The 141,873-nt window shown below is 41.3% G+C and overlaps 10 protein-coding genes, 2 long non-coding RNA genes, 1 other non-coding gene and 4 pseudogenes across 16 annotated transcripts; 9 read left to right on the top strand and 8 right to left on the bottom strand.

The window, feature by feature from the left end:
* Positions 1-12,050: 12,050 nt before the first annotated feature.
* LOC121788007 lies at positions 12,051-15,163 on the bottom strand. Its single transcript, XM_042186862.1, has 7 exons — positions 14,985-15,163; positions 14,810-14,908; positions 13,925-14,255; positions 13,158-13,292; positions 12,764-12,846; positions 12,448-12,553; positions 12,051-12,371 (listed from the first exon to the last, which is right to left on the bottom strand). Exons 1-7 carry the CDS (start codon positions 15,131-15,133, stop codon positions 12,276-12,278), a joined length of 999 nt encoding a protein of 332 aa, XP_042042796.1. The 5' UTR covers positions 15,134-15,163; the 3' UTR covers positions 12,051-12,275.
* A 16,665-nt stretch (positions 15,164-31,828) lies between these two features.
* Positions 31,829-31,935, top strand: LOC121788127. Its single transcript, XR_006047579.1, has one exon. It is a non-coding gene; the product is annotated as a small nucleolar RNA R71 (small nucleolar RNA).
* A 2,829-nt stretch (positions 31,936-34,764) lies between these two features.
* On the top strand, positions 34,765-41,329 carry LOC121787218 (protein argonaute 1-like). The gene is made up of 21 exons (XM_042185896.1): positions 34,765-34,928; positions 35,523-36,199; positions 36,292-36,500; positions 36,621-36,770; positions 36,847-36,980; positions 37,106-37,215; positions 37,419-37,525; positions 37,703-37,958; positions 38,137-38,244; positions 38,344-38,415; positions 38,595-38,717; positions 38,800-38,965; positions 39,327-39,586; positions 39,671-39,813; positions 39,960-40,022; positions 40,113-40,176; positions 40,274-40,409; positions 40,504-40,577; positions 40,657-40,751; positions 40,830-40,861; positions 40,948-41,329. Exons 2-21 carry the CDS (start codon positions 35,534-35,536, stop codon positions 41,160-41,162), a joined length of 3,183 nt encoding a protein of 1,060 aa, XP_042041830.1. The 5' UTR covers positions 34,765-34,928; positions 35,523-35,533; the 3' UTR covers positions 41,163-41,329.
* Positions 41,330-42,857: 1,528 nt separating this feature from the next.
* LOC121787767 lies at positions 42,858-44,439 on the bottom strand (annotated as a pseudogene).
* A 9,791-nt stretch (positions 44,440-54,230) lies between these two features.
* LOC121787985 lies at positions 54,231-57,476 on the top strand. The gene is made up of 4 exons (XM_042186842.1): positions 54,231-54,891; positions 55,174-55,398; positions 55,501-55,884; positions 56,694-57,476. Exons 1-4 carry the CDS (start codon positions 54,292-54,294, stop codon positions 57,165-57,167), a joined length of 1,683 nt encoding a protein of 560 aa, XP_042042776.1. The 5' UTR covers positions 54,231-54,291; the 3' UTR covers positions 57,168-57,476.
* A 294-nt stretch (positions 57,477-57,770) lies between these two features.
* LOC121787986 lies at positions 57,771-61,048 on the top strand. Its single transcript, XR_006047550.1, has 3 exons — positions 57,771-58,419; positions 58,921-60,462; positions 60,588-61,048. It is a non-coding gene; the product is annotated as an uncharacterized LOC121787986 (long non-coding RNA).
* Positions 61,049-62,288: 1,240 nt separating this feature from the next.
* On the top strand, positions 62,289-64,695 carry LOC121786047 (organic cation/carnitine transporter 1-like). Of its 2 annotated transcripts, XM_042184563.1 has the most exons (3): positions 62,289-62,633; positions 62,712-62,898; positions 63,072-64,695. In XM_042184563.1, exons 1-3 carry the CDS (start codon positions 62,511-62,513, stop codon positions 64,310-64,312), a joined length of 1,551 nt encoding a protein of 516 aa, XP_042040497.1. In that variant the 5' UTR covers positions 62,289-62,510; the 3' UTR covers positions 64,313-64,695. The 2 variants fall into 2 exon arrangements, with proteins under 2 accessions (XP_042040497.1, XP_042040496.1); XM_042184562.1 differs by having other exon boundaries at positions 62,289-62,898.
* A 590-nt stretch (positions 64,696-65,285) lies between these two features.
* LOC121786465 (plastid division protein CDP1, chloroplastic-like) lies at positions 65,286-67,760 on the top strand. Its single transcript, XM_042185108.1, has 6 exons — positions 65,286-65,313; positions 65,486-66,149; positions 66,291-66,659; positions 66,921-66,979; positions 67,061-67,180; positions 67,593-67,760. Exons 2-4 carry the CDS (start codon positions 65,991-65,993, stop codon positions 66,933-66,935), a joined length of 543 nt encoding a protein of 180 aa, XP_042041042.1. The 5' UTR covers positions 65,286-65,313; positions 65,486-65,990; the 3' UTR covers positions 66,936-66,979; positions 67,061-67,180; positions 67,593-67,760.
* An 11,704-nt stretch (positions 67,761-79,464) lies between these two features.
* LOC121787167 lies at positions 79,465-79,780 on the bottom strand. The gene is made up of 3 exons (XR_006047287.1): positions 79,730-79,780; positions 79,592-79,656; positions 79,465-79,522 (listed from the first exon to the last, which is right to left on the bottom strand). It is a non-coding gene; the product is annotated as an uncharacterized LOC121787167 (long non-coding RNA).
* A 3,425-nt stretch (positions 79,781-83,205) lies between these two features.
* LOC121785747 (kunitz trypsin inhibitor 5-like) lies at positions 83,206-84,591 on the bottom strand. Its single transcript, XM_042184165.1, has one exon. The coding sequence runs from the start codon at positions 83,942-83,944 to the stop codon at positions 83,351-83,353; it is 594 nt and encodes a 197-aa protein (XP_042040099.1). The 5' UTR covers positions 83,945-84,591; the 3' UTR covers positions 83,206-83,350.
* A 220-nt stretch (positions 84,592-84,811) lies between these two features.
* On the bottom strand, positions 84,812-85,678 carry LOC121785987 (kunitz trypsin inhibitor 5-like). The gene has a single exon (XM_042184491.1). The coding sequence runs from the start codon at positions 85,494-85,496 to the stop codon at positions 84,891-84,893; it is 606 nt and encodes a 201-aa protein (XP_042040425.1). The 5' UTR covers positions 85,497-85,678; the 3' UTR covers positions 84,812-84,890.
* LOC121785988 (pentatricopeptide repeat-containing protein At2g22410, mitochondrial-like) lies at positions 85,297-87,673 on the bottom strand. Its single transcript, XM_042184492.1, has 3 exons — positions 87,060-87,673; positions 85,804-86,877; positions 85,297-85,435 (listed from the first exon to the last, which is right to left on the bottom strand). The coding sequence occupies exons 1-2, from the start codon at positions 87,671-87,673 to the stop codon at positions 85,863-85,865; spliced, it is 1,629 nt and encodes a 542-aa protein (XP_042040426.1). The 3' UTR covers positions 85,297-85,435; positions 85,804-85,862.
* A 166-nt stretch (positions 87,674-87,839) lies between these two features.
* On the top strand, positions 87,840-90,313 carry LOC121785986 (uncharacterized lipoprotein syc1174_c-like). 2 transcript variants are annotated; one of them, XM_042184490.1, is made up of 8 exons: positions 87,840-87,991; positions 88,069-88,203; positions 88,825-88,941; positions 89,083-89,154; positions 89,257-89,442; positions 89,512-89,652; positions 89,737-89,913; positions 89,981-90,313. In XM_042184490.1, the coding sequence occupies exons 1-8, from the start codon at positions 87,869-87,871 to the stop codon at positions 90,209-90,211; spliced, it is 1,182 nt and encodes a 393-aa protein (XP_042040424.1). In that variant the 5' UTR covers positions 87,840-87,868; the 3' UTR covers positions 90,212-90,313. The 2 variants fall into 2 exon arrangements, with proteins under 2 accessions (XP_042040424.1, XP_042040422.1); XM_042184488.1 differs by having other exon boundaries at positions 89,026-89,154.
* A 1,682-nt stretch (positions 90,314-91,995) lies between these two features.
* Positions 91,996-94,483, bottom strand: LOC121787765 (annotated as a pseudogene).
* Positions 94,484-94,985: 502 nt separating this feature from the next.
* On the top strand, positions 94,986-99,773 carry LOC121787764 (annotated as a pseudogene).
* Positions 99,774-100,387: 614 nt separating this feature from the next.
* On the top strand, positions 100,388-103,148 carry LOC121787763 (annotated as a pseudogene).
* A 351-nt stretch (positions 103,149-103,499) lies between these two features.
* On the bottom strand, positions 103,500-111,812 carry LOC121788071 (protein NETWORKED 1D-like). 2 transcript variants are annotated; one of them, XM_042186942.1, is made up of 5 exons: positions 111,675-111,812; positions 111,320-111,590; positions 110,511-110,791; positions 105,013-110,430; positions 103,500-104,701 (listed from the first exon to the last, which is right to left on the bottom strand). In XM_042186942.1, exons 2-5 carry the CDS (start codon positions 111,420-111,422, stop codon positions 103,670-103,672), a joined length of 6,834 nt encoding a protein of 2,277 aa, XP_042042876.1. In that variant the 5' UTR covers positions 111,423-111,590; positions 111,675-111,812; the 3' UTR covers positions 103,500-103,669. The 2 variants fall into 2 exon arrangements, with proteins under 2 accessions (XP_042042876.1, XP_042042877.1); XM_042186943.1 differs by lacking the exon at positions 111,675-111,812 and having other exon boundaries at positions 111,320-111,624.
* Between the last annotated feature and the right edge of the window lie 30,061 nt (positions 111,813-141,873).

The following is a 141,873-nucleotide window of genomic DNA, read 5'->3' as shown; positions in this document are numbered from 1 at the left end:
TCTCAGTTGCCCCTATCTCGGTGAAACTAACTGATGGAAATTTTCTCATGTGGCAACAACAAGTAGATGTTGTTGTGTATGGCTATGGCCTAGAGGGTTTTATTACAGGTGAAGCAGAACCTCCTCCACATATGATTGTTGATCAAGATGGAGAGTCTATGGTGGCGAATCCTGCCTTCACAATGGCAGCTGTCTTCTTTATCAGAAAATGCTCTAACCTTAGTGGTTGGACTCAGATCTGCCAGAGACATATGAAGTGCTCTGGAGACTAATTATGCAAGCCGCTCGACGGCAAAGGTCATGCAATATTGCCACTAGATGCAGAATTTAAAGAAAGAAGCTATGTCCATGACTGATTATTTGGGAAAGATGAAAACCTACTTTGACTTGCTGAGATCAGTTGGCTGCAGAATCTCAGAGGGAGAACAAGTTCTTCACATTCTAGGAGGGCTTGGACAAGACTATGATCCTGTTGTTTGTGCAGTTACCTCCAGATCAGATCCATGGAGCATTGGAGATGTCAGTGCCTTTCTACTAAGTTTTGAATCGAGAATGGAGTCTACCAGAACACATCTAGAACAGGGTGAGCTTCCTCAAGAAGAAGCAGAGGGGAAAGGGCAAGCTTCCTCAGTCATACCAAGGGCTTCCTCAACCAGAGCAAGGGAGCTTCCTCAGCCAACAGAGGAGGGAGGGCTTCAACAGTAGAGAAATGCATGTGGGCACTTGCACCACGCTGACTCCCAACTTCAAGGGCATACTCGACCTCTAGGCATACAACATCAACGTAAAGTTCAAACTAAGGAACCAATAACAAGAAAATATGCAAAGATTTTCACCCTGCGTATTGTAATTATAAATATATATCACTTCCCTAATGTCCAATTATTAAATAAAAATAGATTACATAGGAAAATACAAAATAAAGATGTATCAAATTCGTGTTTGAAATTGCTATCCTATCATTTTCATAGCGACATTAAGACCAAAGGGCAGTCTTATAGTTTGCCATATTAGTCCAAATATGTGATTTATCTAATTAAAACTTAGGCAACAAACACCACATTATTTTGTGATTGAGAATGTTCCTTCACAAATCAACATTGAAAATTGACATGATGATCAATTAACATTTGACAATCGTTAGCTCTGAATAGATTCACTTGAGAGAGGGCTTATCTGAAAATCGCGACTTTCTTAATAATCCTGGAGACACATAAAGGTAAATGTTCTGTGAGATTAATCGTCACTAGGTCGTAGTAGTTGGATCCTAAAACTCTACTTTCTTTAGCCTGCTATGTATTATTTTGTTTTTATATTTGTTTATATTTATGTCTAGTTTATAAAATCAAAACCCAAAACTCCGTGTCTCTAGATAGTATATGACGCTTAGTATATGATAGTCAGTTGCAATCTTATTCCATGTGTTCGATATCCCGGTACTGACCTTTAGCTATACTAGTTCTACCATGTAAACTTGCGGATATTTTTAGTGCTAATAAATAGGTGTTGGTCCGGCCGTCAGTTTCGTCGCCAACGGCAACCAGCACGAAATGAGCTACTATTTGGCGGATGGGATATACCCTAGTTGGCCCGTCTTTGTGAAGACGATCAGATGTCCAATAGATGAAAATGTCTACTTTGCGGGTCGACAGGAGACGACGCGCAAGGATGTTGAGCGGGCCTTTGGTGTGCTACAGGCTCGATTGGCGGCAGTGAAGGGTCCAACACGACTGTGGTATCCCGAGTGCATCGCTGATGTCATGTACGCATGTATTATCATGCACAACATGATTGTCGAAAATGAATGTAACATCCCTAAAATAGGCCTAGATGAAATTTGTTATTTTAAAAATAAAAATATAGTAATTTTGGAGTATATTTTTATCAAACTAAAAATAGTATTATTGACAAGGGTATAGTTATTTATGTGCATTAGTATGTACGATTAAGAATGTCCAATTAGTACACCACCAATGAATTAAACTCATTCTTATGTGAAATATTTAAAAGTGTCCGAAAATTAATATTGTGGTAATTGAGATTTTTAAATGAGTAGATGGATCTAGAAACAAATATGGCACATGCTTAAATTTAAATTAAAGGCATTTGTATAGAATACTAATTAAATAAATAACTTTATTCTAGGCACAAAGTGCCAATTTCTCTTGGTCTTTTAATTTATTGGAATATAGTAGAAAAATCTAGAAACTATGAGAATTTGTGTTTTAAACTAAAAAGTGCCATTTGTCCACATGGAGAGTCATATAATAAAATATTAAGTTAGGCATCCTTTATATATATTTAGTTCTATCACGAAATGGAGGGGGAGGATGGATATGGAGGGACACAGACACGTCTCTCTCTTTTGGCCAACCCTCTCACTATATACTGATGGGGTACGTACTAAACAAGCCCAACAGCAGTGACGGCCCATCAGCCCAAAGCCCAAGGAAGAGTATCAGTTCGGCATTACCAAAGAGTTCGGCCCTAGCCTACAGCTCGGTAAAAGCCGACCAATCAGTTCGGCATTACCAAAGAGTTCGGCCCCAGCCTACAGCTCGGTAAAAGCCGACCAATCAAGCTCTACTCTCAGATCGGCAAAAGCTGCTCGGCAATAGTTCAGCAGTTCGGTCTCAGTATTCGACCGAACTGGGAGATAGTGGACTCATGCAGAACCTCCACGACCTCCACTACACGATCTATTTAGTGGTGGACCCATGCAGGATCTCATGACCTCCACGACATCCACGATCTAATTAGTGATGATGTAAGCCACGACCTAATTAGTGATGATGTAAGCCACGACCTAGTTAGTGGTGATGCAAGCCACGATCTTAGTTCAATGTATAAATAGAACTCAGATCAGATATAGGAAGGCTCTCTAGACATAAAATATGATATAGCAAGTCTGTATTTGTAAGCTGGTAAACCAGATCAAGCAATAGAATCTTGCCCTCCTTTCTTCCCGTGGATGTAGATTTACCTCAGTAAATCGAACCACGTAAATCCTTGTGTCGTGATCTATATTCTTTACCCGCATTCACTACCATCAAAAATTCGCCCAACCATCACTGGCGCCGTCTGTGGGAAACAGAGAACCAAATTTGTGATAAAGCGAGTTTTTGATCCTCTTCCACCAAAAAAATGCATACCAGATCACGTAACACCCATAATACCGTTCGTGATAACCATGAGGAAGCTAGTCCCGCCCGCAGGTCTGGAAAACAGCCTCGGGAGAAATCTACTTCCAGTTCTCACGGAGAAGGAACAAACCGCTCAAAGACTCATCGCACCCAGTCTTCCCAGCAGCCCGATTTGAACGAAGCTGTCAAGTTGTTTTTGGCCGAGAAGCAGGAAGAGTTCTTAATTTTCCTGCAAAAGGGCCAAAAGCCGGAGACGAAAACGGTGGATTCTCCCTCCTCATCCAGACATGAAAGTCACTACCGCAGTAGTGCCGTGTCTTCCAGGAAGAAGAATCCTCAACCCCGACATGTTCCTGTTCCTCCTCGGTACCGGAATCACAGGAGAACTCCATCTCCTCCATACCGAAGAGATGTCGGGTTCGCCATGTACGGAGCATTGAAGACTCCGTTCTCGGACAATATCACCCGAACTCCCTTACCACAGAACTACCGAACTCCGTCAATGACTTATGACGGGTTAGTGAATCCTCATGACTTCCTGGGACGCTATCAGTATAACATGGTGAACCAGGGTCTCAATGAGGTCCATATGTGCAAGCTGTTTCCCGAGCTGCTTATCGGGAACGCAAGAAGGTGGTTCGATAGCCTCCCCCAAGGCAGCATTAGATCTTACCGGGATCTAATGGATGCCTTCCACAGGAGGTTCTTTCAGAAAGCGGAAGCCCGAAGCACTTCGGCTCAGCTGCTTTCTATACGTCAAGGTCGTGACGAAAAGATCAGCGACTTTATGACGAGATTCCACAAGGAATGCCTACAAGTAGATGATCTCAATGATCTACTTGTCATTTCGGCATTCCAAAATGGAATCCTGCCCGGAGCTCTCTACAGAAAGCTCGTGGAATGCAGTCCGCAAACAGCTCAAGAGATGTGGGACATTGCGGACCAGTTTTCTCGTGCCGATGAGGCAGACCGTCGAAAACGGTCTTTAGACAGCTCATCTAGAGAAGACAAAAAGAAGCCCGATCATAGCGATCAGAGGCTTCCTCGCCGAACTCCTTCCCCACTAAAGAAGGGATAGCGGTCGTCCGAGGTGATCAAAAAAGAGCGAGTGTTTGCTGATTGCGCTTAAAAGTGCCGAGCAATCAGATCGGCACCATCAAGCATAGCAATCACAGCAGCCGGAGTCAGAGGCAGGCGAAATGACCGAAGTCACAACGGAGCCGAACTCGATGGTGTACGGCACTGAAGCCGTGATTCCGGTTGAGATCGGCATACCCAGTCCCCGAACTCTAAATTTCTCCTCAGAAATAAATGATGACGGACTGAGAGCCAAACTAGATCTGGCCGAAGAAAGAAGAGAATTGGCCTGCATAAAAGCAGCCAAGTACAAGGAGCAAGTAGCCCGGTATCATAACCAAAGGGTGAAAAAGCTGCAATTTCAAGTGGGAGATCTCGTCTTGAGAAACAACGAAGTAAGCCGAGCAGAAAAGCTGGGCAAACTCGAACCCACATAGGAAGGTCCATATCGGGTGTCAGAAGTCCTCGGCAAAGGGTCTTACAAATTGACTCACATGTCAGGAGAACAAGCACCCCGAACATGGTACATTTCCAACCTCAAGAAGTTCCATTTGTAAGAGACAGTCCGGTCAGTCAGTCTTGTGTCTAGTTCGGTCCTAGGGGTATGTGCTTTCTTTGTTTTTTACTTGTTTTTCATGTTTGTCTATGTGCGTTTTGTCTGTCTATGTGCGTGTCGTCTCTTACAAATGTTACTGAGGTATCTTGTTCTTCGAAGGCTGGTCCCCTTTTTAGAACATATATAAGTCAACGATTGTGAGTCCAAGCTTCTAAGGAAGATACAAGACCACAATTCAGCTTAAGAAACAAGCAGTTCGTCTGAAACGAACTGCAACAAAGGGAAAGTCCGATCCACGCGATAAAACTCGCCGAATTAGGACAAGGAAAAGTCCGATCCACGCGATAAAACTCGCCGAATTAGGACAAGGGAAAGTCCGATCCAAGCGATAAAACTCGCCAAATTAGGACACAAGCTTAGTCCGGTCAAAGAAATTTACTTCATAAGACCAAAGACGAGTCCGGCCCAAGAAGTTTACTTCATAAGACCAAAGACGAGTCCGGTCAAAGAAGTTTATTTCATAAGACCGAGGACCAAGTCCGGTCAAAGAAGTTTACTTCATAAGACCAAAGACGAGTCCGGTCAAAGAAGCTTACTTCATAAGACCGAGGACGAGTCCGGTCAAAGAAGTTTACTTCATAAGACCGAGGACGAGCACGATGAAATTTTTTCGCTGAGCTGTAAATACGCAGTGATAGAAGCGAAATGAAGATTTCATTTATTAAATCTTGTTCGGCATACAACTCCGCTGCCCTACGAGAAGGCGTTACGCTATTACAAAGGACTATTCTACTGTCCCTGGTTGCTAAAGTTGAGCCATCTATTCACAAAATCCTCGTGAAGCCGAGTTCGGGCGTTCTCGGCAGCTGAAGAATAAGCAGGTCGACGAGATGCTCTAATCGACCTACCGCCTCTTCCCTGAGCCCGGGAAGCTCTAGCACCTCGGCGGCGAAGAGTCTCTTCACGAAGCATTTGTTGATCTTGCTCACTCATAATCACAGCTCCTCTACGAACTTCAGTCCGTCCTTGTCTTGACGTTTCCGGTTGCTCCTGAGTCCGTTCTCGTCTTGACGTTTCCGGTTGCTCCTGAGTTCGTTGCTGATTTGGAGTAGGATTTTGAGCAAGTGGATCAGAGGTTTGAGCTGGAGTATGAGCATCTGTTGGCGGAAAATGCCTAAGGAATCTCTCGATTGAAGGACGCCGGGAAAGAACGATGTCGTACCGAGAAGCCCAGCGCCGCAATGATTTCACAACTTGTTGGCAAGCCGAGCTCTCCAGCGCATTGTTCCTCCGGAGTACATGATATTCCTCCCACAGTTCGTCAACTCGTTCCTGAACTTCAGAGATGGTCATTCCCCCGCGCCTGCTGATGAAATCCTCATACGCAGTCCTCTCAGCGACAGCAGTATTCAGTTCGGCCTCCAGATCTTTCTTTTCGGACTCTAAGTCCTTATTGTCGGCCTCCAGCTTCACTAAACAAGCCAAGAGTTCGTCATTCTTCATCTGGTCAGATATGGCTTTTTTCTCAGCTTCGTCTAAAGCGGAAGAGTACAGCCGCTTCCAGTGAAGTACCTCCAGCTCCTTAAGAGTTAAGAATACAAAGCTGCTATGTCAGTTCGGCATTTCATTTTACCGAGCAGGTAGTAAACCACAACAGGAGTAAAAGAGAGTACGAAAAGCTATACGAAGACACAAGTGCAGAAAGAAGAATTTTTTCATTCATAAGAAAAAAAATTTTTTTACACAAGGGCTTCAAGGCCATTTTACAAGAAGGAAGAAACTAAACTAAGAGAAGGGAGACGAAATCATACTCCGCCAGCTTCGTCTCCGGCTCCTCGGTGAGGTTCAGCTTCCTTCTCCTTGTCTGCCTCAGCTTCAGCCTCGGCCTCCTTGCTCCCCCCAGCCTGCTCGGTGCCCCCATCACCGATCAGCAGCACCTCTTGCTCGGCCTGCCTGTCTCCGGTCTGCTGATCAAGCTGCTCGGTTTCACCCTCTCCGTGGAAAATTGGAGCGGGTGAAACTGGCCCTAAGGAGGCAAAGATAGCCTCCATATTCTCATCCCGGTCAGCTCGGCAACTACGAACTCGGTCAGCAGAAAGCAGGACCGAGGACGAAGCAAGCTCCTCAAGGAGCGGCAGACTCTGGAGACGAGCTGCTATCTCTCGGCCGTACAGCGGCAGGACGACTTCGGGCCCCTGTTCGGCATTATCGGTCATCAGTTTCAGCAGATCACCGACAAAGGCCGAAAATTGATTGCTCAGAAAGAGTTTCTCCGCGAAAGCACGGAGAACCTCCCCTTGGGCAACCACGGCGGCAGCATCCCTCCGTTTCGTCTGCTCTCGCTGGATGACGAGCTGGTTTTTGGCAAACTGGGCTTCATCCTGGGCCGAGATCCTAGCAGCTCTGGCCTTCTCAAAGTCTGCCTTAGCCTGTTCGGCCTGGTGACGAGCAGCCGCCAACTTCCTCTGCATCTCCGCATAATCGTTGGACGCTTTGGAGAGTTCAACGGCGACGAGCTTGGAGAGCATATCGTTCCTCTGAAAATGGAAAAAGGAAAAAGTCAACCGAGGGGCCACAAAAAATACAGGAAAAAAGCAAGGCCAGAAAAAAAAGAAGAGAATTCACCTCGGCGAAGTCCGTGGGCCATAAAAAGGGCTCACAGATATGTTCCGAAGGAGGCGCCAAGACCACGTCTTTCTCTGGCGCTCTTGGGGGCTTCTGGGTCTTCCCCTTCCTACTTGCCGAAGTCGACTCCGGCTTCTTTGGATCCGAAGAGGTCTTTTGCCTCTTCGGATTCTTCTCGGCATCAGACGCCGAGCTGCTGGTTTTCGGCCTCTCCGGTTCCTTAGATTCGGAGGATTTGCGACCGAACTTGTTTAGCAAGTTCACTGCCAAAAAGCAAGAAAACAAGGTTAGTTTTCGTCGTCAAGGCAGTGATGCATAAAAAAGAAATCCTCACCCTCAGCCTCTTCGTCCGAAGACGAGGAGTCGAACACGAAGTCGCCCTTGACGAGCTCAGACTCCAGGTACTGCTTCCTAATCATAGGAATCTTATTGAGCTCGCCCTCGAGCTCGTCCAACGGTTCTAACCGAGGATGAGGAATCACGGACTTCGGCCCTCTCCAGGGAAAGCCCGGAGCCGCTGTCCTATTATAAAAAAAGAAGCGATTTTGCCATTTCGGCCATTTGGTCTTACAAAAGGCCCTGAAAGGCTGTAAAGGGATCAAGTAAAACCAAGATCCCTTCCTCTTAAACTGGAAGAAATTAAGGATTGCCCTCAGAGACAGATCCTTGTCTAGCCTACGCAGTTCGGCAGCAAAGGCCGATAAGTGCCTCCAAGAGTTCGGAGTCACCTGACCTAAAGGGAGTTGAAAAAAATCTAGCAGCTCTACAAAGGCAGGGGGAAGAGGGAAACGAAGCCCGCATTCCAAGCCGGCTTCATAAACGGTGGCGTAACCCTCCGGCGGCGAGTCAGCCCTATGAAGGTCGTCGGGAATCGCAACCTTCCCCCCAGGAAAAAAATATTTTTCGTGTAGGGATATCACAGTATCCTTACTCAAGATGCTGTGAAAATACTCTACGGTCTTCTCCCCGGATTCTTTCCGGCTAGAAGACCCCTTATCCCCTTTCCTACCGCTACCTGACTCAGAAGAAGAAGAAGACATAGTTCTTACTCTTTGAAAGTCTGAAGAAATTTTGAAGAAATTCTTGAAAGCGGAAGGAAATTTTTACGCAAAAGAGAGAGAATGCAGAAGAAGCAATAGCAAAAGTGTTCAACTGATGAAGAAAGGACGTATTTATCAGATTCGGAGAAGATTTCAAAATCATCGCACCGTTTCGAATCCCACCTTTTCAGGATTCAACGGCCGGATTTTACTGTCGCATTTAATGCAGTCACGCGCAAGGCACGTCCCCTAACGTCAGCCTTCCCCGTACCTTTATCCAGAATGCCGAAGTGACTCGCTTCGCCGAAGTGATTCACTTCGCTTTTCGGGGGGGGTAGTGATGGGGTACGTACTAAACAAGCCCAACAGCAGTGACGGCCCATCAGCCCAAAGCCCAAGGAAGAGTATCAGTTCGGCATTACCAAAGAGTTCGGCCCTAGCCTACAGCTCGGTAAAAGCCGACCAATCAGTTCGGCATTACCAAAGAGTTCGGCCCCAGCCTACAGCTCGGTAAAAGCCGACCAATCAAGCTCTACTCTCAGATCGGCAAAAGCTGCTCGGCAATAGTTCAGCAGTTCGGTCTCAGTATTCGACCGAACTGGGAGATAGTGGACTCATGCAGAACCTCCACGACCTCCACTACACGATCTATTTAGTGGTGGACCCATGCAGGATCTCATGACCTCCACGACATCCACGATCTAATTAGTGATGATGTAAGCCACGACCTAATTAGTGATGATGTAAGCCACGACCTAGTTAGTGGTGATGCAAGCCACGATCTTAGTTCAATGTATAAATAGAACTCAGATCAGATATAGGAAGGCTCTCTAGACATAAAATATGATATAGCAAGTCTGTATTTGTAAGCTGGTAAACCAGATCAAGCAATAGAATCTTGCCCTCCTTTCTTCCCGTGGATGTAGATTTACCTCAGTAAATCGAACCACGTAAATCCTTGTGTCGTGATCTATATTCTTTACCCGCATTCACTACCATCAAAAATTCGCCCAACCATCATATACCATATTGAAAAATATCCCTTTTCAATTGGGGAATCAACGGGAAGTCGAGAAAACGTCGGCTATTCGAGTAATCTCCTCCCCAATTTGAGAGCTATTGTCAAGGCAAAGTCAAGGAATACATGTATATATGTCAATTGGAGAATGGCATGAGAGGTAACACTCTTACCTTATTCTTTTATAGCTTCGATACTAATGAAATTGATATTGGTTTATACATTGGAATTTCGAGAACAAATTATAGGAATTATTTATGAGACTTTTGAATTATTATTTATGGGTTAATATGCAATTATAGAATGTCAAATATTACATATTCATTATTCGATTCAAGGTCGCTTGAAGATAAATGGAATTAATGAATCTCGAGAATTAGATGTTAATTGGTTGAATTAGATATATATTTATGCTTATAGCATGTTAAATATGTGATGGGATAAAATGAATTAGAGTAATTTATATGGTAGATTAGAGACGATTGAGAATCTCATTTGAGTAGGGCTTAATTTTGTAAATATTATTTGCTTGATTTAAATGTATACATGTAATCTAGACTTGATATATTGCATGATGTAATTTTATTAGAATAAATAATGATCAATTGATAGATTTTGATAGTTTGATAAAAACATCTAAGTTTATAGAACTAATTAAATTAATCATGATATTTGATCATATGAATATATTCTAGACACTGATTTGATATATGTTATGATTTTATAAATATTCATCGTTTAAGAATGAATTGATTTTGAAATTAGTTAGAATATTGGAGATGAAGGGGAGGTTAATTTAGCACAGAAATGAAATTATTTAGATGTTTTGATTTTGGATTGGTTTAGCATAAGTATTAAATATGGATATAAACTTGGGAGAATTTTCTAAGAAGGTTTAATATTTTTAAACATCTATTTCTTTCTGTTAGGAAATAAACTGTGAATAATAACTCATCAATAGTAATAGAATAATTGGATTTTATTTAATAGGTTCAACGAGGAAAGATGGATAAGAAGTGAATACACATCTTAAAGGATGATCTAAGGAATGTTTATAATTATTTGGAGAATTAATTATAATCATAAAGTATTTTTTTAATGAATTCATTAAAGTTATTAACATTGGCTGTTAATGTTGCGGGTGAATAGTAACTGAAAGTCTTATCCACTTTAATTATATAGTTTAATGATGAGAAATAAGTATAAAAAAAGGGGTGTTACCATGAAGGTCCAGCGCTGACTGATTGGACCAATGATGATGTTGTTGCTGCCGGTCCAAGCCACGACGTGGCCACCGCCAATGTACTAATGGGGATACCTCATGGGAACGCCGATCAGGTTCGTGCATTTGCCGACATTCGCTAACAAGAAGCCCATATTCGACTTCAGAATGATATAATTGAAGAGTTGTGGGCGCGGAGGGGTGCATGTTGAACAACGTATTTAATTATGTATTTTTTTATTTAATTATGTATGTTTTATTTTAAATAAAATTGTTGCATTTTCTCCGTATTCGTATCGAAATTTTATTTCCGTAAAATTGCATATTTGTGAATTTGTGAATTTTGATTATTGGGATGTCCTTGGGATGTCGCTATTGAGTAGTGGGACGTCCTTATGACGTGGCATGAGGTGTTTTGGGATGTCCGTTGGGATGTTCACCGGGACATCCGTCCCTATTGTGGATGCTCTAAGAGAGAGATAGAATGTTGTTTTTGCCATAAAAGAAAATGCCTCACTTATAGCGAACGACTCAAAAAGAAATACGTCTCAGTCACACTCACGATGGGACAGAGTGAGTATAATTCAGCATCTCACCTATATAGTGTCATATAATATGTTGTTAAGCTAGAATAATATTATGGGGGAAATTATTATTATTATTATTACCATTATTTTATAAGTCACCTACATTTTGCAAGTCAAAAGTGTTACTCTCTTCGTTCCATGTTAATAGAGTCATTTTTCTATTTTATGAAGTTCAAAGTTAATTGGGTTATTTCTATTTTTGGCAAAAAGTAATTCTTTCTTTTACTCACTTCGTCCATAAAATATTGTCCAAGTTTGACTCGACACATGGTTTAATGGTTTAAGATTAGTGAGTTGAAAAAAGTTAGTGGAATGAGAGTCTCATACTTATATATTAGTTTTATAATAGAATATGAATGTAGAGAGTTGGTGGAAAGTGGAGTCCATTTACCCAAAATAGGAAAAAAGCAAAGTGGACAACTTTTCACGGACGGATCAAAATGGCAAAACTAGACAACATTTTACGGACGGAGGGAGTATTTTATTCTCACTTCATCTCTCTTTCTTTATTCTCTATTACTTTTTTCACCAACCATTTAACACACTATTCTTAAACTCCGTGACGAAAAGAAATATCTCTATTAACAGAGGGAGTATAAGTTAATTACTCATAGAGTCTGGATAAAACATACCGTCCATATCCAACTATGTTCCTGTGGCAGCTTTGAGGACATTAGATGTGAAGGGATTGCTTCTGCAATAATTGTAAGTAGGTGGAAGATAAAACATAAATATATCAAGTTGGTGGTGCTGAACAGACATGAATAGGAAGTCAGGAAGCATATTTGAAATGATATTACTAGATAGATTGTTGAGCCTAGTTGACATTTATATATGATGAAAAAAACTAATGTTTCTGTCATAAGTTAAACTTCATGATGGTACAGTCAAACAAAGTCATGACATTATTTAATAAGTTAAGGATTCCTTTTCTTCAGGATTCGCTCGGGCAGAAAGCTTCGCCTGATTGTAATGGTGCCATTTTCAGCCTATCTGAGGGGGACATCCTAGATAGAGTTGTTACCGGAGACCTTCCATCTTTGAAATCCGGCACTATCAAACATGAACGAACTGGCATTCCGATGTCCACCACCTCCATATTTCTGAGTAAAATTAGATAATAGGCCAAAGCTTTAGTTGCATCTCCAAACAACATTAGTTCGGAAAGCAGAAAATTACCTGTGATATGGGTGTAGTGTCCTCTTCACGAACACTCCTTAGGCTAATTTTCAACCGTGAGTCATTCTCAAGTTCAGGAACTCTGTATACAACAGCTCCAATTCCCCTGCAGAAAATGAGCGATAAGGATGAGGGGGAAGAATGATGAAAATTGCAAGCTGCTATCGAGTTCAAAGAAACACCAAGCTCAGCCTCAAGAACAAGAAATAAGCATGGCCTGTGAATCTAACCCAGATACCCACCATTGAACTACTATCTATAACTGGGAACATAAAACCTTAGGTTCATTAGAGAGTTCAAGTCAGTAACAACAAACCTCAGGTTCATTTTGAGGCTTTTAAGAGCTAATTGATTTCCAAGCTCACTCCTTAGTTCCTGGATGGAATCCGCATTGACAGCCTAAAGGATAAAGATCCAAATAAATATGTAATGATAGATCAAGATGAAATACCAAACAAGTATTAGCAATGATTCAAAAGCCAGATATGTACACTTGTCTGGAATATTGAAAGTTAAATTGTTATACAGCACAAATAACTTAACTGAAGTTATTTGTCAACTCACAGATGGACAAATGCAAATTGTATGATGTGTAACTCAACCCAAGTCAACCAATCATGATAAAGCACCAAAAGAAACACTTCAACTGAATTTTGTTAACAGAAGCTGGATTCAGTGTGACAAATGCAGTTGAAGATAATCAACTTTACCAGGCAATTTCCAAAAGCACCACCACCGAGAGTTATTTCATAGGAAAGCTCGAGAACCTCATCTATCCTTTTCTGTTTGTCTGCCAAGCTTGACATACCTTGACTTATTACTGAGTCAAGTTCTAAGGAGAGAAGCTGAAATCAAATCAATATAATTAGATAAGCAGTAATAAAACTTAAAAAACCAGAAAAGGTGAGGGCAACTATATTTGGTCAGCTAGAGGACTAAGAGGAGAAAGAAAATATCTCAAAATAATCATGATACACTGCAGAAGACGACAGTGCTGATGCAAAAAGGTGAGAGAGAAGGAAGGAAAAGCCAAACTCTTGCCCCTAGTGTAATCTAAAGGCTTGTAAATTGTAATAACCCATCGCTTCACTAGTTGTCTTCTCAGCATTCAAAAAGATAAGGGCAAAGAAGATAAAATAAAATATCATGATGAATGGAGCGCAATAAACATCTTCCTGAACCATGATCATTAATCAATATGATGCTCATAGACTTTGAAATTATGAAGCATGTTAATGATACACACTTCATTATTCAGGTATAGGTGTTCATATGTCCAGCTAGCATTTTCACAACTTACCACATGTAGATCATGGCTAGTGTTAAAGTATGTCAACTCTGCTCTCAAAGTTATCGAATAGATTATTCAAAAAGTGATCCTTTGCTCAAAGACACATAATTCATTTTCGTAAACATCACAGGTACCTAATAATCTGCGTACAGTTGCCAATTTAGAAAGTGGTAGAATACAAGTTACCTGTTGGAAGAGGGAGGGATTTAACGTGACATCAAATTCAAGATTCAAATCCTTCAATCCACTACTAAATGCTTTACTATTTGGAAGGCGCCACCTCCACAGATCAGCATCCTCAATATATTCAACTAGTCTCCTCACTCTTTGGAATTCAGCAATGGCACCATTGGTATCACTGTTGATGTCCCCACACAAGAGTTTCTCCTTAAAATAATCATAAGCTATAGTAGCTCCACTCCTGTCCATGTCTATCACTTTAGTCACATTCCCATTAGTTGATGTCCCCGAACCCAACAACTCGAGTGCAGTCTTATGATGATCCAGGACTACAACCCTATATATCACCAATCAAACAAACAGAATTACCAAAAATGAGGAAACACTGAATGGCCCTAGATAGATAATGCATTACTGGAGATAGTTGTGTTTCCTTTTTATTCTTTAAATGATACATGGTGGGAATCTAATCATGCTCCCACTATGCACTAACTTACCACATGCTCCGTGTACCAAACGAATCACCAAATTTTCATAATTGTTTAATTTCATATCCAAACGCAACAAATGAGCAAAACCCACTAAAAAGTTTTAATCTTGATCCACAATCCATATCACAAAAACCAAAATCATCTCCCCACATCAATAATCAACTTGCCTATTGCCTAATGGATGGATGACTACAAAAAAAAGACAAAAGTTACAATGAACTTAGTGTTCTTCATATTTCTCTATGACGTTCAATTCTGATGAATGTAAAACTAATCTTTCTTACTATCCGTGTCAACACCTTACGCTATTGATGAAACAATATGTATTTGGATTGAGGAAAAAAAGATAGCAAACATATGGTGTATTTGGATTGAAAGAAAAGTAAAAAATCAAACTTGCCTTCCAACTTTACGAGAGAGCTGCTCGACGAAACCTGGCGGCCCCACAAAATCCAGCAGGTAAACATTATCAATTTTATTCAAGGGCAAGTCCTCAGCTCTGCAATATTACAAACACCTTTTGCGCATGAATATTTAAACAAGCAATTTGTGAATGGAATTGAAGATGTGGGAACCTGATAGGAGAGTAGACGGTGTTGGGAAAGAAGCGAGGAGGAGGGGAGGCCGGAGCATGAGAGAAGTATAGGTAGGCTGCTAATGCACCGAAGGCGCCGTCGGGGCAGGGGTAGTGATACAGAACAGCCGATTTCTGCAGTGCCGCCATTCTATAGTTTACTTCACGATTAAACGACTTCTTCGATATATATATATATATTGTATTTAATCTGTTATTTTGCTATTTATTTTGTTTATTAATTTAAAATTATGAAAAAAGTTAAAAATATAAAAATAAGTTATTTTGAGGCTATTGGAAGTTTTGTTGCTGAAATTAGGAAAATAGTCGGTTGTACCTTTTCTTTAGCTGCTATTGTGGATGCCTTAAAATATAATTACTGTAGATTGAACTATTTTGCATAGCTATTGAGCAATTTAGATTGTATGATAGCCAATCAAGGAGAACTGCATGACACCAATTGTTTTGAAATTTCTGAATTTGGATTTTTCCTAAACTTCTTTCTATTCTACATTGTTTTGTGTATTTTAAATTTTGTGATTTGACCAAATTTGTGGTTTGCACATATTAGTAACCTAATTCGAAAATTTGATGTGTTTTAAAACTTACATATACTCTCCACTTTTTTGTCAGATGGTCATTGTTGACCAAAACCAAAATTTAATAAGGAAGAAGAATCGAAACAACGAAGGTTATTGCAAAAATAGAAAATGAAAAAAATAACAAGAGAATCCAAAATGAAAGGGACAAACCCTCTAATTCTTTTACTCCAGATTTTGGTGTTTCCAATTATTACCCTCGTCGAAACAATCGACAATTAAAGAAGAAAGAATAATTATTGTTTTCTAGTATCAAACTAAATTGTGTAATTAGTGGATGCATAATTTCAGCCAAAGCTAAGTATTATTGCCAAATTTCACAATTCTTTTTATTTAAAAATTATCATACACAAAGTATTTATTACCGGCTGAAGGGTCCAATTTTATATCTAAGTCATCCACATCTGTGTCTCAATACGGTCTCATCCCTTAACTATCTATGGGCTTCACTGCACTTTTTACCAGATCTTTTAACTAAGAGACACTACTTGCATTCCTCCATCTCTTAACCATCTCATCCCTTAACTATTCATTCAATTTCATTTTTTTTTTATTTTTATTTCCAACAAATTCAATTAATAAAAACACACTTCATTAAATAAAAGAAAATTACAATTTAAAATCCTAAAAAATATATATAATTAAAATCTTAAAAAATGTACTTTTGTGTGTAGAAAAAATGGTGGGGGAATTGGATTATTTATAGATGAATGTGGGAAAAAAAGAAAAAAATCTGCAAAAAAAAAAACGGTCAAACTTTATTTTATTTTTTATTTTTCCGCTTTTTAAATAAAAATAGCTTGAAAACGACGCCCACTCGCAGTGCCGGCGAGTGGGCGTCACGCCCCACTCGCTGCTCGCCACGTGGCCAACGCGCGTGGCGAGACAACTCGCCACATACCCCTCCCCACGGGCTACGAGACGCGATGGAACATCCACATCGATGTCTCGATGCGGTCTCGTCTCACCTGGACTAGACCGAGCCCGCATCGAGACACCGATGTGGATGCTCTAAAGGCTAGTTCATCTCCAACTATTTACACTAAACTCAAACTATTTTAATTTACACTAAACTCAAACTATTTTAGTATATATATCACATTAAATATGATTTTGCTCATACAATTTATTTATATTAAAATAATACTCCATTCTCTATATTAAGTCTTTTGTACTTATAAATTTTGGTTTGTTTTAGTGTAAAAGTAAAAATCAGTATTTATTACTCAAAAACCAAAAATAAATTTGTTTTTGAGTACCATTAAAACTAACTAGTGTTATCACCCGTGCTATGCACGGGACATAAAATTTTCAAATAATGAAGATAAATTCTAAGGTACGTAGATTAAAAAAGAGGATAAAGAGAATATTAATGATGTTCATAATTAAGGATATGTGTTAATTACGATAAGTATTCATAACACTATAAACAATTAAAAATATTATAAATAATAACAAAAGAAAAATGTACTTCTCTCAACCCACTCTAAATGATTTTATACAATTTTAATTTCTGATGTGAGTGGAGTAAAATAAAATAAAATAAATGACAAAGAGGATATGTGCGACTATGGATTGAAGACTATGGATTAGTTAGAATAAGATATAAGATATACAAATAAAGGAAAATGTGCGACTAAGAATTAAAGAGAAAAAAACATAAAATTTGAATAAATAAATAAATAGTTCAAGAATGTTGATCAACAAACATAGATTCATAAATACGAACAAAAATTAGAAAAATAACTACAAACCAGTAGGTCACAAATTTTGAAAAACTTGTTTATAAACAACATTAATGGTTGAATCACCCCGAATATCATCATCATCTCCATAACTAAAATCTTCAAATCTTCACGACTTGTGACTCTTGATACAGCAATATACAATTTATGTGACTGAAGACTGACTTTTACAAAAATAATCCAACATGAGAGACACATTGACCTTGACTTTTGTTAATCGTCATTGCATACGGCATGACCAAAATGAAATTGTCGTCGTTGGAATTTGAAAGACAACCTTAGATCAAATGGTATTAATAATTATAAAATAAAAATAAAATAAAAAAGAAAAATAAAATAACATGAATAAGTCAAAATATATTTAAGATTTTCGAGCCCAACCAGTGATGATCATAGTTATCCATATAAACATGTAGTAACTTTTATACCACAAAAATTTATGACACTTTATGGTACAAAATTAAACTTACATAGTTTTATTTACTATTGCACAAATTTTGGCAGAATTTGTTATATGAAGTGGTGACAGGGGAGTTTCTAGAGGCTTCTACAATTACAAAACGCATGATTACTACAAACATCAAAATCCAAGGTACACTTCTAGCTCAAACAAGTTCAAATGTGTGATGTACTGATATACAAAATTAATATGTTTTAAAAATTGTTGAGTAAATGTTTCAGAAAAAAATATCATATATAAATCTAAATTAGAGTAATATAAATTTGTGAACGTTAATTTAAAAGAACCAATCAAACACCTAAAAACTACTATTGTATTAAAAAATTTTAATAACTTGATTGTAAGGCCCAATTAATTTCTTTTAACTTGAATGCTTAGTTATACGACTATATACTTAAAAGCAAAACCTAAAAGAAGAGAGGCGCATCTCACGGTGAAATAAAACAAATATAGAGTGTAAACCCTAGAAAGAGAGAGCCGCCTCTCTCAGTGAAACCGAGTAAATCTGTAAAAAGGTGAGTGAGAATATGAAATCTGGAAAAGGGTGAAGAAAGCCTGGAAATTTGGGAGGTTGGAGTCTATAAAATCATTACAAAAGGAGCACGGACTACAACAACACATGGTAGTCTCTGTAAGTCTACACTTAGCATGGAGAAGGAATACACTTAGCAAGGAGTAAGAAGTATAGGAAGAAAGAAGCAGAATATAAAAAAGGTATAAATCGTAGTAGTATATTATCGTTTTTAAATTGGTTCACTCAAAATTCAAAGAATGTTTTAGACCCGTTCAAGTTAAGTTTAAATTTTAATTATAGTTATTTTAGACATAATGTAGATTAGGTCTTGAATCATTTTATGCAAGTCAATTTTAAATTAGAGTTACTACTCTTTCCAGTCAGATTTAATTATTTTACAGATCCCAAATCCAATCTAATTTAAATTAGGGCTGCTAATCTTCCTTTTGTAATTTGCAAGGAATGTTGTTTGTAATTAATTGGGTATTCAAGTCAGTTTAAATTAGAGTTACACTAAACTCAAACCCATTTGAGTGTAAATGTCACATCAAATATGATTTTACTCCAACCATTTATGCTAAATTCAAACTTAAAAGAATATTCTCTATATTATGCCTCTTTTACTCACAAAATTTGAAAAACTTTTAGGTTTTGGTTTAGTGTAAACCTAAAGATAGTATTTTTTTCTCAAAAGCCAAAAATGAGATTGGTTTTTTAGTACTGTTGTAGCTAATTATCTATCATGTTTTAGGTTTTGGGGTACCTTTGGAGATGTATCTTTTCTTTCACATAGAACATAATCCTTTGTTAGAGAATCCATTCAATTTTAATGTCATGCTTTGAATACAGTAACTTTTTTCATGAATTTTTTTATGTTTTAAATTTATGTATATAAGTTTAGATATAGTGGATTTTATTTTCAGGGTATAAGAATTGATTTTTTGTACTAATATAATATTACTATTTGTTATGATATTTTAAACGTATAATCTACTCCTATTTTATTTTCAGGTTTTGATCTTTTGGAAAGAGGAGAGAATGGATCATTGCTAGCTTTTAGTAAAATGGAAGAATTGATTTTTTTGTAATAGAATAGTATTCGATGCTTCCACTTTAAAAAACCCTAATATTTTTCTTAACAAAAATAGCCATGCATCTTAAACATAAAATATAGGTCTACAATTTAACATATATAGGCCTGCCAGTACACAATTTTCCATAAGTGGCCGGAAATGCTACAATTAGATTTACAAATAAAATACAGATTTTAAAACAACTAACAGCATTTATAGTGAACAGTTTTCCCGCCAAAAAGGGGTAAAATTGGTATTCACAAATATTCCCCAAAACTGTCCCTTTATATAATGATAGATTGTCCATCTCATTTTAGGTTTTAGTATACACATTGTAGATGGTCTTAGTGTATACACACAGTTGCATAGTCTACAAGAACCCCACCCCCAAATTATTTATAGATAATAGTGATTTAAATCTTGCATATTTATCATGGAATATCGGCCTACAATAAATTATTAAAACATAGACTTAAAATTTCTACAATCATGTCATCCATGTACATAGTGACAACCATGATTTTTATGTTGGGAGCCCAGATTACTCTTAATAAACATGGAGTATTTACAGATGTTGTCGTATCGATATCGCCAAAAATAATTGCGGACCTTATGGCATGAGTATTAGAATAACGCAAGAGATAGAGATGAGTTAAGAAGAGACGGCTAAAAATGATTGACACAAACCAAAAATATATAGGATTGTTGATAAATTCTTATGTTTTGATATTTTTCTTTAAATTGAGTAACAACAAAAAAAGTGTGTGTAAGTGAAAAAAAATATAAAAATCACATGTAATAAACAATCAGAAAAATAAAATTGAGCATTTATTAGAAAAGAAGAGTAACAATAATGTATATAAGTAAAATAATTAAAGTGAAGTAAAAATGAAACATAAAAGTGAAAACGTGCACTTTAAATAAAAATTTAATCAGTAAAACAAATAAAACTCTGCAAACAGAGTAAGTATAAGTAAAACAAGTCTTATAGAAATGAACTCAATTTTCTTATTCACCTGTCATGTAAAAATAATCCATATTCTAAACTCTTTTCTTCTCTTTTATTTTATCATTTATTATCCACTACATTATTTTATGTATTCTTAATTTTATTTGTTCACTTATATTATACCAATTACATATTAAAGCTCGTCTTAACCCCAAATAGCATATATCTATGAGATGTAGAGAATATTTGCAAAATTGACCATTGCTTTTTTCTTATAAAAATTTTCTATTAATCGTTTTTTTACTTTTCTTTCTTTGCATTGTTTTCAACGAAAATAGTCTCTCCATTCACCAATACAGGGCTACACTTGATCGAGCACGTATTTTAAGAAATTCAATAGAAAGGGATTGAAAATATTAGTGGAAGGTGAATCATACTTTTATAGGAATATTAATTTTATAATAAAATATAAGTGAGATAAAACTAATGAATATAAGGTCCATACTAAAAGCAGTAGAAAAGTAAATGAAAAATTTATTAATGGACAAACTAAAATAGCAAAATGAGTGATTTACCTAATAATTTTGCAAATTCATGTCTTTGGTAGCTGCGACTAGTCTCTCCTCACTACAATTAGATGGCAATTTAAATATATTAACATGAATTGCTACTCTCACTCCGCTATTGTCGTTACTAAGGGCACCCGCAACGCTGTGCCGTTGCGGTTCCTATGCCGTTCCGGCGGAACGGTTCCGCGGCGGCACGCGTTGCAGGCTCCGTTCTGTCGCCATTCTGTGCCCATGCCGTTCCTATGTCGTGTCGCGTTCGTTCCGGAGGAACGCGGAACGAAACGTTCCGCCACGTGCCGAGGCGACGTGGCGGCCTCCCATTCGACGCGTGAAGCCCACTCGCTGCCCCGCGAGTGGGCTTCGTCCCGGTGACGCAATAATTCAATTTTTTTTTTAATTCGAATTTAATAATAATTTTTTTTTTGCAATTGTGTGCTTTTTTAGGATTCGAATTTAATACTCCCTTTTATTTTTTTAGGATTTTAATTGTGTGCTTTTTATTTTTTTAGGATTTTAATTGTGTGCTTTTTATTTTTTTAAGTTTAAGTTGTAATTTTTTTTAATGTTGTGTGTTTTTTAATAAAGTGTGTTTTTTTAATTGAATTTAGTTGGAAATAAAAAAAATGAAATTGAATGAATAGTAATTTAAGGAACGGTTAAGGAACGGAGGGTTGCAGGTTCCGTTCCTTAGTTAATGAATGGAGTAAAAAAGTACAGTGGAGCCCTCAAATAGTGGTTTAAGGAACGATATAGGAACGGTATAGGAACAGCGTTGTGGATGGCCTAAAATTGCCCGTTCATTATGATATCATCCATTAGCATCGTAAAAGAAAAAAAGTGCAATTTCTGAGAGTGTGGTAATGTACGAAATCAAGATTTCAAAATCTCATAGTAAGAAAGTTGGAGACGTAGATGTGTATGCTTATCCAACTGGATCGATTATTTTATAATTTAAAATAAACAAACATTTTACTCTGTACAAATATACCTTTTCAATCTAATAGACTATTCTAAGTAAACAAAAGTTTTAGTTCCATAATCTTGACATATTTTCAAAAACATTAATCACATTCACAAAATTCATATTTACAATAATCATATTTTATAAATGATAATTCCCCAAAATCATAATTTCGTAATCATTTTCTCAAGAAATGATTATCCAAAAATGTCATAATTCCAAAAATCTATTAATGTAAAATACTAATAATCTAATGAGTCATTTTTATGACATTAAATTTAAAACTCAGTTTAAGACTTTTTTAATCTTCGGTTCATATATTTATTTAAAAATTGGATGTTCAGATTAAAAATTTAAAAGCCAAAGTAATCCAAAATTCAAAATATATTTATGTATATTTAATAAAATATGGAGTATTACAGTTATAAACTTAACTAATATACAAATTTTTTGTGCTGAACATACGTAATTGTAGTAATTAGATTTTTATTTTACATTATCCCACTTTAGATTTTTTCAAATTAGATTTTCATAATTCATATTGAAAATTTCTAACAATTCAATCATTTGACTCAATTAGAGCATCAGCAATGGAGGCGTCAAAACCGCGACACCGATTTTTCGCCGACACCGGTTCTGACGCCGAACCATTGCGACCGGCGTCGGCGAAATCGGCGTCAATTTCGGCGTACCCATGCCGATTCGTGTGGTGACGCCGATTCTAACGCCGATCCTCACGGCGCCATTGTAGCCCCGGATCGGCGTCAGAATTTAAATTTTTTTTTCGAAAACACTATATATACGCGCTTTGGACGTCATTTTCATTCACACCACTTGTTTTAACGAGTACTCTCTCTATCTTTCTTTCTGTACAAGATCAATTTAAGAAATGAGTAATGCCGGTGGTAGTGGTGGTGGTAGTGATGGGGATGTTGATGAGTACGAGCGCATGCTGAACGAAGAGCTAGATGCCTATACGAGTCGTGAGGTTGATCGATGGATGCAGAGTTATATGCAGCCGCCGGTACCTCGCCCACGACCAGTTGTCCACCGTCGACAAGTGGTTGATCGTGATCATGTAGCTGCGCATCAGCGCATGTTCACAGATTACTTCGCAGAGGAGCCGCGTTTTAACGCCAACCATTTCAGGCGTCGTTTTAGGATGAGGCGGGACTTGTTTATGCGTATTGTTAACGGTTTGGAACAGCGATATCTGTATTTCCGCTTTAGGCACGATGCGGCTAGCAAACCCGACCACACCCCTATTCAAAAGTGCACTGCGGCAATCAGGCAGTTGGCCTACGGCACTTCGGCAGACATATGGGACGAATACCTCAACATCGGTGAGACGACAGCCATTGAATGTATGAAGTATTTCTGTCAGGGTGTGATTGAAGTATTCGGTGATCAGTATCTCCAAAAGCCTACCCCCGAAGATTGCCAGAATCTGCTGCGGATGCACGGGGAACAACATGGGTTCCCGGGAATGTTAGGCAGCATAGATTGTATGCATTGGGAGTGGAATAACTGTCCAGCTGCCTGGAAGGGGTTCTACACGACAGGCTACAAGGGAAAGAATCCCACGATGATCCTCGAGGCCGTTGCTGATTACCGGCTGTGGATTTGACATGCGTATTTTGGGATAGCCGGTTCGAACAACGACCTAAACGTCCTCAACTCGTCGCCCCTTTTCAACGAGCAGTGATAGGGCGTCGGTCCGGCCATCAGTTTTGTCACCGACGGCAACCAACATGATATAGGCTACTACTTGGCGGATGGGATATACTCTAGGTGGCTCGTCTTTGTGAAGACGATCCGGTGCGCATCAGATGCGAAGAAGGCCTACTTTGCGACGCGGCAGGAGTCGGCGCGAAAGGACGTGGAGCGCGCATTTGGTGTGCTTCAGGCGCGATGGGCTGCAGTTAAGGGACCAACGCGTTTGTGGCATGTCGACTGCATTGCTGATATAATGTACGCCTGTATTATCATGCACAACATGATTGTCGAAGGTGAAGGTGTACAACTGACTAATTGGGCCAATGACGATGATGAAGCCGGTCCAAGCCACGGAGTCGCCGCTGATGTGGTAATTTAGAGTTCTCAAACAAAGTATAAAGATTATCAAGTTCAATTATTTAAACTCTAATAATACTACACTACTGCAAGAATACATTATCGTAGTAGTATTTCAAGTGTCGATCCACAGGGAGGCGAGATTGCTTACACTTAATAAGACGACACAAAGCATGTAAAGATTTTGTTTTGATTTTGAGAAGGTTAACTAACTTAAGCTACTAAAGTGAGGTTTTTAACACGTGAAAGACAAGTCACTCCAAGTTGCTCTCTAAGCTTGCGTTGTTACACACCATTACAACGAACCATACGACGGGATTAAAATTATCAACCTAATCGCGTGCACTGAACATGTCTACGACGTATAGTTCACAGTCAGCTGAACACTTGTTCCATGAACCAGCTTTCAACGACATTTAATTCCTGCAGATGCGCGGGAACAAACGTCGTCTACTATAATTACTTACCTAATCCACTATCAATTTATCCCCTGAACAGTTCTAAATCGATAGCATACCAACAAACGATCAATCCTAAGCTATGTTAAAGAGACGATAGTTAAGATTTAACAATACTACATCATTAGCCAAAAACGTAGCATTTTAATTATCAAACACATTATTGGTATCGAACATACGATTCAAGGTGTTAAAACAAATGCACAAGCCTAGATTACAACTCGGAGCAACGAAGAAAGCCTAGCCTACACACATAGTAGAATGTAGAAATAAAACCATATGTGTGATGCTCTCGTCGAGTGGAGTCGGGATTCGGGAATGGATGGTCGGAATAATGGCCGGAATGCCTTCACTCTCTTCTTCCTCTCCTCTCTTCTCTCTCTCTTTTTTTCTGTCCGTCTCCTCCCTTCTCTCTCTCTTTTTTCTGTCTTTTTTACTCCTCAACCGCCGTCTAAAATGCCAAATCGCAGTTGCGCGACTAAAACGCCCGACCGGGCGAATTCAAAGGGTAGAAACGCCCGACCGGGCGAAGTGCTACTGGAGGTGTCGTGGGGAAACGCCCGACCGGGCGTTTTGTGTCGTCAATAATCGCTCGACCGGGCGAACTTTCTGGAATCCTCATGCGTAACGCCCGACCGGGCGTTTTGAACCTCAGAATCGCCCGACCGGGCGAATTCCTTATCTCTGCATGCTTTGCCCATTTCACCTGCGAACTTCCAGCTTCCAACTCTCCTACACTTCCCTACAAATACACTTTGATGAGTTACAAGTACATGGAAAGTGTGTAGTTTAGGGGGAAAAGTATAAGAAATATGCTTCGCATCAAATACCCCCAAACTTAAGCTCTTGCTCTCCCCGAGCAAGGTACATTTTTAACACATAAACTCAACCAAAGCTAACCCGCAAAAAGATTTTCATCAACAAGAAACAAGTAGGGACGTGAGTGACAAAATCCAAACCCCCAACATTTCCAATCGAGATTTCCCACTCTCAAGAACAATCACTCATCCCCCTAGAACGTCAAGTTAAGGTGCACTTCAAAATAAGTCCAAGCATGCGATCAAACAACTCAAACCATCATCATCGACTCATCAAGCACTACTAATCACATAGACACACGGATTTCAAACCGAACTTCTTTAACTCTACCAAGTTATTTACACAACATCCACAAGCATCAACGATAAGGTCCAAGGTCTTGTTTCAAGGTTGTAATGGGGCTAGGGACGAGGTAGGATCAATATGGATAGTGAGCTCAAAGGCTACACATTTGAGTGCCAAAATCTTCCCTCCTACAACTTCCTTCCAAAGATTAACCAACGAAAAATTACAACCAAACCCACACTCCCCCAAACTTGAGATCTATTCCAGACGAGATTACACAAACAAACATAGAAGCTCTATCTTTATTTCATCAACTTATTCTTTTTTTCTGTTTTTATAAAGACCTCGACTTTTGTGAATTTAGAGGTCGTCTTTTTCTTGTTTTTTTTCTTCTCTTAGAACTTCATTCTTTTCACCTTCTATCAAGTCTAGAAAAGTCTATTCTTTACAATCCACCACCTCACACTCACAACTCAAAACACAAAGCTCAACTTGTATTTAGCACCCAAATAGTAGCAGGGTCTATTGATGAGGCTAAAATTAGGCTTATTTAAGTAGCTAAGTGTTTGGCTAAGTGTTTACACAAAGAATAGGGAATTAAGCTCAAGGTGGCATCTAGGGGATCATTTGATGGACTAGGCATGTGATCATTTGGCCATAGAGTTCATCCTAGTGCCTTATCCTCCCAAATCGTTAACACAAACGAACGCAAGCACTTCACTCGATAAAGCAAATCAATCCAAGATAATTTCCACAAGTCATGCGATTTTCATACTCTCCTCAACTCAAGAAATCGGATGTAATCACAACATGCTCTTTCAAATAAATCCTGCACAAATTCCATTCATCCTAGGCTTCAAAGATCAAGAAAAATCAAGCAAGAATTCCCAACCAGAAAGCCGAAGATCTAGCATGCATCCGTCAATTAAATGATTCACAACACCTTAGCAAACACTACACCCAAAAACATGCATCATGCATAAAAATCATTCAACTTCAAACAACCCCCCCAAACTTGAATGCGTCATTGTCCTCAATGCATGCAAAGAAGAACATAAAAAGTAAAGGGACAGAGTACTCCCCCAAACTTGGCATGATATCCATAGTGCATTCGGGTGGGTGGGTGGGTGTAAAAATCCTCTGCGGGTGTGCTTCCTCCTAAGCTCCAATCCAAACTCCATCATGCTCCTACAAAAAGAACAAAAACTACAAAAAGAAACACTCAATTCAAAATAAATGTTAGAGGAAAGAATTGAGCAAACAAAACCTCCAACATATGAAACCAAAAATAAAAACATAAAAACTTGGGTTGCCTCCCAATCAGCGCCTTTGTTTATAGTCGTTGGCTCGACCTCCTTCATCCTTGGTCTACACTTTCGGATTCTCTAGTGTGACCACCTCTTCTGTCTCCATGTCACCTTCAATTCCAACATAGGCCTTCAAGCGTTGGCCATTCACCTTCCAAATGCTCCCATTCTTCTCATCCTGAACATCCACAGCACCATAGGGGTATACCTTGTGCACCACATAAGGCCCCCACCATCTTGACTTGAGCTTGCCCGGAAACAGTTTAAGCCGAGAGTTGTACAAAAGGACCCGTTGTCCCTCATGGAATTGACGAGGCTTAATGGCTGCATCATGTACCCTCTTAGCACGCTCTTTGTAGAGATCAACACTCTCGTATGCATGAAGCCTAAACTCGTCCATTTCATTCATATCACACACCCTTTTCTCGGCTGCAGCATCATAATCCAAATTAAGCTTTTGCAAAGCCCAAAAAGCTTTATGCTCAAGCTCTACCGGCAAATGGCAAGCCTTTCCAAAGACCAACTTGTATGGTGAAGTTCCAATCGGAGTCTTATACGCCGTTCGATATGCCCACAAAGCATCATCTAACTTTTGAGCCCAATCCTTCCGAGACGGCCTTACAACTTTCTCAAGCACCCGCTTTATCTCACGATTGGAGACTTCAACTTGACCACTCGTTTGGGGATGATAAGGGGTAGCAACCTTGTGTTGGACACCATACTTACCTAGGAGGTTCTCAAATAACTTATTGCAAAAATGAGTTCCCCCATCACTGATAATGGCTCGTGGTGTCCCAAAGCGGTTAAAGATGTGACTCTTGATAAACTTCAACACCACTTTAGCATCATTGGTCGCCGAGGCCACTGCCTCTACCCACTTAGAAACATAGTCAACAGCAACTAGAATGTATTGCTGCCCATTAGACTTGGGAAACGGTCCCATGAAGTCTATTCCCCAAACATCGAAAAGTTCTACCTCGTGAATATTATTCATCGGCATTTCATTTCTCCACGAGATATTGCCGGTTCTTTGGCAACTGTCACATCTCTCCACATAGCCTTTTGCATCCTTGAAGATCGATGGCCAAAAGAATCCGGACTGAAGCACTTTAAAAGCCGTTCGCCGTGCTCCAAAGTGGCCGCCATACAACGAATCATGGCATGCAGACAAAATCTGAAGGTGCTCATGCTCTCCAACGCACCTTCGAATAACTCCATCATTACAAATGCGGAAGAGAAACGGATCTTCCCAAACATATGTGCGGGTGTCACTCAAAAACTTCTTCTTTTGGTTAGATGACAACCCTTCGGGTATAATGCCCGTGACAAGGTAGTTCGCCAAATTGGCAAACCACGGCACATATGTTTCCCGAGCTTCCACTTGCAACACTTGCTCGTCGGGAAATTTTTCATTGATCCTCTTCTTTCTTTCATCTTCCGTTTCTTCCAAGCCCTCTAGCCGAGACAAATGATCAGCTACCAAGTTCTCGGTCCCCTTCTTGTCTTTAATCTCCACGTCAAACTCTTGTAGTAAGAGGATCCACCTCACCAACCGAGGCTTTGCATCTTTCTTATGCATCAAATATTTGATAGCTGAATGGTCCGTAAACACTACCACTTTCGTGCCAAGTAAGTAAGCACGAAACTTCTCGAAAGCATACACAACTGCTAGCATTTCCTTCTCTGTCGTGGTATAATTCAGTTGAGCTTCATTGAGTACTTTGCTAGCGTAGTAGACGGCGTGTAGGACCTTGTCTCTCCTTTGGCCTAGAACGGCCCCCACAGCATAGTCCGAAGCATCACACATCAATTCAAATGGCTTCGACCAATCCGGTGTGATAATAATAGGTACTTCGACTAGCTTTTTCTTCAACAACTCAAATGCCTCAAGGCATTTTCCATCAAAGACGAACTTGGCATCCTTTTCAAGCAAGTTGCAAAGCGGCTTTGCAATCTTCGAAAAGTCTTTTATGAATCTTCGGTAGAATCCCGCATGACCAAGGAAACTACGGATGCCCTTCACATTCGTCGGGGGAGGTAACTTCGAAATCACATCGATTTTCGCCTTGTCCATCTCCAATCCCAACTCCGACACCTTGTGTCCCAACACTATGCCTTCTTTGACCATGAATTGACATTTTTCCCAATTAAGCACGAGATTTGATTCTTCACATCTTTGCAAGACCCGTCTCAAGTTTTCTAAGCACAAGTCAAATGAGGATCCAAATACGGAGAAATCATCCATAAAGATCTCCATAATATCTTCATTCATGTCAGAAAATATTGCCATCATGCAGCGTTGAAATGTAGCCGGTGCATTGCATAAACCAAAAGGCATCCGGCGGAAGGCATATGTACCAATAGGACATGTGAATGTCGTCTTTTCTTGATCTTCCGGGGCAATTGCAATCTGATTATACCCCGAGTATCCATCTAAGAAGCAATAGTGGGAATAACCCGCAATCCTATCGAGCAACTGATCTAGGAACGGCAAAGGAAAGTGGTCTTTTCTCGTCGCCGTGTTCAACTTCCTATAGTCCATGCAAACTCTCCATGAGTTCACCAATCGAGTTGCTAACACTTCATTTTTTTCATTAACAGTCACGGTTATTCCCCCTTTCTTCGGTACACATTGCACCGGGCTAACCCACGCACTATCGGAAATGGGATAGATCATCCCAAATTTCAACAGTTTCTTCACCTCTTTTTCAACCACTTCTTGCATGAGTGGGTTCAACCTTCTTTGTCTCTCCCTTACCGGCTTAGCTCCATCTTCCATCAAGATTTTATGCATGCATATAGCGGGGCTAATTCCTTTGATATCGGTAATGGACCATCCTAGAGCTTGCTTGTGCGACTTCAGTAGCTCTATTAACTTGGATTCCTCTTCATCAGTCAACAAAGCCGATACTACAACCGGTAACGTTTCATTCTCACCAAGGAAGACATATTTCAGATTTGTTGGGAGTGGCTTCAATTCAAGCTTTGGTGGTATTTCGATTGAAGGTTTCACTTCCGCCACGAAAGTATCCACCACACATTCATTCTCGAGACTTGGTTGATCAACTTGAGAATCTTCTATTTCATCAAAATCTACTTTAAGTGTCGAACCATAGTCTCTCTCCAAACTTCCTTTATCATACACGCTTCCTTCTATTCTTGCCGAGCAACACATCTTGTCAAAGATGCACTTGTCAAGGACATCAACTCTAAAACACGCTTTTGCATCACTAGGATGCTTCATCGCTTTCTCCACATTAATGGTCACTTGCTCACCATTAATTCTAAACGTGACTGAGTTGTCTTTTGCCCCAAGCAACACGTCTCCTGTGGCAAGAAATGGTCTACCAAAAAGAATTGGTACCTCTTTGTCCTCGGGCATGTCCAAGACTATGAAGTCGACAGGGATGATGAACTTGTCTACCTTGACCAAGACATCCTCTACTATTCCAGTGGGCTTCACAATGGAGTGATCAGCCAATTGTAGAGCAATGTCGATGGGATCCATTCTGTTCTCGAGTCCAATGGCACGTGCCGTTTTCAACGCCATCAGCGAGATTCCCGATCCTTGATCCAACAGACATTTGGTGAAAATTGTATTGCCTATCTCACAAGGAATCACGCAACTTCCTGGATCCCTCTTCTTCATTGGCATCATTCCTGAAATCAGTTGTGAGCAATTCATGCTCAAAGCCACTATTCCCTCGTCTTGAAGTTTCTCCTTGTTTGCCATCATGTCCTTGAAGAACTTGGAGAACTTGGGGAAATTAGTGAAGAGGTCCACCAATGATACATCCACATTCACTTTACGGATCACGTTCATCATCCACTCAAAGCTTTTCTCTTTAGGGACCCTCTTCTTCCTCTTGGATGGATATGGTGGAGGAGGAATGTGATCGGGGAAGTTGAACTTGCTTTTCGGATCTAGTGCTGGACTTGTCATCATCTGTCTCTTTGATTCCATCTCTACACTCTTCTTTCCTTTCTCTTCTACTGAAAACCTTTCACTTACCTCGGATTCTACACCGTGTTCCTTGCTGCCGGATGCAACCTGTTCTTGACCATGTTGGGCACCCTGCACCAACGCGGGACTTCCCTTACATGCCTCGTCCGCCCCTGCGTGCGAGGAATGCAAGCCTAACATCTCATCCGCCCCTGCGTGTGAGATGCCGGAAGTACCTTGGCCGTCCATTGCTGGTGTCGAATCCAACTCACGACCACTTCTCAAGACCACTGCCTTACACTGTTCATTGCCTCTCGGATTAGGTATGGTATTGCTCGGGATGGTGTTAGGAATCCTCGTGTGTGATGCCGTGGCAAGCTGCCCAATTTGAGTCTCAAGATTCCTCATTGTCGCCTCCATCTGTCCAAACTTTTCCACTATTCTTTCCTTGAAATTCTCATTCTCCTTTTGACTCTTAGTCATAAAAGAGAGAATCTGTCCCAACTGATCTTCGACTGATGGCTTCTTCTCATAACCCGGGGGTTGAGTATTGTTCCTCCATTGATTACCCGAGTTGTTGCTAGGACCAGCTTGATTCCATCCCGTTTGTTGAGGCCTCCAATTTTGCTGATTGTTGTATTGGTTGCCTTGATTGAACCCTTGGCGATTGTTGCCAATATAGTTCACATCCTCGACGGGTGGTCCTTGAAGACTTGGACATTGATCAGTATGATGTCCACCTTGACACAACCCACACTTCATAACGGTCACTGCTTGAGGTTGAGGAGTTAGTTGAAGAGATTTCACTGCTTTCGTCATTGAAGACATCTGGGTACTAATGTCCGCCAATTGAGCCTCAATGGCTGTCACTCTTTCCGCATCTTTGGTAGCACCAAATGTATCTCCTACCTTATCAGCCGCTCTTCTTGGATTATGCCAATTCCTTTGGTTGTTCGCCAACCTTTGGAACAGGGCTCTCACTTCCTCGTGAGTTAAGTCGTCCAAGTTCCCATTAGAGCCTGCAGTCACCAAGCCCGTGCCTTCATTATTGAGTCCCTTGTAGAACTTGAGTAGCTCATGCCCTGGAACAAGACCATGGCTCGGGCATTTCCTAAGCAATTCAGTGAACCTCTTCCACGCTTCCGCAAAAGACTCATCTTATTTCTGTCGGAAGGTAGTGATCTCCTCTCTCAACTTCTCAATCTTCATCGGAGAGTTATATTCCAAGAGGAACAACATCTTCAACTCTTGGAATGTGGCTATGTTGTATCCCGAAATAGAATCATACCACGCCCGTGCTTTATCCCTCAGTGAGAAAGGGAATAAGGCCCTCTTAATCTGATGATGGTCCACATTCGGGGGTCGATGAGAGTTCGTCAATTCGTAGAACGTGTTGAGGTGGCTCATTGGATCCTCATCGTCTCGCCCATGGAAGAGATTTCCCCCGTCCACCAAGCTAATGTAATGAGGAGGAATGTTCACGTTGTCATTCGCGTAAGCGAATTCTCCTAGAAAGTCGACTCCCGACCTAAGAGTGTCACCGAACCTTCCTCCAGGTGGTGGGACAGCGTTGTTGTTATTATTGTCGGCCATCGACTCAGCTTCTAGATCACTGTCACTACTTTCAAACAATGGGTTATCTCTGATTGGACTCGGCGAATCCTGTTGAATTTCAAACCCGGCTGAACTTCCTGACCCTTTCCTTCTTTGATAACAGAGTAGTCCAAACGGTGGTGTACCTTGTGATCGCGTGTGCATTCACTTTTTTTTTATTAGTACCTACACAACAGAAAATACACCAAGCACAAGCACAATATATTTCCTAATTACCGAAAGCGAGACCTCTCGACAACTTCGGGGTAAGTACTATCAAAAGTGTGTGCTTAAGTGAAAAACTAAACTACCTAAAAACTAAACTGAAAGTTAGCTAAATATTACCTAAAATAATACACTCCTTCGTCTTCAAGTCCGGACGTGGTAGATGGTTATCACACCGTAGAACACGAACAATGTACATAAATAAACTCAAAAAGAAAAATCAAACAAAATAAAATACAAACTAAAACAATTAAGCATAAACAAGCTATTGCCTCCCCGGCAACGGCGCCAAAACTTGGTGTGGTAATTTAGAGTTCTCAAACAAAGTATAAAGATTATCAAGTTCAATTATTTAAACTCTAATAATACTACACTACTGCAAGAATACAGTATCGTAGTAGTATTTCAAGTGTCGATCCACAGGGAGGCGAGATTGCTTACACTTAATAAGACGACACAAAGCATGTAAATATTTTGTTTTGATTTTGAGAAGGTTAACTAACTTAAGCTACTAAAGTGAGGTTTTTAACACGTGAAAGACAAGTCACTCCAAGTTGCTCTCTAAGCTTGCGTTGTTACACACCATTACAACGAACCATACGACAGGATTAAAATTATCAACCTAATCGCGTGCACTGAACATGTCTACGACGTATAGTTCACAGTCAGCTGAACACTTGTTCCATGAACCAGCTTTCAACGACATTTAATTCCTGCAGATGCGCGGGAACAAACGTCGTCTACTATAATTACTTACCTAATCCACTATCAATTTATCCCCTGAACAGTTCTAAATCGATAGCATACCAACAAACGATCAATCCTAAGCTATGTTAAAGAGACGATAGTTAAGATTTAACAACACTACATCATTAGCCAAAAACGTAGCATTTTAATTATCAAACACATTGTTGGTATCGAACATACGATTCAAGGTGTTAAAACAAATGCACAAGCCTAGATTACAACTCGGAGCAACGAAGAGAGCCTAGCCTACACACATAGTAGAATGTAGAAATAAAACCATAGGTGTGATGCTCTCGTCGAGTGGAGTCGGGATTCGGGAATGGATGGTCGGAATAATGGCCGGAATGCCTTCACTCTCTTCTTCCTCTCCTCTCTTCTCTCTCTCTTTTTTTCTGTCCGTCTCCTCCCTTCTCTCTCTCTTTTTTCTGTCTTTTTTACTCCTCAACCGCCGTCTAAACTGCCAAATCGCAGTTGCGCGACTAAAATGCCCGACCGGGCGAATTCAAAGGGTAGAAACGCCCGACCGGGCGAAGTGCTACTGGAGGTGTCGTGGGGAAACGCCCGACCGGGCGTTTTGTGTCGTCAATAATCGCCCGACCGGGCGAACTTTCTGGAATCCTCATGCGTAACGCCCGACCGGGCGTTTTGAAGCTCAGAATCGCCCGACCGGGCGAATTCCTTATCTCTGCATGCTTTGCCCATTTCACCTGCGAACTTCCAGCTTCCAACTCTCCTACACTTCCCTACAAATACACTTTGATGAGTTACAAGCACATGGAAAGTGTGTAGTTTAGGGGGAAAAGTATAAGAAATATGCTTCGCATCAGCCGCCGCCAACGTACGAGGTGGGGTACCTCACGATGAAGAAGCCCTCCTCCAAGCACATGCCGACATGCGTCAAACGGAGGCTCATATTCGACTCCAAAAGGATTTAATTGAAGAGTTGTGGGCGCGGAGGATTGGAAGGCATTAGTTTTTATTTAAATTCATGTAATTTTTTTAAATGTATTTTTTTTTAAAATTATTGTACTTTTTGAAATTTTAATAGTATTATTCATTTTTCCTGTATTTATCTCGTAAATTAAATTCCGTATGTTGCTACAATTGTAAATTAAATTTATATAATTGTTATTAGTAATGTGAATAGACTATGTGAGGGCTATTTGATGTCCAGATGATGTGGCAGGAGGATTTTAGTGCTGGATGATGTGGCTGTGGGAAGGCTATGTGAGAGTCATGAGAGGTCCTAGGCCATCGTGGATTCTCTTACTCTATCACCCTCCATGTTCCACGCTATCATTCCGGCGGTCAACGTCTTGAGATTCTCCACACAGGATGCCACGTCAAATGGGTGGCATTTATGTAATTTCCTCAAACGCTAGCGCCATTTTCCAACCAGAAACTCCACACCACCACCCTTTATTACCTGCCTTTTTATCCCTTACAGTACTTTTCTCCACACTTCTCACTCATTACCCACCCACCCCTCTCTCTCTCTCTCTCTCTCTCTCTCCTCACTCATTACCCACCCACCCCTCTCTATATTTGTGGTTGCTGCTCTGTGTCTACTTCGTCGCTGTTTGCGTGGTTTGAAGTTTTTCCCTGGCTGTTTTGTAAGTCTAAAGGTAGGTGTAGCCGCAGATTTTTGTGTTTGGCGATGGAAATGTCTACTGCTAGGGTTTTGACTCCGTTGTTTGGGGGTGGATCTAGTTCAATTTGGAGGTTTACCCCTTTTATGTGTTTGCAGTTGCTACTGTCAATTCTAGGCTTTGTTCAACCATTAATCATGATCTGATCTTTTGTTTCTGTTTCATAGGTGTCTTAGTTCAATTTTTTAACACTCCACTTTAGTTGTTTTTGGCGTGTTTTGCTTCTAGAAGAGATGCTTTGGGTCATTTGAAACTCTGAGCCACAAATTTTGTTTGAGATGAGTTTAAGTTTTTTCTAATGTTAGTTTTTCACTGTTTTCCTAGGTTTTTAAGCGCTATTCGCTTTTGAATTCTCCGTTTAAACTTAGGTCTTTGAACTTTTAACCCAGCAGCACTTGTTTGTATAGTGTTTGTTATTCTCAGTCGTATGTTTCGAACCACAGTCCTGGAAGAATAGTTATCAACTTTACTGTTAAAATAAACTGGTTGTGTTTGTGTGTGATTGTCTACGTAGGATGCCGGTGGGGGTGTTCCTTTGAGTAATTTCTTATATGCTAAATGTTTTTACAGTTGCTTCTACCATGGCAAGAAAGAGGCGAACCGAACTTCCTGGTGGTGAGAGCTCAGAGTCTCAAGAAGCTGGCTCAGGACATGGTGGTGTTCAGCGCTCACCTACTCAACATCAACCACAATCGCAGCAACAACAGCTACAACAGCAAGGGGGATATCAAGGAGCGGGAAGGGGCTTGGCACCCCAACGTGGGGCCTATGGTGGCCGTGGTGGCGGCAGAACAGCTCCTCAGCAGTATTATGGTGGACCACCTGAGTATCAACAGGGTCAGGGCCGTGGTGGTCAGCAGTATAGCCGAGGTGGTGCAGCACGCAGAGGTGCATTCGTGGGTGGCGCCGAAGCACCTTCTGCTGGTGGTCCATCTCGTCCACCTGCTCCCGAGCTGCACCAAGCTACACAGTCACCATATCAAGCTGTGATGACTACGCCTAGTTCTTATGGGGCAAGCTCCTCTACACAGGCACCTGATCCTCTGCAAATTTCAGAAGTAACTGAGCACATCCAGGATCTCTCTATCCAGCAAGAAGTGACTCCAGGCCAACATATGCAACCGGCTTCAAGCAAATCTCTGAGATATCCGCTGAGGCCAGGAAAAGGGACCTATGGCTCAAAGTGTGTGGTGAAAGCCAACCACTTCTTTGCAGAGCTTCCAGACAAGGACTTGCATCAATATGACGTGAGCGGTTCACATGAATTTACTGTCTTTCTCTGTGATTTAAGGTTTATTCTACTTTATCAACTGACTCATCCTTCTCCTATTGAGTGAAGGTCTCAATTATTCCTGACGTTACATCCCGTGGAGTTAATCGTGCTGTGATGGAGCAATTAGTGAAGTTATATAGGGAATCTCATCTTGGTAGGAGGCTTCCTGCCTATGATGGAAGAAAGAGCCTGTACACTGCTGGACCACTACCTTTCGATTATAAAGAATTCAACATAACACTTCTAGATGAAGAGGATGCTCCTGGTGGTGCGAGGTTTTTGTCTCCGCATCTCTTAGACCCTCTTTAATATTTGACTTTTGACATATCCTGTTTTTAGGTATTAGTTGTTTTGCTTTGAACATAATTTTTTTCATTATATCCTGTGTATTGTAGGCGAGAAAGAGAATTTAAGGTGATCATCAAGCATGCTTCACGGGCTGACTTGCATCACCTAGGAATGTTTTTACAAGGCAGACGAGCTGATGCGCCACAAGAGGCTCTTCAAGTTCTGGACATTGTACTTCGTGAACTTCCCACTGCTCGGTATGTGTTTTTGTCATTCGAGGCCTTTTTATTTTAGTTCTTTATACATGCTTTGTGCTGATTATTTTTACTTCAGGTATTCCCCGGTTGGCCGTTCTTTTTATTCCCCAGATTTAGGCAGAAGGCAACCTCTTGGTGAAGGACTTGAAAGTTGGCGTGGATTTTACCAGAGTATTCGTCCTACTCAGATGGGTCTATCGCTGAACATTGGTGAGCATTCTTGATCTGGTACAGACTTTGTTAATTTATTAGATTTTTGTGTATGCTAGGAGTAGTGGTGTAGTAATATTTACTAGCACTGAGTCTTATCCTTACAATTTACTGATCTTTGACAGATATGTCTTCCACTGCGTTCATCGAGCCACTCCCAGTTATTGATTTTGTTGCGCAGCTTCTGAATAGGGATGTGTCAGCTAGACCATTATCTGATGCTGACCGTGTTAAGGTTAGTTTTGATTCTTCAGTTTGATGTGATTTGTTTGGTACCTGGACATTGCTTATAAAACTGCTAGCTTGGGTGTGATTTTCCAACTATGTGTTTGGATATCGTAGTTCATTTATGACTTTCATTGTCTACCATTATGCTTTTAGTGCTTTAATTTTCCCCCATCGTGCTTTTTATTTACTGAAGTACAATTCTTTTGGCAGATCAAGAAAGCACTTAGAGGAGTAAAGGTGGAGGTTACTCATCGAGGAAACATGCGAAGGAAGTACCGTATCTCTGGTTTGACATCACAGGCAACTCGTGAGCTAACGTGAGAGTTAAATTCCTTTTGTTATTATTTTATGCACTTATGATTTTTCACTATTGAAAATGTTTGTGCCTTGAGTTCATTTCATACATGTTGGTTCTATATACTACTATCACTTAATGGAAATAGTGTGATTCCAAATGAAAATAGTGTGATTCCAAATGAATCTGGTGGTCTCAGATTTCCGGTGGATGAAAGGGGTACAATGAAATCTGTGGTGGAATACTTCCAAGAGACCTATGGGTTTGTCATTCAGCACACCCAATGGCCTTGTCTTCAAGTGGGAAATACCCAGAGGCCAAACTACTTGCCCATGGAGGTGTGCAAGATAGTGGAGGGCCAGAGATACTCCAAGAGATTAAATGAGAGACAGATAACTGCACTACTTAAAGTGACATGCCAGCGTCCCAAGGAAAGAGAATTAGACATTCTTCGGGTGAGTCATGTGGTTTTATCTCTGTTACTCTAGTTGTTGTTTATTGTTAATTTCGCTTTGACAGAAATGCACTTTGTTTAGGACACCTGACTCATCGTTTTCTGTTTTGTGTTCCGCGTGTTATGAGATCTGAGTATACCTTTCACCTCACCCCCTCTTAATTTTGCTATCTCTACAGACTGTTAGCCATAATGCCTATGCTGCTGACCCTTATGCGAAAGAGTTTGGAATTAAAATTAGTGAGAAGTTGGCACAAGTTGAGGCTCGTGTCCTTCCTGCACCATGGGTAATGAAATATTTTATTTTTGATTTTTTTTTAATTTTTTTACATATACTATCTATTTTACTTCATGAAGCTTCTTAAAGTTATGTGATCCTTTTACAGCTCAAGTATCATGATTCCGGTAGGGAGAAGGACTGTCTTCCTCAAGTTGGGCAGTGGAATATGATGAACAAGGTAATTTGGTTTATTCTTATTTTTATTTGGCTTTTCAATGGAAAAAATATCTCTCTTGTAGAAGCAAGGCATCATATAAAATACATATATGCTATATTTCGTCTGGTGGCTATTTTCTACTTGTTGGATGTTATATGTTGTAATTGGATTAACAATTTCAATTGTTTGACTTGATGCAGAGGATGGTTAATGGTGGCACTGTCAACAGTTGGATCTGTATCAACTTTGCCCGGAATGTTCAAGATGGTTTGGCACACAGCTTCTGTCATGAGCTTGCTCAGATGTGCATGACTTCTGGCATGGTAGAGGCAGTTTGTAATATGTTTTGTGTTCCATCTACTGTTAACATGTTAACTGTTTCTGAATATATTTATTCACTTGTAGGCATATAATCCTCAGCCTGTGTTGCCAGTCCTGAGTGGTCGCCCTGATCAAGTGGAAAGAGTTTTGAAAGCTAGGTTTCATGATGTGATGACTAAACTGCAGCCACATAAGAAGGAGCTTGACTTGCTAATTGTTATATTACCTGACAATAATGGCTCTCTATATGGTACTGGATAATTATTTCATCAAATGCTTGAATATCTTGTCAAAGGAACTACTCCCTCCATCCACGAAAAATAGTTCCATTTTGCCATTTTAGAATGTCCACGAAAATAGTCTCATTTCTTAAAATAGAAAATGTCTCTCATACTTTTCTCACTTTTTCTCCTTAACTCTCTTGCTTTACCAACTTTTTCTCCTCCTTTCTCCCACTTTACCAATTTCTCATCAAAACCCGTGCCGTCCACAAATGGGACTTTTTTTTGTGGACGGAGGGAGTATTTAGTATGACTCCTAAGTAAATAATTTAGGTTTCCACTGTTCATGTGATATGTAGATATGATAATTTCACATGTTACTCTTTTCAGGTGATCTAAAGCGCATATGTGAGACAGATCTGGGTATTGTATCACAATGTTGCCTGCAGAAGCATGTTTTCAAGATGAGCAAACAATATCTTGCCAATGTTTCTCTGAAGATAAATGTCAAAGTTGGTGGTAGGAACACTGTTCTTGTTGATGCACTTTCCAGGCGTATACCCCTTGTGAGCGACCAACCTACAATTATTTTTGGTGCGGATGTTACGCATCCACACCCTGGCGAAGATTCTAGCCCATCAATTGCTGCTGTAAGTTCTTGTTCTTAATGTTAGTGTATCATATCCTAAACGCATGCTATTTTGTAGTTGTATACTCACTCAAAATTGTTTCAGGTTGTGGCCTCTCAGGATTGGCCCGAGGTCACAAAATATGCTGGCTTGGTTTGTGCACAAAGCCACAGACAGGAGATAATTCAAGATTTGTACAAAACCTGGAATGACCCACAAAGGGGGACTATGCACGGTGGCATGATAAAGTATGTTGGACATGGTTTAATTTATGCATTTTTTTTTCAAATATATCTCTTTCCTTTATTTCATGAATATTTTGAAAAGCTCTGTTCCATTAATATGAGAATTGCAGTCTTCTATATGTCTAAGATGTTATGCTTTTGCAAATCAGGGAACTGCTTATTTCATTCCGCAGAGCAACAGGACAGAAACCTCAGCGTATTATCTTCTACAGGTAATATCTTCAACTAACTTTTAACTCTTAGGTGCGATCTTCTGCAGCTTCGTCTTCAAATTCTCTTCTCATATGTCAATTCACGTGTAGGGATGGAGTAAGTGAGGGACAGTTCTATCAAGTTTTGTTTTATGAACTTGAGGCCATACGTAAGGTTGTAATTTCTACTTTGGTTTTGTCATCGAGAATAGATATACAATTTGATATAAGTTTTTTAAATGATGTTTGTAATGATGGCCATACTCATTTAGGCATGTGCGTCTTTGGAGCCAGACTATCAGCCAACTGTTACCTTTGTGGTGGTTCAAAAACGTCATCACACTCGTCTGTTTGCTAATAACCACAGTGACAGGAATTCAGTTGACAGAAGTGGCAATATTTTGCCAGGTACACTTTTTTTTAATGTGATTCGTTGCTACTTTGTTCTTTTGTTTGGTGGCTGGAGTCCTGATACTTGTATATTTTCTTATGAATGTTGCAGGTACTGTTGTAGATTCGAAGATCTGCCATCCCACTGAATTCGACTTCTACCTTTGCAGTCATGCTGGGATTCAGGTTGGCCATACGTATCATCTTAATTTCTAAATCATGTATTTTTCCGTAATCTGAAATTTGTTTTTCATTGAAATTATAGGGAACTAGCCGTCCTGCTCATTACCATGTCTTGTGGGATGAGAATAAGTTTTCAGCTGATGCCCTTCAGTCACTTACTAATAACCTTTGTTACACGTGAGTTTCTCGATCAATGCTTGCGAGGGTTTTTTACTCGGCAAATTTCTAATCAACTACTGTTTTCTTATCTTGCAGATATGCAAGATGTACACGATCTGTTTCAATTGGTATGTGTATGATGTCAATGATTTATTATCTCTATTCTGCTTGTGTTAGTACCTTGGCTTATAATTTGAACGTTGGCTGTTGTCAGTACCTCCTGCATACTATGCACATTTGGCTGCTTTCCGTGCTCGTTTCTACATGGAGCCTGAAACCTCTGACAGTGGGTCGATGACCAGTGGGGCAGTCCCTGGTCGGGGTGGTGGTGCGGGTGCACGGACTACTAGGGTTCCGGGGGTGAATGCTGCTGTGAGGCCCCTTCCACAGCTCAGGGAGAATGTTAAAAGAGTTATGTTCTACTGTTGAGCGATTACTTTGGCTCCAAAACTGTCATTTGTATTTTGTTGAGTTAGTTCTAATTTAATACTACTATATCAGGATGACTGCTGCTACTAATAATTATGGTTGTGTTTATTGTATTATTCGTAAATTTGACATTTTATCTTTTATTAAAATGTTGTTTATGCTTGCAAGTTCTCCCAAATTTGTTATTGATTCAGCCTTACTTTAAAATAGTATTCCCTGAATCCCGTTACAAGTGAGGTGCCTCACATTGTATATTTTACAAAAATGATAATAAATAGTTAAAGTAAAAATAAAGGGAAGTAAGTAAGAAAAGGTTGTACTCTCTTTTATATTATCTTCTTATTTATTTTATTTTCTTTCCATTTTAACTATTTATTATCATTTTCATAAATGATGGGAGTAAGGGTATCCACTAGGAGCCCGCGGCTATAGCCGCGGGTTGGGGCGGAGGCCGGGCGGGCTATAGTGGAGAGGCGGACACCGAAATGGGGGCGGTAGGGGGCGGACGGGCTTCAGCCGACTCCGGGGCGAGGACGCGGCGAAATGGGGGCAGACGCGGCTATAGGCGCGACGCCTATAGTGGCGGCACCGACCGCCGCGGCTATAGCCAATTTTAATTTTTTTTTACATTTCAATTCATCTATAAATACACCTCACTTCATTCATTATTTTCACACCATTCCAACTCTACATCTATAAAAATTTCTCTCACTACAATTTTAGGTCGGAAATGAACAATTTGTGGAGAGACAGCTGAAATGCTCTGATTCAACAGGTGCAACACCAGGCCGCCCAGGAGGAAGCGGCCCGTTTGGCGGAGGATGCGATCCCTCGTGCCATTACTCATCGGCGGACAATCCCACGAGACAACGTCGGTGCGCACCAGCGTCGTGTTCTTCTAATTACGTATAGCCCGATAAATTTGTTCATAATTACTTGAAACATTATAAAATGAAAGTTGATTATAAAATTTAGGGGCTATTGGAGGTGTCCACTATAGTGGCGAACACAAAATTTTGGAGCTATGGACAATAAAACTGGGGCTATGGACAAAAACTGAGGCATGATTATTGGGCGTGTCCGCCTTATAGTGGACACTCTAATAAATAGTTAGACCATTCACTATAGAAGGATCTTGTCAAAGGGCCCTTATTTTTTTTTATTTGATTATTTTCACGTCGGCATTTTATCTAACTTCTTCTTAAGGGTTTCTCTCTGTGTAGACTATAATGGAAGAGACTATATATGTTTCCATTTAATTTCCACGTCATCAATAATTCTATATTTCAATTGTAATTGTTTCACTCAAATAAAATGCAATAAAATGGTGAATAAGAATAAATTCTAGACAAATAAATTATATAGAAAACATATTTAATTAAAAAATATATGAAATAACTAACCACAAAAACATATATAAGAACCAAGAAAATAATGTAAATAATGAGGTATTAAGGTATATAAAGAGAGTTAAAAATTAAAATAAAATTAATGATAGTATTTTTTTAAATCTCCATATTTCCGGTTGTTTAGTTAAATTTTTAATTTTACACCAAAACTTTTGTATCAAATTTATTCACTATAAAGTTTATGCTCACCATTGATTGATGTTTTATTACAAATTTGCTATTTCAAATCTTCAATAATAATACTAGTAGTATAGAAAAAGTGTTTCATGTTACATACAGTAAATCATGATTCCAGTAACCAACACTTCGATTACTAAAACAAGGAGACGGAGAAGAGAACAAGAGAAAAAAACTGCTTTTGCAGTTAATTTGAATACTTGGAGTCTCAGATTACAAAAAATGATAACAATAGAATCTGAAACACAACTCCAGAAGGCAATCACTTTGATCAGGCCCTGTTCTGCTCAGCATTGGCGTCTCCACGTTCAGATTTGAGTAACTACATGAGTTAAACGAGGCGAGATTATACACGAAAGATGCCAATGCTATGAGCATATCATATGCATGCTCTTTTCCCCGCAGATTCTGACAGCATCACCATTTTGCCCATCGATCCCCTGTTTGAACCATCTACATTTGGTTCTCTGGGCATGTGTATACTGGATGAGTATACCAAGGTAGGGCAGGCATGTTCTCCACGTGGCAATAAACATTACCACGAGGCGTGCCTGAAACAAACCCAAAACCAACTTCTGAATCAAAGTTATTAGAAGCAAATCCCTTAACAATGTTGTCACTATGCCTCTCCGACTCCTCATTAAGCCGGGAGTTCTCCGCGACTTCTATAGACTGTTTTGGAGTGTCTCTTACCACAACAGTCCTCCCAAAGAGCTTGATGCTCGTGTGGAGAATCCAATGTAGATTCTGTCTCCTGCATGCAAACGGAGAATAAATAAGACCCCTAAACGATATTTAGAGGTTTAGGCACGAGTGGAGATGGTTCTATACCATGGTGGATTTGTAAGTGGGAGATAGTTTCAATGGCAAACAGATACCATGCTCCTCTTTGGAAGATGAATGTTGAGCTTCATTGTCAGAAAAAGTATCCGTGGCACATGAAGCAGGTGAGAGTTGCAATTTGTGTACATCTGCAGCCGAGGATTCTAAGATGTCTGAACCAATTGCAGAGAAAACTGAGGTTGGAGAGTAATTCTCTCTTTTGGCAATGGAAACAGCATCACTTGTTCCTTTCCGAGGATAGGGATGCAAGGGTTTCTTTTTTGGCCGAGGAGGGGGGATTGCCTCAGCATCAACAGACGAATCCCTTGTGACCTTGGCAAAGAACTTTTGGGCATGACTCCGGATTTGGATGGCCGTCTTACTGCCCACGTGCTCTGCACAACCATAAAAAAAAGGACTCTACATTTAATGATGGTGAACACTGCAACAAAACCGAGCTTGACATGGTGATGGCGTGGAACAACCCTATACCACACTCACCTTCTATTTGGCGCCAGCACGCCCATACAGCTTGAGAGCTTCAACAAACCTCTGGTGCTCCTCCTTGGTCCACCTCTCTCTTTGTTTCGTGATGGTATAGGCTTTTCTCACCTAAATTATGCAGATGCAAATTATAGCCACACCAAGTTAACAAGTGGCAACAACACCTTACCTTAGGTGCATAGCCGTTTCTATTAACTTGAGCAGCTGTGGATTGAGAGCCAACAACATCCAGGCTTGCACCGGTAGCTTGATCCTGCCAATAAAAGACCATCAGTTAAGAACCATACATACCTTATATTTTCAAGAAAACAAGGTCTTCCCAAAGCATTCGCTTCAAATCAAGATACAGATTTCTCAGCTACCATCTACACCAACCTAGGAGCCTATTAAAGCTCCCCGCGATCACTTTGTACACAAAGGGACGTTCATGATTGATAACAAACATATATAATTGAACATTTTTATCCCCATCGTCATGATTTCACCAATTCTACCATTTTCAATGAGATATACTGTACATCAAACCATTTTGTTCAAACTTAAGATTATACTTGAACATCCCAAAGTTCCAATCCATTTTAGCAACAACTACTAAGCCTATACAGTATACAACTTTAAAAAAAAATCAATCAATCTAGGCTAATCCCCAATAAATCAACTAAATGCAACACTAATTCCTTGTATATTTTTTATAAATGTAAAGAACATATCTCAAAAATTTGATTTAGCATAAATAACATCCAATTACAGAATCTTATAGAACAACACAACTGGCCAGTGGTGAAGAACTCCTAAAACCATAAACCCGTTGGGGCAAAATAAGAGAACTTTGTACATTAGTAGTATTATGCATAAATGGATATATTATTTATACATAGAAAAACATAAATCTTGTTACATAACCAAATTTAGCAAAGCAGACTAAGATATTCATTTGCAAAGAAAATAAACTTGAGACTCTAATAAACTAACCAACCTAAACTTCAGCAGCCATAGCTCCAAGATTGGGCAAAAACAAGAACTGATTCAAGAAAGGCAAAGACTGGAGCTTTACTACTCAAATCACCACCTCCCAAATTTGAGTATGGTATATTAACCGTTAGAGAGGGAGAGAAAAAGAGAGGAACAGTTGCAGACTCAAAGGTGTGAAATCTGACCAGAGAGGAGCTTATAGCCACGTAGGATTATGCTGATTTTTGCCACATATCTAATCTAAATTATCTAATACTCCAATACTACTAATATTAAAATGTAAAATTCTTTTCAATGGAATTGTCCAGAATTTGGAGGAGTGGAAAAGATTGGATCTTTTGGCTGTGGGCACTGAGATTTCTTGTGGCTGAGATTAAACGGGTTCCTGCCACGTGTCCATGTCCCGTATCATTTTCTGAATTCTTGCAAGAATGCCCCCCTCTCTTCTTATCTTTAGAGCATCTCCAATAGCAATAGTCTAGCCATAGCCCAGCCATCAACTCCTCCGGCCACATTATCAGCACTAAAATTCCTCCTACCACATCATCCGGATAAGCAACTGGACAAGCAATAGCTCAGCCATAATAAACAAAATTATAAAAATAACAATCACACAAAATACGGAATTCAACTTACGACACAGATACGGGAAAATGCAATAATTTCATTTAAATTAAAAAAGATACATTAAAAAAATTACAAAATTACAAAATTAAAAAAAAACTAACGCCGTGCAGTCCTCCGCGCCCACAACTCTTCAATTAAATCCTTTTGGAGTCGAATATGAGCTTCCACTTGGCGCATGTCGGCATGTGCTTAGAGGCGGCCGACTTCATCGTGAGGTACCCCACTTCGTACACTGGGGGTGGCCACGCCGTGGCTTGGACCGGCTTCATTATCGTCGTTGGCCCAACTAGTCAGTTGTACACCTTCATCTTCGACAATCATGCTGTGCATGATAATACAGACGTACATTATATCAGCAATGCAGTCGACATGCCACAAACGCATTGGACCCCTAATTGCCGCCCATCGAGACTGGAGCACACCAAATGCGCGCTCCACGTCCTTGCGCGCCGACTCCTGCCGTTCCGCAAAGTAGGCCTTCCTCTCATCTGATGCGCATCTGATCGTCTTCACAAAGACGGGCCACCTAGGATATATCTCATCCGCCAAGTAGTAGCCCATATCATGCTGGTTCCCTTTGGCGACAAAACTGATGGCCGGACCGACGCCCTGGCACTGCTCGTTGAAAATGGGCGACGAGTTGAGGACGTTGAGGTCGTTGTTCGACCCGGCTACCCCAAAATATGCATGCCAAATCCACAGCCGGTAATCAGCTACGGTCTTGAGGATCATCGTGAGATTCTTTCCCTTGTAGCCGGTCGTGTAGAACCCTTTCCAGGCAGCGGGGCAGTTCTTCCTCTCCCAATGCATACAATCTATGCTGCCTAACATACCCGGGAACTCATGCTTCACCCCGTGCATCTGCATCAGCTTCTGGCAGTCTTCGGGTGTAGGGCTTCGAAGGTACTGATCACCGAATATTTCAACCACGCCCTAACAGAAATACTTCATACACTCAAGGGCAGTCGACTCGCCGATGTGGAGGTACTCGTCCCACATGTCTGCCGCGCCTCCGTTGGCCAACTGCCTGATTGCCGCAGTGCACTTTTGAATAGGTGTGTGGTCGGGTCTGCCAGCCGCATCGTGCCTGAAGAGGAAACACAGATATCGACGCTCCAAAGCGTCAACAATACGCATAAACAGGGCCCTACTCATCCTAAAACGCCGCCTGAAAATGTTGGCGTTAAACCGCGGCTCCGGTGCGAAGTAGTCGTCAAATAGCCGCTGATGTGCAGCTACGTGATCCCGATCAATCACTGCTCGGCGGTGGACAACGGGTCGAGGTCGAGGTACCGCCGGCGCCGGCTGCAAGGCACGTTGTATCAGCCGGTCGATCTCTCTGGACGTATAGGCCTCCAACTGTTCGTTCAAACGCCGTTCGAACTCCTCAGCATCCCCACCACTACCACCACAACTACCACCCGCGTTACTCATTTCGCGTTGTTGATCTTGTACAGAAATTAAGATAGAGAGAAAACTCGTTAAAACAAGTGGTTCAAATGAAAATGACGTGCAGATCGCGTATATATAGTGTTTCAAAAATTAAAAAAAATCCCGCTCGCCGATTGGAGCCTGCAATGGCGGCCAGGAGATCGGCGCGGAATCGGCGTGCGCTCGTCGTTTTTCTCGCCGATTTGGCGCTCGCCGGCTGCAATGGTTCGGCGAGCGGACCGGTGCTAAGAATCGGCTAGCCGGTGCGCTCGCCGCTATTGGAGATGCTCTTATTTCTAAGCGCATCTCCAATGGTAATAGGCCAGCCATAGGCTAGCCACAAACTCCTCCTACCACATCATCAGGACAAGCAACTGGACAAGCAATAGGCTAGCCACGATAAATAAAATTATAAAAAACAAATAATTAACAATCACATAAAATACGGAATTAAATTTACGACACAAATACGTGAAAATTCAATAATAATATTTAAATTTAAAAAAAGTACATTAATTAAAAAAATACATTAATAAAAAAAATCTAACGACGTGTAGTCCTCCGCGCCCACAACTCTTCAATTAAATCCTTTTGGAGTCGAATATGAGCATCCACTTGGCGCATGTCGGCTTGTGCCTTGAGGCGGCCGACTTCATCGTGAGGTACCCCTTTCGTACGTTGGGGATGGCCACGCCGTGGCTTGGGCCGGCTTCATTAGCATCGTCATTGGCCTAACTAGTCAGTTGTACACCTTCATCTTCGACAATCATGTTGTGCAGGATAATACAGGCGTACATTATATCAGCAATGCAGTCGACATGCCACAAACGCGTTGGATCCCTAATTGCCGCCCATCGAGACTGAAGCACACCAAATGCGCGCTCCACGTCCTTGCACGCCGACTCCTGCCGTTCTGCAAAGTAGGTCTTCCTCTCATCTGATGCGCATCTAATCGTTTTCACAAAGACGGGCCACCTAGGGTATATCTCATCCGCCAAGTAGTAGCTCATATCATGCTGGTTCCCGTTGGCGATAAAACTGATGGCCGTACCGACACCCTGGCACTGCTCGTTGAAAAGGGGCGACGAGTTGAGGACGTTAAGGTCGTTGTTCGACCCGGCTACCCCAAAATATGCATGCCAAATCCACAGCCGGTAATCAACTACAGCCTCGAGGATCATCGTGGGATTCTTTCCCTTGTAGCTGGTCGTGTAGAACCCTTTCCAGGCAGCGGGGCAGTTCTTCCACTCCCAATGCATACAATCTATGCTGGCCAACATCTCGGGGAACCCATGCTTCTCCCCTTGCATCTGCATCAGATTCTGGCACTCTTCACGGGTAGGGCTTCGAAGATACTGATCACGGAATATTTCAATGACGCCCTGACAGAAATACTTCAGACAATCCAGGGCAGTCGTCTCACCGATGTGGAGGTATCCGTCCCACATGTCTGCCGCGTCTCCTTAGGGCAATTTCTTGATTGCCGCAGTGCACTTTTGTATAGGTGTGTGGCCGGGTCTGCCAGCCGCATATTACCTGAACCGGAAACACAAATATCGACGCTCCAAAGCATCAACGATGCACATAAACACTGCCCTACGCATCCTAAAACGCCGCCTGAAAAGAGGCGCCCTAAACCGCGGCTCCTCCGCAAAGTAGTCTTCATATAGCCGCTGATGTGCAACTACTGTTAGGATTTATATACTAAAAAGCATATTTTGAGCATGTTGCACGGATAGAATTGCTTGTATACAATAAACTCTAAAATCCACTTTTAACCCAAGGCGAGAAGAATTAATTTTATCGCATTGGTGTTTGCTTATGCATTTATAAGATGTTTCTCAAACATTTAAATGTATAAGAAGCAAATAAGTCTAATTCTTCTGCATAGTAGACTGGCCGTGAACGACGTTCACAGAAGGTGACGCAGTCGGTTCTTTGTAGAAGAGAAAATTAATTTCACAACCTAGATAGGCTTTGGCTACCTATCCTGAAAGGTTGCAGTGTCAGTCCGCATGTTTCCTTACCTTAGGAAATAAACGACACTGGTGTGGTATAGCACTGAAGGATCTAACAGTTGAGATAAGTCTTTCTTGCTATTTACTGAAAGACGAGGTCTCGATGATTGTTATTTCTTAATCATTGTTGACATAACATTGAGCATACGATATTGATTATGCGCTACTTTGAATTATCAAATGGTGCAGATTTTTCGCAATCCAAGAATCCTAGTATCTTGGGTAGTGGTGATCAATGTCTAGAGGTGCTAGTATTGTTATTGCAATGAATCGTGTGCTGGGTTAGTCCAGTTTGATAATATCCTCAAGAGGTGTTCGAAAAAGGTTTTATTATTCAGAAACCCGGCCGGTTGGAATTTATTCCAGAATAATAAATAAAGATTTTGAACTAGACAACTCTTGGAAAATATATTAATTAATTAAAGTCAAATAGCAAACTTAAATTAATTAATGAATATTTATATCTTAAACACGGGAAATAATAAATTAAAGAGGTAAAGCCCCGGATTACTCGTAATTTGGAATTGGACGGACAGTCAATATTATTATACTATAGTGGATGATAATAATGTTCTATTGGACTTGTATTTAATTGGGGCTCAATTTAATTAGTAAAAGTCCAACAGGTTTGGCCCAAGTCCAACCTCCATAGATCCCTAATCTGGCCCATCATAACTCTATATAAAGGAGACTAAATAGAAGACAAAATGAATGAATTTAATCATTAAATTTTCGTGCTCCCTCATTTTCCTGAGGAGACGGAATTTTCATTCCCTTATGGTGGGAATTTTGTCTTCTGCCTAGTCAAACCCTTTTCGATTTTGACAAGCTTTGCCCACCCAAAGGTCATTATCTGAGTTCGGGATACAAATTAGAAGATTCGTGGTTGAGTACGAAGAACATCACGTGGAGAAGGCGCAAGCAATCGACGATTCTTTGGAGAATCAGAGCGGTAATTCTAAACTTTAGAAATTCATGAATTAGGGTTTAATTTCCTTAAGCATGAATTTATGTGCTTTCTAGCATGCAATTGATTGTTTTAACATGTGATAAATTGATCCCATAATCTGTCAAATAGATCCATATGTATGATTTATTTGTGAATGCATGACTTCCGCTGTGCAAGGGGCACCAAACCCCAACAGCTACGTGATCCCGATCAATCACTGCTCGTCGGTGGACAACGGGTGGAGGTCGAGGTACCGCCGGCTGCAAGGCCCTTTGTATCAACCGGTTTATCTCGCGGGACGTATTGGCCTCCAACTCTTCGTTCATTTTCCGTTCGTACTCCTCAGCATCACCACCACTAATACCACCCGCGTTTCTCATTTCACGTTGTTGCTCTTGTACATAAATTATGATGGAGAGAAAACTCGTTAAAACAAGTGGTGCGAATGAAAATGACGTGCAAATCGCTTATATATAGTGTTTCGAAAAATTTTAAAAAAAATTGAGCTGGCTGATCGCTCGCCAATCGGGAGCCTGCAATGACGGCCAGCTGACCGGCGAGCGGATCGGCCAGCACCCGAAAATCGGCGTCAGGTCGCCGATTTTTTTGCCGAAATGGCGCTCGCCGGTTCCAATGGTTCGGCGAGCGGACTGGCCAGCGCCGGGAATCGGCTAGCCTATCCGCTCGCTGCCATTAGAGATGCTAATCACATGCCTCAAATAAAGTATGATAAACCTTTTCTTTCCCAACCAAATCGTTTTCATTTTCTTTTTTATGTTGCTTTGTTGGGAGGCATAGTATTATTTTATCAGTTTTGTTTGGTCGATCATTGATTGCAAAAATTGTAATTTGTGGTTCAAAATAGATCTTAAAATCCAAGTTTCATCTTGCAGTGAATAGAATCTAAATGAGGCAATCTAGTGGCTCTCTCGAGCTAAGCTGTGAGTTGGATGATCTACTGTAATAGAGTACTAAATATTCGTCACATTGTTTATTTATTTTTATATTTGTGGACAAAATGCTTTGGACATAATTTATCTATCTATGATCCAGAGAATAATGCCAATTATTACTCCTAATGGTGCCCCATTATACGTGTAGGAGTTTTGTTACTAATCTAGTTCAGCTACAAATGGTTATCCAGTTTATATGATGCAAATTGCAAACACCAAATATTTTACTGATTTTGTCCAAAATCCCAATGATAAATGTAAAAAAAGTTAGATTAGTAATCCAAAATTTAGAAGGAACTCACGTCCATATGTCCTAACTAAGTTGGATCACTTTTTTTGACATAAAAATTTAAAAAAATTATATTGAATTAGTCAGAGCATCTTCAAAAGAAAAACTTAAATTAAAAAGGTATATTTCGGAAGGAGGTAATTATACGTTCTTCAAAAATAATGGACTCCAACAAAAAAAGATAACTTAAAAACACAAACAAAAATAACTATTTTTTACCTTTTGTACTAAAGTATCTCTCAAAATGAAACAAGATACTTTAATACTTTCTCAAATACCTTTTCTATTGGAATATAAAATTTTAGAGCATCTCCAAGAAGAGAACGTATATAGAAAATGTATACTCTATTTACTTTCTCAAAAAAAGAAATATATCATTCCAAAAAATAACAAACTCTAAACTCCAAAGGGATACGGTATATAAAAAAGTAAGTTATTTTCTAAAATACAAAAAATAGTTGTCACGACCGCACTTTCTAAGGATAGAAAGCCCGATTGATCGCGACTAGGGGAGGATGAAAGAAGCGGGGAAGAAAGGGAAAAACTGTGGCACAACTGAAACTGGAACCGAAATAACTCAAATAATATACTCCCTCCGTCCCGCACTACTTGCACTTATTTCCTTTCTGGGCGTCCCAAGTTATTTGCACTCTTTCCATTTTTAGTAACAATTTATACCTACAGCCGTAATTGTTGACTTTGTCTATCACTCATTCCTTAATCTCCGTGCCCAAAAGGAAAGGTGCGAGTAGTGCGGGACGGAGGGAGTATATCAGAGTGCACGATATAAAGAGCGCAAACTCGACTTTTACATTGCAGCGGAAGAGTCAAGAGCAGATAACGTCATGTATGGAAACACGTCACATCCGAGTACTATTCTATCGAAGGATCTTCATCGTCTATGCTCAACACCGCCCGCTGTCATCACTGTTCAACCTGAACATTTTTAAAACATATGCAGAGCTGAGTACTTGGTGTACTCAGTGGACACGTGCCGAAATATATTTTGCTGAAAAACTAGTTTTGTCAGACCACTCTTTGAGTGAACTCGGGGTTTTAGGAAAAGGTCCGAGAACACTAAAATATTTTCCTTTTTCAAAAGCGATCTATCGATCTATTTTCCTAGAACATATGTTGTATCTGACTAACTCCTAGGGAACAGAAGCCCACTAACCTCCTAGTGAACAGAATTCACGTAACTCCTGGTGAACCGGAATGTATGGGCTTATCCCACTTACAAACCCGGATTCACTAACTCCTGGTGAAACGGAATGTATGGGCTCATCCCATTTACAAACCCGAATTCACAAAACTGAAACTCCTTGTCTAGTAGGGACATCGCCTTGCTAGTCAATGAGATATGCAAAGTTCAAAACAAAACATGGTTTGACATAACTTTCGCAACTTTATTTTCCTCGTAAGCATATTTGGAACAAACTCATTTCTATCGGTCAAAGCCGAACTAATATCTTTCAAAACTTCTATTTCCTCGTAAATATATTTGGAACAAACTCATTTTTCTATCGGTCAAAGCCGAACTCAAAACTTCAACAAAAGCTACACTTCATAAGCACTCGTAAAGCAACACATAACATCATATAATAACACCAAGCAAATAGCATTTTTCATAATACTTCACATTAAATAGCAAGCTCGCACTTAACATCACATCTTAAATAGAAGCACACAAAAAATACTTCTCATAAAATTGTACTTTTAACAGAAAGCCCACTAAATACTTTTCATAAAAACTGTAAACATACTTTAAACTGAAAGCTCACTAAAATACTTTAGTTCGACAGCCCACCTCGTTCGTTTAAAACTCCTTAACTTGAATTCTCCCGACTCCACCCTTAACTCGCGGAGATAACCTTTTTTTTAAAAACAACACCACTTACTAACAAGACTTAAGAAAATTCTTAAACTTTAATTAGAATGCATGCCCCTAATTAATTAAGGCCCAAGAACTTAATTAGAATTCTGGCTCAAAACCAAATTAATTTCAGCCCAAGCTCCCTCGTAAATTAATTCCACCCGACTCAACTGATCTTCTCCTTTTTTTGGTTTATTTTTGCTTAAGGATCAATTATTTCAGCCCAACAAATAATTCTCTGTCCAACTGCCCCTCTCATTTTATAAGAACTCGGCCCAAATAAATTATACGGAAGCAGCCCAACTGTCAAATCTTCTCAGCCCAAGCATACACCATTTTCGGCCCAATATAAATTCCTCAAATTACTCCTCAAGAGGCCCAACTTTCTCAAATAAAATCATCATTCCTCTCTCATTTAATTTTCTAAGCCCAACTTATCAATTAGATTGGCCCAACTCAAGAGTCCATAAAAAATACTCCTTTCTGTCGCTTCATCCCCAACGCAACACTTATCTCTCCCAAATCGTTCTTCTCTCTCAATTACTCTTTCTCCCATCGGGACATCCCCAATTCATTGAACGTGAACTTAACATCACATTAAATACATTCTCAAATATTTTCTTTCTTGGAGATTGATTTTTTATGAAGGTAGATATGATAATTATAAGATTTTATCTCTCCATCAATAGAGAGGTAAATATACATCTTTAAAATGGAAAAATATATAAATATATTCTCAAATACCCTAATAATTTTTTATAAAAAAGGCCAATATGATAATTATAAGCCTGTACCCCATAATGTATCTCTTTCTTTAGAAATGCTCTTATAAAGGAGAAAGTAATTTCTCTTTATTTTTCTATTTATCCTTTTTTGGACATGTTCTTATTTATAATGAAATAAAATAATTAAAATAAAAAAAGAGTAAAATAAATAATAAAATATAGTAATAATAATTAAATATTATATTTTTTTATATAAAAGAGAAATGATTCATGATGTCCCAAAAGAGATGATTATAGTTGGGAGAACGTATAAATAATAGCAATACCAAATCCGAACCCCAAAACCCCCAATCTTCCCGCCCCCTGTCACAATAGCTGAAATGTCAATCTCCGCCGCCATCCACCGCACTCTCTTCAAAGAGAAGGACGGCGGCGGCGGTGGTGGAGGAGCTCTCTCCGCCATCATCAGGCACCGCTTCCTCAGCTTCTTAATTTGGCAATCGCTCCAATCAACCCTCATACTCTTCCTCTCCAAAACCCTTCTTCTTTCCCCCTTTACTAAATACCCATTTTCCCCCATTTTTCTATCCCTACTCTACTTCCTTTGCTTCCACTTGTCTCTCTTCGTATTCTCCGTCTCCCTCTTCTTCGTTTCTTCTCCGCATCCTCTGCAGTTCGCCTCCCCTCTCGAAATCTCGCTTTCGTTTATTCGCCTAATATTTGTTTCCGGAGGCGAGCAGAGCTTGCTGAGGACCAGGGTCAGAGTGTCGTTGAGCTTCGTTCTGTTTGTGTGCCTCTGTGCCGTGGCCGGCGCGGTTTCGGCAATTTCTGTGTGCTGGGGTTGTGATGCTTATTATGATGCTGATTCGGGTTCGATTAGGGTTGGTGTTTTGGGGTTTAGGGGTTTCGTGATCGGATTGATTTATGGCTTGCATTATGTGTATAAGCAACGGTGGGTTTTCAGGTTTCCGATAATTCAGGTGATTAGTTCTTCAAGCCTTCTGAACTAAGTCAATTTTTAGATTCTTGTGTTTATGTGGAATTATATAGTGCTGATTGACTAGAATTTACTTCAGTTATTGAGATTATTGGTTAAAGTAGGTTAAGAGAATGGTATGATAATGATCCTGTAGTCCTGTACTAATTTATGAAACATCGCAATTTTTAGTGAAATATTTAGTTTGGACTTAACAAAGTCTTGATAAACTGCAATTTTTTGTTTCTTAGTTTGCTGTACTGATTAAAGCTAATTGAACCAACAGCGCCCTCCGTTCTTCAGCTACAAAATGGGGCTTCCCTTGTCTATTAGACGGGCTTTAAGGTTTTCTGCTGTTGGCTTTGCACTATCTGGGATACTATCTTTTTTCTTGCCTGATGAGTACAAGAGTCAAGGTTCAGTTGGAAAGTTCGTTGTCGAGCAGGTTGTGTTTTATCTTGGGAGTTTTGTAGTAGTTCTTTGCTGGGAACTAAGCCACCATCTGCATCAGGTTTCTCATTTAACCGATTGTTTCTCCTAAAACTTTTGTTCACAGCTTAACACGTTTTGAGTTTTCAAGAATTTTATGTACTCCATTTTGATCACTCTGTAGGTTCTACATACCAAGAGATTTGTATTTGCGCCCCCAAAAGGATCAGCAGCAGCAGAAACAAATCCAAGTGAGCCGCTCCTGGCCACAATTGAAGAAAGCACCCCCAATTCACTTTTGCAGTATCTTGCTTATCTTGATATCTGCATGGTGTGTGAGAATAGTGTTGATTCATGGCGCCGAGCTGCCTTCTTTGAGGAGACTGGTGAGACTTATAGAAGAGTTATAGCTGCTTGCCTACGGCCTCTGGAACAGTTCACCCAGAAACTAGCTGAAGGTCTAGAGTGCTCTTCAGCTGATAAGTCGATGCAACTATCTGACCAGTTAACTTCACCAACGGAGCGGCTTGCTGTTCTGAAACTCAATGTCTCATTTTTTGATGCACAGGTATGACATCAGGATCACATCACATCAAGGTGATTATTTAATTGGTTATGTCCGCTAGCTGTGTGAGGACTTGCCATCATCTCACTTTTCTCTGGCTTATTCTCCCTCATTTCATCAACTCATATATTTTGGTTCTACTGTTTTTCTTTCCGTGATTTTTATCCTTTTGTGTTTTAGTCAAAACATTTTTTTCATCTTTTGCATATTTATATTGCCTATATCTTTTGGTTCTCTCTTCTAGAAATTCATTTTAATCACGTATACTGTTTCAAGTTATATATATCACTCCATGGTGGTTTAAGGAAGTCTTTATTTTGTATCTGGAAGTTTTTTGTTAAGGAGTGAGGCCATTCTCTTGAATTTGCTATCTTTCTTGATGCTTGGGAAGTGTGATTAGTTTCTTCCACACATAGCCAAAGTTTTAGTAGTTGTGTGAATGGGTTAAGGACTTAAGGTACTGTTGCTGATAGATAGACTGGGAAATAAGAATCTGAAGTAGAAATTATTTGAAACATTATATTTTTAATTTTATATCTTAAGTTTCTTGCTGTAGTACCTTCCTAATTTTTGGTATCACAAAAATGTTCCCAAAAAGGACTATTCAGCAAGTACTTTCTTATCTGTTGAAGCAGTGATGCTTGATGATTTGTTTTCCTGATAACAAAGCCAGTTATATTGTTTTATTTATAGTCCTCATTGTTTTCCTTTAGAGTGAACTGTGAAGAGAGCATTTGTTTCAACATTTTATAAGAAAGGCATGAGTATTGCATGTTGCACTCACTCACCAACTTATGCTGCCAATCATGCAGCTGTGTGCATGGTGTGCTCGGGTTGTTGCTTCATTAACTTCAAGGTCGCGCAAGGAGGACAAATTTGGTGTTGCTCAACTCTCAGGGAGTAATGCTGCTGTAATCTCGACATTGCTATCTAGTTTGTTAGCTGTGGAAGCTCTCATGGGAAAGAAAACCAACGTTCAGTCCGCGCATTTGATGGGTCCTGCTGGAATCAAATGGGCCACTGTCAACACTGGCAGAAGGGAGTCAACAGCAGGTGCCATGGGGAAAATAAGAGGGAGCCCTCTGTATGCAAAAGCTTATTCAATGGCTGATATCCTGAAAACTTCAATTTACTGCATTGCATCTGCTTTTCAGAATGAGATGCTGAGCATTGGGAAAGCAGGGCTCCTTGAGAAGGAATGGATCATTAGCAGTAAACCGCTTTATGGAACTCAAGAGCTCCTCCTACACAAATTGAGACTTTTCTTGGACCACCAGGCAAACTAGTGCCTCAACTGCGCGAGCTCTGAAACTTGTTTTGCTGCCGAGACAAATTCTTGAGAGGCAACAGTGTGGGGGTTTTCTTCCCCTTAAACGAGGAATATGTGGCTGACCTGTGCATTTTTTGACTGCAAACTGCTTCACTTGAGAAGTAATCATCTGTAGAGGAATCATGATGCCCAAGTGTTAGTTGAATGTTTTCTGCACTCTAAAATATCATGTTAAATTGGAAGAGAAAGAAGTTGTTTTCTAAAAAATTTTCTTGTTTTGCATGCCTGTTAGTGCTGGTTTGATAGATCTACCATTTTTATATTATGAAGACCAGCTCGTATTTTGCTTGCAGGAATTTTCTTCTCTAAATGGAAGTTGATCTCATGCAATCCTAATTCAAGTCAATTGTTGCATCAAAAAAATTGTAGTCATAATTGAAATTTGCAGAAGGATTTGGTTGAAATGCTAAATCAGTGCAAGTCATTTTCAATGTAGCCTACAACATTATTTTATTTGATCTATTGTGGTACATTTCCACCCTTAAAGATGCGTGATAAGAAAACTTGTTTTAGTTTCAAGTATTACTATTGCCCTAGCAAAATTTTCATTACTCTAAACTTTAGCCACCAAGAATCACGCCTACAAACAAGACAAAACACACACACACGCACACTGCATGTAGTAGAAACTTTTCCTTTGTAGTTTCCCAGTTTGCTAAAATGGATGTTCTCACCATGAGATTTTCCTTAATATTTCCACTCATTATCACATCTCCAGACTGTTCATCAGCTGCCGATACCCCAGCAACAAGGCGATAAACAAGCACTGATCGCGTTCAAGTCCCTCATAACCGCAGATCCCCTCATGTCCTTAGCCTCCTGGGATGACTCTTCCCATTTTCACAGCTGGACCGGGCTTGCATGTGGCCCAAAGCTCCAAAGGTTCAGGGGTTTGAATCTCACACAACTCAGCTTAGCTGGGACCATAGCTCCCCAACTGGGAAACCTTTCCTTCATTACCATTCTTAATCTCTCAGTAAACTCATTCCAAGGAGTGATTCCCTCAGGGCTGGGAAATCTTGAAAGACTTGAAATCTTGAATGTGAGCAACAATCTTCTCGGAGGGCGAATCCCAGACGGTCTTTCTAACTGTTCCAAACTCAGAAACCTGGCTTTGGACCATAACTACTTGATAGGGACCTTTCCAACCGAACTAGGATCACTTCCTGAGCTTCTCAGGTTTTACCTTGGCAGCAACTATCTAAAAGGTACAATCCCATCTTCTTTTGGAAACTTAACATCCATGGTTGAGATAGATATGTCTTACAACTACTTGAGTGGTGAGGTTCCTAGCACAATATCCATGTTGAAATACCTCAAAACTTTGAGGTTTCCTGTAAATTACCTCACCGGTGAATTCCATCCTTCACTCTATAACCTCACCGCGCTCGACTTTTTAGCCCTCCCCTTCAACAACTTGACTGGTAACTCAAGGAATGATATTTGCCTTGTTCTCCCCAATCTCAGTAAGTTGTGGTTAGCTAACAATTTTCACCTGCCCTCTTCCTGATTCGTTCCCTAATGCTTCAAAATCCGAGAGCGTTGAGCTGAGCAGCAATAACTTCTCCGGGACAGTACCTTTGAACTTAGGGCAGCTTAATCTACTAACATTTTTTATAGGCTCCAACAATCATAGATTAGGCCAAGAAAAGATCTGAACTTTGTCTCTTCTCTGACAAACTGTTGCAACTTTGAACTCTTGCATTTAGGTGAAGACCAATTTGGAGGAATCTTGCCTCTCTCTCTATAGCCAGTTTTTCCGTTAAGTTGAACACACTCTATCTACATTCCAATATTATCCATGGAAGCATACCGAGAGAGATATCAAATCTTGTGAGCAAGAGTACACTCTATATGTTCTCAAATGATCTCAACGGTACCATTCCTGACTCGTTTGGGATGCTTCCGAGTGTAGGAAAGCTCGTTCTGGGTCTAACCGGCTGACAGGAAAGATCACATAATCCATTGGAAACATCACAAGCCTGCTGTGACTGTTTTTGTTTGACAACATGTTAGAAGGAGGCATACCATCATCTTTAGCAAATTGTAATCAACTGGTCTTTATTGATATTGCAAGGAACAATCTGAGAGGGATCATTCCTCAAGAAATCAGTGGCATGCCAAGCATTTTGTCGTTTAATGTGTCGTACAACTCCTTCATTGGTTCCCTGCCTGAAAATTTTGGAAACATGAGCCATCTTGTTAGAACTGATATCTTACAACAGATTTTCTGGTCAGATTTCAGACAGCAGAGGCAGCTGTTTGGAATTGAACATTATCTGCTTTCAAGGATATTCTTTTGAGGGGAGGATTCCAAATTAAGCTCATTTGAGTATCCTCAACTACTTAGACCTTTCAAACAACAATATTTGGGGGATAATCCAAGTTTCTTGACAAAGCTCCTCTCTTTCATCTCCTTAAATCTGTCCTTAAATCTAGGCTTTGCAGTGGAATACCTCAGTTCCAGTTACTGGCATGCCCTCAGCAAGAACCTCAAAGAATCCGAAGAAAACAAGGACCAAAAACTCCAATACCATCTTGATAATCGTCTTGCCTTCATCCTTTGCTGCTATATCGTTGCTTCTTCTCCTGGTTTACTGGACACTAAGGAGACTGCAGAGGTCACCGGATTCAGAATCCAGGCCTGTGAACTTCTTCCCCAAGATATCCTACCAAGAACTGCTGAAAGCTACCTACTGTTTATCATCACAGAACCTCATTGGGTCAGGCAGTTTTGGGAGTGTTTACAAGGGCACTCTGGGTTCGGATGGAACAGTCGGTGCAGTTAAGGTTCTCAACCTCAGACGGAGTGGAGCTGCTAGAAGCTTCTTGGCTGAATGCGAAGCCTTGAAGAGCGTCAGACATTACAACCTTGCCAAGGTGATAACTGCTTGTTCAAGCAATGATTTCCATGGAAACGATTTCAAAGCACTCGTATATCATTTTATGTCAAATGGGAGCTTAGACAAATGGCTAAATCCACAAGAAAACACACCTACGTTGAACATTCTTCAAAGGATCAACATTGTAACAGATGTAGCTGCTGCACTGCATTATCTTCATAACAGGTGTACACCTGTTGCTCACTGTTAACTCAAGCCACATAACGTCCTTCTTGATAGCGACATGACTGCTCGTGTTGGTGATTTTGGTTTAGCCTGAGTAGTTCCCATGTTCGGAGCAAGAGAAGTTTCAGAGCAGTCCAGCTCACTTGCAATCCGAGGAACCATTGGATATACTGCTCTGCATGGGTAACAACTAGTTCAAGAATTCACATCTAATATTTTTATTTGAATAATCTTCGTCTAACTATAAAAACTATCTAAACTTGGAGATGTGTACTGTTTTGGAATCCTCTTGTTGGAAATTTTGACAGGAAGGCCAGTCGACAACTTGAGCCTTCACCAGTTTGTGAAGATGTCTGTCCCACAAAAAGTCACAGAAATTCTAGACAACTCAGCTTTGTTTGAACAAGTAACAGGAAATGCTGAGACATGGAGTGCAGCTTGGAGAAGTTTGAGAAACGTGCAGCGTGACTGCATGATCCATCTCCTCCAAATTGGAGTTACAGCTCGTCTGCATCACCAAAGGATCAGATGAGCTCACACCAAGCTCATCAGCAACTGTTGGTCATTAGAGGGGACTTTCTTGGAGTATAAGAACATAGTAAACTTGCAATGATCACCACAAGGTTTATTTTTTCTTACATTTTAGAAGTTAACATACACCTTGTTTCTTGATCAAATACACAAGTATTCTGTCCTAACACACATCATGGCTTGAAAAATAGGTCCTTTAATATTGAGCAAGTCTGAAAGTAGAAGAGAACAATGGAAAGGAAACCATCAATACTTTTTCTCAATCCATTTTTCTTTGTAAATTTATTGTAGCTAGGCAACCATGATCATCACAAATTAATGTCCCTTTTGTGTTTATTATGTGCCCTCAGATAATTAATTTGTATGGATGTCACAACTCTAACTACTGGTACATTGAATAATTTTGAAAGTAAGACATAGTTTACAAGAAAAAGCATTATGTGATAATTTGTTTTTAATTAGATTTTAAAAGTCTTAAAAATATGATGCCCACATATGACATATGTATGCAAGGTGGTAGTCTCCATCATGCAGGGGTTTCCACCAAGCATGCATGATTGAGATATCCATCAATTTACATCCAAAAATACTTGCTATAGTGCTTCATTACAAGAACTTATCATACGAAAAATTCATACTATGTTTCTTTGTGGAAATTATTAATTTTACAATCATTGTTTTATAATGCTAAACGACATCTCCAATATGAGACATAAACCGATTACTATTTTTCGGATCGCGGAGATTTAACTAAATTTGTAGATACAAATAATATTAGTTGGATTTTTTTTCTGTTTCACTGAAATAAAGTTTTCTTGTAGCAAGAAAATTTTTGGTATATTGCTGGCATCAATATTTGGTTCTTTAAATTGATGTTTGTTGAAATTATAGGCAACAAACTCAAGTGGGCAAATTATTTATTAAGTACGTACTTTATAAATGAATTTGTTTATGTTGAAAATTAATATTATTCGCAATCATAATCTCTTTAAATGTATGTTAATCGTGTCACATGCATCTATGTGCAATGTACAATGATAATATCATACTCTAACTGCATAAATATGAGAAGAAAAAATAAAACAAAGTGTAACAATATGGGGATATGTACTTTGTTTCTTCGCACTCGAATCCATAAGAATGTATAACTCGTTTCAAGTTGCATCACAATTCAAAATAAGCTAGTAAGTAATTTTTATCATTTGCAAAATCAGTTTAAATCCTTGAGTATATATATATATTGATATATAGTGTGTGAGAATATAGGATCAGCATCTTGTACTAGTGGGAATAATTCTGTTCCCACTACAACAGCACAATATATTTTCTACCTCATCAAATACAGTAGAAATTTTGATTGTATGCATTAAACCTTGAATTTGAGGCACAAGTTAATGTTTAAATAATGCAGTTCTATGTCACTGATTATTAAGTCATAATGATTACATTAGTATAATATAATCCAAGCTAGTTCCTTACTCAGATTGCCACCTTCAAGGAATAAAAATGCTATCTTTTCTTAGTGGCATAACACGTCAAGAAACCAACCAACATTAGCCATAATGTGATCCAAACCCTAAACTTAATGCAAACATAGTCACTGGTATCCATCCTTTTCTTCACTGTTTGTTTTCTCAATGTATAAAAAAGGGCTATTTTCTCAAACATAGTCACTGGTATCCCTCACATTCTTGTCTGAAATGGATGAGGAAAAACAGCAACTTGTGGGAGAGAAAAATGGAGTAGGGAGTAAGCTGCAGCTTACAGTGGATGAGGTGGTGGAGGAATACGTGGGGTCGTTCGGATTCTCGCAGCTTGTGCAGGTAATCTTGGTTTCCCTGGCTAGGATATTCGATTCCCACTGCACCCTTGTCACCATCTTCACAGATGCTCAACCACAGTCATGGCGGTGCATTGGCCGCGAATGTGGTCGCACAACGGCTGCTTCTGTTTGTGGGTTGAAGCCGGGGACTTGGGAGTGGAGTGGTGGGAGTACAAGCTCCACCATTGCTGAATGGGGACTCGTGTGTGACCGTAGATTTCTTGCTGCTCTGCCAACGTCGGTTTACTTCCTTGGTTCCCTCATAGGTTTCCTCCTTTTCCCACTTGTTATTTGTCTCAACTCAAGACTGCTAAAAAAGAGACAGAGAGGATATTAAGCTTTGCATAAATGAGATTTAATAATGTTAAGGCATCATGCATGAAGAAAAGGTGTTTTTCCCCCTGTTTTTCTGAATGAATTTGACCGTATGTGTTAACAGGCTCTGCAGTGTTTGGCCGCTTGGCGGATGGACGCTTAGGGCGGAAAAGGGCAGTGCTTGCTTCATGTCTCCTAACCGCTGCTACCATTTTCCTTACTTCCTTCTCCCCAAATATATGGATTTACTCTCTTCTCCGTTTTTCAAACGGGTTCTCCAGAGCAGGCATCGGTATATGCTGCCTGGTGCTCTCGACAGAAACCATTGGCCGGAAATGGCGCGGTCAAGTTGGGCAAGTTGGTTTTTTCTTCTTTGCAGCGGGGTTTCTGTCTATCCCCCTGATTGCTTATCCAACCAGAACTTGTTGGAGAACTTTGTACAGGATTATTTCAATCCTTCCACTCGTTTACTCAATCTTTATACTAATGCCCTTTGTAGCAGAGTCTCCGAGGTGGCTACTCGTGAGGGGAAGAAGCGAAGAAGCTCTTGATGTGTTGAGAAGATATGCTAGGATCAATGGAAGAGAGTTGCCCCCGAATCTAAGTCTCCTGGAGCCATCGTCTACGAATGAGAAAATGGTCTCGGGCAAAGGAGAAAATAAAGCCTCGCCTATTGAGAGACTGTGGAATACTAGATGGGCTGTGAGAAGGATGACAATGGTTATGCTCACAGGTTTTGGGATTGGTTTCGTTTACTATGGTGTTCAGCTCAACGTTGAAAACCTTAACTTTAACCTCTACTTTACTGTTGCCATAAACGCGATGATGGAGATCCCAGCTGTTTTCATAGGCAGTGTGATGCTCGCCTTCACAAACCGCCGCCTGCTCTTCTCTGCCTCAGCGTTTCTCACCGGAATTTCTTGCATCCTCTGCATGATTTTCTCAAGAACAGGAGACAAGAATGGAAGCGAGATATCATCACAGAAAAGAGGAAGCTTACCACAACTGATGATCGAGGCAGTTGGTTTCATGGCAGCTTCGACTGCATTTGATGTGCTGTACATCTACTGCGTGGAGCTGTTCCCTACAAACGTGAGGAACTTCTGTGTTTCCATGTTGAGGCAGTCATTGATGCTGGGGGCCTCGATTTCTCCCCTGCTGGTTGTGTTTGGGAGATCGAGCCCGTCTCTTTGTTTCCTCGTATTTGGGGTTCTGTCCATAATCAGTGGCTTTTTGAGCTTGTGGCTCCCCGAAACCAGGAATTCTCCTCTCTATGAAACTCTGGAGCAACAAGAAGAGCAAGAAATGTTAGAATCCGAGTTTTCGGATATTGGGATGGAAATGGGCAAGAACCTGCAAATGTAAATGTAAATGTGTATCACTGCACCATACTTGTAGTTTCTCCTTAGAAACAGAAGACCAAAGCAGCAGCATCCACAACTCGGCTCAAATTTGTGTACAGTTTCAAAGCTTTGCTTGACTTACCTTCAATTGCAATCCATGAATCCTGATATTTTTACTCCCAACTTCAAATGGTATATGCATAGAGTATTAAATCAAGTAAAGAAAACTTTATCAATATATTTGAATAAAATCTCTCTACGCGAAAATGAACACTATCGTCATGATTCATCGGTAAATGGTAAACCTTGAATGAAAAAGTTGTAGAATTTATCATCCACACTTTATACTCGAGAAAAATTCAATCTGAGGCATAAAACATCAAGAGAGATAGTACACCTATATATATATATGACCATAAAGAAATGAGTCTTGCATTCCACAATCTGGTATATATATAAAGCTCAGACAGGAAGGAACCTCGAGACGTACAAGCCCTTCTAGATAGTACATGATACAACATGAACAATAACACAAACTTATTACAAGGCAGTAACTGGGTCTTGACAAAATGAAATGCATTATCATGTGTAGATGAATGATGCAAGAACAATAAGATTCTGGTTTGCAGAATTGAAAGTCAACAGAAGTTGAGTTGTTCCCGGACAAAGCTTGCAACATCATGAAGCTATGAAAGTCGGGCAGTTCGGGAAATGCATAGAAAGCATGGAATGCATTTGAATAGTGAACCACCAAAATTCGTTTCCCACAAGTCCTCAGCCACTCAACATACCGTCTCTGCCAGTCCTGCAGCGGATCACGCCCTCCAACAACCACCAAACAAGGCGGAAAGCGGAGGAAGTCGGTGACTTGGTTGCAAACTTGATTGCCTTTTTGGTTAATTGGATTATACTCGCTGGAAAGTGTTGTTAATGAGACTATCTAAAGGACTCTACAGTTAATCTCAAGGGCTAAGTTACTGGGTGCCATAGATAGTCACCAAAGATGCTGTTTTGTCTCGCCGGGTCTATATCCTGTGTTTTCTTTACTCACTCTTTCCTGTTATTGATTCATTACCTTTTCATGCCTGGTGGGCATAATATGATGAGTTACTTATTCATCTATGCTGCACCTTTTCCCTAATAAGTGGTCCCTGATTTCTGTATTGCTCATATATTTGTGTCCTTTTTGCCTCAGGATGTTTTGATGGATGTAAGAGACAAACTTCTTTTTGAACCAGAATATGCTGGAAATTTCAAAGAGAAGCAGCCACCTAAATCTTCTCTCAAGATTCCTTGGACTTGGTTTGCCTGGTGCTTTATGCCTTCTTCAGGAGGTAGGCATTGCCAGGCACTTAGATGTTGATTCTTTCCAACCTGCTTTACATAATGTAGCAAGTGTGATGTTGACTTTGCTAAATATTAGCAGTATTATTTTCTATTTCATCTGATGGATCTATTGTTTACTGGCCCTACATATCTGCAAATGGAGAATACAGAATGGAATGATCTTTCGTAGAATCTATATTTTGATGCAATTCTGTTGGAATAATTTAGGTAGGCCAAGAGAAGCTTGTGCTAGAAATTGGGCGAAGAGCTCTACAGCATCCTGAGGCAAAGCCATTTGTTCACGATTTCCTTCTATCTATAGCCTTATCCGAGTTAAGAGACAAAAGCAGCAATTTTTACCTGGCACTTTTGCTATGTTTCACCTTCTTATTATAGGTGCTTTCTTGAAGTGTGCAATTGCCAAAGTTGGATTTGAGAAGAACAATATATCTCAAGGATTTGAAGCTCTTGCCCGTGCTCAGTGTCTTTTGAGGAGCAAGATATCTCTTGGGAAGATGATGTTGTTGGCTCAGGTAACCATCAGTTTTACTGTTTGGGCTTCGCCTCAGATGTGCTTTTGTAAGGTTATTCTCTGGTGAGGTAACAAGAAATGCACAAATCCTATTAAAGACACTTTACTTCTTAACTTGGTCAAGTCCTATTATTGCTTTTAGATAGAAGAATCATTGGAGGAGCTTGCTCCTGCTTGCACATTGGATCTTCTGGGCATGTCCCATACACCTGAAAATGCAGAGCGAAGCATTGGAGCAATTGCAGCTTTACATGAACTGTTGAGACAAGGCCTGGATGTTGAAACTTCATGCCAAGTTCAAGACTGGGCTTGTTTTCTGCATCAAGCACTCAAAAAGCTATTGGCTACAGAAATAGTGAAACTTGTTCCATGGGATAGCTTAGCTATCACCAGAAAGAACAGAAAGTCACTTGAGGCACAGAATCAAAGGATTGTCATTGATTTCAGTAGCTTCTATGTAGTTTTGTTAGCACATAGTGCCCTTGGAGTTTCGAGCAAACAAATAGACGTGGTACTTATCTTTTTCTGCTATAATATCAATCATGTTTGACTTCCCCTTAATAGATGATGTTATGCCTTTGAGTATACATTTTCTTCTTAGTATTTTATGTAGTACATCCTCACACTTATGCCACTTGTGAATATTAATTCATTCAATGCTATATACTGATTATAAGTTTACCATTGTTTAGTAGTACAAACAGATCTGCTGTTTTCTAGTGATGATAAGTTTGCCAATGTTTTTTTTAATCAATTTGCGAATGCTTAATAGCATCTGAAGGCATAGACTTGAAATTTGAGGAGGCCTTTTGTGCTTTCCTTCTTGGGCAGGTACACTGTTTTGCTCCTTTCCCTGTTCACTGTTGCATTTTTAGACAAGGGTAAGAAGATCTGAGATATTGATTTGTCCAGGGTGATGAAGCTACAGCTGTTGAAAAGCTAAGACAGCTTGAGCTGAATTCTTCTCCTAGTTCTCAGAAAGCACTGCAAGTGAAAGAAACTAAAGAAGTTTCAAGTGCTAACAAACCACTGGTAGTTTTCTCTGTTATTAAAGCTTCTTATCTATATATGTCATTCTCACCCACCATATAAAATCCATGCATCAGTTGTGTAGTTTTTACATGCTGAATGTTAGTTTTCCACAGAACTATGACTCATATCGTAACTCTGAAACAAGGAATACTTAAATTTGTTTTCGGTCCTATTTATAACCAATCATATTGATATCCACAAGTAGGATAAGAGCCTTCTATACAGCCTAGTCTAGAGTGCAAGGACTTGATTCATGAATGACTTTGATTTGGAATTCTTGCTGTCATTTTCTGCGGAGATTGCAATCATTATGGCTTGGTATATTTGCATGTTGTGGATGAAAATTCTATTGCAATTTTTACGATTTTAATAATTTTGATCCTCATCAGAGCTTTGCGTTTTCTCTTTCTAGGAAACATGGTTGAAAGATGCTGCTCTTGGCATGTTTCCAAATACCCGAGATTGTAACCTGATGAATCGGCGAATTTTCGATGATGATGAATGCTCGTAAAAATAAATTACGACACAGAGAATTTTACGTGGTTCGATTTACTGAGGTAAATCTACGTCCACGGGGAGAAACGGGGGCAGGTTTGTATTGCTTGATCTGCGAATTACAGCTTACAACACAGACTTGCTATATGATTATTTCTCTAGAGAGATTCTAACCCCTTTCTACCAGATCTAAGTTCTCTTTATACATTGAACTAAGATCGTGGCTTACATCATCACTCTAGGTCGTGGAGGTCGTGTAGGTCATGGCCTAAGATCGTGGCCTGAGTTGACGCCACGTGGTAGTGGGTGTGTTGGAAGTTGTGGAAATCCTGCATGGGTCCACTAACTCCTTGTTCGGTCGAATACTGAGACCGAACTGCTTTGGTTGCCGATCTGAGAGTAGAGCTTGATGCCGACCTGAGAGCAGAGCTTGATTGGTTGGCTTTTACCGAGCTGTAGGCTGAGGCCGAACTCTTTGGTAATGCCGAACTCCTCCGAACTCTTTGGTAATGCCGAACTCATACTCTTCCTTGGGCTTTGGGCTGATGGGCCGTCACTGCTGTTGGGCTTGTTTAGTTCGTACCCCATCACTACCCCCCCCGAAAGACGAAGTGAATCACTTCGGCGAAGCGAGTCACTTCGGCATTCTGGATAAAGGTACGGGGGAGGCTGACGTCAGGGGACGTGCCTTGCATGTGACTGCATTAAATGCGACAGTAAAATCCGGCCGTTGAATCCTGAAAAGGTGGGATTCGAAACGGTGCGACGATTTTGAAATCTTCGCCGAATCTGATAAATATGCTCTTTCTTCCTCATTTGAACACCTTTGCTGTTGCGTCTTCTATACTCTCTCTTTCTCGAGAAATTTTCTTCCGCTTTCAAGAGCTTCTTCAGACTTTCTTCACTTTCAAAAAGTAAGAAAAATGTCTTCTTCTTCTTCTTCGGTGTCGGGTAGCGGTAGGAAAGGGGATAAGGGGTCTTCTAGCCGGAAAGAATCCGGGGAGAAGACCGTAGAGTATTTTCACAGTATCTTGAGTAAGGATACTGTGATATCCCTTCACGAGAAATATTTTTTACCTGGGGGGAAGGCGGTGGTTCCCGACGATGATCATAGGGCTAACGACCCGCCGGAGGGTTATGCCACCGTTTACGAAGCCTGCTTAGAATGCGGGCTTCGTTTCCCTCTTCCCCCACCTTTTGTAGAGCTTCTTGATTTTTTTCAACTCCCTTTAGGTCAGGTGACTCCGAATTCTTGGAGGCACTTGTCGGCTTTTGCTGCCGAACTCCGTAGGCTAGATAAGGATCTGTCTCTGAGGGCAATCCTTAATTTTTTCCAGTTTAAAAGGAAGGGATCTTGGTTTTACTTGATCCCTTTACAGCCTTTTAGGGCCTTCTGCAAAACCAAGTGGCCGAAATGGCAAAACCGTTTCTTTTTTTATAATAGGACTTCGGCTCCGGGCTTTCCTTGGAGAAGGCCGAAGTCCGTGATTCCCCATCCTCGGTTAGAACCGTTGGCCGAGCTCGAGGGCGAGCTCAATAAGATTCCTATGATTAGGAAACAGTATTCGGAAACTGAGCTCGTCAAGGGCGACCTCGTGTTCAATATCTCGTCTTCGGACGAAGAGGCCGAGGGTGAGGAATTCTCTTTATCTTTAAGCTCTACTGCTTTAACGAAGAAAACTAACCTTGTTTTCTTGCTTTTTGGCAGTGTTCATGCTGAACAAGGCTACCCGAAAATCTTCGGAGTCCCAGGAGCCGGAGAGAGAGAAGGCTACCAGCTCGGCGCCTGATGCCGAGAAGAATCCGAAGAGGCAAAAGACCTCTTCGGGTCCAAAGAAGCCGGAGTCGACTTCGGCAAGTAGGAAGGGGAAGACCCAGAAGCCCCCGAGAGCGCCAGAGAAAGACGTGGTCTTGGCGCCTCCTTCGGAACATATCTGTGAGCCGTTTTTATGGCCCACGGACTTCGCCGAGGTGAAATCTCTTCTTGATTTTCTGGCCTTGCTTTTTTCCTGCATTTTTTGTGGCCCCTTTATTGACTTTTTTCTTTATTCATTTTCAGAGGAACGATATGCTCTCCAAGCTCGTCGCCGTCGAACTCTCCAAAGCGTCCAACGACTATGCTGAGATGCAGAGGAAATTGGCGGCTGCTTGTCACCGGGCCGAGCAGGCCGAGGCAAACTTTGAGAAAGCCAGAGCTGCTAGGATTTCGGCCCAGGATGAAGCTCAGTTTGCCAAAAACCAGCTCGTCATCCAGCGAGAGCAGACGAAACGGAGTGATGCTGCCGCCGTGGTTGCTCAGGGGGAGGCTCTCCGTGTTTACACGGAGAAACTCTTTTTGAGCAGCCAGTTCTCGGCTTTTGTCGGTAGCCTGGTAAGGCTAATTGCCGATAAGGGCGAGCAGGGGGCCGACGTCGTGCTGCCTCTGTACAGCCGAGAGATAGCAGCTCGGCTTCAGAATCTGCCGCTCCTTGAGGAGCTCGCTTCATCCTCGGTCCTGCTTTCTGCAGACCGAGTCCGGAGTTGTCGAGCCGATCGGGACGAGAACCTGGAGGCTATCTTTGCCTCCGTGGGACCCGTTTCACCCGCTTCGACTTACAACGGAGAGGGTGAGGCCGAGCCGCTGGAGCGGGAGGCCGAAGTCGAGCGAGCCGGGCATCCGGATAAGGAAGCCGATCAGGAGACGCAGCAGATCGGCTACGGTGGCGCCGAGCAGGCTGGGGAGAGCAAGGAGGCAGAGGCTGAAGCTGAAGCAGAGAAGGAAGCTGAACCTCACCGAGAAGGTGGAGACGAAGCTAGCGAAGTATGATTTCGTCTCCCTTCTCTTAGTTTAGTTTCTTCCTTTATGTAAAATGGCCTTGAAGCCCTCTTTGTATAGAAAAATTTTTTTTCTTATGAATGAAGAAATTCTTCTTTCTGCTCTTGTGTCTTCGTATAGCCTTTCGTACTCTCTTACTCCTGTTGTGGTTTACTACCTGCTCGGTAAGCTGAAATGCCGAACTGACGTAGCTGCTTTGTATTCTTAACTCTCAAGGAGCTGGAGGTACTTCACTGGAAGCGGCTGTACTCTTCGGCTTTAGACGAAGCTGAGAAAAGAGCTATAGCCGATCAGACGAAGAATGACGAGCTTCTGGCTCGTTTAGTGAAGCTGGATGCCGATAATAAGGACTTAGAGTCCGATAAGAATGATCTGGAGGCCGAGCTGAATACGACCATTGCTGAGAGGACTGCGTACGAGGATTACATCCGTGTGCGCGGGGGAATGACCATATCAGATGTTCAGAGTCGAGTTGACGAACTGTGGGAGGAATATAATGTACTCCGGAGGAACAATGCGCTGGAGAGCTCGGCTTGCCAACAAGTCGTGACATCATTGCGGCGCTGGGCTTCTCGGTACAACATTGTTCTTTCTCGGCGCCCCTCCATAGAAAGATTCCTTCGGCATATCGTGCCAACAGATGCTCGCACCCCAGATCAAACCTTTGATTCACTTGCTCAAAACCGTACTCCAAGTCAGCAACGAACTCTGGAACAGCCGGAAACGTCAAGACGAGAACAGGCTGAAGTTCGTAGAGGAGCTGTGATTATGAGTGAGCAAGATCAACAAATGCTTCGTGAAGAGACTCTTCGCCGCCGAGGTGCTAGGGCTTCCCGGGCTCAGAGAAGAGGTGGCAGGTCGATTAGAGCATCTCGTCGACCTGCTTATTCTGCAGCTGCCTGGAACGCCCGAACTCAGCTTCACGAGGATTTTGTGAATAGATGGCTCAACTTTAGCAACCCTGGACAGTAGAATAGTCCTTTGTAATAGCGTAACGCCATCTTGTAGGGTAGCGGAGTTGTGTGCCGAACAAGATTTGAAAATGAAATTTTGTTTTTGTTTTCGCTTCTAACACTGTGTATTTACAGCTTAGCGAAAAAATTTCATCGTACTTGTCCTCGGTCTTATGAAGTAAACTTCTTTGACCGGACTTGTCTTTGGTCTGATGAAATAAACATCTTTGACCGGACTCGTCTTTGGTCTGATGAAATAAACATCTTTGACCGGACTCGTCTTTGGTCTGATGAAATAAACATCTTTGACCGGACTCGTCTTTGGTCTGATGAAATAAACATCTTTGACCGGACTCGTCTTTGGTCTGATGAAATAAACATCTTTGACCGGACTCGTCTTTGGTCTGATGAAATAAACATCTTTGACCGGACTCGTCTTTGGTCTGATGAAATAAACATCTTTGACCGGACTCGTCTTTGGTCTGATGAAATAAACATCTTTGACCGGACTCGTCTTTGTGTTCTAATTTGGCGATTTTCGTCGCCGGGATCGAACTTTCCCTTGTCCTAATTCGGCGAGTTTTATCGCGTGGATCGGACTTTCCCAGTTAACCGAAGTGGTCTTATGCAGTAAACCTCTTTGACTAGACATGGTCGTCCTCGGTCTTATGAGGTAAACTGCTTTGACCGAACTTGGTCGTCCTAATTCGGCGAGTTTTATCGCGTGGATTGGACTTTCCCTTGTCCTAATTCAGGCAAGTTTTATCGCGAGAATCGGACTTTTGTTGCAGTTCGTTTCCGACGAAGTGCTTGATTCTTAAGCAGAATTGTGGTCTTGTATCCTCTTTAGAAGCTTTGACACACAATCGTGGGCTTGTTGCAGCTCGTTTCAGACGAACTGCTTGTTTAAGCTGAATTGTGGTCTTGTATCCTCTTTAGAAGCTTTGACGCACAATCGTTGGCTTGTATGTTCTAAAAAGGGGATCAGCCTTTGAAGAACGAGATACCTCAGTTTTATTTGTAAGAGACGACACTCACATAGACAGACACAACGCACGTAGAGACAACAAGTAAAAAACAAAGAAAACACATAAGACTGACTGACCGGACTGTCTCTTACAAATGGAACTTTTTGAGGTTGGAAACGTACCATGTTCGGGGTACTTGTGCTCCTGACGCGTGAGTCAATTTGTAAGACCCTTTGCCGAGGACTTCTGACACCCGATATGGACCTTCCTATGTGGGTTCGAGTTCGCCCAGCTTTTCTGCTCGGCTTACTTCGTTGCTCTCAAGACGAGATCTCCCACTTGAAATTGCAGCTTCTTCACCCTTTGGTTGTAATACCGGGCTACTTGCTCCTTGTACTTGGCTGCTTTTAGGCAGGCCAATTCTCTTCTTTCTTCGGCAAGATCTAGTTCGGCTCTCAGTCCGTCACCATTCATTTCTGAGGAGAAATTGAGTTCGGGGACTGGATATGCCGATCTCAACCGAATCACGGCTTCAGTGCCGTACACCATCGAGTTCGGCTCCGGTGTGACTTCGGTCATTTCGCCGGCCTCTGATTCCGGCTGCTGTGATTGCTATGCTTGATGGTGCCGAACTGATTGCTCGGCACTTTTAAGCGCAATCTGCGAACACACTTGCTCTTTTTCGATCACCTCGGATGACCGCTATCTCTCCTTTAGTGGAGAAGGTGTTCGGCGAGGATGCCTCTGATCGCTATGACCGGGCTTCTTTTTGTCTTCTCTAGATGAGCTGTCTAAAGACCGTTTTCGACGGTCTGCCTCATCGGCACGAGAAAACTTGTCCGCAATGTCCCACATCTCTTGAGCTGTTTGCGGACCGCACTCCACGAGCTTTCTGTAGAGAGCTCCGGGCAGGATTCCATTTTGGAATGCCGAAATGACAAGTAGATCATTGAGATTATCTACTTGTAGGCATTCCTTGTGGAATCTCGTCATAAAATCGCTGATCTTTTCGTCGCGACCTTGACGTATAGAAAGCAGCTGAGCCGAAGTGATCCGGGCTTCCGCTTTCTGAAAGAACCTCCTGTGGAAAGCATCCATTAGATCTCGGTAGGATCTAATGCTGCCTTGGGGGAGGCTATCGAACCACCTTCTTGCGTTCCCGATAAGCAGCTCGGGAAACAGCTTGCACATGTGGACCTCGTTGAGACCCTGGTTCGCCATGTTATATTGATAGCGTCCCAAGAAATCATGAGGATCCACGAGTCCGTCATAGGTTATCGACGGAGTTCGGTAGTTCTGTGGTAGGGAAGTTCGGGTAATATCGTCCGAGAACGGAGTCCTCAATGCTCCGTACATGGCGAACCCGACATTTCTTCGGTATGGAGGAGATGGAGTTCTCCTGTGATTCCGGTACCGAGGATTCTTTCTTCTGGAAGACATGATACTACTGCGGTAGTGACTGTCTCGTATGGAGGGAGAGGGAGAATCCGCCGTTTTCGCCTCCGGCTGCTTTTGGCTTCTCTGCAGGAAGGTTAAGAATTCCTCCTGCTTTTCAGCCAAAAACAGCTTGACAGCCTCGTTCAAATCGGGCTGCTGGGAAGACTCGGTGTGACGGCTTTTGGAGCGGCTTGTTCCTCCGCCATGAGAACTGGTGGTGGATTTATCCCTAGGCTGTTTTCCAGACCTATGGGATGGATTGGCTTCCTCCTGGTTCTCACGGGCAGGAATACGGGTACTCTGCGATCTGGTATGCATTTTTTGGGTTGAAAAAATGGTCAAAAATTCGCTTTATCACAAATTTGGTTCTCTGTTTCCCACAGACGGCGCCAGTGATGAATCGGCGAATTTTCGATGATGATGAATGCTCGTAAAAATAAATTACGACACAGAGAATTTTACGTGGTTCGATTTACTGAGGTAAATCTACGTCCACGGGGAGAAACGGGGGCAGGTTTGTATTGCTTGATCTGCGAATTACAGCTTACAACACAGACTTGCTATATGATTATTTCTCTAGAGAGATTCTAACCCCTTTCTACCAGATCTAAGTTCTCTTTATACATTGAACTAAGATCGTGGCTTACATCATCACTCTAGGTCGTGGAGGTCGTGTAGGTCATGGCCTAAGATCGTGGCCTGAGTTGACGCCACGTGGTAGTGGGTGTGTTGGAAGTTGTGGAAATCCTGCATGGGTCCACTAACTCCTTGTTCGGTCGAATACTGAGACCGAACTGCTTTGGTTGCCGATCTGAGAGTAGAGCTTGATGCCGACCTGAGAGCAGAGCTTGATTGGTTGGCTTTTACCGAGCTGTAGGCTGAGGCCGAACTCTTTGGTAATGCCGAACTCCTCCGAACTCTTTGGTAATGCCGAACTCATACTCTTCCTTGGGCTTTGGGCTGATGGGCCGTCACTGCTGTTGGGCTTGTTTAGTTCGTACCCCATCATAACCCATCCTTGGTAAACATAGTGTGAATATGCATAATGTTTGAAATTCTTCTAACCTCTCAAATTCTAATTTCCAGTTGCAACAATAGGCTGACTTTTTCTAAGAGCTTCTGGAAAAAGACAGTACAGAAGATCTTCTCCAGCTTTATCTGACATAAGGCACCGAGCACTTTCTGTTGCTCTTCCAGCAGATCCAAGAGATGAAGTGCCAGGTTCTTTCACAGAAACTTCACGACATCTTGGGCCAGCTGTCAAGCAGCTTGCTCCTCCTAACCTGCAAAGTCCACTGATAGAGGGCAAGGCCAATGCTGGAAGCAGTGTAGGCACATCCTCTATTCAATTGGAGAGAACATTAGGTTCCAAGCAGGGTGGAATGTGGAATATGTGGTTGGATTTCAGTCATGTGATTGGAAAGATGGTATATGCTACTGCATTAGGCTGTATCTTGGTTGCCATGTTCAATCTAATAAACTCACAACAGTTGAGACTTGGAAATGGTTCTAGATGGAGGTTGTATGAACAAAGAATTTCCACAAGCTCTCTGTTAAGGAGGAAGTTCCTTAACTCGTTGATTTTGCGTCGAACGTTGCGGGAGCTTTTGCCCGTCGATCAATCCGGCGTCAAAATTAGGGTTTTGTGCGTTTTGCACGTTTGAAAGGAAAGAGAGTAAGAGAAAATAAAATAGAAGAATAATTGATATTTCTTGAATGATTCAAATGAATAACAATGTCCACTATTTATAATAGTGGATACCCTAACTTAGGGAACAAGAAAATAATCCTAATAAATATGAAAAGATATGGTAATCAATAACTAAATAATAAGATATGAGAATATTTTAGGAGATATGCTCGTATCAACTCCCCCACGGTTGAAATCCACCTTGTCCTTAAGGTGAAAACCACGACACAACGAAGAGAGTCGAAAACAACAACTTCAGCAAGATATCTCCTCCTGGATCAAACGCATACCGAATAGTTGAAGATCTCCCTTCATTATTCCCATAAAAATACACCGAGGGAAGACCGTGTTGGATACGAGTCATGGCAGACTTCGAATCAATATTGTGGTCGTGATATTCCAGGGCTACAACGGGGATCATGTCGATGCGTTCAAGAATACTCAAACAATGAGTGTTAATGCGTAGAGGGATCAACCATGCATCAACGTCGAGCGATGTTGATTGATGTTTCATACCGACATGCAAATCCACATAGAGAACGGCAATTTTCGTCAAACCTTTTGGAATGACATATGCAACTTCATCTCCAACAAATGCACCTAGTTCAGCACCTCCTTTCTGAACCAATTCATATTCTAATCCAATCTCATCCTTAAACAACCTTCTCCTATCTTCTATTCCTACTTCAAGCTCATGCTTTGTTGTCTCTGATGCAGCCTTGTGTTCATCAACATGGACTTGAATCTCTGTTCTCTCTTCACATTCATGCATATTTGTTTCGAACTCCTTTATTGAGCTCGGAACTGGAGCTTGTTGAGGCATATTAGAGGCCAATGGTGGCGCTGTCACTGGCAGTGGCGGCAGCACAAAAGGCGGTGCTAGACTTGGCTGCCGTGGCGGGCAATCCGATCGCGATAGTGGTGGCGGCTGCTGGTAGTATTGGTGGGACTGGTTTGCAGCGATGGTTGCTGTTAGTGGTGGTTCCCAACAATAAGTCTGTTGAGCCCGGGGTGGTCTCTTACCTTGCTATCAGTCTAAACCAGCAGCTGGTTATTGTAGGGGCTTGAGGTTTATAGCTGGACTTAAAGATGGTTGTATCTAACTACACCATCTATTGATTTGGTTAATTGAGCCAATCGTTTGTTACACAGACGTATGTTTGTCTCTTACCTTGCTATCAGTCTAAACCATTTAGTGTGGCTTTGAATTTTTGTAACTCCAGTCTCCACTGGAGTTGGATCAACCAGCCTACCAAGGCTCAACGGGCTATAAAAAAAAAAGGCCTAATGGCCTATATGTAGTAGCATAAAAGAAGGCCTAATAGCTCTATCATTTAATTGCAAAATAAACCAAAGATGGCCAGTCTTAATACTATTATTTTAATCTGTAATTATACTTGGTTTAAAAATATTTGGTGTCTTAGCTCGTTTGCAATGTATTTATTTGCAAGTGTAGTGCGTTGCTAGCAAATGGGGAGTTCATTAATACCACTATCAAAATGAAACGATTTGCTAAAATTAGAGCTGAATAAAGTTTTTTGTTTGTTATATAAAAAATCCACACTAATATCAAAATATATTAAAAAATGTTTGAATACTTAAAAAAGTTAAAACTCAGATATTATTCCTGCCTAAGAGTAACGTTTAAATATGGAACAAGAAACTAAACAATTAAGATCTTATTTAGAGAGGGAGAGGGAGAGGGAGAGGGAGTAAATGAATGTATAGTGGATGTTATCATTCAAGAAAACCCCAATAACCTGAATAAGAAATTGCCATAAAATTCAAAGTAATCAGAGCATCCACTACGCGTCCCGCGCGCGGCTTGCGTTCCGTCCCGGAGGGACGGTTCCGCCGCGGGACGCATTGCAACGTTCGTCCCGTCCCGTAGCCCGTATCCGCGAGACAAGGGACGCGCCAGCCCGTCACGCGCGCGGGCGACGTGGCGCGCCCCCGATGCATGCGTGACGCCCACTCGCTGGCCCGCGAGTGGGCGTCGTCACGGATGACGCAATAATTCATTTTAAAAAAAAAAATTCAAATTTAAAAAAAAAAAATATTTTTCAAACGGTAATGTTACCGTTAATTTTTTATTTTCTTTTTTTATTTATTTATTTACTCTATATATAATCCTATTTCATACTCATTTCACACACAAACACACATTTATTCCTCTCAAATCCTCTCTATCACTCCAATTTCCATCTTAAATCAACTCAAACAAATGGATCCTTTTGAGCAAATGCGTCAATTAATGGAACAATCACTTGAAGAAGATCGACGACGAGAGGCGGAGGAAGCCGCGCCACCCCCACGACGCTCCCGGAAGTACATCAATCGGAACTGGGAGGAAGCCGCCGCACGGTTAGTACGCGACTACTTCTGCGATAACCCGATTTGGGGAGATACCTACTTCCGTCGCCGTTTCCGCATGAGTAAACCGCTATTTCTCCACATAGCGAATACTTTGGTGGCCAGGGAAGAGTTCTTCCGAGAAGGGTTCGACGCGGTCGGCCGTCCCAGCCACACGACGCTGCAGAAATGTACTGCAGCCATCCGTCAGCTTGCGACTGGACAAACGGCCGACATATTCGACGAATACCTCCACATCGGAGACACCACTGGGCGCATGTGCTTGCTCAACTTCTGCAGAGGCATCCGGGCAGCCTTCAGTGACGAATTTCTCCGGAGGCCAAGCACGGACGATTGTCAGTTCCTCCTCAACCTGTACGAACAAGTGCACGGATTCCCCGGGATGCTTGGCAGTGTCGATTGCATGCACTGGCAATGGTAGAATTGCCCGGTGGCTTGGAGGGGGTCCTACACGAGCGGCCACAAAGGCACCCACCCAACCGTTGTACTCGAGGCCGTTGCCGACTACCGGCTTTGGATCTGACACTCGTACTTCGGGGTCCCTGGCTCGAACAACGACGTAAACGTGCTCCACCAGTCCGACCTCTTTACCGAAGTTTTGGATGGTAAAGCGTCGGCCATCAACTTCGTCGCCAACAACCGGCTGTATAAAATGGGGTACTATCTCGCCGACGGCATCTACCCGAAGTGGCCGACCTTCGTGAAGACGTGCAGCAGGCCTGCGAACCCAAAGCAGGCTCTTTTTGCGCAGAAGCAGGAGGCTGCGCGCAAGGATGTGGAGAGGGCGTTCGGGGTTCTCCAAGCGCGCTTCAACATCATCAAAGCCCCGGCTCGTTCGTGGTTCATGGAGAGCATGGTCGACATCATGTATACGTGCATAATCTTGCACAACATGATTGTCCGAGACGAAGGACCCGATGCGGGAAATTGGTTCGACCCCGAATCCCCCGGAAGCTCAACCGCAAGTAGTCCGCCGCGAAGTGGAGTGCATCCGTCTATACAAGAACGGTTGGCTATTCGGGCAAGGACACGCGTCTCTAGCGCCCACACCCAACTCCAAGAGGATCTAATTGAGCACATTTGGGAAAACTTTGGCGGAGAAGATTAAATTATGTCATTTTTATTTTTCTAGAATTTTAATTATGTCTTTTTTTCTTTTTTTTTTAAGTTTAAGTTGTAATGTTGTTTTAATTTTAATAAATTGTGTTTGTTTAAATTGAATTGGGTTGTTAAAAAAAATAAAAAATGAAATTGAATGAATAGTAATTAAGGGACGGTTAAGGGACGGAGCGTTGCAGGTTTCGTCCCTTAGTTAAGGGATGGAGGAAAAAAGGATACTGGGGTCCTCAAATAGTGGTCAAATAGTAGTTAAGAGACGGTTTAAGGACAGTATAGAGACAGCGTAGTGGATGGTATCCGCTGTATAGAGAGAGATAGAAGAAACCCTTTACAAATATATAGAGAGAGAGATAGAGTGAGCATATATATATTTATATAAATATGCACGGAACGAGGTCAAAAGCTTCCGGGCGGTGGTTTTGGATTATGATGATTATTAGCACCCGTCCCTGAATAATCTGTCACCTCTACATCCATTCTTCCTTTCTTGAACTGCAATTTTCAAATTTATATATAAATTACTATTTCATTTTTCATGAAAATGGGAAATTTAAGACTGACCTGAAATATTTCATGATATATATGCTGATTTGATGTATATCCATGAGTGAGTGATTTCAGGCTTCCTTCACAAGATCAATTATACTTAATTTAATTCACAATAATTTCTAAGAAAATATTATTTCCGATAGTACATACTTGAAGATGGGACTCCAATGGTGGGAGGAAGAGAGGAGAAGAAAAAAAAAACAACACCATAAATAGAAATTGTAGCTTTTTTCTCACCCATTTTACACTTTCATGTAAAGAGAGAATATTATTGAATTTAAAGAGTTGAGTGGTTTGTATGTGGTTAGAATTTATAGGTCTCTTATCAATGAAAATTGAAAAGCTATGTCAAGTTTATTTATATATTCATCGTCGTAGCACCCCGGAAAATTGTGACTCTTTTTTTATTATTATTTTATATTTGATGGCTTATTTTATTTTAATTAATGTGGATGTTGAATGAGAATTTCTTTTGTGGAAATTGAGTCTCTATGTGTTTGAGTTAATTATGTGAAATTAGTTGTTGTGAATTATGTGAGTTAATGTGATTAAGCTTCCCGTGTGTGAATTAAATTAAATGGGATAATGCATAATCATTCTAGCCATTTTATTTGAAATTTTCGACCCTTTCTATTTATTGGAAGAAATATTCTCTTTATTGGATTTAATTAATTGTTTTGGGATAGTTATCCAAATTAAATCCTACCATACCTTGCCAAATCTTTTCTTATCCTATTTAAATTAGGATTTAAATTATTTCCTTGTGGGAATAATCCTCAAAATTTCGACCCCTCCCTATTTTCTAAAGGGATTAATATTTTGTTCCTATTTTGTGGGATTCTTTCTTTCCAAATAAATTTGATTTGAACCATATCTCCATTTAATTAGTCAAAAATCCCACAACCCCTTTTTTTCTCTCTAAAATACACGCCTATCTTCCCTATTTTTCTTCCACAAATTTTAATTGTTTTATTTAAGTGGGGGAATAAATCCTTGAATATAAATAGAAAACCCTAACCCTAATCCCTCATTCACACGCCTCCCACTCTTCCTCTCCTCCCCCACACGTTTTTCTCCTCCCCTCTCATCTCTCTCAAGTGCTCCAAATCAATTCTTCATTCTTGCTTCGATTTGGAGTTTGAAACTCAGATTCGTTGAGGAATCGAACCACTCGTCGTTTCTACCGATTGTTTTTCAAGAGAAAGGTATACTTTGAATCATCCTTCTCATTCTTATCATTGAATCCATAAATTTTGAACCTCTCATGCATATAGTGAGTGTATAGATCATAGATCTCAAAGTTAATCGGTTGGGATTGAGGGTTACATGAGAAAATATATGTGTATGCGTTTATTGATATGGATGAATGAACTTGTGGATGATTCGTTGGTGAATAATATGTGAATATATGAGAACATGGTGGTGGGATCTTTTTAAAGCATGATTATGTGTTGGAAGCATGAATATATGTGTTTGGATGCATGATAGATAAACCCTAATTCGAATTTGTGAAGCATGAAAACTGTGGTGTTCGGACAGTAGATTCCGACGTGTGTTTGACCGACCAAACGATCTTATTTTGACACGAATTTTTAACTGAGTAATTTTTTAGATGTCTTCTGTGTTGTGTATAAATTTCAGCCTCTTTTGACGAAAGATGAATTTTAAATGAATTTTTAAAGTTAACTGCGCAGTTCTGTCAGAAATTGTATTCTCGTCCAGTGAGTTTCGTTTTATGATTTGACTGACCTAAAGATGTGATTTTGATGTGAAATTTTAATTGGATAATATTTGAGGTGTATACTGTATTGTGGTAAAGTTTCAGCCCCAACGGAGGTCGGGTGGATTTTTAATGATTTTTACAAAACGAACGCACAGTTCTGTCAGATTTCTGTCATGTTAAAATAATACTTGTTGTCAAGTTTTGAGTGAATAAATGATACATGTGTGATTAAGGAACGTATCTTATAGCGTGGTTATGCGTTATACGTTGAGGTATACTATGGGGTGTTTCCTTATGTTGGTGAACGTTTGGGATGTGTAATTTAAGAAAACGATGAAAGGAACGATAGGACATGCATGATAAATTGTATTGATGGAAGGCTGATTGTGTTGTATTATGTGGTTATGATGTTGATAAGGGTTGTTGTGCGTATGTGGGTACGAAGAGCATGGATTTCAATAAAGTTGTGAACTGTGTTTGTAAGCAATCGAGGTGGGCTTTCTTTTACTAAAATTCTTTTATGTTTCGAAATATGATTGTGGAGCTATAAGGGTGGTTTAAAGTGTTATGTTATGCCATGATTGTTTTGATGTTGAGATTGTTGCCTGCCTAGTTCGTTTGAGCTTGCTCCGTTAGGCTATATGACTATGTTGAGATTGTGCTTGATGCCTAGTTTGTGAGTTCGCTCCATTAGGCTATATGGCTATGATAAACGAATTCGGGTCGTAGGGCCGCAAACCCTATCAGGTTGTGTACACAGAGGGGATCGTGAACCGTCCTTGCTAGTCAGTCGGTCTCGTGGGCGAATAGTGTGGTCACACTTTCGTCGCAATATGGTAAGAGGATGTGATTGATTGATTGATTGATGAGAAAGTGGGGAGATTGTTTTGTCTGACCAGACTATGAAAATGTTTTTGTGTTCTCGATGATATTTCATAACTACATGTAAAACTCGAGTTCACTGGTATGGATGACATAACTGTTATAAAATGTTTTCGGCATAAGCCCATTGAGTACAACAAGTACTCAGCCCTGCATTTCTTTTTAAAATTTTGCAGGTTGAGCGAGATGTTGCGATGGATGTTGAGTGAGCTTTAGGAATTCCCGGATGCGTCGTGTCTTCATACATGGGCGTCATCCTATGACTCTCCTTTGGTACTTGTTTTTTCCCACACTACATTATGACATTATTTACCTTGAGACATTAATCCGTTGTTTAACTATTCGATAGACCAAAATATTTCTTTTTAAAGTTAATTGGGTTTTCATATTCAATCTCGTTCTTTATTGTTGTCTTTCATTGCGTCCCCCTTTTCTTCCCCGCTCCTTAGTCCCTCCCCTCGTCACGTTTTCTCCGTCTTCACTATCGTTAGTAAGGGAGGTTGGAACAGTTGTGGTTTGTACGTGGGTAGAATAGTGATGATGTGTGCAACAAAGTCAACTTTTAAGACATGTGGAGGAGAGGAGAGTGGCCGCTTGCCTAGCATTATCCCCTTCCTTAACTCAAGTGCTCCACCCACCTTTCTTCAAATATCTAATTTTGTTTGCCTCCATTTAATGATGTAGTAATTCATTGTGTTCATATTGAACATCTTGTCCTAAAATTACAGGACTCCACTCAGCAGCCTTTGGTCTCTCACATTATAAATGTCACCAAACAGAACACCATTGCAGGTGTGGACCCTTTGGGTTTTAGGTGGACGGTGCAGGATGACAAGTGACAACAATCATTTAAATCATGCTGCTTATAATGATATGCAAAAAAAATACAGAGTATCTATCATCTAGTCGATTCTTGAAATTTCTTGTAGCACTTCAATCCTTGACCACATCCTCTAATCAGTACATGTCCTTCTTTATTAAAGGAACCATCTTGTTTCAATCCATCTAAAATTCCAATAAATAAAGATGGTCAAATTTGGATTCATTCCACAATATAAAATACTACTTATATCCAATAAATTTTTGCATAAAGATGAGCTTTTCTTAAGAAAACTTAGTTGATGATATCTTCCTACCAGAAAATAAAACGACAAACATTTGATTAATTATGCCTTCTTGAACATAAATTTGAAAGGTGCAGAATCAGTGAGAGCCAAACGCCTGAGTCCATGTTGAACAACAATCCCAACTTGTTTGCATATAACTTTGCAGTAATTGCAGACAGTAGGGCAGAAGACAAGCATATAATCCTCATCAAATTTCTCAATCTTGAACCAATTGCTTATGGTTTCACGCCCCGGATTCCCCTCAGCTCCTCCTGTGGTGATAGTGTAATTTTGGATGGATTCATCGAAATGCAGCTTCCAAACTGTGGACTGAACACAGATTGAGGCAGCGGAGAATTTGATGTTGTGATCAGTTGAAGTTCTGATTACCCCCTTTTTGGCATTGGTGGGGCGGAAGCTTAGTGGGAGGCCGTTCTTCACTTCTTGCCGCTCTTGGGCGACGTCGAGAGGGCAGGTTTCGTTGCCGGTGGCCGCGAGGGTCAGGCCTCCGCCGCGGCCCCGAATGACGGGGAGGATGTAGTAGTCTGCTCCTGCGAGGAGCTGCTTCCCGGCGATGTCGAGTACCGGGGGTGGGGCTTCGGCGGCAGCGGCAGCGATGAGAATGAAGAGGAATGAAAGATAAGTGGTTTCCATATCAGTTTAATTTAGGGGTTTGTTCGCTGCATCAAATTTAAAGATCTTAGTCAATCGCTTAGATTTGGTCAAATTTGGGGACTGGAGATCTATCATAATCTATTGTTTTATTACGACACCTTGACTTTAGAGAGGATAAGATGACACGTCTGTTGAAGCACCACAGTAAAGATCCATTGATTATTTTTTTAGAAACTATACAAACATTCTAATTCCGTGTGTATATATGGGTTTTTCTTTTTTTATTTTAGTACTACACTTAACATTCCTCAAGTGTACTGAACTTTTTTTTATTCCGCCTTTGGGAGAGTGCGTCTCTTTTTAATGAAAAGCTTAACGGAGATGCGTCTTCATAGAGACGCATGGGGAACCTGCCTCTAAAAATATGGCTTTGAAGAGGGCAGACGCATAACTTAAACAACTAAAAACTTTAAAAGCATAACAAATCTAACCAATAAATTTTAGGTAGACGTAGTTTTGACAAATTTACCATGGCTACCAAACATTTCCAAAAACATGGAAATGCTCTTTGTTTTTGGAGGAAAGATGACAAGGAAGAAATGCTCTTTGTTTTTTTTTTTCTGCACGTTTCTCGAGGAAAATGGATATACAGGTGAAGGAAATGGCTAAAATGGGGAAAAATAAAAATAAAAATAAAATAAAATAAAATAAAATAAAATAAATAAAAAATAAAAATAAAAAAGTTAAAGACGCATGACGCTTATGCGTCTTTAAAAAAAATAAAGAAAAAAAATAAAAAATTTAACGACGCATGTCCCTCATGCGTCTCTATGAAAGACGCATCTCCGTCATGCGTTTCATTAAAAGGAGACGCATGAGGGTCATGCGTGTCTCCCAAAGGCGGAATAAAAAAAAAGTCCAGTACACTTGAGGAATGTTAAGTGTAGTATAGAATAAAAAAGAAAAAACCCGTGTATATATATTTCTATGCCTTCTTCAACATAACCTTCAAAGGGCCATCACCATTGAGAACCAAACGCCTAACACCATCCTGCACGACAACGTCAACGTCTCCGCAAACGACTCTGCACGTGTCACAAACTCCGGGGCAGTGCACTATCTTGTAGTCGCTGTCAAACTCGTCGATCCTATACCAGTTCCCAGCAGTCTCAAGGCCGTAGTTCCCTTCAACCCCTCCGGTTGTTATGAGGAAGTTTGAGATTGAGTCGTCGCGTTGGAGTCTCCTCACGGTGGATTGAACGCACACGGAGGCAGCAGAGAATACAAAGTTCTGATCAGCTGAGACACGGACCACACCTTGGCTGGAGTTGGCAGGGTGGAACGTTAATGGGAGGCCGTTATCCACTTCCTGCGGCTCTTGTATGACGTCTAGTGGGCAAGTCTTGTTGCCGGTACTGGATAGGGTGAGACCGCCCCCTCTGCCCTGGATAACAGGCAGGATGTAGTAATCCACTCCTGCCTGCACCGGATTCCCATCTATGTCGACCACTGCAGCACCTTCATCCGCAGCTGAAGAGTCAAAAGAAATGGACAAGAGAATCAAACAAAGAGAGATGTAAGATGACTTCATTTTGAGATGTATAAGTGAATATGTCAAAGAAATGGATGTGAGTAGCTCTTATAGGACTATTCCAACCCAATAATTGCTCAAGACTTTTTCCTACTAGAGAGATGAGGCTGCACTGAAAAATCAAACTTACCTATATCCACACATGAAATTATTTAAAGATGTAACAAGTTTTCAAACAATCATTCAATTTTGTTCGTTGACATTGATCATATAGCTGAAAGTTCAAGCCTCAGTGCACGTAAGCACTAATCCATTTGAAACAGACAGATTATAGAAATGAAGTTAATTATAACACTAATAACAATACCTCACAAATTGTCTGTTCCTTCGTGATGAATCCATCAAACCATGATAAAAATGATAATCTCAACATGATTCCAAGAAAAAATTTGTATATAATCTTGAATGCTCAATCAACCCATTCAAAATAATCACTATGTTGTCACTAACATAGTGTTCAGAAGATTCAGCAAGGAACTCATGAAAACCACCATTCTCTTCAATCCAACTGCAGCCAGGCGTTTTCTTGATTCTTTGATCTCTCATTATCTTCATCGCACTCACAGCCTCATCCCACCTATTCTTGGAGCGATAGATGCTGAAAAGGAGCACGTAAACAGCATCATCATCGGGATCCAGTTCAAGCACCTTCTTTCCTGCCACTTCAGCTAGTTCGAAATTCCCATGTTGGAGACAAGCAGCCAGAAGGGATCTCCAGATCACAGCGTCTGGCTTCATAGGCATCCGCTCAACCAACCACAAGGCCTTCTCCAAAGGTCCTGCTCGGACAAAGAGATCAACCATACACCCGTAATGCTCAATCCACGGCTTAATTTTGTAGCTATTTACAAATCTTTCAAACAATCTCTCTCCTTCACTAACTAATCCTCCATGGCTGCAAGCGGACAAAACTGATAGAAAAGTAACTTCATTTGGAATCAGCCCTGATTCCACCATTGAATCGAAAACAATGAGGGCGTTTTTGCCCCTTCCGTTCAGTGCCAAACCAGATATCATAATGCTCCATGAAAACAAATCTTTCCTCCTCATGATATCAAACAGCTTCATAGCTGAATCAAGATTTCCACTTTTTCCATACATGTCCATCAACCCATTATTCACGGTAACATCCGAAGCGAACCCATGGCGTTTGCTAATATATCCATGAACTGAACTTCCTAAATTCAGAGCCCCAATATCGGCACAAGCAGAAAGCAGAGCAACAACAGTGAAAGTAGTGGGATTGCAACAATGCTCTCCAACATCTTCGTGTCTCATCTTCATGAACAACTGCAACGCCTCGAGAGCATTCTTGCTGCGAACGTGCCCTACAATCATCGCAGTCCAAGAGAACATATTTTTCTGCGCCATTTCATCAAACGGGATGGGATCCCCTGCTGTGGTGGGAGCACAGCAGGGGCTGCTGCTCCTCATAAAAATATTTTAATTTTTTTTTTTTTTTTTTTAATAATTTGAATTTAATATTAAAATATTTGTATGGGAGAGGCACAGCAACCCCTGCTGTGCTCCCACCACAGCAGGGGATCCCATCCCTCATCAAACACCTTCTGAGCTGAATCCATATCACTATTTACAATATATCCGTTAAGTAAGCTGGTCCAAATAGCCACGTCTTTATAATTCACGCCATTGAAAACTCGGTTAGCTAAACCAACCCTTTGATTTTTTCCATACATGTCGATCAACGCATTATGCACATTGGGCCTAGGATATTCTAGGTACTTTAACGCCATAGCGTGAATCGCTCTTCCATTTCTCAGATCCTTGCAGCGAGCGCAAGCAGAAAGAGCTGCAACTACGGAATGCGAGTCGGGTTTTGGGAAATCAGACAAAACCAAATCGGAAAATATCGCCAGCGACTTCCTAGGTCGTTTGATATTGAGGTAAAGATTCTGAAGAGAGGTCCACGACCCCACATCTCGTTTAGGCATTTCATCGAATATCTTCCGTGCTTCAGCCACTTTGTTGAGTTTCGCATAAGCGCCAAGCAGTCCGCCTGCGATCTCCCGCGCGAAGACGCCAGCGGTGATGGAGTGGGCGAGAATTTCGTTGAGAAGACTGCAACGGGTCCCCCATTTTGCCAATAGATTTTTCAGCTCAACAATTGGAGCAGCCTGGGATTTGTGGATATGTGTCTGTAGCATTAAATCGATCATAAAATTCCGACCCAATTTGTTCAGCACAAGAGAAGAAAGAACGGATTTTGAAGTTAAACTCCTGTTGTTGCCGCTGTTTCTTCTCTATATCTATTGTGCTTTGTTGAAGGGGCAAAAGTGTCTTTTTATTTTATTATCATCAACCATAGTATATTTCTGGTGTATTTCATACACAGTGTTGTAGGTTGAAATTGAATGACGAGCCCTAGTCTTGGCCGTTCATTTCCTGCCGGCGTTGGCCGGAGATTAGGGCGGCTTCCGCAGAATTCAGCCACCCCCATGAGAATCTCATGTTCGACCTCTCTCCTCCCAAATAAGGTAAGCTGGAAAGATGTATATCTGGAAACAAAATTTTGAAAAAAATGCCAACTTTTTGTTGTGGATTATTGAAACAGTTTAAAAGGGCGTACACTAGTGTGATGATAGTGCCAACTGGAGTAGGAGCGGCCATTGGCGGCTACGCCGGAGATGCTTTGCCGGTAGCTCGAGCTCTGGCCTCTGTTGTCGACTGCCTCATCTCTCATCCCAATGTATGTTCCTGTAAAAAACGTATAGGTTAATCTATACTTTGTTCCAAAATCAGCATATTCTTTTACAGGAATACAAAATCAGGCACATAACAATATAGAAAAGTTATCAAGCGTGTGGGATATCTCTAAGCAATAGATATCCCGGAAAAGTATATATGGTAATCTATTGCTTTGGGATATCTCCATCATTTGAGCTAAATTTGCTGGACTCATATCTCATTGAAAGAGTAGGATTGGAGGATAAAAATACTCAATTGTGTAAAGTAAACGCCCCATGAGGCTTGGAAACTCTTTAGTTTTCACCTTATAATGTGATCTTCATCTTTGGTTGGTTAGTTCATTGTTATCTAGCTTGTACAAGTTAAACTTGTTGGGTATAAAGCAATTCCAAAAGGGAGCAACCTTTTTTGGATAAGTATAGGTCAATGCATAGGTTCGTATTGGCCCTCTTGTGCAGTAATGTTGTGTAAGATTTACTTGAAGAATCAATCACAAATGAATATGGCTTAAGGTCAAACTCGAACATTAAGAAACTGGTTAGATCAGTCCCATTTCATTGTAAGTAAATGTGGTGGATTGTGCATTGAAGGCATTTCATGGTAAAAGGGTGTAATTATTCAGGTTCTTAATGCAGCAATGCTTTACTGGCCAATGCCAAATGTGCTATATGTTGAGGGCTATGCACTGGATCGATTTGCTCAAGGCCTTTGGGCACTGGAACCAGTTCATCAGAATAAGGTGAGCATGTTCTGAGGTTGTGCTTTGGCTATTCATAAGTTTATTTGTTAGAATTTGAAATGGAACATGGGCAATACCAATTAGGTGGGGCTAGTTCTTGATTATGGGATAGAGGAAGATCTTCGTCTTCGTCATTTGCAGGTGGTGGATGCAACAAGGGCTTCTCTTGGTCTGCCTGTTGTAGAATATACTGTCACAGATGCTGCACTACAGGTCTGCAGCTAATAACTAGATTCATTATATCACTTGGTGTGGTGTAACTTTAAATCCTTAATAAAGTTTAGAGTGAAGATCTGAGTTTTATGTATGCTGTAGGTGGAAAAGTGGGTTGACCCGAAAACTGGAAAGTCGACTGGTAGGATAAACCGTCCTGATTCCCTATTGAGGGCTGTGGAAACGTTGGTGGAGAGAAGTGGCGTTAATGTCATAGCAGTTGTAGCTCGCTTCCCAGATGATGACGATGACGATGACGATGATCTAGACAAGTATCGGCAAGGAAAGGTACATTTTATTACCTTTATGCACGAATTACTGCATTGCATACTAACAAAGGGGTTTGGATTTGAGCAGGGAGTTGATGGTTTGGCAGGAGTAGAAGCGGTGATAAGTCATCTCGTGGTGCAGAAATTTGGGATTCCTTGTGCGCACTCTCCTGCAATGTTGCCTTTCCCAGCGAGCCCTCGTTTATGCCCCAAATCAGCTGCGGAAGAGGTACGGACATTCATTCATTCGTGTAATTAAGTACTCTACAAAGAGAATGAGGTTTTGATGAAAGTTGTTGTGGTGTGAATGCAGATAGGGTACACGTTCCTACCGTGTGTGCTTGCTGGTCTGAGCAGCGCCCCGCAGTACTCATTATCAGGGGATTCGAGGAATGGTATAGTAGGTGGTGACGTGGACAGTGTGATTCTGCCGATTGATGCTTGTGGAGGAGACGCAGCTCTCGCGTTTGCTACTAGGAAGACAAAGAGGGTAAGTATCCTTGTTTCGAAGATCCTCAAATAGTGCCCGTTGGTGATAATGGTATTGTTTGTTTCAGCCGCTTATAGTTGTGGTTGAAGAGAATGAGACTGCGCTGAATGATACACCTGAGAAACTTGGGATTTCTGCGGTGAAGGTATCGAATTACTGGGAAGCAATAGGAGTGATTGCAGCTCATAAAGCAGGAATCGACCCCAATTCTCTCCGGAAAGATGGAATCACTTTCATACCATTCACGTCTTCTTCAATCCAATCAAATGCAGTTTTGCCACACAACTCCTTGTGCTGATTGATTCATCTATTTATTTTGGCTTCCTTCAACCCTACACTCCACTCACCCTACTTTCATCACATTCTCTCTCTCCCACTTTATCAATTCGATATTAAAATCTGCGTCATTTACAAATTTTTTTATGGAGGTAGTATAAAATAACAAAAATGAAATATATTGTAGGCAAAAAAAACATAGAAAAAATTAATAATTTATATTGTGAAATGAACTTTAATAAAGCTTCTTCGTAAAACTTCTTTCTTTCTTTCTTCTCCGTCATTTAAGATGATGTGATATTTATGTCTTCCCGTGACATGGGAAGAGGAGCATCAGCGACACAAAAAAAAGAAAGAATTAATTATTGTGAGTTTGAGTCCAAAATGACAAGTACTTGCTCTAGTCTCAATTGCTGCTCTGGCCAGACGAGGCTAATCACCAAGTTTCTATTGTTGCCAAAACCAGTATGTTAAGTCTAAATTATGTATTGATATAATTATGGTGTACTCATATATATGTGTGTGACTATGAAAGTGGAGTTTCCTCTTTGGTCGGAAAAATGGTAACCTTTTTTCTTACCTAAACAACTAAAGTAATAAGTGCATGAATGTCAGAGAGGGTTAGGCCATCAAAACATGACACAATTTTCATTTTTTTACCTTCATTAGAGGGTAGCGAAGCATGACTAAGTTGAATTAAGCTCACAAACAGCATGGGGAAGAAGATGTTGATCAATATTTGAAACCATACAGGGTTTTTTCTTTTTCTGTTCTAAACTAGAACTTAGGTTCTTTATTTGTACTAGACTTTTTTTTTGTTCCGGATTTGGGAGAGACGCATGACCCTCATGCGTCTCCTTTTAATGAGACGCATGACGATCATGCGTCTTTCATAGAGACGCATGAGGGTCATGCGTCTCTCTTTTTTTTCCGGTTTTTTTTAAAGACGCATGAGGGTCATGCGTCTTAGGAAGAGACGCATGATCTTCATGCGTCTCTAAATACATACAGATTGGAGAGAGATTGTATGAATACTGTGATTTTTGCAGGTTTAGTCAAGGGGAGCAGGTTTTTGCAGGTTTAATAAAAAAACTTCCTGAAAAAACAAATAGAGTCATTTGTTTGAATTCTCCAAGTTGTTTATTTTTATTATATTAATATAAAGCTGTGACGACGTAATAAAAAAAGCTCTTAATCAGTCTATGCTTAATTATTTATTTAAAAACCAACGACATATTAATCAAAATATTTTAATTATTTGGGACGAAATATCCTTCTAACATTCCCTTTGGGGAGGTGGAATGATATTGTTTTATTTCCATTCTTAGAATCCTTGCATATAAATTACTAATGATTTATTTACAAACTTATCTTATGATGGAATATAAACAATAGTACTGTTGTTGTGGTTTATGTATTTACTGATATTTCAAATCAACATTTCCGATGAGTATTTACTGATATAAACAATCTCTCTCTCTTCTCACTTTTTCCTACTTTCTGTAAAACCTGCAAAACATGCCCCCCTTGACTAAACCTGCAAAAATCACGGTATTCATACAATCTCTCTCCAATCTGTATGTATTTAGAGACGCATGAAGATCATGCGTCTCTTCCTAAGACGCATGACCCTCATGCGTCTTTAAAAAAAACCGGAAAATAAAAGAGAGATGAAAGACGCATGATTGTCATGTGTCTCATTAAAAGGAGACGCGTGAGGGTCATGCGTCTCTCCCAAATCCGGAACAAAAAAAAAGTCTAGTACAAATAAAGAACCTAAGTTCTAGTTTAGAACATAAAAAGAAAAACCCCAAACCATACAAGATATCATAATCATATATTCCATAATCAGTTAACATGCTAGATGATTTCCATGTAATACATTCATAATTTTGAAACCAGACGGCTAAGTAAAAAAAGTAGTACAATCTCACCCTAACATATGATGTATTGCTGTTCCAACATAATCATGCAATGAACTCAAAATGGCTTCAACTAGTAATTTCATTTGTTTCATCAGAAAAAAACTCTACTTTGGCATGTGGATGACACAGCGCAAGCATTTCCCTTCTCTCATCAACTCAAACACCTCGTTTATATCTTCAAACATCAGGTTGTGCGTTATATAGCTATCGATCTCAATTTCCTGAAGCACAGTAATTGTAGTGATGTCAATTACAATAACAGTGTTCCAAAAAAATCAATTTCTGCTGTTATACATTTAAATTGAATAATTATCTCCATTAACTAGTTTGAAGTAGAGTTATTAGGATTCTTCTGCACAAAGTTAGCTAACTTTTTTGCATGAGGTGTTCTTTACCTTAAAACTTACTAGCAAATGTGATTGCATAAATCAAGGAAAGTGAAACATCAAAACATTGAAGCAGTATAATCGCAATACATCAAACAGAACATGTCCCAGTAATATAATACATGCAGATGTTCAAGACTATGTAATGCTGTTACCTTCTTCAGGTACATGTCAACAAGTGAAGGAAGATCAGATTTTGGTTTCCATCCACCAAAAAGTGATCCCGTTAGCGTTCTTCCAGAGAGAAAGAGTCCATAGTGAGCTGATATATCTGGTTTCTCTTTGGGCACACCAAGGGTCACAGTCAAACCTCACCCCTGTAACCAAAAGATATATCTGGAATCTTATTGTCCTCCTCAAACAAGTGAACCAAACAATATGAACAAGTGAAGTTCAGAATTTACAGCACAGCATGACTGTAAAGCAGCAGTAGTCATGCCAGTGTCTCCCACACACTCAAATGCATAGTCTGCACCACCATCTGTAATGCCGCTGATAACCTGAAAAGGGATTCAGCATAAAGCCTTGTATATGAACTTATTATAATTTTTAAGATGAGCTCTTGGAAGCAAGCTATTGTAATACAGAATTGATGATAGAAAAATAGGGTAGATATTAAGGTCTCAACTCTATTTGAAAGCAAAAGGATAACATCAATAAACTGCAACCACGATCAGAACACGTTAGTCAATAAGTAAAACATGATTCACAATTACCAAGTGCATCGCACTGTTTCAGCTTCTACTCTAGTTTTCTGGTTGCTGTTGGCTAATTTTTCCACATAACACAAAATAGTGTGTATAACAATTTCTGCCTAATGAAAATGCAAGTGCAAACCTGTTGGATAGGTTGATCATAGTCATTTGGGTTCAGAAAGTCGGTTACTCCAAAAGCCTTGGCTGTATGTTAAACAAAACATGATCGCAATTCAGTAAATCTTCTATTATGCTTAATATTTGTAGCTCATGAACATCAAGGTATAAACTTTAAGCACCTCTTTCACTCTTCTCCGGATTTGTGTCAATACCAATTATTCTAGATGCTCCTCTCAGTTTTGCACCTTGTGCAACCTGTTCAGGTGTGGAAAAGCGAGATATAGACGTCACTAGGAAAAAAATAAGGTTTGGTCATGATGGTGGAATAAGAAATATGCTACTCACAGAAAGCCAACAGTTCCAAGGCCAAAAACAACGACAGTTGATCCTTCTGAGATATTTGCAACCTTCCAAGCTGCACCTAAACCTAGTGGTGGGAAATTCAGGCAGCTTTCATATTAGCAAGTTTACAGTAAAAGCAACAGCTGCCACATGCTAGCCAAGAATAACACCGACAAATAAGGGAATGCTTATGACGGTAAGGCTGAGATAATGCTAAGTTTACATCACAATCCTTGGAAAAAGAAGTGAGATAAGTACCTGCAGCCACTCCACAGCTTAGAAGGCATATTTTATCCAATGGTGCAACTGGGCTAATCTTCATAGCACATCCAGAATGCACAACTGTATACTCACTAAAGCTCGAAACAGCACAGTAATGATATACAGGCTTTCCCTTCAACAAGAAGCGGGTTTTCTTGTCACTATGCATTAAGCCTTGACGTTCCAAGTCAAGCGTGTGGCAGATATTGCTTTTGCCTAAGGCACATGGTCTGCATCTCATACATTCTCCCGTGAATAAGGTCAGTACATGGTCCCCTTCAGTAACTCCTGCACCCACACTCTCGACAATTCTATAAATATGAAACTATGTGTTAACCATGTTTCTTTTCCATGTGATTAAGACCATCGATATTGATAAAACCACATCCAGCAAGATGAAAGGAGTTATAAGGACAAAGAGACGTCACCCTGATGCTTCGTGCCCAAATATCCGAGGAAATATTTGAGGTTGAGCCTGCAAAAACAGTAGAATGCATGTCTTAAAATCATATGTCAGCACCCTTGAAATGTGCAATGTGCATAGTATTGTGGTGAAGCAAACCATATATCCCACATCGGAGAATGAACAAGAGTTGCAAGCATATAAATGGGCTACCCCAACTTGGGCTACCCCAACTCCATTAGTATGAGGCCTTTTGGGGAATACCCCAAGAGCAAAACCGTGAGGGCTTGTCCCAAAGCGGACAATATCATACTAATGTGGAGTTCGGGTGCGCACCACCGGGACCCAACAGTGGTACCGTGAGAGCTTGTCCCAAAGCGGACAATATCATACTAATGTGGAGTTCGGGTGTGCACCACCGGGACCCAACAGTTTATCAAATCAATACTATGTATATTCTAACTGTCATGTAAAACATATTTGGCCTTAAGCTTCACACTGCAATATGTCTAACGATAGTCGTCTCGTATTTAGAAAATGGTAATTTTATAAACATATACCAACAATAATTCTTGCATCGAGGGTTGTGCACATACTATATCTTTATGTCACATGATGACAAGCTGATTAATTTAATTAGGAAGGTTTAGGTAAGAACAAAAGGATGCTGAAGTTGAAGTTTGGCAATGTGCGAGGACATGTCTAGGACAAAATTATTATCTTGGTTGTTTTTACATGGATTTTTTTTTAATAATGCAGATAGGACATTTGAAGAAGGGGATAAATCCACCTTCAATTATGGATCTCAACTTTGATTCAAGATATCTACCCACGGCAATCAAGACCGGCATAATCACGGGCATCATTTCGATGGCGGTAAGTGTACATAAATTTGTCGAATATTGGGTGCGGGTTCCCACAGGGTCGGGCGGGCGCTGGTACCAGATTTTGCAGCCCTTTTAGACCACTTGTTATAAGTATGGCTTTAACATGGTCCCAATTTATGGCCTAGTAACATAGTGCTTCAAGATAGCAACTTGACTTACCTAAAGTTCTCTATCCTTCTATAGCAATATTAAATATATTCAATTAATACATGAGATGGAATTATGACTATGAGTATAGGTTAGTGATCAAGATATAACTAATCTTAAGTGTATAACTAGAAAACAAATCTCAGCCACACATCTTAATATTATAAGTTAATCTTATGACCTAGCTATTTTTACATGTTTTAAATAAAAAGTAATTAACAAGGGCATTTTTGAAAACCATATTCAACTCCAACCTTCCAACCGTCTCCTTTCCTTTTGAACCTTTGGTTTCAGAAAATCCATGATCCATCTCGTCTCTCACTTTCTGCAGATTCAGTGGCGAATTCGAACTGATTTGGTCGAATCCGGCGTGAATCTGATTTCCTATAAATAAGAAGATATCGTACGTGATGCGAGGGATCGGCGCCGCCTCCGCCGCCGCGATTAGCAACCGCTTCGCCGCCGCTGTGTTCCCGAAGATCGGGCGGTAGTCGGGGCCATTTATGCCTTGTTGTTTGAAGTATTTCTGGATTCGCAGGGGCCCCGTACAAATTTATGTAGATGATGATAGCAACACACGAGAATGATGAACAGAAACAGAGAGAGAAGCCACACGCGATAATTTTATTTTTTATTTCAGTTTTTGTTTGAAAAATAGTACTCTTGATTAATTTAATGAATAAATTTAACTACTTGCTTCGGCTTCAGGATTTGTTTGTCAAAAAATTAATTCTGCTGGGTCTATCAATTCTTACACTATGTTAATTTTAAAACAAAGTAGTAAAAATATGGTTATAGTGATATATTTTGTTAACATCAATGAAATAAAAATATGATTTTACTTCACTCTTGTTAACAAAACGCATCACTATTACCATGATTTTTACTTCAATCTTGTTAACAAAACGCATCACTATTACCATGATTTTACTTCACTCTTGTTAACAAAACGCATCACTATTAGCATGATTTTACTCCACTCTTGTTAACAAAGCGCATCACTATTACCATGATTTTACTTCACTCTTGTTCACAAAACACATCACTCTTATTCTAATTTTACTTCACTTTTGTTCACAAAACACATCACTCTTATTCTGATTTTACTTCACTCTTGTTCATAAAACACATCACTCTTACTCTGATTTTACTTCACTCTTGTTCACAAAACACATCACTCTTACTGTGATTTTACTTCACTCTTGTTCACAAAACACATCACTCTTATTCTGATTTTACTCACAAAACACATCACTCTAACTCTGATTTTACTTCACTCTTGTTCACAAAACACATCACTCTTACTCTGATTTTACTTCACTCTTGTTCACAAAACACATCACTCTTATTGTGATTTACTTCACTCTTGTTCACAAAAACATCACTCTTACTGTGATTTTACTTCACACTTGTTCACGAAACACATCACTCTTACTGTGATTTTACTTCACTCTTGTTCACAAAACACATCACTCTTGCTGTGATTTTACTTCACTTTTGTTCACAAAACACATCACTCTTATTCTGATTTTACTTACTCTTGTTTACTAAACACATCACTCTTAGCATGATTTTACTTCACTCTTGTTTACAAAACACATCACTCTTAGCATGATTTTACTTCACTCTTGTTTACAAAACACATCACTCTTATTATGATTTTACTTCACTCTTTTTTACAAAACACATCACTCTGCATGATTTTACTTCACTCTTGTTTACAAAACACATCACTCTTATTATGATTTAACTTCACTCTTGTTTACAAAACACATCACTCTTAGCATTATTTTACTTCACTCTTGTTTACAAAACAGATCACTATAGAAGATCAATTCCCCATTGTTGTTTCTCTGATTTTATTGCAAAAGGTATCTGTATAGATTGTAACACATTGAGCCACTCATTCAAAATATCCAAGGATGATTCTGATTTGTTGAAAACCAATGCCACTATTATAGTAAGAACAATAGCACAGTTTCCAAAAAAATTTCACACAATACACGCACGAACAGAAACCCAAAACTCCAAAAATTTTGCTAAATTTTTCATGATTGAGAATGGGATTTCCAGTTGCATACACTGATTTAATTATCCCTAAATTGGTGGTATATGCTGATGGCATTAGGACTTGTGCAGAAATTTATGTACGCTCTGCTATCTGTACTACGACTGGGTGATTTTCTCGAGCCAGAAACGGCGTCGTTTGCGTCGCCCGATTATTGTAGGGCGGTGCTAATCCGTGAGCTGCTTCCGGTGGTGAAATTCGCAGATTTGGAGAAGGATCTTGACGAGCCGGAGAGGTGCGCGGTGTGCCTGTGCGAATTCGGTGGCGAGGACGAGATCCGGCGACTGAGGAACTGCCGACACATAATTTGGGATCAAGCTTTTACAAAATTACCATAATACCCCGCATTGTTATTATTGAGTAAATTTATGATTGAGAGAACTAATTTCTCCTTAAATTAGAAAATTACATGTATTAATACCAGCCCTTGATTTTCTTGATCTTGTGGCTGTGATTTGTTCTCTAGTTATTTGGTTAGGGGGTGTTTGCCGTAGATCACTACCCTAGTATATATTTAGATCTTGTAAATTCTACATTGAATTTAATTAATTTTAATGAAATAATAAATAAATTATATTTATGTTTGACAGGAGGGGATGGCAGTGGGGAGAAGCTTTGCCATGTTCAAGAATTATCACATTGATGGAAACAAAGAAATGATTGCTTTTGGAATGATGAACATTGTTGGTTCTTTCACCTCTTGCTATCTCACCACAGGTAATTAAAATATACCGGGTTTAATTAATTAAATACGAGACGTAACATGAAAATCACAACGAACCAGAATTTATAAGCACTAGCAACTGATAAGGATGGATTATGGTGGGCTCGAGCCCACCCCACACAATCCTAATCCGATGAATTTCTCTATTGATTGTGATTTGGATTAAGGTGGGCTCGAGCCCCCCATTCCAACCCTAATCTGAAAATTCCCAATTTTCGCGGTCGGCAGTGAACTTCAATGCGGGATGCAAGACGGCGGTGTCGAACATGGTGATGGCGGTGGCGGTGATGGCGGTGCTACTCTTCCTGACGCCGTTGTTCCACTACACGCCGCTTGTGGTGCTGGCAGCTATCATCGTGGCTGCGATGCTCGGCCTCATTGACTACGAGGCGGCCATGCACTTGTGGCACGTGGACAAATTCGACTTCCTCGTGTGCATGGCGGCCTACCTCGGCGTCGTCTTCGGAAGCATTCAGATCGGACTCATGCTCACTGTAATTGACCACACAACACTTAATTTATTTTTATTTCAAATTTCAAAAATGTTAATTGTTTGTATTGATTAATAGTGATTATTAATAATTTTGCAGGTTTGACTTTCCATAACGAGGGTTTTGCTTTTTGTGGCAAGACCAAGAACATTAGTTCTTGGCAATCTTCCCGATTCTAAGGAGTATAGAAACATTTATCATTATCAGAAAGCTCAGAGTGTCCCCGGAGTTCTAATTCTTGAAATCGACGCTCCGATTTACTTTGCCAATTCGAACTACTTGAGAGAGAGGTAAAAAAATTAACCAAAAAAATGCATACATGAAATTTTTGGAAATGTACATGATTCACGATGGTTAGGTAATTATAAACACAGATACTCACAAATATAAACGAGATAAACACATAATTTGATACGATGTGTACTTACATATGTGGTGATATCAAAGACTGGATTAACTTCCTTTCAGACTCCATACTGAACACTAGTTGTTGTTTTGGCTTGTCCAGGATTTCAAGATGGATCGATGAGGAAGAAGAGAGGATCAAAGCCTCCAGCGAAATCGGGTTGCAATACGTTGTGCTCGACATAAGTGGTAAGCAATATAATTATAGAGGCTACATGTGTGTTAATGCAAAATTTAGTAAAATAGGACAATGAAAAAAATGATTATTTTTTGAAATTATATGATTGATTAAAAAAAATGTAACCTTTTCAGCTGTTGGAAACATTGATACAAGTGGGATTAGCATGATGGATGAGGTTAAGAAGATTATTGAACGAAGAGGGCTCAAGGTAACTAATTTCTACATATAAATTAATTTAGTACACACTAATTAATTAAATTAAGGTGAATTAATCCATATTTGAATAAGCAGTTGGTGGTGGTGAATCCGGTGGCGGAAGTGATGAAGAAGCTCGATAAATCGAAGTTTCTAGAAGCACTAGGGCAAGAATGGATCTTCTTGACGATCGGAGAAGCTGTGGGAGCTTGCAATTACATGCTTCACACGTGCAAGCCACAAGATTCTGAGAAATATAGCGATAATGTTTGAGACAAATGTATGATGAAGAGAGTTGTATGTGAGAAGGCAAATTCTTCCCCTACTTGTATCATGTGTGTATCCGATTGCTTCCTAAATTAATCAACAAGAAAATGGGTTAATTTCCCATTTTTTCTCTCATGGACTTTTCTAGTAGTAGTATATATTAATGCAAGTACTACATAAGAAAATAGTGTATTGTCAATAGTAATATGGTCATAATAATTCAAACTCATGGTCCAAGTATACATATTATTTTCGAACTAGAATTAATCCTTTTTAATGTGAGAATTATTTCAGTTCTTGGATCGTGAAAACTAGGGGTGGCGAAACGAGTAACTGCACCCGAAAATAGCCTTGTCACCCCACTACTTTTTTTTTCTTTCCAGGTAGCTGAATACATGATGCAGATATATAAACTTAGATTAATCCGACACTCAAATGCCCGAATTGGTGCCAATAAAATATCAATACAAATAATTGGAGATGAAATGTTTGTGCGCTGAGACATTAACTTTCCTCTGTCCCACATTATATGTCCCCATTTCAGTCTCTACCACATTAGGAATTATGGTTCATTTATTCGATAAATGGTCATACGCCTCACATTCAACTAATATAAAACTAATATATACCGACCCAGGTTCCACTATTTTTTATAACCAAATTTTTATTTATATTTCTTAAAACCAGTGCCGAACTTAATCATGGCTCTCAAGGTGGGACGAGGGAGTAACAATTAACTTAACATAATTCATTAATGTAAATGTTTGGAATGTTAGTCTTATGCTAAAGTAGATGTGTTTGTTTCAATCCACTCTCTTAATTTGGGCCTATTTACCACACTTAGCCCAATAAACAAGCAATCATGCGCCTTTAAAATTTAAATCGGGTTAATGTAGTTTACTTTGGGAGAAAACCAACACGATTTCAGCTCACTGAAAAAAGCAAACACGATTTCAGCTCACTGAAAAAGCTTGGCCGATTCAAATAAATTCAACTGTAAAAATTTTCCAACACCAAGCCGGAGAAATCGAGCATGGCTCCGCCGAAAAACCCAGCAAAGATTCGAAGAAAATCCAGAAAGGGAAGAAAAAGAAGAAGAAAAACAAGATCAAGATCATCAATAAGACAGCTGCAGTAGACAACAAAGCTGTTGATTCCGAATGGTGGGATATTTTCTGGAAGAGGAATTCTAATTCGGGTAACAATTCTGCATATCAAAGATTGCATTTTGGGGCCTTTTCTATCTCTAACTTTTCTTGAAATTTCTTGGTTTGTGGGTATTATTTTGTGCATATCATTGATGAAAATGTTGGGATGAATTTTGTAGTACTGCTCATATGTCTAAAAATATTGGTTTTATGAGGTTAAGCTTTGAGTGAAGTGATAATTTTGTGTGTTTAAGGGTAATGGATGGTCTAATTTCAAAGCCCTTTCCTTGAATTCTTGGAATTGCAAGAACTGATTTTTATGCTAAATTTATGTTTTTTTTCTTGTAGTGATGCTGCAAGTTTGATGAAGATGTTGAGATGAATTTTGTAGTTTACTCATATGTGTAAAAATATTGGGTGTATGAGGTTAAGCTTTGAGTGAAGTCATAACTTTGTGTTTGTTAAGGGTAATGGATGGTCAAATTTCATAGCCCTGACATTGAATTCTTGGAATTGCAAGAACTGAAATTTCTGCTGGATTTATGATTTATTTCTTGTTTAATTCACTTGGTGTTGATAGAATTTCATATGCTTGTGTGGAAATGAAAATGTTGAGATGAATTTTGTAGTATTACATATGTCAAAAGATATGGATATATGTAATTTTGTGCGTTAAGGATGGACGGTCTATTTTAATAGCCCTTCCCTTGAATTCTTGGAATTGCAAGAACTCATTTTTCTGCTGGATTTATGATTTATTTCTTGTCTAATTCACTTGTTTAGTTCCCATTTAATTCACTTGGTGGTAGAACTCATTTTTCTGCTGGATTTATGATTTTGAGTATTGTTTTATAGTAATGCAGCTAATTTTGTGTGTTAATGGTAATGGATGGTCTAATTTCATAGCCCTTCCCTTGAACACTTGGAATTGCAAGAACTGATTTTTATGCTAATTTTATGATTTTTTTCTTGTTTAATTCAGTTGGTGTTGGTAGAATTTCATATGCTTGCAATGGGTTTTGAGCATTGTTTCATAGTAATGCAGCTAATTATGCAAAAATGTGGAAATTTGGACTTGTAAATGTGTTTGTTTGAATGAGAATTCTGTTTGTTTTTGCATTTTCAGATGTTCCACTTGATGTCTTGATGAGGATGAGGGATTCAAGCATTTCTTTCGGGTCTCGAAGCGAACTTTCGAGTACATTTGCTCACTCGTAAGGGAGGATCTCATCTCGAGGCCTCCTTCGGGGCTCATCAACATCGAGGGCAGGCTCCTGAGCGTCGAGAAGCAGGTCGCCATCGCGCTGCGGAGGCTGGCCTCCGGCGAGTCTCAGGTTTCGGTGGGAGCCTCGTTCGGGGTGGGCCAGTCGACGGTCTCCCAGGTCACCTGGAGGTTCATCGAGGCCATGGAGGAGCGCGCGAGGCACCACCTCACGTTGCCCGACGGGCCAGATCGGGCGGATCAAGTCCGCCTTCGAGGCGTCGTGCGGGCTGCCCAACTGCTGCGGGGCGATCGACTCCACACACATCGTCATGACACTTCTGTTCAAACATCCGCCGACTGGTGCGACCAGGAGAGCAACTACAGCATGTTCGTGCAGGGCGTCGTCGACTCTGAGATGCGGTTCCTCGACGTCGTGACCGGGTGGCCCGGCTGGATGCCCGTCTCCTGCGAGAGCGGCGCGCGGTTAAACGATAACGCGGAAAAACTATCTTCAGGGGAAGAGGTCGGGGAGTACATCGTCGGCGGCACCGGCTACCCTCTCCTCCCGTGGCTCGTGACTCCGTTCAAGGAGTGCGAGCCGACCCCGTCGTCGGAGTTCAATCCGGTTCTCGAGAGGGCGAGGTCCGCGGCCGTGAGGGCGTTCGCGCGGCTCAAGGGCGGGTGGAGGATCCTCAACAAGGTGATGTGGCGGCCGGAGAAGAGGAAGCTCCCGAGCATCATCTTGGTGTGTTGTCTGCTTCACAACATCATTATCGACTGCGGGGATAGCTTGGATCCCGAAGTTGCCTTGTCCGCGCACCACGACTCGGGCTATCAGGGGTATGTTTGTAAGCAAGTTGATGAGGTTGGGAGGGATGTTAGGGAGAGGTTGGTGAAGCATTTGTTGTGTAGAAATGGGAATGGTTTGTGTTCTTGACTTGATTGAATGCAAGAATTGGAGTGTGTGAGATGTTTTGTTCTTGATTTTATGACTAGATTTGGTTTCAGCTGTTCGTGTCGCGAGTCTCGTCCGTCTGAAATCTCAATTTAAGAAAGGGATATTGACGTCTTATATGAAGAAACTTTCCAAAAATTTGTTTATTTGAATTTGAAACACCATCTCTACTTTTTCTCTTTCTTATTAACTTACAAAATAAATCTACATAAAATCCCGTGGCGAAAAGCAAACGTTTCAAATTTATTGGGACAAAGTTGTTAAAATTTTCCCACTGACGACAAAATTTGACCACATTTCACTTATTATCACAACACGTCGGATATGATTATCACTAATAAATGACAGTGATGTGATACGAAATCCCTACAAGACAGATATGATTATCTATCTCATTTTAATACAATCGGATTACGTCACCAGTCGGAAAATTCAACTACTTAAGTTTGTGATATTATATACTACAAAGCTTAAAGTTCATCGAAAAAAACAAATTTTTGGAAAGTTTCATGGTATTCAACATCAATACCCTATAAGAATTGGTTTAGAAATGAATACAATCCTATATATGGACACAAAACATCTAATAGAAGAAGCAATTTAAGCCAAAGAATTAGAAATAAATTGGCAATAGTTTTATGAAAAATTTCCAATTTATTATCCAATCAACACTTTCTCAATCTTCAAGTGTTGAAGGCTTAACACAAGCACAAAAATGCCCCTTCTTCCGCCTCTGGCCGCCTCTGCCCCCTCCGTAGAGGTAATCCCTCAGCAAGATCCTCCGGTCTGACATCTTCGACGACGAGCCGTCCTTCTCGTCGAGTTTCAGCAGAATGAACTGCAGCTTCTGCACCTCCAGCTGCACCCTCCCGATCTTCTCGGACATCCGCCGCGCCTGCTCCGACACCCTCCTCCTCCGGGCCCCGCCGTCCTCGCCCTCGAAGTCGAGGGACGACTTCGAGTCCGAGAACGACCTGTCGTCGACGCTCTTCGTCAGCCTCCCGTTCAGGTCGAGCAGCTGCGCCACGGACCGGTCGGCCTCGTCCAGCTGCCTCCTCAGCGCCTCGCACTCGATCACAGCCTTGCCGCGTTTCCCCTTCTCGGTGGCCTCGAGCTTCGTCTTCAGGTCGTGGACCGTGGTCTGGAGGTTCGCCAGCTTCTGGACGTCCGAGTCGAGCCTCTCCAGGACCTTCCGCTTGCTCCCGTCTTGGAAGGATCTTTTGGAGATCTCTAGTTTGTCCACGTCATCGAGTGCGTCGGACGAGCCGCCTTTCGGTTTCCTCGAAGGAGGAATGGTTCGGTTTGACTTGCTGATGGTGTGAGCCACGGTGCCGTCGGTTTCCCATAGCTCGACGATCTGGCTGTCCACGTCAGCGGCTTTTTTTTTGCTGTAGCGGTATGAGCCGTCGGAGACCTGATCGAGAACGATGTCTTTCGTCAAGAGTGCAGTGTCTTCCACAGTGATTTCGGAAGCAGGCCTCCTGTTTCTCCCGTGCTTCCCGCATTCGGATTCGAATTGCCTCGATGATTGGTCGAGCTTGGAGTGCAGATAAGTGTTCTCCTGGACCATTAGCTCCTTCATCTCGACTGCTGCCTTCACAACCGCTTCAAGCCTGACCCGGAGATCGTGCAGGTCAGAAACCGGGGTCGGCAATTTCTTGTCTTCGTTTCGAATGCTTTCAGGTGAGATGCCGGCGCCCTGACCATCCTGGAATGGATCATGTAGCAGAATAGAGAATTAGGCAAAAAAGGTTTTAAATAGAAATGTAAAATAGAACAAAGATAAAACCATGACTACTCTATTTAAGGGAAGTAGAAATGCTATGATATAACCATAAGATTTAAATATGCTCAGATTGAAATTATCGCAGAAGTTAAAAACCAGACGATTAAGCACAAGAAATCTATGAAAATGGGTACATAAAAACCTTAAGGCTACACCAGCAATTCAAAATGATATCTGATTTAAGTGAAAGATGGCATTATCAGACGCAGAATATTTCTCGTGTTTAGAATTACCTGCAGATCCTCGTTTTCTGGATTTTGAAACTTGATGTGAATATCAGTTTGGTCCTCCATGGAAAAAATACATTCCTTCAATGACACGATCTCTGGCCGAAATGCATCCAATTGATTTTTGAGGTCTTCGTTTTGATCAATGTATCCGAGGCATGCATCATAGAGCTCATAAAACTTCTGCTCATAGAGAACCTGACTGATCATGGAATGTTGCAATTGACTGAAAAGAGAAACAGCTCGAGCCTCCAACTCATTGATCTCGTTGATTTTCTTGTCCAGCTCCAAACGCAAATTCTCTTCTTGGAGTTTACTCTTATCATGATTGTCTTGCAATACCTGCAGGCCTGATTCCAGTTTCTGAGTTGCTTCACGCAGGAAATCATTCTCCTTGCTCAAATTGTCGCTGTCGGCGGAGAGCTTGAGAATCTGATTTGCTTGCTCGTCCCGAGCTATTTTGACCTCATTGTATTCCATTCTGAGATCTTCAACACTGTTACTTAACTCTAGTTTCTTTTTCTCTGCTAGAACTATCTTCTCTCCTGCTTCATGAAGTTCTCGTGCCATCTGATGCAAAACTACCTTTCCGATTTCAATCTCAACGCTCAACTGATCTTTGTCTGTTGCTACAGCATTGAGCTCATTATCAGTCCTCTGCAGCCTCTCCTTGAGATGAAAATTCTCGATTTTTGATTCTTCAAGCCTGCCCTCAGCCACGCTTAACTTTCCAGTAAGAGCAGTGTTCATCACGTTGAGATTATTGCGATCACCACCAAGATCTCTTAGCACCCTAAGTTTCTCTTCAGCGAAGCTTTGGAAAATCAAGGATAGGTTCTCAAGGGCTAACACTTTATCACATAAGGCATAATTTTCCTCTTCCAGAACGTTATGCTTTTCCTCGGAATGCCTGATACTATCCTTTAAGAAGCTAATCTCCTTGCTCAAATTGTCACTGTCTGTAGAGAGTTTGAGAATCTGACTCTCTTGCTCATCTCGAGCCATTTTGATCTCATTGTTTTCCATTCTGAGATCTTCAACACTTTTACTTAACTCTAGTTTCATTTTCTCTGCTAGAATTATCTTCTCTCCCGCTTCCTGAAGTTCTTGTGCCATCTTAACCAAAATTTCCTTTCCATTTTCAATCTCAACACTCAACTGATCTTTGACTGTTGCTACAGCTTTGAGCTCATCATCTGTCTTCTGCAGCCTCTCCTTGAGATGAAGATTCTCGAGTATTGATTCTTCAAGCCTGCCCTCAGCTATGTTCAACTTTCCGATAAGAGCAGTGTTCATCACATTAAGTTTGCTGTGATCATCACCAAGATCTCTTAGCACCCTAAGTTTCTCATCAGCAAAGCTTTGGAAAATCAAGGATTGGTTCTCAAGAGCTAACACTTTATCACATAAGGCATAATTTTCCTCTTCCAGAACGTTATGTTTTTCCTCGGAATGCCTGATACTATCCTTTAAGAAATTATTCTCCTTGCTCAAATTGTCACTGTCTGTGGAGAGTTTGAGAATCTGACTCTCTTGCTCATCCCGAGCCATTTTGATCTCATTGTTTTCCATTCTGAGATCTTCGACACTTTTACTTAACTCTATTTTCATTTTCTCTGCTAGAATTATCTTCTCTCTTGCATCCTGAAGTTCTTGTGCCATCTTACGCAAAATTTCCTTTCCATTTTCAATTTCAACACTCAACTGATCTTTGACTGTTGCTACAGCCTTGAGCTCATTATCTGTCGTCTGCAGCCTCTCCTTGAGATGAAGTTTCTCGAGTTTTGATTCTTCAAGCCTTCCCTCAGCCACGCTCAACTTTCCAATAAGAGCAGTGTTCGCCACGATAAGTTTATTGTGGTCATCACCAAGATCTCTTAGCACCCTTTGTTTCTCTTCAGCGAAGCTTTGGAAAATCAAGGATTGGTTCTCAAGAGCTAACACTTCATCACACAAGACATGATTTTCCTCTTCCAGAACATTATGTTTTTCCTCGGAACGCCTGATACTATCCTTTAAGAAATTATTCTCCTTGCTCAAATTGTCACTGTCTGTGGAGAGTTTGAGAATCTGACTCTCTTGCTCATCTCGAGCTATTTTGATCTCATTGTTTTCCATTCTGAGATCTTCAACACTTTTACTTAATTCTAGTTTCAATTTCTCTGCTAGAATTATCTTCTCTCCTGCTTCCTGAAGTTCTTGTGCCATCTGGTGCAAAATTTCCTTTCCATTTTCAATCTCAACACTCAAATGATCTTTATCTGTTACTACAGCCTTGAGTTCATCATCTGTCTTCTGCAGTGTCTCTTTGAGATGAAGATTCTCAAGTTTTGATTCTTCAAGATTTCCCTCAGACACACTCAACTTTCCAATAAGAGCAGTGTTCACCACGTTGAGTTTATTGTGATCATCACCAAGATCTCTTAGCACCCTAAGTTTCTCTTCGGCGAAGCTTTGGATAATAAAGGATAGGTTCTCAAGAGCTACCACTTTATCACATAAGACATAATTTGCCTCTTGCAGAACATTACGTTTTTCCTCAGAACGCCTGATACTATCCATTAAAGATCTCTTTTCCTCAGAACTCTGTAGTTTCTCACTTTGCAAGTCCTGGCAAGTAACTTGCATGTCTGTTAACTTTGAGTTCAAATTCTCAATCTGGACCATCAGAGCTTCCTTATTGCGGTCTTCCTCCCTCAGTTTTGACTTTAATTCTTCATTCATCTCAATGAGTGTAGAAGAGTCACTCTGCAACTGTAACACCTGCTCAGTCTTCAGCTTGAACTCATGCTCTAGTTTGCCCTTTATCACCTCGACATTCTTTGAATGCAATCCCAGTTCCTTAATCCATGCGACAAGAACTGAGAATGCAACAGACCACTCCAGATTTTCTTCATCAGCGTCACAGAGTGATTTCTTCAAATGTTGGAGTGTACTTGATAGCTGGCTGATGTAAACCCGGTCTAGTTCCGCGTTATCCGCAGAGACACAATCCTCAGCAATGCTAAGAACCTTCAATAACTGACGGGTCCCTGATCTCATAGTACTAACATCATCTGAAATCAATCTGATTTCAGATTGCTGCCTGAGATTGTCATGCTCTAGCCTTGAGATCTCCTTTTCCGATAAACTAGACTGCTCAATAAGTTTGCGATTCTTTGCGAGCAAGGAGCAATAGTTTTCTTTCATCACCTGGGCAGTCGTGCGTAACACAAATATCTCAATTTCACTAGCTATGGCACTGTCAAGCACATGATCGAGTTCTGTCTTTCTTCGTCCGTGTTCTTCTTGCTGAACATGCATATCAGATTGAATCCCAGTCAGTCGAGCTTTGTTCATCTCAACACTGTTTGAATGTTCTTGCTTCTCTGCCTCCAATGACACTTGCAACTCTTCAACTTTCCGAAGAGTCAATTCTTTCTCATTTTCTAGATTCTCACATCTTCCTTCAAGTTCTCCATGAAGTTTTTCCAGATCTACCAGTCTTCTCTGAGTCTGTTCCAGCTGAGAAGTTAAACTGTCATTTTCACTCATAAAATCAGCCTTCTCATTCACAAGCAACTGGCATGAATCTTCCAAGATTTTTGATTTAGCCTTTAAAGCTTCCAGCTGATGGTGTGCATCAGACAGGGAGAGTTGTAGAACTGTATTGTTCTCTGTGATTTTTTCTAGATTCTTGTTTGTTTCCTGCAATTGTGTCTTGAGAGTCTTCTTCTCATCGAGAAGACTGGATCTCTCTTGCATAAGAGATTGGCAAGATTGTTCTAGCTCTTCTATCTTCCCTCTAACAGCATCTAGTTCAGCATTCAAACCAGAAAGGGAGGTTTCCAAGAGCGAGTTTTTCTCGAGAAGCTGTTCCATAATTTCCAATTTCAGCAGGAGAGCTGCTTTATCGGTACTTTCCCTCTGGCAAGTTTCTTTCAGATTGGAATTCTCATCCTGCAATTCCTTCACTGATGATCCCAAGGATTCTGGATTCAAGCCTACTTCATGTACCTGGTCCAAAATCGAATGGTGCTTCATGTTCAGATCATTCAGTTCCTCTTTCAAGCAATAGATCTCTTGCTGCAGTGCGTTTCTCTGGTCAAGCCTTAGCTCAACTTCCTCCTCAAGTTTTTCTGTTGATTCCGTTAAGCTAGAAATCTTATTCCGCATATCCTGTATTGATAATGCAGAAGATGAGTTCAGCTCATCAAGATGTTTGTTCTCCCGCTTAACCTTTAGAACTTCATCTTGCAAACTGTGGTTTTGGGTCTCGGCAACCTTCAAGAGTTGAGCCTGATTCTGCAGCTCAGAGGCCATAGCTCGGAGCTCCTCCTGAGTTTGTGCATGTAAATGCTGTAAAGTCTGGAATGCAGTTTCAGCATCTACAAAGCGCAATCGGTCTGCTTGTACGGTAGCCCAAAGTCTTCCCAGTTCCTTCTGCTTCTCAGTAAGCTCTTGAGATTGAGTTCCCATCTTCAAGATCAAAGATTCCAATTCAGAGTGAAGAGACTGGTTCGATTTTTCCAAGATCAGACATTGTTCCTCAGCACCTTTTAACTTGGACACATTGTTTTCTATTTCCCCATTGAGGCGCTTCGCCTCCTTGTTGGCCAATGTGAGCTTCTGTTCCAGAATTGAAACTGTCTCCAAGCACTGCTGGTACTGCAGAGCTGTACTTTCCTTTTCCTCGGTCAATTTGGAGATCGCTTGTCTTAGACTTTCCACTTCACTTTCTGCTTTTTCAGCTCTCTCTTTAAACCCAGAAGAGTTTTCTTCAGCAAGCCGTAATTTGTTCTCCATGTTCGATATTATCTCCAGTGATTCCATGTACTGATTGAGAGCAGCATCCTTCTCGACAGCTAATGTATCCAGTTCACTTTTTAACGATTGTGCTTCAGCTTCAGCACTCTTAGCTCTTTCACTAAGTTTTTGGGCATCATCTTGTGTGGTAGATACAGCAGTCTGTAGCTCAGATATCTTGTCCAAGCAGTTTTGGTAGTCTTGAAACTTAGATTCCTTTTCAGCTTCTAATGTCGCCAGAGCTCTGTTTAGCGCAGCAACTTCAGTATCAGCTTTATTTGCATGATCCTTAAGCATACTGAAATCCTCCCTGGTTCTGGAGATTTCAGTCTCAAGTTGTGACAGTTTATCTAACGTTTGCTGATGCTGAACAATGCTAGCTTCTTTTTCTGCTTCCAGTTTGGCAATGGCTTCCTTCAATGCTATAATCTCCTTAGAATCACTTTGCTGTTCCAATTTTGATGAACTTTTATCACCAACATGGTTGTTCTCATTGCTAAACACGCCTTCAACTTTATCCTTTGCCTCGTCAAAATTCAGACCTCTCTTCACCCGCTCAATTGGTCTGAATGAACCAATGAACGGTTTTGAAGTCCTTTCTCTAGACCCATTATCAGAATCATCAGTGTACCCTCCAATCTGTTTGACGAAAAAAGAATCAGACAAAACAGAATCGCAGCAATACATCTTCAGCCACTCAATTCCACATAATTACTTACCGATTCTGGTGTTCTAGGATCAGCTCCTGAAAGAGAACTAGCAGGTGAATCATCAGCAAACTCCATCGGAACTTGAGCTTCAGTCATAGTTCGATGGGCATGTCTAATCACACCAGTCGCGTGATCATATCTTTTGGCCAATGCACGATATGCTCTGTAAAAATCCTCAACCATTTTCATAAGCTCCGGTCTTTTCTTGTAGTACATCTCTGCCCTTCTCGCAAAGGAGTCCTCTTCCGCTTCAAGGAGCTTTATCATTGATTTAACTTTGACATCCATATCTACAAAAGCACACAAGGGGTTTTCAGTAGATGCACATGCATTGCATCCTTCCACAGCAATGCATTTCACTGCTATGAGTTCACAAATTGTCTAATTGTCTGCTGAAGAGGATTTCAGTTTTATAGTGCATCAAACAAGATCAGATAAAAGCATCATTAGATTGATAAAAAGGGATCATTTTCAATGACTTAATCGCAACACACACATCTGATATTTCGTCATGATTTGGAGTAAAATTATTGACTAATCAACGACATAGCAGTGATGCATTTCACTGCTATGAGTTCACAAATTGTACAATTGTAAGCTGAAGAGGATTTCAGTTTTATAGTGCACCAAACAAGATCATATTAAAGCATCATTAGATTGATAATAAAGGATCATTTTCAATGACTTCAACGTAGCACACACATCTCACATCTCACCATGATCCGGAGTAAAATTATTGGCTAATCAACGACAAAGAGCTGCATACTTTCAGCACGTATGTCTCAATACAATAATTCCAATCAACAGAAAATCTATACCTGTGAGATTCTCCTGGAGCCATTTTGAATTTTTGGGGCTGATATGACTATCCCACCACCATGAATACATTCGTCTGGAATCCAAATGCGACAGTTTGGCCATCCTTCAATGTGATGCTGCCTAGTTCCAGATTTTCCACCAAATAGCAATCCAATTGCTCAGATAAACCAGATTCGGTATCAAAGAAAAAATAAACTCAACAAAAATTCTTCTCGAGCACTCAATTCAAGAGTAAATAATCAGAATTGAGCTTAGGTTTCTCTCCAGCCTCTGCACATAGCAAAACACAAAGCAATCATCAGATTATCAGAGCAACAGTTGAAGAAGCTAACAACAACTGAACAGAGAACTAACCGAGCACAAAATTTGGGGAAAACAGCTGCCTCCTTCAACTGACAAATTCAACAATAAGCATGTCACGCCCGCATTTCCTAAGGATAGGAAGTACGGTGGACCGCGACTAGGGGAGGAATAAAGAAGCGGGGAAGAAAGGGGAGAACAAGAATACTTGACCCGAAACGTTTAATTAGAGGAAGTTCACTTCAAAACAAAGTACTGTAGCGACATTTCTAAAGTTAAAGTAAACAGAGTTTAGATGAAAACATTGTATCGGATTACAAAGCAGCGGAACAGACCAAGAGATAGATAATGCCGGGTATGACGACACGACACCATCCAAAAGGCAAAGTAAAAACACAATTTTGACTTTAATTGCTCAACATCCGTCATCCCCATCGTCGCTCAACCTGCACATTAAGAAACAACATGCAGGGCTGAGTACTTATTGCACTCAGTGGACACACGCCAAAATCATAGTTTGTCATGCCATAACAGTGTAACCTTGGGGTTTTAAGTGTAAAGAAAATAACCCAAGTACACTAAAACATATTTCATAAATTCGACTGCGCAGTCATTTTCAGATATTGCCACCCTTATTCCCACCATCATACACTATCTGATCCAACGGGTGACAAGGGGCGTGGCCACACCCCAGGTCAACTAGACCGGCCAACTTGCTCTCAGATGGCTCCCGATCTCGTGAACACTAGCCTGAGGGTTCGCAGCCCAACAGACCCGAATTCGATTAAACATATGTGGTAAACCACTTCAGATAGGTTTCAAAACAAAACAGTTGGCAAGACAAACAGTTCATCTCCATAAACATTTCCGGAACATCGTCCGTATTAAAGATAACCCACAAAATAGTAGGGTAGAAAAGCCCACCTCAATTGCTTAGCTTTTAAATAGTTCCCTTCTTCAACCACAATTTCCTCGTAAAAGATCACCCTTTTGAAAGATAAATAAATATCATAATTAGAGTCAGGAAAGACGAGGTTTAAACGACAATGCATGATTCCTACGTGGATGACTTCAACATCTAGCACATTACACGTACACACACTTAACAACATCTTATAAGTCAATCACACAAAAACACACGTCCGAAACACACCACGCACGCACCCGACACGCATACCACGCACCCACGACGCGCACACGACACACACCCGAAACACTCGCACTCCCGGTATACCCTCCTTGTGCAAACGGCTCACTTGGCTCGGAAAAGGTTCGGAAAAGGCTCGGTGTCTCGGCCTGGCTCGGCACCTCGGTCGACCGTCTCGGCCGCCTGGCTCGGCACCTCGGCCGACCGTCTCGGCCGCCTGGCTCGGCACCTCGGCCGACCGTCTCGGCCGCCTGGCTCGGCACCTCGGCCGACCGTCTCGGCCGCCTGGCTCGGCACCTGTCTCGGCGTCTGGCTCGGCCCTGGCTCGGCACCCGTCTCGGCACCTCTCTCGGCACTGGCTCGGCACCTGTCTCGGCATCTGGCTCGGCATCTGGCTCGGCGCCCGTCTCGGCACCTCTCTCGGCACTGGCTCTGCACCTGTCTCGGCATCTGGCTCGGCGTCTCGGCCGCTGGCCCGATCAAGTGCACACCAGTTTTCCCCCAACCAACGATTCTCAAACCTTATACGACATTCACAACACACATTCTACATCCCAAAACACACCCGAAAACACGAGATCAACCCTCCAAAACTCTCCACAACACCACCCTAGGCCAAACCCTAAAACTCTCGGCCAACACACACAAAACACTCGAACCAAACGCTGATTCCTCCGAGCCATCCCTTGGCCAAACACACCCACATACATCATAATATCAAAACACCCAGATTCACACCCATTGCACAAAAACACATCACCCAGAAACGTACATCTCGCAGAACTGCGCAGTTTACTTACAAAAATCATTATAAAATCATCCGACATCCAATGAAGCTGAAATTTACACACCACACAGAAGACACACCCAAGTTTACACAGTTAAAATTTCGTACCAAAAGGAGATCGTTTGCTCAGTCAAAAAGGGGTCGGAACCCACTGTCAGTCACCACCGAAGACATACCCCACACAAACACATAATCACAAAGCCTATTCAGCATCTAAAACATTCAAAACGTCCTAAATGCATGTGTTTTCGAAATTATCATGAGTTAGGGTCTTGGGTTACCTTTCCCGGATAGTTCAAACGCTTTACTTCCTCTTCCGACTCCGATTCACAACGAGAGAGAGTAACACCTTGAAGAATCCAAGATTCGATGAGAGGGAGTAAACGGGGAAAAGTGAGAACCGAGGGGGAGAAAGAGGGAGACCTTACCGTGATGTTGAGAACGATTGCGAGAGAGAAAGAGAGGAACCGATGTGAGGGAGAGATTGGAAAGAAAGGGAGTGCATCGGTTATGTGGGAGTGGGGAGAGGTTGAGAAAGTAGTGGGGAGAGGGAGAGAAACCGAGAGAGAGAGGGAGAGGGAGAGATATAATTTGTTAATTAGGATTTTATTTTGTTTTTCAATTAACCATAAAAATCTAAATATTCACATACATAAATAATATAAATCAATTAAGACTACCAAACCATATCTTAAACAAGATATTCACAAAAATCAAACCTTAAAAAAAAGAGTAAAATTCTTATTTATTTATGTTTTTTTTTCGGATATTACATTCCTCCCACCTTAAAAGAAATTTCGTCTCGAAATTTGACTAGATCACTCAAACAGCTCCGGAAACTTCTCTCTCATCTTATCTTCTGATTCCCACGTTGCTTCTTCGATTCCATGATTCCTCCACCGTACTTTCACCGAAACAATTGACTTATTCCTCAATTCTTGCACCCTTCGATCCAAAATGGCCTCGGGCTTCTCCTCATAGCTTAGATCGGGATTTAGGATCATCATCTCTTCTTGGTGAACTATGTGTGTGGGGTCAAACACATACTTCCTCAATTGTGACACATGGAAGACATTGTGCACATTTCCCAAGCTTGGTGGTAGAGCCAATCTATAGGCTACCGCACCGACTCTATCCAAAATCTCATATGGTCCGATATATCGGGGTCTCAGCTTCCTTTTCGCTCCAAAACGAGTTATTCCTTTAGAAGGGGCAACCTTCAGAAAAACTTTCTCTCCAGATTCGAATTGTAGATCGGTCCTCCGAACATCAGCATATGATTTCTGTCGGTCCTGTGCCTCCTTGATCCTCCCACGGATTTGTCGGACAATCTCTATCATCTCTTCTACAGAGTCTGGTCCGAGAATTCTTCTCTCACCCACTTCATCCCAATAAAGTGGCGATCTACACTTCTTTCCATACAATGCCTCATATGGAGCCATCTTGATAGTCGCTTGGTAACTATTATTGTAAGCGAACTCAACCAATGGCAATACTTCTTCCCAACCCCAGCCTCGATCTAGCACCACGGCCCGCAGCATATCCTCTAAGGCTTGAATCGTTCTCTCTGACTGCCCATCGGTTTGTGGGTGGAAGGCAGTACTAAAATTCAATTTAGTCCCCAACTCGCGCTGCAGGCTCGTCCAAAACCTAGAAGTAAATTTGGCATCGCGATCGGATGTAATTGTCGCTGGTACTCCATGCAGACGTATAACCTCCCGCACATATATCTTAGCCAACTGGTTGGATCCATAGGTAGCACGAACCGGTACAAAATGAGCAGATTTGGTGAGGCGATCTATAATCACCCAAATCACAGTGTTTCCTCGCTGGGATTTTGGCAGTCCTGTCACAAAGTCCATTGCAATATGTTCCCACTTCCATTCCGGAATCTCGAGGGGTTGCAATCTCCCATAGGGCCGTTGGTGTAGCGCCTTTACTTGTTGACATGCTAGGCATCTCTCCACAAAAGCTGCAACATGCTTTTTCATACCGTTCCACCAAAATTGCCTCTTCAAGTCTTGATACATCTTGGTGCTTCCTGGGTGTGCAGCGTATGGGGTTTCATGTGCTTCTCTCATGATTTCGATCCTCAGGCCTTCATCCTTAGGCACACACAACCTTCCCTTGTATGTGAGACCATTATCCGCTGCCTCGTGAAAGTTTCCGAGTTCACCCGCCCTCACTTCTGAGCGAATCTTTTCTAGTAACGTATCCCGCCGTTGAGCTTCCACAATTCTGGCTCTTAAGTCGGGTTCCATCACCAACGTGGCTATTATTCCTTCCACAGTCTCGGGCATTCTCACTACTTCCAACCGCATCTTACTGAACTCTTGGATTAAACTCTCCTCGATAGTAAGAAAGGTGGCCAGCTGAGATTGAGACTTCCTACTAAGGGCATCAGCCACTACGTTTGCTTTTCCCGGATGGTAATTTATACCACAATCGTAGTCCTTCACCAACTCGAGCCACCTACGCTGGCGCATGTTCAACTCCTTTTGCTCAAAGAAGTACTTTAGACTCTTATGGTCCTTGTATATCTCACAACGGACTCCATAGAGATGATGTCTCCAGATCTTCAGTGCATGTACCACGGCTGCCAGTTCTAAGTCATGTGTCGGATAGTTCAGCTCATGGGGCTTCAATTGTCTCGATGCATATGCAATCACTTTCCCCTTCTGCATAAGCACACATCCAAGTCCCACCTTCGACGCATCTGTATACACCGCATAGTCAGTCTCTGACTCCGGCACAGCTAGAATTGGTGCGGTGGTCAATTTCTCCTTCAACAACTGAAAGCTCGCCTCACATTCTGGTGTCCAATTCATCTTGACTCCCTTTTTCAGTTGTTGTGTCATTGGCCTTGCTATCTTCGAGAATCCCTCAATGAATCTTCGATAATAGCCTGCCAGTCCTAAGAAGCTTCGAATTTCATTTTGTGTAGAAGGCGACTTCCATTCCTGCACCGCTTCCACCTTGGCCGGGTCTACACGAATTCCATCTGAGGTTACTATATGTCCAAGAAAGTTCACTTCCTTGAGCCAAAACTCGCATTTACTGAACTTGGCATATAGTTTCTCGTCCCTTAGAGTTGCTAGGACGGTTCTCAAGTGCTCTTTGTGCTCCTCCACGTTCTTTGAGTAAATGAGCACATCGTCGATGAAAACTAGGACAAACCGATCCAAGAATGGATGGAACACGCGGTTCATAAGGTCCATGAACACTGCCGGGGCGTTCGTCAGTCCAAAAGGCATCACAACGAACTCATAGTGACCATATCTTGTTCGAAAAGCCGTCTTGGGTACATCTTCTCGCCGAACCCTCAGCTGATGGTACCCAGACCTCAAGTCCATCTTAGAGAAGACTCCTGCCCCTCGAAGTTGGTCAAACAAGTCGTCTATCCTTGGTAGTGGATACTTGTTCTTCAGCGTCAGTTTGTTTAGCTCTCGATAGTCGATGCACATCCTCATCGTTCCATCATTCTTCTTCACAAACAACACTGGTGCTCCCCATGGCGACACGCTAGGTCTAATGAATCCCAAATCCAGTAGCTCTTGTAGTTGCACCTTAAGCTCCTCCAACTCTTTTGGCGCCATCCTATAAGGTGCCTTGGATATTGGTGCCGATCCGGGCTCCAGATCGATCGTGAATTCTACTTGCCTGTCGGGTGGGGGTCCCGGCAATGCATCGGGGAAGACATCGGGATATTCACTCACTATCGCCACATCTTCTATCTTCCTGTCTTTCTTCTCCTCCCCATTCAAATAAACAAGGTACGCTGGGCATCCCTTCCTCATCATTGTAGAGGCTTGCAGCGCGGAGACAATGGACTTGCGTCGGTTCATTGAGATTCCGTAAAACCTCGTCGGCTCTTTTCCTGGGGTTTCAAACGAAATTTCCCTTTCTCTACAATGAAGGGTAACGTGGTTCTCCGCTAACCAATCCATACCCAAGATTATGTCTACGCTACCCATCGTCATTACTTGTAAATTATGAGCCAACAAACTGAGTTCACCTATTCCAAAGTTCACACACGCACAAGATCGGGATATATCTATAGTCCCGCCTACCGGTGAGGTCACACTCATAGTGGGTTCGGTCTTAACAGTAGGTAATCCTAATGTATCCACACAAGAAGTTGATATAAAGGAATGCGATGCACCCGTATCAAACAAGACAACTATAGGCATGTTGAGAAGTGTGCCCATACTTGCCAAGTTTCCTTGCCCAAAGGTTTCTTTCCCGTTTGCCGGCTGTTTCCCCTTCAAGGCGTAGGCTCTTGCTTGCGACGGCAGTCCTTGGCGGCGTTGTTGCGGTTGAGGTGCAGGTAGTGCCTGAGATTGTGGACGGAAGCCTAACTGGTTCTGTCTCGTCCCCGTTCCCATGTTCTTATTTGGGCAACTTCGGAAGTAATGGCCACTTCCACCACAGCTGAAGCATCTAGGGTCTCGACACTCTCCGGTGTGGTACTTGAAGCATCTTCCACATTGAGGGTTCCTCGGCGGAAAGCTTGCCCTCGGGTGATAGGTATTCTGTCTCCCGCCATTGTAGGGTGGGTTCTTCATGTGTTGTGGCCTCTTGCCACCATACTGAGTGTGATCACCATCCCACCTCCTCTTCTCTTGATGACCTGACTGAGCTTGTAGGGGTGTCGCGTTTGTTGTCGCCACCACTTTTGGTTTAGGGAGTGCATCTTCCACGTCCAGTGCACAAGTCAAGATCTCCGAGTAGGAGAGTTCTCCTCGACAAGCCAATGCGGCCTTTATCTCATCCTTGAGCCCGGCCCGGAACTTCACCGCCCATTTCTCGTCGGTGTCCATCAACTCGGGCGCATATCGTGCCATCTGTGCGAGGGCTCGGTCGTACTCAGTTACAGTCATTCGGCCTTGGCTCAGCGTGTGGAATTCTACCACCTTGGCCCGTCTGTACGTCTTTGGGACATACTTGTTATCAATCTCCATTTTAAACTCCTCCCATGTTAACGTTTCCAAGTGTGCAGGATTCATAGTTCTTTGCCGAGTCTCCCACCAGTAATCGGCATCACCTGATAGTTGAAAGGTGGCGCAAGCAATGCGCTCCCTATCTGTGCACTCCATGACCCTGAAAATACGCTCGAGGCCGCGTATCCACTCTTCGGCTTTTGAGGGATCTCCCTGTCCATCGAATTTAGGGGGATTCTGCCTGGAGAACGTAACTATGAATCTTTCTTGCTGAGGCGGGGGTGGAGGTGGTGGTGGAGGTGGTGGTGGAGGTGGTGCCTCCACGTTGGGTCCTTGTCGTGGTTGGCGTACACGTCTTGGCGGCATTCTGATTCAATATCCAAAAAGTGTTACTACAATTCTCATCCAAAATTACCACTTTCTCAAAATTTTCTCATAATCTTCATGTAGTAAGATGCAACACATAGGATATATATCAAAATCAAATTCTCATTAAAAGAAAGGAGGTCAAACGTTGTTTCCCAAGAGCAGATCGTACTAAAAACAAAACTAAAAAGACATCAACTATTCTATTTCTAGACTACGACTCGATCATCCTCATCCATAGGCCCTTCCTCCGGGTCTTCGTCATCGTCCTCCTCGGGGTTCCCTTGCGGAGCCTCCTCGGGTTCCTCCTCATAGTCATCTTCAAACCCTTGCTCATCCTCGTACATACTCACGTACTTGTCCTGATACACGATCCTCTCTTGCACATCCCGTGGGGGCTGCTCCTCTCGAGAGTCTACCAGTGCACAATACACGGCCTTCTGAAAGCCAGCCATGTCGCCCACCATGTCATCGGTAACGGGCTCATGCCACGTGTACCTCCTCGCCGTTCTTTCAGCCCACTCCTTCCAGCTGTCAGGGAGCAATTCTATTAGCTTCTCAATGCCGTCAAGCTCTGTCACTCCGAACTCCTGAGCTGCCCTCCAGAGGGTATCGAAGTGCGCTACGAACTCAATCAACGGTATGTGATCCTTCTTTCGATACACTCTATACTCTCTGAGCACCCTCTGTGCCCTAAGTCTATCACGATCACTCCGTCGCGGGGTTCGGAACATACGCGCCATCTATAGAAAAACAGAAACAATCGCCTCGCATATAAAAACAGGGTGCATAACCGAAGAAGAGAGAGATATGTGTATGCAGACGTATCACTGTTCTAATTCCAAGCCCGCTGGTGTTCAAAGGCCATAAGTCCTTATCTACTATAGGTCCAAGAAGCACTAGTGAAACCTCTCACGTCTAAGTTCAATCATTCAAAAGGCCAACACATTCACACGTAAAAGCTCACATCAACATTCACGTCATCATAGCATCACACATCAGCCACATGCTTTCATATAAATTCAACACACAAAAACAGTTCATAACTCTCATAATTTCCAACTTTTCACATCACTTTGTACCCTTCCACATGCATCAATATTTACTTAAACTTTCCAAAAATCATTTTCAAAACCCAAAATCACAATTTCCTCCACTTCCATATACTTTCCAAAAATTCAAAATTTTCATTACCTCATTTCAGGTTGAGTGCGATGAGTCGGATGTTGAGCCAATGACACTTTTGAAAACTTACACAAAACAGAAAAAGACTCTTGGATCCAGAGCAGAAAGAAAACCTAGGCTCTGATACCACTCTGTCACGCCCGCATTTCCTAAGGATAGGAAGTACGGTGGACCGCGACTAGGGGAGGAATAAAGAAGCGGGGAAGAAAGGGGAGAACAAGAATACTTGACCCGAAACGTTTAATTAGAGGAAGTTCACTTCAAAACAAAGTACTGTAGCGACATTTCTAAAGTTAAAGTAAACAGAGTTTAGATGAAAACATTGTATCGGATTACAAAGCAGCGGAACAGACCAAGAGATAGATAATGCCGGGTATGACGACACGACACCATCCAAAAGGCAAAGTAAAAACACAATTTTGACTTTAATTGCTCAACATCCGTCATCCCCATCGTCGCTCAACCTGCACATTAAGAAACAACATGCAGGGCAGAGTACTTATTGCACTCAGTGGACACACGCCAAAATCATAGTTTGTCATGCCATAACAGTGTAACCTTGGGGTTTTAAGTGTAAAGAAAATAACCCAAGTACACTAAAACATATTTCATAAATTCGACTGCGCAGTCATTTTCAGATATTGCCACCCTTATTCCCACCATCATACACTATCTGATCCAACGGATGACAAGGGGCGTGGCCACACCCCAGGTCAACTAGACCGGCCAACTTGCTCTCAGATGGCTCCCGATCTCGTGTACACTAGCCTGAGGGTTCGCAGCCCAACAGACCCGAATTCGATTAAACATATGTGGTAAACCACTTCAGATAGGTTTCAAAACAAAACAGTTGGCAAGACAAACAGTTCATCTCCATAAACATTTCCGGAACAGCGTCCGTATTAAAGATAACCCACAAAATAGTAGGGTAGAAAAGCCCACCTCAATTGCTTAGCTTTTAAATAGTTCCCTTCTTCAACCACAATTTCCTCGTAAAAGATCACCCTTTTGAAAGATAAATAAATATCATAATTAGAGTCAGGAAAGACGAGGTTTAAACGACAATGCATGATTCCTACGTGGATGACTTCAACATCTAGCACATTACACGTACACACACTTAACAACATCTTATAAGTCAATCACACAAAAACACACGTCCGAAACACACCACGCACGCACCCGACACGCATACCACGCACCCACGACACGCACACGACACACACCCGAAACACTCGCACTCCCGGTATACCCTCCTTGTGCAAACGGCTCACTTGGCTCGGAAAAGGTTCGGAAAAGGCTCGGTGTCTCGGCCTGGCTCGGCACCTCGGTCGACCGTCTCGGCCGCCTGGCTCGGCACCTCGGCCGACCGTCTCGGCCGCCTGGCTCGGCACCTCGGCCGACCGTCTCGGCCGCCTGGCTCGGCACCTCGGCCGACCGTCTCGGCCGCCTGGCTCGGCACCTGTCTCGGCGTCTGGCTCGGCCCTGGCTCGGCACCCGTCTCGGCACCTCTCTCGGCACTGGCTCGGCACCTGTCTCGGCATCTGGCTCGGCATCTGGCTCGGCGCCCGTCTCGGCACCTCTCTCGGCACTGGCTCGGCACCTGTCTCGGCATCTGGCTCGGCATCTGGCTCGGCGTCTCGGCCGCTGGCCCGATCAAGTGCACACCAGTTTTCCCCCAACCAACGATTCTCAAACCTTATACGACATTCACAACACACATTCTACATCCCAAAACACACCCGAAAACACGAGATCAACCCTCCAAAACTCTCCACAACACCACCCTAGGCCAAACCCTAAAACTCTCGGCCAACACACACAAAACACTCGAACCAAACGCTGATTCCTCCGAGCCATCCCTTGGCCAAACACACCCACATACATCATAATATCAAAACACCCAGATTCACACCCATTGCACAAAAACACATCACCCAGAAACGTACATCTCGCAAAACTGCGCAGTTTACTTACAAAAATCATTATAAAATCATCCGATATCCAATGAAGCTGAAATTTACACACCACACAGAAGACACACCCAAGTTTACACAGTTAAAATTTCGTACCAAAAGGAGATCGTTTGCTCAGTCAAATAGGGGTCGGAACCCACTGTCAGTCACCACCGAAGACATACCCCACACAAACACATAATCACAAAGCCTATTCAGCATCTAAAACATTCAAAACGTCCTAAATGCATGTGTTTTCGAAATTATCATGAGTTAGGGTCTTGGGTTACCTTTCCCGGATAGTTCAAACGCTTTACTTCCTCTTCCGACTCCGATTCACAACGAGAGAGAGTAACACCTTGAAGAATCCAAGATTCGATGAGAGGGAGTAAACGGGGAAAAGTGAGAACCGAGGGGGAGAAAGAGGGAGACCTTACCGTGATGTTGAGAACGATTGCGAGAGAGAAAGAGAGGAACCGATGTGAGGGAGAGATTGGAAAGAAAGGGAGTGCATCGGTTATGTGGGAGTGGGGAGAGGTTGAGAAAGTAGTGGGGAGAGGGAGAGAAACCGAGAGAGAGAGGGAGAGAGAGATATAATTTGTTAATTAGGATTTTATTTTGTTTTTCAATTAACCATAAAAATCTAAATATTCACATACATAAATAATATAAATCAATTAAAACTACCAAACCATATCTTAAACAAGATATTCACAAAAATCAAACCTTAAAAAAAAGAGTAAAATTCTTATTTATTTATGTTTTTTTTTCGGATATTACAAAGCATCTTGACCTAGTCAAATTTCACAACATGAATCAGAACAGTAAAAATTCTAGCAGAATCGTCTCAATCAACAGTGAATTCAACCGAATAACAAAGCACATTTCGCTAAAACAGGATCTGATTTCGATCGAGCCAAAATCGGATCATCGAGCCGTGATGGAGTACGTACTAAACAAGCCCAACAGCAGTAAAGCCCAAGACAGAGTATCAGTTCGGCATGACTAAAGAGTATCAGTCCGGCGTGACTAAAGAGTTCAGTTCGGTACAACCAAAGAGTTCGGCCCCAGCCTACAGCTCGGTGAAAGCCAACTCATCAAGCTCTGCTCTCAGGTCGGCATCAAGCTCTACTCTCAGATCGGCAAAAGCTGCTCGGCAATAATTCAGCAGTTCGGTCTCAGTATTTGACCGAACTAGGAGATAGTGGACTCATGCAGGATTTCCACCTCCACTACACCCACGATCTATTTAGTGGTGTCAAGCAGTCATTAACTCATGCAGGATAGTGGACCCATGCAAGATCGCCACGATCTCCACGACATCCACTACCTAGTAAATGCTGCATGCCACGATCTTGGTCCTTTGTATAAATAGAACCTAGATCTGATAGATAAGGTCTGCTGCTTCTTCTTTTAAACTCTAAAAAAGCTCTCTAGAGAGAATATCATAAAGCAGGCCAGTGTTGTAAGCTGTAATTCGCAGATCAAGCAATACAAACCTGCCCCCATTTCTCCCCGTGGACGTAGATTTACCTCAGTAAATCGAACCACGTAAAACCTCTGTGTCGTAATTTATTTTTACGTGCATTAATTACCATCGAAAATTCGCCGCTTCATCACTGGCGCCGTCTGTGGGAAACAGAGAACCAAATTTGTGATAAAGCGAGTTTTTGATCCTCTTCTACCAAAAAAAAAAAAAAAATGCATACCAGATCACATAACACCCGTGCCTCCGTCCGTGATAACCATGAGGAAGCTAATCCAGCAGCCCATAGGCCTGGAAAGCAGCCTCGTGAAAAATCTACTTCCAGTTCTCACGGAGAAGGAGCAAGCCGCTCAAAAGGTCCACACACCGAGTCTTCCCAGCAGCCTGATTTGAACGAGGCTGTCAAGCTGTTCTTGGCCGAGAAGCAGGAGGAGTTCTTAACCTTCCTGCAGAAGAGCCAACAGTCGGAGAAGACAACGGCGGATTCTCCCTCCTCATCCAGACATGAAAGTCACTACCGCAGTAGTGACGTGTCTTCCAGGAGAAAGAATCCTCAACCCCGACATGTTCCTCCTCGGTACCGGAACCACAGGAGAACTCCATCTCCTCCGTACCGAAGAGATGTCGGGTTCGCCATGTACGGAGCATTAAAGACTCCATTCTCGGACGACATCACCCGGACTCCTTTGCCGCGGAACTACCGGACACCGTCAATGACTTATGACGGGCTAGAGGATCCTCATGACTTCTTGGGACGCTATCAATATAATATGGCGAACCAGGGTCTCAATGAGGTCCACATGTGCAAGCTGTTCCCCGAGTTGCTCATCGGGAACGCCAGAAGGTGGTTCGACAGCCTTCCTCAAGGCAGCATCAGATCCTACCGAGATCTCATGGATGCTTTCCACAGGAGGTTCTTTCAGAAAGCGGAAGCCCGAATCACTTCGGCTCAGCTGCTTTCTATACGTCAAGGTCGCGACGAAAAGATCAGCGATTTCCTGACGAGATTCCATAAGGAATGCCTACAAGTAGATAATCTCAATGATCTACTTGTCATCTCGGCATTCCAAAATGGAATCCTGCCCGGAGCTCTCTACAGAAAGCTCGTGGAGTGCGGTCCGCAAACAGCTCAAGAAATGTGGGACATTGCGGACCAGTTTTCTCGTGCGGATGAGGCAGACCGTCGAAAACGGTCGTTAGACAGCTCATCCCAAGGAGACAAAAGGAAGCCCGATCAAAGCGACCAGGTGCTTCCTCGCCGAACTCCTTTTGAAAGAATTCAAAGGGCACCAGTACAAGGCAGATTGGGACCACGTCTCCATCCTGAGAAGCCGCCCGCTCAGTTCGTACCATTAAACAAGTCAAGAGCGGAAATTTTCGAACTACATTCCGATATGTTCGAAAAACCAAAGCGGATGACGAAATCAGCCGCACGGCGACTTCAGGATCAATATTGCTCCTTCCATCAAACCCACGGTCACGATACCGAGGAGTGCCGAGATTTGGCTGCAGGTATTGACGTTCTTGTGAAAACAGGAACGTTAAAAAAATACCAAAGCAAGCAGCCGAAAAAGAACAAAAGGCAGAGAAGTGCGAACTGCAATCCTCAGGATCCGAAAAGACATGAGGATCCCGAAGACGACGACGAGCCGCAATACGATGGAGTAATCCTGACTATTGATGCTCTCCCAGCCGGGAAGACTAAGTCGTCCCTAAAAGCAGAACGCAGAGGTTCCAATCAAGAGGAACCAACACATAAAAGGCTGAAGAAAGACGAAGTGATTACATTTTCAGATGCCGATCCCGTCCCAGCCATCTCTCCTCACCAAGACGCTATTGTCATCCAAGCCGGGGTGGCAAACAAACTGGTCCACAGAGTATTTGTGGATACAGGAGCGTCAGTCAGCATTCTTTTTAAAGAATGTTTCGATAAAATGGAAGTGGATCCAGCTCGGCTCAGTCCGGCTCCACTTCCTCTGAAAAGTTTCGCCCAGGAGGACACCCGCCCTGAAGGTATTATCAGCCTTCCGATCACGGTGGGAAAAGCGCCTACAAGCTCCAGTACGATGATCGAGTTCTTTGTGGTGAAAGCTCGGTCTCCGTACAACATCATCCTGGGGAGGGACTGGCTCAACACAGTTCGGGCCGTTTGCTCTACTTATCACCTCACCATCAAGATTCCCACTAAAAATGGGATAGCGGTCATCCGAGGTGATCAAAAGAGAGCAAAAGAATGTCTGCAGATTGCGCTAAAAAGTGCCGAACAATCAGTTCGGCACCATCAAGCATAGCAATCACAGCAACCGGAGTCGGAGGCAAGCGAGATGACCGAAGTCACTTCAGAGCCGAACTCAATGACCGTTCAGTTATACGAAGATGATCCATCCAGAACGGTCAACGTCGGCTTCGCAGGAACGCCTCTACTCCGGGAAAAGACCATTCAGCTCCTCAAGGAGTACAAAGATGTCTTTGCATGGTCTCCGTTGGACATGACCGGAGTGCCCCCCGAGGTAATCACTCATCGGTTAAATATTGATCCTTCAATCCGGCCAGTAAAACAGAAGCAAAGACTCTTTGCGGCAGAAAGAAGCCAAGTCATCCATGACGAAGTCCGCCAATTACTAAAAGCGGATGTACTATTCGAGGTGAAATATCCTTCTTGGGTGGCCAATCCTGTGATGATCAAGAAAAAAGGAGGAGGATGGCGGATGTGCATAGATTTTACCGATCTAAACAAGCACTGTCCAAAAGATTGCTATCCCCTTCCGAATATAGATAAAAAAGTAGAAGCTTTGATCGGCTTCGAAATTTTCTGTTTTCTTGATTTATACAAAGGATATCACCAAGTGTTGATGGATGAGAGTGATGCTCCGAAAACAGCTTTCATCACCGATTTCGGCATTTTCGCTTATAAAAAGATGCCATTCGGTTTAAAGAATGCCGGAGCCACTTATCAAAGGATGGTAGACAAGCTTTTTCGGCACCTAATCGGGAAACAGGTTGAAGTGTATGTCGACGACATAGTTGTCAAAAGCAAAAGCACTTCGGAGTACGAAGACAACCTCAAATCCACTCTCGACGTGCTCCGGAAAGCCAACCTCAAACTCAACCCCCAAAAATGTACCTTTTTGGTAGATTCAGGAAAATTTCTGGGTTGTTGGGTTTCAAAGGACGGACTCAAGGCAAACCCTTCAAAAGTCCAAGTCATTCAAAACATGGCAATGCCGAAGTCCATACATGACGTGCAAAGGCTAACCGGATGTCTAGCCGCACTGAATCGATTCCTTTCCCAAGCAGCCGAAAAGCAACTGCCGTTCTTCAAAGTGTTGAAAAAAGCACCAAAGTTCGAGTGGGGAGCCGAGCAGAAAAAGGCCTTTGACGAGCTCAAAAGTTATCTAGCCGAGCTTCCTATTCTCTCTGCTCCAACCGAAGCCGAAGTAATATTCTTATACTTAGCGGCATCAGATCAAACCATCAGCGCGGTGCTTGTACGAGAAGAAGGCCTAAAGCAGTTTCCCATCTACTTTACAAGCCGAGCATTAAGAGGTCCAGAAACAAGGTATCAACCTCTGGAAAAAATTGCTCTGGCGTTAGTAAATGCAGCAAGGAGACTGCGGCCATACTTCTATGCTCACAAGGTATGTGTCTTAACCGATCTGCCTCTTCGGCAAGTTTTGACCAAGCCAGAAGCATCAGGCAGAATCGCCAAATGGGCCATAGAGCTGGGAGAACACTCGATCGAGTACCTACCTCGGAAAGCCATCAAGGGACAAGCCTTGGCAGATTTTCTTACAGAGGCCAAGTTCGATCAAGCAATCCCTGTCATTGCCGAACAGAAAAAGTCTGCCAATGCCGAACTTGCACAGCCCTTGGAATCCGAAGTAGAGCCGCCAGACTGCTGGAGCGGATTCGTAGATGGAGCTTCAAACAAGATGGGAAGTGGAGCTGGTATTTTACTCGTCGCTCCCGACGGACACGAGGTAACCTACTCACTTCGGTTCCTATTCCCCACTACTAATAATGAAGCCGAGTACGAAGCCCTCCTGGCCGGACTTCAGTTAGCGCAAAGTCTGCTCGTCAAATCTCTCAAAGTCCATTGTGATTCACAAATCATAGTAAATCACATGTTGGGTACCAGTGAAGCCCGTGACGAGAGAATGAAGAAGTATTTGGACAAAGTGCAAAGCATCAGCCGAAGTTTCTCCTATTTTCGGATAATCCGCGTTCCCAGAGCGGAAAATAGCCGAGCAGATACCTTAAGTAAGTTGGCCTCAGATCCGAGTTCAAAGGCGGAAGAATTAATGCATCGAAGCATTGATGAAGCCGAGGTACACTCAATATCCAGCTCGCCGAACTGGATGACGCCGATCTTGCAGTATCTGGATCAAGGACAATTGCCCGAAGATAAGAGAGAAGCTCGGAAGATCACGTGCCGAGCACTTCGGTACGAACTTCATGAAGGAGTCCTCTTTAGAAAGTCTTACCTCCAGCCGTTATTGCGGTGCGTAGGACCAGAAGAGACGGACTACATCCTCAGAGAAGTTCATGAAGGGTCGTGCGGTAGCCACATCGGAGCTAGAGCTTTAGCTAAAAAAGTTCTAAGATGGGGATATTATTGGCCAACCTTGGTACAAGAAGCAGTGCAGCTCGTCAAGACATGCCCGAAGTGCCAAATCCATGCAAATATCCCAAGAATGCCGCAGACCGATCTATCCACTATGCAAAGCCCTTGGCCTTTCATGCAATGGGGCATAGACATAGTGGGACCACTTCCTCAAGCTCCTCGGCAAATGAAATTCCTAGTCGTTGCCGTGGACTACTTTACGAAGTGGGTAGAAGCTGAACCATTAGCTACGATAACGAGCTCGAAGGCATTGGATTTCGTCTGGAAGAACATAGTGTGCCGATTTGGCATACCCCACATCCTCATCTCGGATAACGGGACTCAGTTCACTGACAAGACGTTCAAGAATTGGTGCCAAGAGCTGAATATTCAACAGCGGTTCACTTCGGTCTCTCATCCACAAGCAAACGGACAAACGGAGGTAACAAATCGTATCCTGGTGAAAGGGTTAAAAGCTCGGTTAGAACAAGCCAAAGGACAATGGGTAGAAAATCTCCCTCAAGTCCTATGGTCCTACCGAACTACACCCACAACCTCCAATGGTGAAACTCCATACAGTCTGGTGTACGGCACTGAAGCCGTAATTCCGGTGGAGATCGGCGTACCCAGTCCCCGAACTCTAAATTTCTCCTCAGAAATGAATGACGACGGACTGAGAGCCGAGCTAGATCTTGCCGAAGAAAGAAGAGAATTGGCATGCATAAAAGCAGCCAAGTACAAGGAGCAAGTAGCCCGGTATTACAACCAAAGGGTGAAGAAGCTGCAATTTCAAGTGGGAGATCTCGTCCTGAGAAACAACGAAGTAAGCCGAGCAGAAAAGCTGGGCAAACTCGAACCCACATGGGAAGGTCCGTATCGGGTATCAGAAGTCCTCGGCAAAGGGTCTTACAAATTGGCTCACATGTCAGGAGAACAGGTACCCCGAACATGGCACATTTCCAACCTCAAAAAGTTCCATTTGTAAGAGACAGTCCGGTCAGTCAGTCTTGAGTCCTGTTTGCTCAATGTGCTTTATTTGGTTTACTTGGTCTTTATTTGTCTCTGTGCGTTTTGTTTGTGTGTTTTGTCTGTCTCTGTGCGTGTCGTCTCTTACAAATGTTACTGAGGTATCTTGTTCTTCGAAGACTGATCCCCTTCTTAGAACATATACAAGCTAAACAATTGTGAGTCAAAGCTTCTAAAGAGGATACAAGACCACAATTCAGCTTAAACAAGCAGTTCGTCTGAAACGAGCTGCAACAAGCCCACGATTGTGCGTCAAAGCTTCTAAAGAGGATACAAGACCACAATTCAGCTTAAACAAGCAGTTCGTCTGAAACGAGCTGCAACAAGCCCACGATTGTGCGTCAAAGCTTCTAAAGAGGATACAAGACCACAATTCAGCTTAAACAAGCACTTCGTCTGAAACGAACTGCAACAAAAGTCCAATTCTCGCGATAAAACTTGCCTGAATTAGGACTAGGGAAAGTCCGATCCACGCGATAAAACTCGCCGAATTAGGACAAGGGAAAGTCCGATCCCCAAATTAGGACAAGGGAAAGTCCGATCCCCAAATTAGGACAACGGAAAGTCCGATCCGAGCGATAAAACTCGCCAAATTAGGACACAAACCAAGTCCGGTCAAAGAAGAGTTCACTTCATGAGACCGTGGACAAACATCAACTTACCCCATACTTTTTTCCAGAATGCCGAAGTGATTCACTTCGCTTTTCGGGGGGGGTAGTGATGGAGTACGTACTAAACAAGCCCAACAGCAGTAAAGCCCAAGACAGAGTATCAGTTCGGCATGACTAAAGAGTATCAGTCCGGCGTGACTAAAGAGTTCAGTTCGGTACAACCAAAGAGTTCGGCCCCAGCCTACAGCTCGGTGAAAGCCAACTCATCAAGCTCTGCTCTCAGGTCGGCATCAAGCTCTACTCTCAGATCGGCAAAAGCTGCTCGGCAATAATTCAGCAGTTCGGTCTCAGTATTTGACCGAACTAGGAGATAGTGGACTCATGCAGGATTTCCACCTCCACTACACCCACGATCTATTTAGTGGTGTCAAGCAGTCATTAACTCATGCAGGATAGTGGACCCATGCAAGATCGCCACGATCTCCACGACATCCACTACCTAGTAAATGCTGCATGCCACGATCTTGGTCCTTTGTATAAATAGAACCTAGATCTGATAGATAAGGTCTGCTGCTTCTTCTTTTAAACTCTAAAAAAGCTCTCTAGAGAGAATATCATAAAGCAGGCCAGTGTTGTAAGCTGTAATTCGCAGATCAAGCAATACAAACCTGCCCCCATTTCTCCCCGTGGACGTAGATTTACCTCAGTAAATCGAACCACGTAAAACCTCTGTGTCGTAATTTATTTTTACGTGCATTAATTACCATCGAAAATTCGCCGCTTCATCAAGCCGCGATCACAGAACAAAAATCTCGCTAAAACCACTGGAAAATTCGAAATTCGTGAAACTAAGTAAAATAAATGCGCCATCGCTTTAAAGTTCATACCAAACACAAACCAGAACTCATTGAAGAAAAAATTTAACACCGAAGGGAAAACTTACTGCGTAAGGCAAAAGGAAACGGAAAATGAGAATAAAAATTGCTGAACATTGCTTTAAGCTTCTCTGTCATCTCACTCTCCCCATTCGCTTTTGCTTCATCAGATCTTTCACTTTGTATCTCTCTCTCTACAGCTCCATCACGCTCGAAAATAAATTCTGTTTGCTTCTGTTTATTATCTGCGTATATACGTTTATTTTGGCAATTACACTGTAGATATAAAATGTTTAACTATTCTTTCAGATTAGTACAGGTAACATATATTATCCAAAAATTTGGTTAGTATTTCAAATTAGTACATTCCGTTAAAAAAATCAATAACATTACTTTTATCTTATTTTTTATGCTATGCTATTCTTTCCAAAATTATTTCTTACTACTATTTTTTATCCTATTGCCGCATAATATTATTCTTCAAATAATACCTCACGCATTGCCATATAGGCATCTTATCACACAGTAAATATGCAAATAATTGCAGTTAATCCATATAAATAATTTTCAATAAATTTTTCATCCTCCCTAACTGCACGCACAAACAATCTATATGGCTTATACTCCCTCCGTCCCACTTTAGGAGTCCCGGTTTGAGTTCGGCACGTGTTTTAAGAAATGTAAAGGAAAGTTGGTGAAAAAGATAGTGGAATGTGAATCCTACTTTTTTATATTAGTTTTATAATAAAATGTGAGTGGAAAAATGTTAGTGGAATGTGTGGCCTAATATCATTTATGGAATATTCCAACCGGGACTCCTAAGGTGGGACACCCAAAACTGATAAACCGAGACTCCTAGTCCTACCTTAGGATGACCCGGTTGGAATATTCCATAAATGGTATGATTAGGGCTGTGAAAATATGATTTATATACTTATAATAATCTACTTATTAATTATTGTTATTATTTTAAGGATGGGATTTGAATCATTTGATCTCCACTGATGTACAATCAATTATTTTTATTATAATCAAACTAGTTATAAATAAATCAATTCCACTCAAAATAATTAACAGACCTTAAAACTTTAAATCAAATAGTCGGCAACTCGATAAGATAATTAATTAACCAGACTTATAGAATTAGCTAAAAATGAGTGTATTCTTTGTATTTATCTGTGTGTTTAATTAGTTATTGTCTATAGATAATAGATATATTATAAAACCATTTTCTAAGCTCAATTGACACAACACTTTAGCTCGAACATAATCAAGCAATTCATTTTGTTGAATTTCAAAACATAGTTTCTTTTTATTCTAATTATCCTTGGGATTGTCGTTCCTCGTGTTTGCAAATCTCTATGATTATGTTTCAAGTTTTACTAGTGGGTTGTGTGAAAACAAAATGCAGATTCTTTATTAAAATCATTCGTTTGTCAATAATGACGGGCTTTTGAATTCTAAGTATATTCCCCTAATTTGATGACAATTATTGATTCACTGCTGATTTAATCTCATCTTTCGATCCTGTTAATTAGAGTTAAATTTCAAAATATTTTAATATTATAGGCTACATGCTATATTCAATTATTTCTTTTTTAGACTGAAAATCTGATCCTATTGAAAATCTAATGCACTTTTGATATTGATTAGAGAAAATATAATTAGATAAAGTGAGTGTTAAGGGCACCCGCAACGCTGTGCCGTTGCGGTTCCTATGCCGTTCCGGCGGAACGGTTCCGCGGCGGCACGCGTTGCAGGCTCCGTTCCGTCGCCATTCCATGCCCATGCCGTTCCTATGCCGTGTCGCGTTCTGTTCCGGAGGAACGCGGAACGAAACGTTCCGCCACGCGCCGAGGCGACGTGGCGGCCTCCCATTCGACGCGTGAAGCCCACTCGCTGCCCCGCGAGTGGGCTTCGTCCCGGTGACGCAATAATTCAATTTTTTTAAAAAAAATTCGAATTTAATAAAAAAAATAAAAAATTTTGCAACGGTAATGTGACCGTTTTTTTATATCCGTTTTATATATTTTTTAATTTTTATTTATTTATTTACTCTATAAATACTCCTATTTCATACTCATTTCAATCACAAACACACATCTATTTCTCTCTATTTCCACCTCAATTTTCATCTCAAATCAACTCTGCTTTCCTTCTCCCAAATTTAATCAAACTAATGTATCCTTTTGAACAAATGCGTCAAATATTGCAACAATCACTTGAAGAAGATCGACGACGGGAAGCCGAAGAAGCCGCGCCGCCCCAACGACGCTCCCGTACGTACATCCATCGTAACCGGGAGGAAGCCGCTGCAAGGTTAGTACGCGACTACTTCTGCGATAACCCGGTTTGGGGAGATACGTACTTCCGTCGCCGTTTCCGCATGCGGAAACCTTTATTTCTCCACATCGCGAATACTTTGGCAGCCCGGGAAGAGTTCTTCCAGGAAGGGTACGACGCGGTCGGCCGTCCCAGCCACACGACGCTGCAGAAATGTACTGTAGCAATCCGCCAGCTTGCGACTGGACAAACGACCGACATGTTCGACGAATACCTCCACATCGGAGACAGCACTGGTCGAATGTGCTTGCTCAAATTCTGCAAAGGCGTCCGGGCAGCCTTCACCGACGAATTTCTCTGGAGGCCAAGCACGACCGATTGTCAGTTCCTGCTCGACCTTCACGAAACAGTGCACGGATTCCCCGGGATGCTCGGCAGCGTCGATTGCATGCACTGGCAATGGAAGAATTTCCCGGTGGCGTGGAAGGGGTCCTACACGAGCGGCCACAATGGCACCCACCCAACCGTTATACTCGAGGCCGTTGCCGACTACCGCCTTTGGATCTGGCATGCGTACTTCGGGGTTCCCGGGTCGAACAACGACGTAAACGTGCTCCACCAGTCCGACCTCTTGACCGAAGTTTTGGATGGTAAAGCGTCGGCCATCAACTTCGTCGCCAACGACCAGCTTTATAAAATGAGGTACTATCTCGCCGATGGCATCTACCCGAAGTGGCCTACCTTCGTGAAGACGTCCAGTGGGTCTGCGAACCCAAAGCAGGCTCTTTTTGAGCAGAAGCAGGAGGCCGCTCGCAAGGATGTGGAGAGGGCGTTCGGGGTTCTCCAAGCGCGCTTCAACATCATCAAAGCCCCGGCTCGTACGTGGTTCATGGAGAACATGGTCGACATCATGTATACGTGCATAATCTTGCACAACATGATTGTCTAAGACGAAGGACCCGAGGCGGGAAATTGGTTCGACCCCGAATCCCCCGGAAGCTCAACCGCAAGTAGTCCGCCTCGAAGTGGAGCGCATCCGTCTATACAAGAACGGTTATCTATTCGTGCAAGGACACGCGACTCTAGCGCACACACCCAACTCCAACAGGATCTAATTGAGCACATTTGGGCAAACTTTGGCGGATGAAATTATTAAAATTGTGTACTTTTTATTTTTTTAAGTTTAAGTTGTAACTTTGTTTTAATGTTGTGTGTTTTTTAATAAAGTGTGTTTGTTTTTTTATTAAAGTGTGTTTGTTTTAATTGAATTGAGTTGGAAATAAAAATAAAAAATGAAATTGAATGAATAGTAATTTAAGGAACGGTTAAGGAACGGAGGGTTGCAGGTTCCGTTCCTTAGTTAAGGAATGGAGTAAAAAAGTACAGTGTGACTCGCAAATAGTAGTTTAAGGAACGATTTAGGAACGATTTAGGAACAGTGTTGTGGATGGCCTGATTAAATGAGGAAAAAATTCTCCGTCCGTTGCCAGCTTTGGAAAAGTTGGTACGGGGTTATTTTAGTAATTTCGCGTGGATGCTTAGCTCATATGGACACGCCGTCGTTTCAGACTTTATAGAAAAGTGGGGCCTGGGATAGCTTGGACGGTGTCGTTTAACGGCCGTTCACGAAACAGATGCCCTGAAGTTGGGCCCACGTTAATCATGTGTGAAATGATTGTGGGCTTATAATTTTGTTGTGTGATGCAACACACATGATTCTTTTTCTTTTTCCAATGATAATTTGAACTACGTAACTTTTATTTGTTGTAGAACTTTTATTTAACATTGATTTTTCTTAAATCAAATGAAAATGATATTATTCATTTTATTACTCCTTCCATCCGTGAAATGTTGTTCACTTTTGTCATTTATGTCAGTCCGTGAAATGTTATCTAATTTTATTATTTTCGTCTGTCCGTGAAATATGGTCCACTTTGTTTTTTTTTTTATAAATAAACTCAACTATTCACTAACTCATTACACTCAAATTCTATACTACTCCCTCCATCCTCTAAAAATAGGGACTTTTGAAACGACACTGATTTTAATGCAAAATTGGTAAAGTAAGAGAGACGTAGAAAGAAATATGAGTTAGTGGAAAATGAGTCTCACCTCATTAGAGATAAGGAATTTTCCTTAAATAGAAAGTCCCTATTTTTGGGGGACGAATCGAAAAGGAAAGAGCACCTATTTTTAGGGGACGGAGAGAGTATATCTAAAAGTGGGATCTACATTTTATTAATTTTTTTCACTCAGTTTTGTTCACATTTCTTAAGATCTGCTCCGAATCAAATGTGGACAATATTTCACAGATTGATGGAGTATTCTTTTAGGTAATCTTCTATTGTGTGTCTTTGTTAGGGATGTTTTATTTCTTTACCTCGTTATGTATCTGTTCTTATTTCGGACTCGTTCAATTGGGATGTTTGTTCGTGGTATCAAATTGTTTGTTGTTTTGCGGTCATTATGTTATGTTATTTATCAATTAAAGAAGACTAAGCAATTCTTTTGAAGTACAAAAAAATGACAAACTTAGGTAAGTAAATACACCAATTATGATCATAGTTTAATTTTGCATACGAACAAATTTGTTAGAAAAAACATAAAACTGTAGATATTGATGGTGATGTTTTCACAATTGGAATTTCCACCCAATCAAAATGGTGGTTGAGAGTGGGGACTGAATGAATTTGTGGCAGCCAGGAGAAGACATAGAATGTGTGGCCAGTAACAATAATAAAAAAAATATTTGCCTAGTTCATAACCAATCATAGTGACTACATCGATCGATGTTAATATAGATTAATTAGTAAAAAATTAATTACAATAAATTAACTGAAAGTAAACGAACACAAGAAAAAGAATATATATACAATTATTTATCTTTATAATATTTTTATATAACATTTTCCTGAATTATAATATTAAAAAAATTCTTAATCCTATGATGAATATAAAGAAAGAGAAAGGTGATTGTTTTGGCTTTTGTCAGTATGTGCGGAAAGTGATAAACTTTATCTTCTCTATGAACATAAAACTCCACATAAATTTTGGAATTTAGTATCCAAGAAAATGAAATTATGCTGATAAAGAGAATGTATAAGTTTGGTAAGGAAAAAAAGACATCTTGAAAATTCCGAACAAGCCTTCTAAGAAGTGATTGATAGTGAAAGAATTTATAAGAAATAGATTAAGTATTGGCAATTGAAACATAAAAATGAATATAATAATATCCCACATCGGTGTACACAAAGAGCTTAATCCATTATATAAGTCTCATGAGTCTCTCCTCTTATCACCAATTGGTTTTAAGATGGAACCTATGGATTTCTATCATGCTATCAGAGCGGGTCGCCGACTGTGGGTCATATTTAACTGACCCAGCAGTATATCTGGGCTGAAACCGAAAAAAATGACTGACCCAGCAGTATAACTGGGCTGAAAATTTGGGCCAGTGGTCCAACCGATCGAAAAAAAAATTGGGCCGATTGTCCAATCGATCATAAAAAAGTCCAACCCCTCCAAGATTCACCTTGAAGGATTTGAGGAAAAAAAATGGGCAACCCCTCCAAGATTCACCTTGAAGGATTTGAGGGAGGGTGTTGGCAATTGAAACATAAAAATGAATATAATAATATCCCACATCGGTGTACACAAAGAGCTTAATCCACTATATAAGTCTCATGGGCCTCTCCTCTTATCACCAATTGGTTTTAAGAGGGAACCCTGGATTTCTATCATTAAGAACTAATTAAAAGTCGTGTTTTGAGATATGGCCAAAAGCAGAAGCTGAAAAGCGCGGTTGGTGGTGCATGGTTGTCTTTGGGTGAACCAAAAGCGTAAAGATGAAAATCGTGTGTTGTTCGTAAAGTGTACAAAGAGCTTAATCCACTATATAAGTCTCATGGGCCTCTCCTCTTATCACCAATTGGTTTTAAGATAGAACCCATGGATTTCTATTATTAAGAACTAATTAAAAGTCGTGTTTTGAGATATGGCCAAAAGCAGAAGCTGAAAAGCGCGGTTGGTGGTGCATGGTTGTCTTTGGGTGAACTAAAAGCGTAAAGATGAAAATCGTGTGTTGTTCGTAAAGTGTATGAATCATCATTCTCTCTTGGGATGGATTTTCTTGTTCCTTTTTGTTGTGAGATGGTAATAAATAACAAAAAAGTATTTTAGTTTTATTAATTTGATCATCTTTATAAAAATACTCTTATTTCATTATTATAGTACTATATATCGCAAAATATGGTGAAAAAAAATCGTCTTTCTTTATTGGCATCATAAAGATAGAGTTAGTTTGTCAAAATTAAAATATGGTAAAAAAACTAGCAGCAAAAATGAAATGAGCATGAAGAAAGCTTAACATTAAATCAACACAACATGCCCACATATTAGCTTATTAAAGGATGTGCGATCAACAGTGGCGAATTCAAAATTTGGTTGAATTTATAATTTGTATATCTATTATTCTTTTATAAATACCATATTGACATACTTCAAGATATTTGCAGGCTATTGAATTATAATATCAAGAAAATTGTGTAGTTTTCGTGATAATTATAAGAATAATTTGTTAGTTGAGGAGGATTGTTCATACATAACATGTCAGTTGTTCAACAACAAATCTAAAACTTGTTCAACATGTCTAATATTAGCATAGATGAAAGTATCAAGCCTCGGCCACGTATATGGTCTCCAAAGAATTAGTCTATGTATGAAGCAGTTTCTAATATTAACGCGACTCACCTTAGTGGGAGCCTTAATCCTAAGAAATAGCAAGTTCATTGGTTAGACTTCTCAAAATAAAGTTCAATTTTATCTAGACGTGATTTCCAATATTATCGCGACCCCCCTTAGTGGGAGCTTTAATCCTAAGAAATTGCAGAGTTCAGAAGATTAAATTAACTTGTGAGATAACTGTAGAATTTTGTTTGTGGCGTGCGACCTTCCCTAGAAGGAGTATCAATACGGAAAATGAAATTCTTGGGGTGAATATTCAATGGTACAAGCTTAGGCAACGTTTGGCGGTCATGCCACCTTAGTGGTCTCTGGACTATTCGTCAATGTTGTGACCAGAATTTTGTTAAATATGAATATTTTACTTGACCTCCCTAGAGGCGTACTTAATTCTATTTAACTGTTGTGAGAATCTAAACTGTTTTAATGGTTTTTACTCTTTAGAATCTTACATAGTTTGTAACAATAAGCTATTCATTTTTTCAGCTAAATCCAAATCAAGATGTCGTTCAATCCTCTTTCCGCTATTCTTAAAGAACACAAACTCGAAGGTCATAACTATATCGTATGGAAACAAAACTTGGATATCGTTCTCACTGCCGAAGAGTACAAATATGTGCTCACTACTGAATGTCCACCTGAACCTGCTGCAAATGCTGCTGCAGCAGTGAAAGAAACATACAGGAAGTGGTGTAAAGCCAATGAGATGGCGAAGTGCTACATGTTGGCTTCTATGTCAACAGTACTTCAACATCAGCATCAAGGCATGAACACTGCTACTGAGATTATGAACAATCTTAATAACCTTTTTGGTACTCAGAATCGAGCGGCTAAATCTTTAGCCTTACGGAGCATCATGACTAAGCTTATGAAGGAGGGCACATCTGTGAGGGACCATGTCCTCGAGATGATGAGCCACCTCAATCAAATTGAGGTTTTGGGAGGAATCATTGATCCCGAGTCCCAAGTAACTATAATCCTTCAGAGTTTGCTAGCTAGCTATCAGCAGTTCAAGCTCAATTTCGAGATGAACAAGATGGCTTACACCCTAGCTGAACTGTTGACTGAGTTGCAGTCAGCGGAGGATCTTATGGTCCAGACAAAGGCTGCTATGTTGAGTTCTAGGTCGTCTTCCTCAGGCTCTAAGCCAGGTAAGGGGAGGAAGAAAGCCCAGAATGTTGTAGCACCAAAGATAGCTAAGAACAAAAAGAAACGGGTGAACACGAACAAGAAGCAAAAAGGCAAGTATTTCAAATGCGGTGAAAAGGGGCATTGGAAGCCGGATTGTCCTAAAAAGGGCAATGGCTCAGGTATGCACCAAGCTTTCGTTGTAGAATCATGGTTAGCAGTTGTATCTACTCAGCAATGGGTGGTTGATACTGGAGCTACTGATCATGTTTGCTTTGATCCTGATTTAATGCAGGTAACAAGACAGTTGAATGAAACAGAGATCGGGATCCAGCTGGGCGATGCTACGAGAGTGGCAGCCGTTGCAGTGGGAGACGTTTATTTACGTTTTTCTAGTGATAGAGTTTTAGTGTTGAACAATGTTTTGTTGATATCTTCGTTTAGAAGAAATTTAATTTCAGTTTCTAAACTTGTTTCTGATGGATATTCGATTTCATTTGATGATTCATGCATTATCAAGAAATGTGGTTCTTATATCTGTTGTGGTATCATGGAAAACAACATTTACACTATAATGTCTACACAGTATATGCAACATAAAACAGAATCTAACTCAACATCGAAAGTTTCTCGAAAAAGAAAATCTCCTTCTGTTTCAATGAACGAAACGTACTTATGGCACCTTAGACTTGGTCATGCTAACCCTACCAGGATTCAAGCATTGGTAGACCAAGGTCTACTTAAGGATCTAGAAATAGAACCTTATACAACTTGTGAATCATGTTTGGAAGGCAAGATGACTAAGAAACCATTTAAGGTCAAGGGTAATAGGGCCAAGGAAGTACTTGAGCTCGTTCATTCTAATGTGTGTGGTCCAATGACTACTCAAGCTAGATGCGGCTTTCAGTATTTCATCACCTTCATTGATGACTACTCGAAAGTTGGATATGTCTATTTGATGCGTCACAAGTCAGAATCTTTTGAAAAATTCAAAGAATTCAGGGCACTTGTGGAGACGCGACATGGTAAGACAATCAAGGCTCTACGGTCTGACCGTGGAGGCGAGTACCTTAGTAGTGAGTTCTTGGACTACTTATCAGAGGTGGGAATTGAATCTCAATTGACTGCGCCTGGCACACCCCAGCAGAACGGCGTAGCTGAACGAAGGAATAGAACCCTCTTAGAAATGGTTCGATCGATGATGAGTTATGCTAAGTTACCTATTTCGTTCTGGGGACACGCGTTGCCCACAGCAAGCTATACCTTTAACAACTTACCATCCAAAACAGTACCTACAACACCACATGAGTTGTGGACTGGACGAAAATCTAGTCTAAGACATCTCAGAGTGTGGGGTTGTCCAGCACACGTGTTGGAGAAAGATCCAACGAAGTTGGAGTCTCGTACTGAGGTATGTTTGTTTGTAGGGTATCCCAGTGGAACGAAAGGCTATGAATTCTATAGTCTACGAGATAAGAAGGTATTTGTTAGCACAAATGCTAAGTTCTTAGAAGAAGACTACGTGATGAATCATAAGCCCAGTAGTGAAGTAGCTCTTGAGGAACTAAAAGATACTTCAGTTTCCACAAGCAAAGAACCAATAACACAAGTACAATCTATACCAGAGATATCAACTTTTGTACCAAAAATTGTAGAGCTGCGTCGTAGTGGGAGGGTTCCTCGTGAACCAGAAAGATACATTGGTTTGGGTGAGTCATCTGACTTGGACCTAGACGGCAATGTATCAGACCCATGGAACTTTAACGAGGTGATGGTAGATTCAGATAGTCATTCCTGGAAAGAAGGAATGGATTCTGAACTACAATCAATGATAGACAAAGACGTTTATGATTTGTTAGTCCTACCTGAAGGTTGTACTGCCATTGGGAGCAAATGGATTTACAAACGCAAACGAGGACCTGACGGACGAGTCAAAGTCTTCAAAGCAAGACTAGTAGCTAAGGGTTATACCCAGAGAGAAGGCATCGATTACGATGAGACCTTTTCGCCAGTAGCTGTGCTCAAGTCAATCCGAATTCTTTTGTCTATCGCAGACTACATGGATTGGGAGGTATGGCAGATGGACGTCAAGACAGCTTTCCTAAATGGAAGTCTTGAGGAGATCATCTACATGGAACAACCCGAGGGATATGCAGTCAAGGGCAAAGAACACATGGTGTGGAAGCTTAAGAAGGCCATTTATGGCCTCAAGCAAGCATCCCGATCATGGAATATGTGTTTTGACCAAACTGTTAAGTCTTTTGGCATTGAGCAGTGCCCAGATGAGAGCTGCGTGTACAAGAAAGTTGAAGGTAAGAATGTAGTGTTTATGGTACTCTACGTAGATGACATACTGTTGATTGGAAACAGTAAGAAAATGTTGTTAGACGTGAGAGATTGGTTTTCAAGTCAACTTGAGATGAAAGATATGGGAGAAGCTGGACACATCCTAGGCATTAAAGTTCTTAGGAACCGCCAGAAAAGGATGTTGTGCCTATCTCAAGAATCTTACATCGATACGATAGTTAAACGTTTTAGTATGCAAGATTCCAAGAAAGGTTTTCTACCTTTTAGCCATGGAATCACCCTGTCTCAGGATATGTGTCCCAAAACACCTATTGAGATAGAAGCTATGAGAAGGATCCCTTATGCATCAGCTGTTGGGAGTCTCATGTATGCTATGTTATGAACAAGGTCCGATATTTGCTTTGCCGTTGGCATGGTAGCAAGGTATCAGTCAAACCCTGGTCAAGGACACTGGAATGCGGTAAAGAAAATACTCAAGTATCTGAGAAGAACTAAGGAGTATTCTCTAGTTTACCAGGCATCCGAGATATATCCTTTGGGTTACACTGATTCAGACTTTCAGTCTGATCGGGATTCGAGAAAATCAACCTCTGGATATGTGTTTACTTTAGGAGGTGGAGCCGTAATTTGGAAGAGTGTGAAGCAGAAATGCATCGCAGACTCTACCATGGAAGCTGAATATGTGGCAGCATCAGAAGCCTCAAAGGAAGCAGTATGGTTCAGAAACTTTCTTATTGATTTGAATGTGATTCCGAGTATGCCCAAGAGCATCACTGTTTATTGTGATAATTCTGGTGCTGTGGCAAACTCAAGG

This window comes from Salvia splendens, chromosome 22 (genome assembly GCF_004379255.2).
Source record: "Salvia splendens isolate huo1 chromosome 22, SspV2, whole genome shotgun sequence".
Lineage (NCBI taxonomy): Eukaryota > Viridiplantae > Streptophyta > Magnoliopsida > Lamiales > Lamiaceae > Salvia > Salvia splendens.
The sequence above is the reverse complement of the archived record's forward strand: the minus strand, read 5'-3'. Positions and strand labels throughout refer to the sequence as shown.

Bases quoted from the DNA above. Each gene is read 5' to 3' on its own strand.
- LOC121787218 (XM_042185896.1), top strand. From the start codon at position 35,534: ATGGCAAGAAAGAGGCGAACCGAACTTCCTGGTGGTGAGAGCTCAGAG. The intron at 39,814-39,959 runs GTATGTTGGACA...TTTGCAAATCAG, and splicing joins ATGCACGGTGGCATGATAAA to GGAACTGCTTATTTCATTCC. The intron at 40,752-40,829 runs GTGAGTTTCTCG...CTTATCTTGCAG, and splicing joins ACTAATAACCTTTGTTACAC to ATATGCAAGATGTACACGAT.
- LOC121788071 (XM_042186942.1), bottom strand. From the start codon at position 111,422: ATGGCCAAACTGTCGCATTTGGATTCCAGACGAATGTATTCATGGTGG. The intron at 110,792-111,319 runs GTATAGATTTTC...GTGCTTTTGTAG, and splicing joins GCTCCAGGAGAATCTCACAG to ATATGGATGTCAAAGTTAAA. The intron at 110,431-110,510 runs GTAAGTAATTAT...TTCGTCAAACAG, and splicing joins ATCCTAGAACACCAGAATCG to ATTGGAGGGTACACTGATGA.
- LOC121785987 (XM_042184491.1), bottom strand. From the start codon at position 85,496: ATGAAGTCATCTTACATCTCTCTTTGTTTGATTCTCTTGTCCATTTCT.
- LOC121785747 (XM_042184165.1), bottom strand. From the start codon at position 83,944: ATGGAAACCACTTATCTTTCATTCCTCTTCATTCTCATCGCTGCCGCT.
- LOC121785986 (XM_042184488.1), top strand. From the start codon at position 87,869: ATGACGAGCCCTAGTCTTGGCCGTTCATTTCCTGCCGGCGTTGGCCGG. The intron at 87,992-88,068 runs GTAAGCTGGAAA...TTATTGAAACAG, and splicing joins CCTCTCTCCTCCCAAATAAG to TTTAAAAGGGCGTACACTAG. The intron at 89,155-89,256 runs GTCTGCAGCTAA...TGTATGCTGTAG, and splicing joins TCACAGATGCTGCACTACAG to GTGGAAAAGTGGGTTGACCC.
- LOC121788007 (XM_042186862.1), bottom strand. From the start codon at position 15,133: ATGGCGGCACTGCAGAAATCGGCTGTTCTGTATCACTACCCCTGCCCC. The intron at 14,909-14,984 runs GTTCCCACATCT...GTAATATTGCAG, and splicing joins ACCGTCTACTCTCCTATCAG to AGCTGAGGACTTGCCCTTGA. The intron at 12,554-12,763 runs GTTTGTTGTTAC...CATTTTCTGCAG, and splicing joins AGCCTCAAAATGAACCTGAG to GGGAATTGGAGCTGTTGTAT.
- LOC121786047 (XM_042184562.1), top strand. From the start codon at position 62,511: ATGGATGAGGAAAAACAGCAACTTGTGGGAGAGAAAAATGGAGTAGGG. The intron at 62,899-63,071 runs GTTTCCTCCTTT...ATGTGTTAACAG, and splicing joins CTTCCTTGGTTCCCTCATAG to GCTCTGCAGTGTTTGGCCGC.
- LOC121785988 (XM_042184492.1), bottom strand. From the start codon at position 87,673: ATGATCGATTTAATGCTACAGACACATATCCACAAATCCCAGGCTGCT. The intron at 86,878-87,059 runs GTTTGATGAGGG...GGATCCCATCCC, and splicing joins ATGGATTCAGCTCAGAAGGT to GTTTGATGAAATGGCGCAGA.
- LOC121787985 (XM_042186842.1), top strand. From the start codon at position 54,292: ATGTCAATCTCCGCCGCCATCCACCGCACTCTCTTCAAAGAGAAGGAC. The intron at 54,892-55,173 runs GTGATTAGTTCT...TTGAACCAACAG, and splicing joins TCAGGTTTCCGATAATTCAG to CGCCCTCCGTTCTTCAGCTA. The intron at 55,399-55,500 runs GTTTCTCATTTA...ATCACTCTGTAG, and splicing joins TAAGCCACCATCTGCATCAG to GTTCTACATACCAAGAGATT.
- LOC121786465 (XM_042185108.1), top strand. From the start codon at position 65,991: ATGTTTCACCTTCTTATTATAGGTGCTTTCTTGAAGTGTGCAATTGCC. The intron at 66,150-66,290 runs GTAACCATCAGT...TATTGCTTTTAG, and splicing joins AGATGATGTTGTTGGCTCAG to ATAGAAGAATCATTGGAGGA.